Genomic DNA, 144,179 nt, shown 5'->3' with positions numbered 1-144,179 from the left:
AAGCCATTTTTATGCAATGCAATGATGGCTGCACGCGTTTCTTTGCAGGTCACCATGGTTAACAATGGAAGAACAATGATTTCAAGCATCACCCTCCTTTTAACATGTCAAGTCTGCCATTCTAACCCAATCAGCCTGAGCCTGACATAATGATCTCCAGCCTTGTGCTCGTCAACATTCTCACCTGAGTTAACAAGACGATTACTGAAATGATCTCAGCAGGTCCTTTTATGACAGCAATGAAATGCAATGGAAAGGTTTTTTTGTTAAGTTCATTTTCATGGCAAAGAAGGACTATGCAATTCATCTGATCACTATTCATAACATTCTGGAGTATATGCAAATTGCTATTATAAAAACTTAAGCAACTTTTCCAATTTCCAATATTTATGTAATTCTCAAAACTTTTGGCCACGACTGTACTATATAAAAATCATCTGGCACTTTGCAAACCCAATGCAATATTTTCTAGTGAAATGCAGTATTCAGCTGGAAATAATGAAATAATCTAGTAGGTTTATAATAGTATATTTAAAAAAGTGTATAAATAATACTAAAATAACACCATTAACTATTTTAATCTCCACCTGCATAGCACCGGTTTTTGAAAATAAAGACAATGCATTTTGTTTCAAACCTGCTGTGATATGATGTGATCTACCAAGATATATAAAAACCAATGACTTTGGTTAAACAAACGGCTCGTTCTAACACACCCCCACATGTCTACGTCACTCTTTGGAAATATTTGTGTAATGCCGCCCAAATGTTCACGCAAAGAAAGAATGCGTGGTTTCAGTAACCGCAGTTGGTGTTAAAGCAGTCATGTCAGGGAGATGCTGTGTGTATCTAGGTGAAAGCAAAAGCACTTTATTTGGCCTTCCAAAAGTAGATGCATTTAGGAATCTTTAAGTTTAAAAAAGTTCCCCTTTACTGTATGTATAGGCTACCCACCCAAAATGTAAGATTTGTGTTCCACAGAAAAAGAGACTGGTCGAATTTTTTTAAAAAGTAAAAAGATGTTTGAAATGACACCTTTAAGCCACTTCATTAGTGCATGTGTGTAGCAGTGCAGGGATCACACCTCATTTCTTGATGTCAGATTGAGGTGATTTAATCTTGCCCCTGGCAGAACGGTCAAGCAGTGAGGACTGTTTAATGTGCCTGCCGCTGCAGGTTTCAGCCGCCTCTCTGAGGTAAATCGACAGGACAATGAACAAAGATTGAGAAAGTGAGACAGGAGGAGAGGGTCACAGAGATGGAGAGAGAGGGAAAAGGCATAAGAAGTTGGACAATGCAATTGAGAAGGACGTGTTGAGGGAAAGGCAGAGCGATAGTGATAAAGAAATGCTTCTGTTGCGGCAGTGTGTGAAGGCTTAGGATGCCTGTGGTGGAGAATGTTAATGGAACAGCAGCTCCGTTGCAGGGATTTTCCACCCAACCCCTGAAAGAGCTGCTTGACAGGAGAGCGAATACACAAACAAACAAGCAAACAAACACCCCCGCAGATATTACAACCAGGGGAGCTCCTCGTAAACGGCATGCGGGAGAGACACAAATTCATTCAAGCCTAAACGGCAGAGGTATGCGAATGAATACAAAACAAACACAAACATGCTCACTCAGGAGGAGATAACGGTTCGGATTAAACACCTTCGCGGAGAATAAACAACTTTTGAATGTTGATTTTCAAGTCGTTGATTGACAGGAATATTGTGTAGTACATAAACCCAGAAGGGGAATTTATTTACAGATTGAATTACATTTGTCATTCAAAGGCCTTTCACGCCATGAAATGGCAGCCATTGTAGGTGTTGAAATATTCATTGTACAGTATGTCACTGTATTTATATTTGCAAATGGTTTGCTAGTTAAAGGGATAGTTCACCCAAAAATGAAAATTTGCTAATTTACATACCCTCAGGCCATCCAAGATGTAGGTGACTTTTTCTTTTTTCAAAAAAGTAAAAAAAAGGTTTTTTAGATGGAGCTGTGGACCTTGGTGATTCATAAAATACAACTCAATGGCTACCGTCACAATATCAAAGTAAAAAAAAACTATATACAGACAAGACAAAATTAATACCATAAAGAAAGCCAAATAAAACGATGCAAATAAGTTCAGAAATTGAGTTCTGTGTATTAAAGTGGAATAAAACAGTATTGAACAAATGAAGAAATGGAGGTGCAAAAAGGCATGGCAAGCCAAGACACCAGGTGAATTCTATCAGTAATTAGAAAGCAATCCTGCCCCTTGTCTGTGGAAATTAATGTTAGTTGGTTCAGTCCCAACTGATGGTTCATAATAAGGTGTCTCACAAGAAACATTTCATGATGGGTAAAAGCAAAGAGCTTTCTCAAGAACTTTGCAACCTTTATTGTTGCAAAATATACTGATGACATTGGTTACAGAAGCATTTCACTCCTATATGTCTATACTGATTGGGATCATAATCCAGAAAGAACATAATTTCACCATAAACCAGCCACGACTTGGTGCTCCTTGCAAGATTTCTAACAGAGGAGTGAAAAGTGAGAAATGAATTTGACATGCATTTTTGTCATGTCAAAATATTTGAAACTGGTAGATGAAAATAAATACGATAAACCTGAGACGTGACAGACACTGGACAACTAAATAAACATCAGGCCCTGGCTGTTTCTGGCAATTAAACACCAGGTTAAAGATGAAATCTGCAGCAGCACCGCTAAAGGAACACTCACTGAATCTTAATTAGGAACAGCGCAAATCTGCTGGCTTATCACGTAATCGGTGGGCTTCGCTGGTACGCTGGTATGCTGAACTACTCGTTCATAAATGTTATATGCAAATGAACACTGTTAGTTTGGGAAATCATGTTATTAATATAGATGTTAAATGGAAGGGTTTTTTGAAAAACCCAATGGCAACCTGATAAAGACTTTGGGCATAGATGTGATTGAAGTGATTAATGCATGATAGGTTTCTGGTGTGGAGACTAAGAGCCCAAGTCTTAAGCCATGGCCACACTTCACACTGGTTCTCACTCATTGTGTTGACACGGGGAACCGGAAGGCTGCATGCTTTGCAGTGTTGTGTGGTCTGAAGTGATTTTGCATGCTCAAAGCCTTGTATGACAGCAGTTTAAACCTTCTCCTACGAATCCAAGTGAAGTCTCAAATCTATTTTAGTGAAAGTTTTCTTTTTCTTCAGTCAGCAAGGAAGGAACTTAAAAAACAAAAAAAACAACAATAATAATAATAATAAAATTGTAAAATCTTTGTCTTTTGTAAATATGTGCTTAATAGGACGCTTAAAAACGATTTGTTTCCCTCTATGAATGGGTAATATGATGATGCATATCTATAACCTTTGTGTGAGTGTATGTATATTATATTCTGTTGAACTGAATGCTAAAACATTAGTTTTTCCACCAAAAATATCAAGCAGCACAACTGTTACTCACATTGACAATAATATTCTGAAGTAATGCTACTGAAAATTCAGCTTTGCATGAAAGGAATATTTTACCTTTTAAAATATATTGCAATAGAAAACATTGAAATTGAATGTCAATAATATTTCACAATTTTACTGTATTTGTGATCAAATAAATGCAGCCAAACTTTTGATGTAAGTTTGCATGGAAGGTTTCTGGATACGTAAAATTTTGATCTGATGCTAGTAAAAGTGCGTGGAGGTTTTAAATGATCTCAAGATAATAGGCTGGTATCAGATGGCATCAATATAAGTTCTTCCCTCTTTTGTTTGTTTCACATTTAGTAATGTTCTCAATTAAAAAAAAAAAAATTAAAAAAACTTGATTGTTGAATAAATTACGACAGGTGGATTTTCCCTCAAGCATCTGGAAAGAAATGATAGAAGTCAGAAATATAATAAGGACTGATTTAATATTTTGCAAGACATTCTGAAGGTTAATAGAGGTCTCTCTCATGTTTTGCACATTTCTTCCCAAACGGTCCATTCGCCCTTGGGAGACGCCATGGATGCAGTTCTTCAGTATGTCATATGACTCCTCAGTGAGATCTCTAGTGATTCTTCTCTCCTCTCCTGAAGCGCATGGCTCTTACTGTCCCAAACGATGTGCTCGGAAGCCCTGGACCACATTAAATGTGACGGTGGCTAAATTGTCTCGGTGCTACAGCAGTGCAGACTGTCAAAGCGATTCGGTGGGTGGATTTTGCAGGGTTGACTTCAAAAATATTACTATTCAAATCACATTCCCTGGAGTCTCCATGGCGGAATATGGCTTTGACTTGTGCTTTAAATTGAATTTCAGAACTTTTATAGAACGATTCCTTACTTTTATAGAACGACTGGTGTGATTCGAAGCTTTCAGAATGAGACTGATAGGCCTACTGAATATGAGACTGAATACATAGTTGTGGTCTTCAAAACAAGCTGAGCATGCATTGGTGGTGTGTGGCGTGATCTTGGCAGTAAATTGCTTTAGTGAAACACTCTGATTTTAAGCCAATGACAGGCACAACTTCTTCAGTGACAATTTTTAAATTGCAGCTCTCATTGTCCTCTCTCTCTATCTAAAATAGATTTGGATGTTGATTCTCTCTGGCACACTGATGAATCATGATTTTTGCCCTTTTATTTTTATTGTATAGTCCAGGTCTCTTTGAACCTTCATTTAATGACGTCCTTTTTAATGGGTCATATTTTACTCTTTTTGAATCCTTTCCAAAACTAAATTCACTTATAATATTAGTCATAGTTTCTTGTTATTTTAAAATTGCATGATCATTTCATTTCTAAGAAAACCAGCTGTTTAATTGTAAGAGCTAAAAACTAGTTAGTTCTTTCTAACGAGTCAGGTAGTGAGTCAGTTTAGTTTAGTGAATCAAACCCAAACAGCATGACCAGTGCAATTTACCTGATTCCTGAACAAATTGGTCTCAAGGGATGGTTCTTTTTTATTATTACTATTATGATGATAGGAGTGATCAGAGTACACAGTAAGATAAGTGGTAGAGATATAGGGGCTGGATCGGGAAAGGTTCTCCTGTCTGGATGCGAATTCGGGACACTCATAGCGCAGTGGTGCTGTGTGTAAGCACGCTGCCCACAAGGCTAACAGCGCCAAATAGAACTGGTTCTTTTGAGTGAATCAAAACAATATTGTTACTAGTGTAGTCTTGAACAAATGAGTCTTTTGAGTCAGTTCTTTTAGTGAATCAAACACTTACAAATCAGTGTAGTTAATGATTGACTGTTCTTGTTAAAAAAGTGTAAATATATTTTTTAATTTATACTTAATGAAAGAATGATTGAAATATGATTAGTATTGTTTAATGGTAGTTCATAATATAATATTATATATAAATAATCAAGCATCCAAAAAAAAAAAAAAAGTTCCCCAAAAATCTAACTTGTTCATCATTTTCTCTCTCCTTTATGTCATTAAAAATGTGTATGATTTTCTTGGAACACAAAATACAAAAAATTGTGTACATAAAGTTTTGGAATGACACGAGGGTGACCAAATGATGACCGAACTTTAATTTTTCGGTGAACTGTCCCTTTAAGGCCAATTATCAAATTGAATGTATGCACTTTTAAAGATTGGGATTCTTTTAAATTAACTTATTTATTTATTTCTTTATTGTGCCACAGATGAGACCATGAAGAACCATCAAGATTCTTTAGATGTTTTTTACACTAAGAAAACATGTTTTATTTTTCTTTTGTTTATGTTTTTCAAGAATTGTCCACTAAAACGTTCTTTTGGGCACCCAAATTAGTGTTTCTACACCATCACTGAAAATAAATAACAAAATTAAAAAGCTTTTAGAAAAATATAATTTTTATTACCCATTTTCCCAGTTTTATTTCCATAATTAGTCTGGATGGACTGTTTATGTCTCTTATTTTCTAAAATGGCAAGTGCAATCATTTTTTTTTCTCTTTTATGACCTTTTTAAAGCAGCCTGGCCTCAGTGTCTGTACAGTATTTTAATTATGCCTCTCTGTCCTGGGCATAAGCGCCACATAGAGAATGTGAGCAGCTGTTAATGAGCATGTGCAGCACCTGTTGGGGGCGTCACCACATCACCCCTACATGGCTCTCATCAGGAGTGACACTGCGAAGTCTCATTAGCGGCGTCTGTCATTTAACCCGTCTCACCTGGCGATGCCCAATCCAATGCCCCCGTTGGCACTGTGCCTCTTCCTTTGCAGCATCTGTTGCCATCGGGTTATTAATACAGATGCAGGTTTTTATGGGCTTAGCAGAACTGCAGCTTTGTATCAGGCATTTTAAAGATAACAGATCTGACTACATCTGGAGAGGTGGGATTTTGTGACACCCCCATACCGCCTTTACAGCATCCTGTTTGATGAGTCTATCTAGTGGAGGGTTAAGCAGGTGGTTTGAGAATGAATGAAGTGCTCATTCCTTCCTGAAGTCTCTTTATATTCCAGCTATAAGCTATTGATTTCAGATGGAAAGTGAAGGTTATGAAGGGCGTTTGCACTGTGGTGAAAACAAGTTGTGACATTCACTTCAGAGAAAATAAGATGCTTGTGTCTTTTGTCCTGTAGTTCATGAACCATAGTGGCCTCAGATATATTTGGATGCTTAAGACACACTTAAAAGGATAGTTCCCAGAAAAATACAGATCTGTCATTTATTCACTCTCATGCTGTTCCAAAACTGTTACTTTTTTTCATACCTGGAACCAAAGAGGAAATTATGAAGAATGTCTCTCTTTTCCAACCTCTTTTCCAAGTAACTGCAATAAATTAAAATCATCATAAAGTCTCCAAAGCACTGGTCTGCCATATAGAGTAGCACACAAAGCTTTGTGGCTTAAACAGACTTTAAATATCGGACTGCTTTTAATATATTTTAAGGTGCTTGGTGCCCTTTTTGAAGCTTTAGTTCAGCTTCAGTAATTGCATGGAAAAAAGTAATTGCTCTTTGTTTGTTCCACAGAATCAGATTTTGAACTTATTATTTTATTATGTATGCCACAATGCCTAAAAAGTTATATTTTGTGACATATTTAGCTTGAAGTACAGTATGCTTGTGTTCTCTCTCTTTTTTTTTTTTTTTTACAAAACATGGTCAAATGTTTTTTTCTTTAAAAAAAGTAAAAAAAAAATTAAACAATTTTTGTTTTTGAAAGCCGTTTTTGAAGGCTGCATTTAATTAAACTACAGTAAAAATAAAATATAAATGTATGTATATATATATATATATATATATATATATATATATATATATATATATATATATATATATATATATATATAGTTTTCTATTTGAATATTTTTTTAAATGTAATTTATTCCATTGATTCAAAGCTACATTTTAGCATCATTATTGCAGTCTTCAGTATCACATGATCCTTCAGAAATCATTTTGATAATTTGATTTAACATTTCATATTTTAAAAGCATCTGTGCTGCTTAATATTTTTGTGGAAACAGTGATGCACTGTTTTAGAATATTCAGAAGAATGACATTCTTTTGAAACTTTTTTATTATTTTGGCCCTTATACTGTCACGTCTGCTCAGTTTAATCCATCCTTAATGAATGGAAGTATTATTTTCAAAAATAAAAAAATTAAAACTTCCCCCTTGATATTTGGTTATCTAATGAGGTGACATTGATACATTTCAGTTGTGCTTAATTGTTCAAATAGCCAACACTGAATGTTACTTTATCTAACAAACACCTTTGTTTCCTCTAGATAAGTCACACTGTTCTGTGAACATCAGTGTCCTGATTTTAACAGCTTCAACGAGTCTCTGGAGTCTTCAGCACATTCTCAGGTTTTCACACGTGCACCTTAAAGATGAGGAACTGCACGTGCCAATGCATCCACACAGAGACGCACTCATTTAGATATATTGTCTCTCTTTTTTTACATTTTCTTTCTAAGGGAATCGGGGATGCTCCTTTGAAAAGAGTGAGACAGCTCCGCTCTTCGTGTAGTCATCATTAAATGGTAATTCATTGTCGTTTTATGAGTAGAATTTTTTTTTTTTGTTTCCTTTTTTTTTTTTTACTTCAAATCCAATTGGAATCCTTCTCCTGCTGCTAGTCAAACATACCCGAGCATATTTGGATACTGGAGCATTCAAATAGATGAGATTTCAAGAGAATGTGCAGAAATCCTTAGTGAAACAATCAGCTTTTGACAATTGTATGAGATAGACCTGTCTGGTTTAAAAAAGCCATTTTTATACACACTACTGGTCAAAAGTGTGATTTTTTTTTTATTTAATTTTTTTTTAAATATATACTCTTTTCAACAAGAATGCATTAATAAAAATGCAGTAAAACGTATACGTTACAAAATATGCTGTTCTTTTGAACTGTCTTTTCTATTTATTCAACTGTTTTAAACATTGACAATAATAAGAAATATTACTTGAACAGCAAATTATGTGACACTGGATTACATGACACTGAAGACTGGAGTAGACTTTTTGATCAAATAAATGCAGCCTTGGTGAGCACTAGAGACATATAGGAGTGTTTATGTTATACTTCTTGCTCCAGTCAATATTTCAATGTGTTTCTTTCTGCGCTTGACATTCTTCATGTAACATAGGCTATTGTGTTCTAAATTACTACAATCTTGATCTAGGCATCTGAAACCAGCATAAAAACTATTGCTAAAGAAAATAAGCATCGTTATGACAAGCCACATGTAATTTTTAGATTTATAAGAGTATGTTTTGTTGCAGACAGCAGATTCAGCTTTCAGTTATCTGGACTTGGACACTGAAAAAACACTCATGTTTTTGTGTGTCTGCGAGATAAAATGGCACGTCAAAGGTTCTCCTTTGATGGTTTATTTTTCTGCGCTTTTCTCCCTTTACAATTCTCTCTGACACCTTTACAATTTAACACAACACTTTTGTTCTGTCTCTGGCTCTCTATTCTATCTTCTTTAGCTCTTTTAGATGGATGATTTTGCATTCTTGCCATTCTTTCCCCCCAGAAATCAAGAATGAGGGGAAAAAAAGTATCCCTGAAAGTTTCAAGACTTCCTAGAGACTTCAAGATAAGGAAACTTTTGAAGTGTTTGTCATACTACTGTCTCTTTGGACAATGATGGAATACAAAACACAGAATGTTCTGACCTCCCTGACTTGAGTGTAATTACAGAAACGAAACAGGCACTGTAGTTACTGTTCTCATAGCTAATAGTACTGAATTATGCCACCATCGTTCCCAGGTGAATCTGTAACATTTGCTTCAGGAATAATAACTGACACTAGCTCAACATTATTTGATTTGCATTCATTTATACAGGTCACTGTATTATTATTATTATTATTTTTTTTAATTCATTATATTTTTTTTAAAGGGGTTAAACATGAGTAAACAAGTCTTATATGTAAATGTGCCAGATTTAGCCATTCAGGCTAATTTTCATCTGCAGTCCCTGTGGTGTTGATAGTAACTAAGGAGGTTAGCGTAGCAGTAGCATTGTGATTATGTTGTATAAATGTTAGAAACAGTTCTGTTGCCTATAATGTTATTCAATGTAATTGCAATTTTCCTTCTGAAATTGCTTGTAAATTTAAATATTAACTTTAAAAAACAAGTAACTATGGAAGCCTGTTTCCGTTATGAGATAAAATGGTAGCTGTGACATTTTATCTCACAATTCTAAATTTATATCTCACAATACTGAGAAAATGTATCAGAATTGTGAAATATAATCTCAGAATTCTGACTTTTTTTGCAAGTTTATATCTTGCAATTCTCAGGGGAAAAGTTAAAATTGTGAGATGTACTGTAACATCAGAACTGTGAGATAAAGTCACAATTACCTTTTTTTTTTAAATCTATAAGTGCACTGCTGTATATGTCTCTCAAAAGAAAGAGTCGACTCTGAATCATTGAAACAAGTAATTTTTAATATGAATCCCAAGCCGTTTCATGCTGACGTCAACATGAATCATTAGCATATTGCCCGTCCACTTGTTGGTCTTTTCGTGTTGGTCTGAATGAAAATGCAAATTAATTCTTTGCCACTAGGTGCCACTTTTGGAGACGTAAAATAGTGGTTTCCCCGGTAACGCTGTACACAAAACAGCACTGCGCTCACAAACGCTGCTTTTTCAGCCGTTATTACAGGCATGATGGAATGAAAATGAGACCAACCATGCTAATCACTGCAGATTAGCCTCATGCAAAGGAGGGGTTTGGAAAAATGAATCATTTAGCAAATTGTTTGGAAGTCATTGAGAAAACAAGGTAAAAAATAAATGCATATTATAATGGTGTATTTACACCAAACGCAAATTTAATTATTTGCGTGGGTAAATACAAAGTCAATGCATATACATATAAAGGCAATGCAAAGATGCAAATAGAGACACATTCGTGGCAGACGACACAAATAGCGCGAAATGCGTGTTGCGTTTGCCTTGAACGTGAGATATTCGCCTCAATCAGGTATTCCACACAAGTTAAAAAATTTCAACTCGCGGAAAATTCACCTGACGCATTCTTGCGCAAACCAATCAGTGAAGAGCTTATTGCCACATCAGGTTGAATCAGAAACTGAAGGAGCACATTATTGTAGGTGTTTGCGGGCACCGCGACATCTATAATGCCATTTCATAGAGTTGTGTGCGCCTTTGTATGGTGCTGTGAACCCATACACATCTGCGTTTGGCTTTCTGGTATTTTTGGGACTTCCACAAGAGGTACAAAGCAGCGATCGTATTTATCCTCACCATGGTTATAAAACCATGTTTCACGAAAAACATCCTGCGAGTAATCTTGGGTAAGGGACGCAATGGCCATATTTGCTTCGCGTTTGGTTTTTTGACCTTGCATGCATGTCAACCTATTGTGGGGGACTTCCAAAACCAAAATATGAACATTTCATCACCCATAATAGTGGTACTTTAAGTAAAAAGACTGAAATGGCATTTTTTTGGAGAATGTGCTTTTAATCTGGTCTGAGTTAGTGAGAGTAAAGAGACTGGAGCATAGCAAATAACCATTTCAAATTTTTGCTTGAATTGTCAGTTCCAGCAGGAGGTTTAGCGCTTTTCTCTTTCTTAGAGTGTTGTGTAACACAGATTGAGGTTGTTCAGATTATTCGTTGGCAATTTGTTCTGGAGAAATGACACCATTGCAAATGATATCTACAAATCTACAGTCACTCTGTATATGAGGATTTGAGTACCAGAAAATTTCTTTGTGGTTGTAATGACAAACTCTCCAGAGCTTTTTACCTTTGACAGGATCACACTGTGGGCGTTAAACTGCTAAGACATCAGCAAAAACAAGTTTTTCAAAAACTTGACGAGTTTTTCCTTTAAATGTTCATTGTTCCATTAGCAAATGTGTGCAGCAATAAACCTAAACATTTAGAGTCATTTGTAGTAACTTTATGATTATGCTGGGAGGATTAATCTAGAGACACTTTTGCCTAAAATTAGGCTTTGCTTTCATAATTCAACAAGTTTTGGTATACTATCGTTCAGAAGTTTGGGGTTGGTAAAATGCTTTTGAAAAGTCTCATATGCTAATCAGCATTTATTTGATAAAAATAAAATAAAAAATGGAGAGAAAGCAATAGTATTGTAAAATATAATTATAATTTAAAATAACTCTTTCCTCTTTAAATATATTTTAAAATGTAATTTATTCCTGTGATGCAAAGATGAATTTTCAGCATCATTACCCCACCCTTCAGAAATCTTTCTAATATTATGATTTTGCTTCTTAAGATACATTTCTTATTATTATCATTGTTGTTGTGCTTCACGTTTTTTTGTGGAAACTGAGATATATTTATTTGAAATAGAAAAAATGTGTAACATTATAGAGTGACATTCATTCAGCCAAGTATGGTGACCCATACTCAGAATTTCTGCTTTGCATATAACCCATCCAAAGTGCACACATACAGCAGTGAACACACACACACACCCGGAGCAGTGGGCAGCCATTTATGCTGCGGCGCCCGGGGAGCAGTTGGGGGTTCGATGCCTTGCTCAAGGGCACCTAAGTCGTGATATTGCCAGCCCGGGACTCGAACCCACAACCCTAGAGTTAGGAGTCAAACTCTCTAATCACTCTCTAACCTCTAACCACTAGGCCACAACTTACTGTCACATTTGGTCTTTTTAATGCAACCTTGCTGAATAAATTATTAATTAATTAATTTCCTTATATCAAATCATTATAGATTAATACTTAATATTGAATTAGGTCAGATGGCTTTTATTGATATTTTTCTGTAATAAATGTAATATACCTATTGACAGTCAATTTGTGAAATATATCCTGCTTTAAAATCTGGAAAATATGACTTTTTTTCAACAGCCTTCAAAGTGGGAATTTGTTTATGGTGCCCATATATGCAGACTATGTAGGCAGGTCACTAGGATTTGAAACAGACTACAAGCTCTGAAACCGAGGGGAACTGTGATACGACTCTTAAATCAGACAAAACCCCAAAACTGAATTTCTCTTGTCAATAGCAGTAAAAAAATCCATTAGAGACTGACAAGAAAAGGTTACCTTGAGTCGATTTAGAATGTGTGTCATGGAAGCAATCAATTGGCGTTAGCGACAGAACACAGTGATCAATGTGAACGCAAACAAAGCCTGTTTCACCAATTTAAAAAAGAGATTGAATTCTGATAAATGTGGATTTAATAACAGTCCAGATAGCTCATTTGTTAACTTACCTGTTTAATGCATGCCGTCAATTGCACTGCAATGCAATCCAGTGCAATGGAGTAAATAAGTGCTGATCTTCTTGATGAAGCCACACAGATACTATTGTATCTTCACTCGGTCCTCTTCAGACCCCAGATAATAACAATGTTCCCAGTGGTCTCACAGTGTGTTTGCAGTGTCTTGCATGCACATAGTTACTTTTGCTCTGTTTTACAGCAGATTTATAAATGAACAGTACCTACTTTTTGAATGTTTTGTGGATTTATTATAAGAATACTCTCTACAAGAAGCAGATCTTTTGGGTCACTCTTAATTTCAGCCTCAGAAAATCTTGCTAATTGACTTGATGGATATACAGTCAACCATTCTGACCCACTGCTAGCCTCTGCCCGATGTCAGATCTGATGATATAAGTGATGAAATCCATAACCAGTGACTTCTGTACCTAGCGAAACTGGGCAGAGTGTTGTCAGCGGCTAAAAAGCTTTTAGTTGCATGTGGTTGAAGAGGTCGTGGTATTTTGTTGCCATTGAGAGGTTGTGTAATGTCAGGGTACTCTTTTATATGTCTTAGACAGGCCAGAAGAGTGAAGTTACTAAACTATAATTGTTACTTAGCTTTTTATGCATGCTTTCATGAAATTTCCCTGTTGCCATGTGATTTTTGATGCCAAGACAACCTTCACCTGTTGCTTCCCCTTGTATTATATTGAGAAGCGATCTGTCGCTTATTTATTATGATTTTGTTTTCCTATTAATTCACTAATTCATATAATAATAATAATAATAATAATAAAAATAAAAAACAATTTAACCATTGAATTTGCTTTACATTCAACATTTTAAAATGTAATTAAATGTATCTATGTATCAATTTCAGATGTGATTATTAATTTACATATTAAGGTTTGGATTAACATACATTTTTACTTGTTTTCAAACCCCTTGTTTTCATTCATATATTTACTGTTGCTGACATTTTAGACAGAAAATGTGCAGACATTCTTGTGTAACAAAAATGTCTGTATCGAAAAAATAGCCATAATATACTTAACTGAGCCTTCTAGAAGCATGATGATGTTTTTACATGCTTTGAAATCAACAGTAAATGACTAATATTATAAAAAATACAGCAGGAATGTGGAATTGTGATTCCTGCCTTTACGGATCATTAAATATTGAAAGCTCATAAGACCATTACTGCATCATTACTATCATTAAACAAAATACCGTGCCTGCCTTGAACTTCTGAGGTTTATTAACGGATCGTTTATGAGGTCAGCTGGAATTTTGAGCAGTAAATAAGTTAGTGAGATGGATTGCAGCTCGGTCTGGCTCACTACCAAGGGCACTACTGAGAATAAGACGGCTCTTGAATCTGTGGCTCTCAGCCAGAGGCAGTGACTTTTGTCAGACAGGAGATGCCTGTCAGTTGTCAGGATTTTACTGCATTATCCATCCCTTGGGTTATTTATTTAGAAGCCAAAAAAGGAGATGTAACATAATACAAAAACATAATATAACACCCAACACGACACTAATCCACAACACATTGTCAGCTTTCAAAAAGTTCCTCAGGGTTAAATACGCATTTATCACACTTCAACACATTTATTTGTATGGGTTATTGTATTGCTGTTTGTGTTGCTGATACACACAGAGTAAAGGGAGAGTTCACCCAAAACAAAAAAGTCTGCCATTATTTACCCTCATGTCATTCCAAATCCCTGTGTTGTTGTTTTTCATGCGGAAAACAAATAAAATAAGCACCCAAAGCTATTGAATGATTTCAGAAGACTAGCTCACAAATCATATGGACTGTACTTTTTTTGGTGCTGTTTATGCATTGTTTGGGCCTTTGTACAGATTGACAGCCTGTGGCCATGTTGCTAATTATTTTATTCCTAATCATTAGAAAAACTTTTAGTATACAAACCTATGCCTATGTTGATTTTTTGTTAAAAATGTTATTCTCTGCAGCACTATCATTTTAGTTTTATTTGTACAAGTTTTTCTGATATAATGAATTGGCTTTTATTTTTCAATTGTTCATATTTTCTTAAATTATTTAACATGTCTGAGCTTTTGTTATTTCCACAGTTTATATGCTTCTGTCATTTTAGTATTTTTTTTAAATAGTACATGATTTTTTCTAAGGTGTAAATTACTGTAAACATCATTTGAATACATTTTACACGAAAATACTATCACTATATTTATTTATTTGGCTACTTAACAATTGCATGTTTAAATCATTTATCTTTGTAATTGTGAAATTTACCAGCAATTTATGAATGAAAATGTTTTCTATACCATTTCAGCTTTATTTCAATTAGCGCTTTTTAAATTTAGTTTTCATTTTAATTTACAATACCCCAAAATATTATTGTATTATTGTGAAATAAAAGAAACAGCATGTTATTCCAAGTCTTCTGAAATTATTTGATTACTTTATGTAAAATAACACACACACACACACACACACACACACACACACACACACACACACACACAAGAAATTCACTCAGAATTTAAGTTAGCGACTGGAAATTGAACAGGATATGTTCAGTATAGTATGAGGAAAAAATATTCTTACAGGGGGAATACCAAAAAAAAAACATTCAAATTAAACTACATTTAGTCCTTTGATTGCTATTTTCACAATATCATTCATATTACTGATGGCTATTGAATTGTGCATTTTATCAAAGAGGTAGTGGGAATCGGTTGTTATTGCAGAAATCCCTCTGGAATAGAGTGATGACATTATAAAATGCAGCAATTATTTCCCAGATTAGCAGACCCAAACACATTAACACCTTCATCAGATGGGGCCTGAAAGTGTCCATCATGTAGTTACTGTACCTTGATCCTATCGGCTCGACTGTCTTCCTCTTATGTGCTTGGGGCAAGCAAAGCAGACAAGATAAGGCTCAGACTACAAAGATAACTTAACCCCGCTCCTCCATCAGAGACTGAGCAACTCGAGAGGGTCTGGCTCTTCCATCCATCACAGAGATCAACAGAGCAGATAAACACCAGAGAGCATTGAAATCAGCCAAAGATGGAGATTTAAAGAAAGCTTGGACAATTTTATTTTATTTGCGATTTATTTAAATGTCCAAAAAAAATAAAAAATAAAATAATAATAATAATAATAATAATATATATATATATATATATATATATATATATATATATAGAGAGAGAGAGAGAGAGAGAGAGAGAGAGAGAGAGGCTATACCCGTAATTCCACAAATAAAAACCGGTAGTCAAATAAACGCCGGGAGCGTGGTCAACACAGAGAGCCAGATAATGAACGTAGCCTACATGCCCACTGCCGAAGCCTTTCTCGTTCTCGAGTCAAGAACCGGTTGCATCGGTTTTCGGATCACCAATACACTGAACTGAGAACCGTTTCTCTCAGACGCGTCCGATTCGAGAACCGAGGAGCTGATGATACTGCGCATGCGTGATTCAGCGTGACGCATACTGACACTGAACTGATTCTTTTGATTCAATTCAATTCAATTCAAGTTTATTTGTATAGCGCTTTTTACAATACAAATCGTTACAAAGCAACTTTACAGAAAATTATGTTTCTACAATATTTAGTAGTAGCTAGTAGTTTGTGCACGTTTGACAGGATTTTAGAAAAATAAAAATAATAATAATAATACAAGACGTAGTCAGCTAGATGATGAACTATCAATATTATTAATTAATAGTAATTATAGGATGCAGTCACACATGTAGCAATAATTGTTAGTTCTGTTTGTTGATTCAAGGTTAGCATCATCTGGGGTCCTCTGAGGGTCAGCATCATCTCTTCTCAGGTGTTCTGGATCCAGACTGGAGCTTGTGTAAATCCAAGTTGTGGCAAAACATAGAAACAAAATAGAGACATCATTAGCATAGCTGCTGATCCAACAAAGTAAAATTAGTTTAACCCAAGCTAAAGAATAAAAATGCAGATGCAACTACACTCACAATTTAAGAGATACATTATTCGAATGCTTGGCGAAAGAGATGCGTTTTTAATCTAGATTTAAACAGAGAGAGTGTGTCTGAACCCCGAACATTATCAGGAAGGCTATTCCAGAGTTTGGGAGCCAAATGTGAAAAAGCTCTACCTCCTTTAGTGGACTTTGCTATCCTAGGAACTACCAAAAGTCCAGCGTTTTGTGACCTTAGGGTGCGTGATGGGTTGTAGCGTGGTAGAAGGCTAGTTAGGTACGCAGGAGCTAAACCATTTAGGGCCTTATAGGTAAGTAATGATAATTTGTAACTGATACGGAACTTAATAGGTAGCCAGTGCAGAGACTGTAAAATTGGGGTAATATGATCATATTTTCTTGACCTGGTAAGGACTCTAGCTGCTGCATTTTGGACTACCTGTAGCTTGTTTATTGACGAAGCAGGACAACCACCTAGAAGTCCATTACAATAGTCCAGTCTAGAGGTCATGAAAGCATGAACTAGCTTTTCTGCATCAGAAACAGATAACATGTTTCGTAGCTTGGCAATGTTTCTAAGATGGAAGAATGCGGTTTTTGTAACATTGGAAATATGATTTTCAAAAGACAAATTGCTGTCTAATATAACACCCAGATTTCTGACTGTAGAGGAAGTAACAGTACATCCGTCTAGTTGCAGATTGTAATCTACAAGATTCTGTGTAGTATTTTTTGGTCCAATAATTAATATCTCTGTCTTATCCGAATTTAATTGGAGAAAATTATTTGTCATCCAATCTTTTACATTTTTAACACACTCTGTTAGCTTAGATAATTGGGAAGTTTCATCTGGTCTCGTTGAGATATATAGCTGAGTATCATCAGCATAACAGTGGAAGCTAATTCCGTATTTTCTAATAATATTACCAAGGGGCAACATGTATATTGAAAATAGAAGGGGACCTAGGACGGATCCTTGTGGCACTCCATATTTTACTGATGATAAATGAGATGACACCCCATTTAAGTAAACAAAATGGTAGCGATCGGACAGGTAGGATCTAAACCATCTTAGAGCCTGCCCTTGAATACCTGTATAGTTTTGTAATCGATCTATGAGTATGTCATGATCTATGGTGTCGAACGCAGCACTAAGATCAAGTAAGACTAGAAATGAGATGCAGCCTTGATCTGACGCAAGAAGCAGGTCATTTGTAATTTTAACAAGTGCAGTTTCTGTGCTATGGTGGGGCCTAAAACCTGACTGAAATTCTTCATACAGATCATTTTTATGCAGGAAGGTGCTCAATTGAGCAGACACAACTTTTTCTAAAATTTTAGACATAAATGGAAGATTTGAAATAGGCCTACAATTTGCCAGTACACTAGGATCTAGTTTTGGTTTCTTAATAAGAGGCTTGATAACCGCCAGCTTGAATGGTTTTGGGACGTGACCTAAAGATAACGACGAGTTAATGATATTGAGAAGCGGTTCTTCGGCTACAGGTCTTTTAGTAATTTAGTGGGTACAGGATCTAATAAACATGTTGTTGGTTTAGATACAGTGATAAGGTTATTTAGCTCTTCCTGTCCTATATTTGTAAAGCACTGCAGTTTATCTTTGGGTGCGATGGATGAAACTGAAGTGTTAGACGCTGTAGAATCTACATTCGCTATTGTATTTCTAATGTTATCTATTTTATCAGTGAAGAAATTCATAAAGTCATTACTATTTAATGTTGGTGGAATATTTGAATCAGGTGGCGTCTGGTAATTTGTTAATTTAGCCACTGTGCTAAATAAAAACCTTGGATTGTTTTGGTTATTTTCAATGAGTTTGTGGATATGCTCTGCCCTAGCAGTTTTTAGAGCCTGTCTATAGCTGGACATACTGTTTTTCCATGCAATTCTAAAAACTTCCAAGTTAGTTTTTCTCCATTTGCGTTCAAGACTACGAGTTACTTTCTTGAGAGAGTGAGTATTACTGTTATACCATGGCACAGTACGTTTTTCTCTAACCTTTTTCAATTTGATGGGGGCAACAGCTTCTAATGTATTAGAGAAAATAGTGCCCATGTTGTCAGTAATTTTGTCTAATACATGTGTATTTTTTGGGTACAAATAGCAGTTGAGATAGATCAGGCAGGTTATTTGCGAATCTTTCTTTGGTGGCTGGAACAATAGTTCTGCCCAGACGGTAACGCTGAGACATATAGTTAATATCAGTTATACGCAGCATGCACGATACAAGGAAATGGTCTGTAATATCATCACATTGGGGTACAATATCTATAGCAGTAAGATCGATTCCATGCGATATAATTAGATCTAGTGTATGATTAAAACGATGAGTGGGCCCGGTGACATTTTGCTTGACTCCAAAGGAGTTTATTAGGTCAGTAAACGCAAGTCCTAATGTATCATTTGCATTATCAACGTGAATATTAAAATCTCCCATGATTAGCGCCTTATCAACTGTAACTAGAAGGTCTGAGAGGAAATCTGCAAATTCTTTTAGGAATTCTGTATACGGCCCTGGTGGTCTATACACAGTAGCCAGAGCAAGAGATACATTAGACTTCTTTTGCATGTCTGACAGTGTAACATTTAGCAGAAGTATTTCAAAAGAGTTAAACCTGTATCCTGTTTTCTGGGTAACATTGAGAATATCACTATATATTGTTGCAACACCTCCTCCACGACCAGTCTGACGGGGCTCATGCTTATAACAGTAGTTTGGTGGAGTAGACTCATTTAGACCAAAATAATCATTTGGTTTTAGCCAGGTTTCAGTCAAGCAGAGTACATCAAAACTATTTTCTGTGATCATTTCATTTACAATAACTGCTTTGGGTGTGAGTGATCTAATATTTATGAGCCCAAACTTTAAAAATAGTTTTTGTTCATTTACTTTACATTTTTCTGGTTTAATTACGATAAGATTTTTTCTAGATCCTACATTATATTTTGACCTCACTATTCGGGGAACAGACACAGTCTTAATAGTTTTTACAGCACAAGTACTTTTATCATTTAAGCGGGTGGAACAAAAGTCATCATAATAGTTATTAGAGAATTGTCTTACTAGTCACATGGAGCGAAGTGTCCTGGAGATGTTGTCAGAGAGCAGCTCCGCTCCGATTCTGCTGGGGTGTAATCCATCAGCGCGAAACAGCCTAGGACGCTCCCAGAAAAGATTCCAGTTATTAACAAATAGCAGTTTCTGTTCTTTACACCATGACAACAGCCATTCATTTAAAGCAAAAAGTCTACTGAATCTTTCGTGTCCTCGTCGATACGTGGGCAGTGGTCCTGACACGACGATCGTCGCCGCGGGCGTCGTGCTGCGAACCGTCTCGATCAGGCTGCTGAAGTCCCTCTTCAGCGTCTCCGTCTGCCGCAGCGTGGTGTCGTTAACCCCGACGTGAAGCACGACCGCTCTGGGGCTCTCGTCGACCTTCAGGATCGCGGGTATCTGCGCAGAAACATCGAGAACACGAGCACCAGGCAAACAATGAGTGTGCACTTTACCTTCGGCTAACGTAGCACTTACGTGTCGGACGATGGAGTCTCCGATGATCACAGCGTCGCGTCCTGTCTCGCGGAGGGGAGCGAAGCGGTTCCGGATGGAGATGTCGAAGGCAGGAGGGGGAGAAGTCGTCGCCCGGGACCCGGCTCGCGTCCTCCGCTGTGGATTTTGGTGATTGATTCTGAACTGATTCTGTGCTAATGTTATGATCTCTGTCCACTGGAAGGCTATCTCTTTTAATTTAAAACGGGTTATTTAAAACAATTACTTATCAAAAATATGGAATTGGAAATAAAGGCCTGCCTCTAATAAAAGCCTGCTTCAAATAAAAGCCTGTTACCTTATGCAGTTCTGGTAAATAAAGGCCCGGCTTTTATTTGAGGAATTACGGTATATATCTAATCCATAATATTTCAATTCCATTTTTAATTTGATCCATTTAAATTTTAATTGTAACTCTGCATCCTGTTTGCTAACTCAATACAAATGTAATTTTATATGCATCATCAATTCAATACAGCACAACCCAGGTATGTGTTGTTTTTGTGACTAATGTGTACTGCATTTACTGTACATTCATCTAACAACTAATCTGCCATGGTATTCCAGCTCGGATCCCATATCAGGGTGGTAGAAATTTAACGGAGTTTAACTGTTGGTTTTTTGACCGAGCTTTAAAAGTTTTATTTCCAAACATTGCAGTAATATGAAGGTTAAATCAGAGTCAAAGATGCTCATGCAACCTCCAAAGCCTTTTAAAACAGCCATATTCCTCTATCCATGTATTCTGTACAGACATAAGCAAAGTTTGGTAATGCTCCTGAAGGCATTTCCTCCTGTAAACTATCTGCACCCCACTGGGACCTCTGGCGGCTCAAGAGAAGGCTTCCTGCAATTTGCTCATCCAGCCTGAAACATGGCCAGCTGTACTTCTGAGGACGCCTGACCTGAGCCTGGTATCGCATCAAATCAAACCCAAGATCCTGGAGACAGAACATTGTGTTTTTTTTCTGGCTCTGTCCTCCCTGAAGGCTCAGAATGGATCCGAGTCTAAAAACTTTGCGGGCTCAAAAAAAAAAAAAAAAGTCCCAGCAGAAAGTTCAGTTCAATAGATTATAGTGAGAAACAGCAAGAATACAGCTCTTATTAATCAATGAATTTATGAGATAGCACAAAGCTGGAGAACGAAGAGGGAGGGGAGGATGCCGGTGCAGATCTGCAGATTGCTGCAGTCCTGTGACACCTGGGTACCCTTCACACACAGTTACTTCACTATTTCAACACACACACGCACACACACACACACACACACACACACACACACACACACACACACACACACACACACACACACACACACACACACACACACACACACACACAGAGTTACATTTCCATCAAAAGTTAGTCTGAGTTTTTGTCTCCTTTTATGACTTTCAGATTGTAAATTTCTCCTGCAGTGCATTAAAGTTCATGCTGCAGTGCATCCTGGACACCCATCCTGTCATTTATCTTTTTTTTTTTTTATTCTCATAAATGTCGTTGCTTCAATACTTAGCATTTGATTTAGTATCTTAAAATTAGTTAAACTTTTATAAAAAAAAAATATGATTAATTGCATTCCTAAAATGCATAGTCTTGGAGTGCAGCTAAATAAAGTTGAACTACTTTATATAATGAGTAGCTTAATCTCTATTTGAATATATTTTAAAATGTAATTTATTCCCGTGAGGCAAAGCTGAATTTCAGCATCATGACTCCAGTCTTCAGTGTCACATGATCCTTCAGAAATCATTCTAATATGCTGATTTGCTGCTCAAGATACATTTCTTGTTATTATTAATGTTGAAAGCAGCTATGCTGCTTATATTTTTGTGGAAACTGAGATACATTTTGTTTCTAAGGATTCTTTGATAAATCAGAAGATCGGAAGAACTGTGTTTATTTGACATTGAAATCTTTTGTAACATTAAAAACATCTCAGTTGTAATCATTTTAATGCATCGTTGAATAAAATGATTCATTTCTTTAAAATTTAAAAAAAATATCCTTACTGACTCCAAACTTTTGATTGTTATTGTGTATAAAAAACCATCCAGCAAGAATATTCCTCATACATCTTTGGATGGAATGCATCATTATCCTTCTTGACGTGAGTGACAGCTTGTTTCTGATTTCAGTTCTTCCTGGGAAGGTTCTGCTTAAGTCATAATTCAAATGATATGCATTCAAGTCATTTATGTTGTGAATAAGATGTATTGGAATATATTTGTATTAGTCTTTTCACCTTTTTCAATGCAATAAAATAAAGAACAAATTAAGCACATTAGATGCTTTATTAATGTTTTTTTTTTTTATTTTATTTTACAGAGATTTTTGTTTTCACATAAGCCTGCCGTCTCATATTTTGCCAAGCTTTATTGATATGCTTCATGAACAGTAGTCAGAATGCAGCTAAATAAATTGTGCAGTCAACATTCACAATTACAGCTCAATTATGACTAATAATATTTAGATTCTGGCATTATTTTTCTTTAATAGACAGTCCCTCGATTCAGAAAGTCTGGGCTCAATAAAACCGCCTGGCTTTCCACTGGTAATTTTGACATTGTTGTGCATTCATCTCCTAAATGTCATCATTCTGATGTGTTTGTGTAGTTTGAGGAAGGGAAAGTAATCTTGGATATGTTACTTTCTACTTACCATAAATCTTTCATTCATAGATCATCATCTCCCACATCGTCTTCCTCCCGTTTGCTGGGGAATAACTATAAATCATATTTACAACTGCTCGACTGCGTTTTACCTTCATTTAATGTACATCTCCACCCCACTGCCATATCTCGGCTCCTGATAGATTAGCACCATTCACAGCACTCTTTTGCTGCAGATGTGGCTCTTCCCTCCATCAGCTGGCTGTATTGAAAGACACCTGTGCAATGTAGTTATGGAGTGATTTTAGAGATGTGTATGCGGGAAGATGATGTTTTGAGAAGCGCAGCAGTTCTCCTTCAAAATGTCCTTAATTTAAATGCTAAAATGTATTGATATTATTTAATTATATATATAAATAGAAATATTTTTTTTAATTAAACAGAAAATCTAAATAATTAGCAGCCTTGGGACAAAAACATTGCTATTTTTTCCTTTTATGTATCAGTTGTAGTCTTTTTATTTTTGTCATATCGACTTAGATCATAATAATGTCAACCACATAATTTCCTTAAATTGTGCACAAAATGTATTAATATTATTTAATTATTAATAATGTTGATAGTTATCTTATTAGATTATTATATATAATATACATTTGTAAATAAAATATAATTCAATTAATAATAATTAAATAATTCATTTAATATCAATCTCAGTAATCCACAGAATTAAAAAAAAGCTTTAATAAGTAGTTTTTTAAAGTTATCTACTTTTCAATGCCTAATATATTTTAAAATGTAAAAATGTGTCAATTTATCATAAAAATATTAATTAAAACTTTTATTTTGAACTGTGTAATGCATCAATATTATTTAATTAGATTGTGACAATTAATAATAATGATAATAATAATAATAATAATAATAATAATATCTATCTATCTATCTATCTATCTATCTATCTATCTATCTATCTATCTATCTATCTATCTATCTATCTATAATTAAATCAATTTAATATAATGTATATAGATAGATAGATAGATAGATAGATAGATAGATTAGACTCGAAATAGACTAGATAATTAATTAATGTTGTCTTAGTGCAGTTTTCATGTACTTTTTGTTTTGTTCATGGTTTTTCAGGACAAGTGTGTTGCATCAGTCCATCTAACATCTTATAAAGTGTTTGATTTGATCACAGTATTTGATAGTTTGAATTCAAATATGTACTGATGAAATGTAGAAGGAGCTACGACAGGCTGCTTTATGGTACTTCCATGGCTCTTATTTCTCGATATTTCAATACATATATATTAATTTTATGGATCATGGTCATTTTCATGTAGAACCGTAGAAAGGTACAGCTGCAAAAACAGAGAGCATGTAAAATATCCTGTTTTTGGTGGATTTCAGGAGAAAATAAACTGCCAAGGTATAGAATATGATTCCTTGCAACTGCAGTTATATTTAATATTTATACTGAAGTAATTCTCATTTGTGCATATAGTCTGGGCCAGCATCAGATGTTTAAAATTCTTCATGTTGCTCTTTCTTACAAGAAAATGAAACGTTTAATTCACACTTGAGTTTGAGAACTCTTTATAATGATGTCAATTTGCACACACAATGATTTTATGATTAGTTTTCCACTTAAGTGCTTCACTTCAGGCAAATTTAAAATGGAAGACTTCATCTCAAAGTAATTCAAAAGTGGGTGTGCGTGTAAACATGTACACGCTTTTCAAAATGTGACTGTGTGTGTGTGTACAGACAAATGTATTGTTTTACATTACAATTGTTGTTATACCCACAACCAGCAGAGAACAGGGTGTGTTTAGGTCTATTTCTATGCAGCCACAGGCTGACGCATAACATCTCTGGGTCTCTCTTTCCCTCTCTCTCTCTTTTTCAGCAATGCAAGTCTTTCCTCTCTCTTTTCATGCTTCACTGGGCTTAATTCAAGCCAAACTGCACCCAAAAGCACAGCCACAGCCATTCAAGGGTGTTCCAGTGTGATGGGCAACTGATTGAAGAGCAAACCGAGTGGTGTATATACATGCATCATTTTCTGAAAACATCCCACCGCACTGCTGGAAAGGTGTAGAGGAGAGATGCAGTGCAAGAACAAAATACAGCACTGATAAAATATTCTGACCAAAAAATATGAAAAAAAATGTATAGCTTTTATTTATAATTATAACATTTTCATTTATTCATATATATATATATATATATATATATATATATATATATATATATATATATATATAAGGAATTGAATATATAGTAAAAAAACAAAAACAATCATAGAACAAACAGTTTGGAAAATATATGGATAGATTTATTTATTAAAAATTTTATATATATATATATTATTTCCTCATATTGAAATGATTATATACAATGTTTCGATTACCATTACTGTAATTTGGATTATTTTCATACAAAAAACTGTTAAAATAATATTGATAAAATCATATTGATCTCAGCTGTCAATAAATCACAGCAGAAAAATCATTGTTGGCACAAACCATGTTTATCTTTATTGCACATTGTTGACCCATTTTTAACATTGTCTTGGTGCTGTATCAGTACTTTTGTTTCGTTCATAGTTTTTTAGATGTTGCATCAGTCCATCTAAAATATGGCATTGTTTGAATGGTTCACAGCATTTGACAAATACCAGTAAGTTCACTACTATAAATTATGTTTCACAGTTTATTCAAATACTCTCCTCCCATAAATTTTGCTTCAGGAAAGAAAACGCCTAAAAATTATTATGCATCAAGATAATCCACAAAAATAACTGTCCATGCCTTTTCATCACTTAATTTTTCACTGTCCTGACAATAGCTTTTTATCACCAAAAGATGGTTTATGCTGACGCAAGCTGTTAATAAATCTAGCCCTAAGCCGAAGTCATTTTGAATATGCTGATGTACAAATGATATGTAATGTAGTAGGATGTATGACAGGGAACTTTTGATATTTCTTTGGTCCTTATGTTTTGTAATTTATCTGATGAAAACAGCACGGTAAACGTTTCCAATATACTTTTATCAATGTACGTTTTCCAATGTCAAACTGGATTGATGCATACAGGAATGACTGTGCAGTGAACAGCAGTTTCTCTCCAGCTGGCTGCATCATAGATCACTGGCTGAGGTCAGGGCCCAAAGGACTTCATATGCAAACATAAACAGAACATCGATAAAACAAACACCAGCAAGTCTCATAAAACTCACTGAACACAAGTTAGATGGGAATTATACACAAGCTCCATTCTGCACTGTTTAACAAGAAAAGGAGAAAAAGGAGCAAACACAGTTTAGTTCTCAGCCGCTTTGGAGACATTAGACTCCCCGTTGTCAGGCCTTGCACGGCTTATTTGGCCACAGGCAAACGAGTCTCAGGTGTGGCCGATCAGCCTGTGATGACTTTCTGCAGGTGTATCGCGTCTGTCTCCAGGGCAACGCTAATGTGTTCCAGGGACGCTCATCAAACCCCCCACCCCCAGGCGTTGTCCTGGCCCTGGTGGAAAGATGTGACAGTAACAAGGGGGAAACTGGGGGTGGTTGGGGAGTGACCCCTGACAGACCTGAGAGAGCTGACCAGATCTGGGAAAGTCCATCTGCATTGCCGTTGGCGGTGCCAGCGCGGTGGTGAATGGTGAAATGGAAATCCTGGAGCACGAGGAACCACCGGGTCACCGTGGCATTGGTTTCTTTGGCTCTGGACATCCATTGTATGGCTGCATGATCGGTGAACAGGGTGAACTTTCGTCCTAGCAGATAGTAACGCAGTTCCTGGATAGCCCATTTCATGGCGAGCGCTTCCTTCTCCACCGCAGCATAGTTCTTCTTGGCCGCTGTCAGCTTTCTGCTAATGAATAAAACAGGATGTTCCTCACCATCCTGGAGTTGGGACAAGACGGCTCCCAATCCTGTTTCTGATGCATCCGTTTGTAACAGGAAGGGGCAGCTGAAATCTGGGGACCGTAGGACCGGTTTGGATGTCAGCGCCTGCTTTATCTCTTTAAACGTCTCGCCTGCCTCCCAGCTCCAGACCACTCACTCGGGCTGCCCCTTCCTGGTCAGGTCTGTCAGAGGGGCGGCTATGGAAGAGAAGTTGGGGATAAAACAACGATAGTACCCCGCCAACCCCAAATATGTCACCAGACCCACCCTGCCAGGTGGCCAGAGACTTGCACGCCACTGTGGGTACCAGCACCATCACCTGATCTCCCATTTGGAACTCTCTCGGCTGGGCGGGCCGGTCATAATGACGTTGTTGGGCTCATTGCGCTTTGGCCAGATGGTCTCAGACTAATGGCATTACACGTTCAATCCTCTGCCGCATTTCGGTAACATATTTGACTAACGAACGTTGGGGAGAAGGCTGCTGTTGTTCCTAAGCCTCTTTGGCGACATACAGTAGCCCCCTTGGCTGCCAGCCCAACAGAAGCTAAAACGGCGTGAAGCCTGTGGACGCTTGGGGGACCTCTCGGACTCCGAACAAGACGTATGGCAGCATCACGTCCCAGTCCTGTTTATCTTCTGCGGCCACACGTCTCAGCATTTGCTTGAGGGTCTTAGGGAAGCGCTCGGTCAGCCCATCAGTCTGGAGATGATACACTGACATCCTAAGTTGCTTCACCCGGAGCAACCGGCTGAGCTCGGCCATTAGCCGGGACATGAACAGGGTTCCCTGATTGGTCAGTATCTCTGCTGGGATGCTGACTCGGCTGAAGAACAGGAATAGCTCATGGGTGATGTTCTTGGTGGTGGCCTTCCTATGGGGAATGGCTTCCGGGTACCTGGTGGCGTAGTCGACGATCACCAGGATGTGTTCGTGTCCCCGGACTGACTTCGGCAACGGCCCCACCAGATCCATCCCGATGTGCTCGAAGGGCTCCCCTATAATTGGCAGTGGAATTAGTGGAGTTGGGGGAGGCGGTTTGAGGCAAGGTTTTCTGGCAGACGGGACAGACTTGACAAAACTGCTTCACTTCTGCGTCCAACCCTGCCCAATGAAACCGATCACGAATGCGCTGCGCGGTGTTTGCTGCCCCCAGGTGTCCAGCCAGGGTGTGTGTGTGTGTGTGTCAACTGCAGGACAACTTCCGTTTTTGACTGGGGGATCACCAGTAACTGTTTTTCATCCCTCCTCCACTGGGCAACCCAAAAGAGCAGGCCGTTCTCCACAATGAAGTGTTGGAGAGGATGGGGTTTTGGCCGGACATCCCTGCCCTCTAGCGTGCACATTTGTGTCCAGCAGTGTTTCATTCTATCGTCTTCCCCCTGAGCTTGGCCAAACAAGCCCCCTCCAGTGACCTGTTCGTAGACATCATTAAACAGATGATTAGTTTGGGAGGGGGACTCACCATCTCTCCCACTGTCCGAATCAAGGAGAATGGGCTGGCAGTGCGTCATCCGTTGTGTGCATCGCCCTTGACGGGCTCTTCCAGGGCTGGCAGGCTGGGTAGCGGTGGCCAACATGGTCTCAAAGCCCGGCCAATCTCTCCTGAGCAGCACGGGCACTGGCAAATCCCTCATTACTCCGACTTCTACCGGCCAGGACCCTGGGGCGGCGGAAACAGTGACGTGGCAGACCTGTTGCGTGTCCCCATGTACGCAGGTTAAAAAAAGTGAAGTGACATTCAGCCAAGTATGGTGACCCATACTCAGAATTTGTGCTCTGCATTTAACCCATCCGAAATGCACACACACAGAGCAGTGAACACACACCCGGAGCAGTGGGCAGCCATTTATGCTGCGGCGCCCGGGGAGCAGTTGGGGGTTCGATGCCTTGCTCAAGGGCACCTAAGTCGTGGTATTGAGGGTGGAGAGAGAACTGTACATGCACTCCCACCACCCACAATTCCTGCCGGCCCGGGACTCGAACTCACAACCTTTCGATTGGGAGTCCGACTCTCTAACCATTAGGCCACGACTTCCCCCTGACTGACTGACTGACTGACTGACTTACTTACTTACTTACTTACTTACTTACTTACTTACTTACTTACTTACTTACTTCCTTCCTTCCTTCCTTCCTTCCTTCCTTCCTTCCTTCCTTCCTTCCTTCTTTCCTTCCTTCCTTCCTTCCTTCCTTACTTACTTACTTACTTATAGGAAACTGGGCCTTACTGTCACTTCAGGGAGGAAGAACGTGGGTTTGGACCAGGCTCACAGTGCTACCGGAGTCTAACAGGGCCTTGAAAAGACGGCTGTTGACTTGGCCATGGCCTCCGGAGCTCCCACAGGTAGGTTTTGGTGCAGAATACAGCCTGCCAGCCACGTCTGCACATGATTTGAAGTGTGTTCCATGGGCAACGGTTCATCCTGGGGACCTGGGCCCGTCGGCCTGCCTAGGGGTTGCAGGATGCCCTCCAGCGCGCGTTGTCCCTGGTCCACCCTCCGGGGAAATGGCGGGGCACGCTCTCCCACCTCCCGACTCCGGGCCGCCTTGGCCAGCTCAACCACCTCCACAAGTTCCAGTGTTGTCCCCGGGTTCTTCATGGCGACTGCCTGATGATTGATACGGGGCAGGGCGCAGGAGGCGATCGATCACCACGCGTTCCATCACTTGTGCAGCCGTGGGGTCTCCATCCATTAACCAATGTTGAGCAAATCTTGTCAGCTTTGCAGCCTGGGCACTAGCCGGTACACAGGGTTGGAAGACCCACTCGTCGAATTGTCCGGCCACACAAATTGGTGACAGCCCCATGTGAGCCAGGATTTCCCATTTTACGTCATCGTAGTGGTCTGCCAAAGACGCGGGCAGGCTGAAAAAGGTCCGCTGCGCTTCTCCCATGAGCAGGGGGGCCAGGGCTCGTGCCCAGTCATCGCGTTCCCATCCCTCCACGGTCGCTGTGTTCTCGAACATTTGAAGATAGACCTCCACATCATCGTGAGCTGACATTTTGGGCAGCAGCTGGGCAGCTTGTATGCCACAATCTAACACCGGAATGTGCTGCGGCCGGCTAGGCAGAGGGCTGCGAGCTCCTATATATTCTGCTCTTATTTTGATTTTCAATAGTAAAATAGTATACATAAAAGCAATGGCTGCTAAAAATTCAGCTTTGCCATCGCAGAACTAAATTAAATTTTGAAATTAATTAATAAAAAAAATATTGCTGTTTTTAATTAAATAACCACATTCTTGCTGAGCGTAAGGGACTTCTTTCAAATACATTAAAAAAATCTTACTGACCCCAAACTTTTGAATGTCAGCATAATATTTTTATAGGTTTAGACAACAGGGGCCTATTTCATAAAACAAGCTTACCAAATAAGCCAGGTTTATTTCAGTTAGTAAATTAACTAACTAAAATAAACCTGGCTTATTTGGTAAACTTGTTTTATGAAACAGGCCCCAGGTTTTTAACTCTTGTTATTGTTTTGTTGTGGTTTTAGTTGTTTTAAAGGGTTAGTTCACCCAAAAATGAAAATAAGCCCATGTTTTACTCACTCTTAAAGCATCCTACAGTGTGTCTATATGACTCTCTTCTTTCAAACGCATCCAATGGGACTTATATATGAAAAATTATCCTTGCTCTTCCAACCATTAAAATGGAAGTTGGCAGGGCTCATTGCTGAGTTTTTTTTTTCTAAACAGTCCAAAAGTAGTCAAATAAAGCACATCCATCCATAATAATACGTTCCTCACAGGGCTCTGTGAGGTGAACAAAGGCCTCCTGTAGCAAATTGATATATTTTTGTAAGAAAAACATTCATATTTAAAATGTTATAAACACGTTTCTCTCACTTCCACTAAATGTTGTATGAGGAAGCCATTCCGGGCGGATATTTATCAAATATATAAATATTTTTCTAATAATTTTTTTTTGGATGGATGTGCTTCATTTGACTACTTCTGGACTGTAAAAAACAACCACCTGCCCAGTGCCATTCTAATGCCTGGAAGAGCAAGGATAATTTTTATTAGAACTCAATACACAGCCTTGGGGCTGAGTAGAGCATGGGCTAATTTTTTGGTGAACTAACCCATTAAGTTGCCGCAGAGTTTTTTATTTTTATTTTGTGGAGAATAATATTAAGTGCCTTACCTGATTCATTTAAATATGGTATTTATTTATTTTTATTTTCTTTTTTTGGAGCTAGTTAACTTAACTTTAATGGTTAAATTGACTGTTTTAGAAGACCACGTTAGAAGAACTTCATGGCAGTTAATTAAATCGAAAAGAATATTTTAAATTAAATAAAAAAAAAAATTGTTTGTTGATGCTGCTGATGAGCTCCATTCAAACCAAATCCAGTTAAACCAAATAATTCTTGCCACAGAACTATAGAAAGCAATTCCAGATGTCCAATCCAGAGCATTTATTTCCCCAATAATTCTTACTTTGAGCTCATGCTTGCTCCCTGTAGTGACAAATAGGTCAAAAACCATATGGACCTTGACCTGAAGATAGTATTATAGTGATAGTATTTTCCCATGCTAGTTACTTGTTTAAACCTCATACTTATTACTCACCATCAAGAGCACCAGCACACATTTCTGTCAGAACAGACATTCTTTCGATGTGAGTGTCCGGATGTGGCACAAGAGAAGTCCATCACACTCAGTCATTGGCAGAGTGATGTGATATTAGATTGCATTGTGTCATCAGCTGTTTGGACTCTCATTCTGACAGCACCCATTTACTGTAAAGTTTAATTTGTCCAAATCTGTTCTGATGACCAGACTCATCTAAATCTTGGCCTTAGGGTGAGTAAATTTTCAGCAAATTCAATTTTTTGCATGAGCTGTATGGTTCATCGACACTAATGTCTATGTTTTTCCCCCATGTTGACTCATTTAATAACATCATTAATATTATTAGCGCAGCTGTTATTGCAATGGCTCACTTTTAGACTAAAAAAATATTGTTATTGTGGCTGAAAAACAACAACAACAACAAAACAGGCCGAAGTATCTTCCCCTTGCTTTAATGAGACACCTGAGCTTGTTTGTCTGTCACACATCTTGACATTCCTGGTTGCAATCATATAGAAACTTTTTCTGAGAAAGGCCTAATGGTGAATTTATTTATAAATGAAATCCAGGTGGGACTTTGGTTAACAAAAAAGTAAAGTCATTTTTATTCTTTGTATGGTGGAATATAAATAAAGCAAACTCAACAAGCATGAAATGAGCCATGAACAAGTCAGTACAGATTTTAATGAGAAGTTACCAATTTATGACTTACAGAGTGAACAAAGTAAATCAGAGTCTTTTAGAGTTCCACCTGGTTTTGAATCATTGTTTTAAAGCAAAGGAAAAAATAGCTAGATACCTTCTTAAGCGGCCAATGGAAGAAATGTTAATTAATTTGATCGTAAGCTACACTTAATGAAAGAAGATAAAAGGAAGAAAAATGATTATTGGTTTCATGTGCAATATTTTTAATTAACTTTTGTTCTGTTTCTTTCTTCCTCAAAAGATGCATTATTCTCTTATTTATCACTTATTCGAGGATGCAAATGCTAGATTAAAGGATTACTTCCCCCAAAAAAGAAAATTTACTGGAAATTTAATCACCCTTGAAAGCCTTTGCTTTGAGACCGGTATCCCCCTGGCGCGGTTTCCAAAGCATATGAAGAGCTGCTCTGAACTCTCTACTCTCTATGTAGACTTTTAGAGTCCTCACTGGGCAAAGCAGATTCAGCTCTCGATCGTCCTCTGTGTTTTGTAATTGTGCTCTGAAAGGTGTGGAGAGCACCTTTGGTACATAGCCATGCCTTGGTTTCAGGATGAACTTCGAGTCATTAGGCCCGAATTCTAGGCAATTAGTGGGACTACAAGAAGAACCCTGCATCTCTGGTAACTGACCCGCCTGATTACTTGGGGAATCAGAAGAACCGGAGGAAAAGCGTAAAGAAGACGGTTGGGCCAGTCCTAGGACAACGCATCCTCGATCTTGGAAAAATATGTTGGGCAATGAGAGTTGTCTTTTGAGGTAAAGAGGTCTATTTCCGCTTTGCCAAAGACGTCCCATATCTTCTGAACTGTCTGCGGGTGGAGCCTCTACTCTTCTGAGGAGACTCCGCTTCTTGACAGCATATCCGCGCCCTTGTTCAGTTTGCCCATTTTTGGTGTCTTTAATAATTCAATAACTTTCTAATAAACCTGTACCATCCACCCAAAAAAAAAAGCCCAAACATGCGGTGTAGTGAATGAATAATGTGAATTTCCAATAGTTTTCTGTCCTCCATTGACAATACTTCACATTACATCATATTTCCTTTTAAAATGATAGGGCACTGTTGTGTGATGCAACAGAGTTGGTCTTCTTAGAGATGTTTGTCTGGAGCACACTGACTTTAACCTCACTGTGTTGATTGAAAGAAAGTCTATTCATCCTCTGAACACCTGGGCGAAAACAGATTTGAATCAATGCAAGGCTTAAGTGATAAAAATGAAAAAATTGTTTTGTAGAGTTTTGTCCTCAAAATCAAAGCTGCATTGTATTGATATTTTCATGGAAGCCATAATTTCTTCCCAAGAAAACCAGTTCTGAGCACTTGGCAATTGATTGTATCTTAGAAAACGTACTCGGTTACTAACGTAACCTCGGTTCCCTGAAATATGGGAATGAGTACTGTGTCGAAGATGCTTATGGGAAAAACTCCTTTTTTCTCCTGAACTGAAGTCTTATTCAATCACGCAGTGAAACTGCACGGCCATTGGTTCGTGCAGTGTTATTAAAACAAACCAATGGCTCAGCAGCGGTGCTGCACGAACCTATGGCAGCGAAGCCCGCCAAAATGGGCGGGGAATCTGGCTATATATTGGCCGCTTCGCCACAGGAATTCCGGTTACTTCGACTGAAGCGACGACTGAGTCGTGCAGCCTTTTAGCATGGCAAGGAACACAGTACTCGTACCCGTATTTCAGGGAACTGAGGTTACGTTAGTAACCGAGTACGTTCCCTTTCAATACTTCACTCGTACTGCGTCGAAGACGCTTATGGGAACCCAGGTCAATCACGCCATGCTAAGAAGGGGGGATGACAAATGCAATCATACTTGATCTGTGATACCAAGATATGACAATAGCAACTAGGACCAGAATAAGCTCAATGAGGTTACGTCTGGCCTAGCCTGACCATCCCGTGTTCGTATCGCCTCAGTACCAAAGGGACCGAGTGCATATGAGCAGAGTTTGAGTCTTGATTCTAATTATATTCTTAAAAAAAAAAAAAAACAACTAACTACCTTTCTAATCTTATTGTATTCTATCTTTTTTCTTTTCATATATATTTATATATATATATATATATATATATATATATATATATATATATATATATATATCACTAGCATGCTCTATTCTTTTTCTGTTTTCTTTTTATTTATTATATTATTTAAAAGCCCTTGCGACGTGTACTGTTTAAGCTAACTGAGACTTGTTTTAGCACGTATATATAATTGTTTTTTTGTTGATTTTGATTGCTTCAATTGTCTGCTAAATGACTAAATGTAAATGTAGCCTAATAATAAATATTATTTTACGAGAACTAAATTCTAACTAAATTTATCCTAGTTTAACAAACTAAATGTGATTAAATATCAATTTAAATGACAATGAAAATGAGGTTTTATGGGAAGAGCATTGCGAGATAATAAAGTTGGTGCAGTTAATAATTTCAGTGTAAAACTTGCACTTTTACTTTGGAAATTGCAGTTTAATTCCGTTGACGACCTTCTCCAGTCGGCGTTTTTGCATCCGTTAGCTGCTTGTTAATCAGACAACGCTTCTATGTTCGTTCTTGGTGCCAACTGTGGAAAAAAGATTTGTCCGGGGAGTCAGATTTCGGTACAACACCGGCAATCGCGTTCCAGTGCGAGGCGTGCCAACAGCGAGCAGTTCAGCGGAGATCAGCGAAGCGATGTGACATCGTCGCTGGAGGAGAAGAAATCTGAATTCCTGTGGCGAAGTGGGCAATATATAGCCAGATTCCCCGCCCAATTTGGTGTGCTTTGGCGGGCTTCGCTGCCATAGGTTCGTGCAGCACTGCGGCCGAGCCATTGCTTTGTTTTAATAACACTGCACGAACCAATGGCCGTGCAGTTTCACTGCGTGATTGAATAAGACTTCAGTTCAGGAGAAAAAAGGAGTTTTTCCCATAAGCGTCTTCGACGCAGTACAAGTGATGTATTGAAAGGGAACTGTCATTTTAAGATTGAGATGAAAGGGACTTAGCTTTTTAACAACTGTGCATCAAATTGTTATGTTGATATATTAATTTATAATTTCTGATTATAAAAACTAAGTAAAGAAGGAAAAATAGAAGCATTTGCACTGGCAGTCTCAGAACCCTACTGTATGTAGTATTGTTTTGTTTTTTTAAATAAAGATTTACTAAATAAATAAATATAAAGAATTTTGTTTTTATTTCAGTGTACCACTTGCCTTTACTTTTCCTGGATAAGAAAAAAAAATCAGTTCCCCAATTTGATGTGTCATAAGCTTGCACTAAAAACATCCAAAAGCAGAGTGAAGCGGGTGGATGGATGAAAGCGAGATGCAGTGAGATGGAGAGAGAGTGATGGTGTATGAGTGCATTACACAGCCATCCTGTCTTGTCCTTTTTTCTCCCACTTTGATGTGAAGGAGGCGCGATTAATATTCTGGAACAAGTGCAGCTTTCTGCTGCCGATGCCCAGGAGTGCAGATACACAGGTTATATTTACCAACACACAGATCGCTCTCTTGATCTTTCTCTACCCCTGTTGTATCTGAAAGGCAACACATTCTATTAATGCCTGGCTCTCCATTTGAGCCTTGTGAGCCAGCTGCCGTGCATAACAGTCGTTCTGCCGTTGCCTGCCGGAGGGGTGAGATCCCCAGGGCAGATGGTTAATATATTTTTAAAAGCGCACAGCTTGTCTACATCATTACGTAGTGAGAGCGCGGCAAACGTGCGGCACATATCATCTTGACGGTGGGCTGATAGATGCAGAGGCAGGGCTGGAAATGGCCTGCAGGTGAGAGGAGAGAAGAGAGCTGACACTTACTGCATTCCAAATGTGGGAAGATGAGCATTAATGAGCTGTGGGAAGAGAGAGAGATTGATCTCTAGTATCAGAATCCCATTAGAGCTGCAAAGCCTTGAGTTCGCTCTCAATTATTGGTCATTGGCTCGATGACGGGTTTAAGGCTTGATGGACTGTATACAGATTTATGATGAGGATAAAACTTGGATTCATAGCCAGTTGTTGCTAATGAAACCTCTGCAAAGCATCATATTCGCCCTGATTATTTGCTGCAAGTTTTAGAAGCACTTTACAGAGCCATAAAAGTTATTATTTAGAACTGAAATTGGCCTTTATTTGCTGTCAACAACAGATTATGTTAACGGTTTGAATCACATCATTAGGAGGTAAAGTTTTGTAATCCTTCATTATTAGTGGTGACAGTAGTTGACCTAAAGTAGAAAACACTTTGTCTTTATCACAAAAAGCTAGTATTACAAGTATAGTATAGTTAAAAATGTAAATACATTTATACAAGCATTTACATGTTTGGGGTCAGCAGTGTTGCCAAATCCTCAGTTTTCTCATGGAATGGCTACTTTTGGATTGTTGGTGTTTCTTTTTTTTTTTTCGAGGGTTTTCCCCTTTCTGGAGTCTAACCAATCTCCCCTTTCTGTAATGTGATTTTGCTTCAGGGTACTTCAATGAAGTGGAAAACATTGGGGGAAAAAATGCGACTGGGCATTTTTTGGGGCTAGTTTTAATTAGCAGTTGGACTGATTCAGTCTAAAAAATATTCCCCCTTATGTTCAAAATGCAGTAAAAACAGTAATAATAACAGATTTTTATTTTTTATTTTTTTACATATATTAATTAAAATAGCTAAAATAATAAATAATACAATTTAATATATATTAAAATATTAACTTATTCCTATGATGCAAAGCTTATTCTCCAGTCTTCAGTGTCACATGATCCTTCAGAAATCATTCTGTTATGCTGATTTGCTGCTCAAGTAACTTTTCTTATAATTCTCAGTTTTGAAAACTGTTGTGTTGCATTTTTATGGCAACTCTGATATATTTTCTTCAGGATTCTTTGATGCAAAGTCCAAATGAACAGCATTTATTTGAAATATAAATCTTTTTTTAAACATTACAAATGTGTTTACGGTCACTTTTATTAATTTAATGTCTTTGAAGAAAAAAATCTAAAAGAAACAACTCCAAATGTTTGAACAGTATTTATAATTTCATAATACACTGAATTTTTTTTTTTTATTTGTTTAGCTATTTATTTTTTACTGTATTGTTTCAGAAAAGTAGTTAGGCTAAATGAATTGATCTTAATTTTAGAAATAGATTTTTAGTGTAACTTGGTATTTTTAGTTATATCACTCATATACATATACGTTTATTTACATTTATGCATTTAGCAGACACTTTTATCCAAAGCTACATACTAGCATTTTTTAATTTTTTTATTTTTACCAGTATGTGTGTTCCCTTGGAAATTAACTCCAGACCTTTTGCATTGCTAACACAATACTCAAGTCTGTATTGTTGAGTAAATGGAGAGACTTTTTAGTTTCCACTTATGTTGTGCATTTAACTAAAATATCTTTTCTTTTACAAGAAAATGCATGAAATACCATACAATATAATTAAATTATAAAATGTAATTCAATAAAATTGACCATAAAATCATTTTGCTGTATCATAGTACAGGTTTTCCCACAATAATCCCATTTTAAGGTTAACTTTTTCTCAGAATGGCATTTATAGCTCATGATTGGCTCAAACATTCTGGTCCCATTAACAAAGTTCCTGCGCCTGCCAAGCAACTGCCAGTGAGATGAAAGTGAATGCTAATGCTTTCTCCAAGTATCATAGACCTCCTCAGTCGGCCCCCATGAGGCCACCTACACCATGTAGAATAATTTCTTTTTTCTAGGCCATTGATATGACTGGAGTCATGTCTCATGTGAGCTGGCATCATTTTAAACACACTTTTTACTATTTAAAGCACTATTCATTGCTTGTGTGAAACATATAATGAGATAAACATTACTGAGAGCTCCTTTAATTAAATAGTGGGTGTTAAACAATGAGAACAGATTTTGAAGACTTAGTTTCTGTTTTAATGACTAAGCTGCAAAGAACGACAAAACTGGCACACAGATTCCTGTTTGCTAAAAGTAAATATCTCAAAGCTAGTTTTATCTTAAATGAGCAGCTGAAGTTGTCCTCTTAAGGGGAATATCCTTTTGATCACCACCGTTTCAGATCATCTTACATCCTGAAAGGAGGCCATTCTGCTTCCGCACCAAATCTCTCTCGTTTGCACGGACTTCTGTCTTTATCTCGTTGCTACTTTCCTCCCGTCTCTTACTTTCTTCCACTCTCTGTGGAGGTCTCATGACAGTCGAGCAACACTTCAAAAAGTGCTTAACGCCAGCCAATAGTACACTCATTCTCTCTGAGACAGGAGGACCACGTTAAGATAAAAAAGTGGAAGTTTGGAAGTGTTTGGGAGGGGATGCGTGGATGCCAGTTGATTGTGGAGGCTCTCAGCCCTGTCCAGCACCGTTTGGCAGCTCCATGCGTCTTCAGTAGGCTTTGCTTTCATTTGTTTTATCTCCCCCATCCCTCCTGAGTGCATGGCCGTGTCGGCTGGTGGCGAGGCCAGGATGTACAACGCAGAGGTGCTTACAAACAAGCTTGGCTGTTTTCAGAAAGTTTGTAAAGAAAGCCTCAAGGACACAACCTCACCCCGAACGTGACTTGTTCTACTGGCTATTGATAAAAAAAAAAAATAAGTCTGTTTCTTTCTCCTTAAAACACATCAAGAGTACTTCTCCCTCTGCAAACATTACATCGAGCGATTTGGCAGTGTAATCTAAATCTTGTTGAGCAGGTCACTGCTGTTGGATCCGTCTGTTCAAACACGTTTAAAACAAAACAGCACTTTTTTAATTGATAATACAAATCATTCTTGTTCCTTTCCAAGGACTTCAAAAACAAACTTTGTAGCAGCTCTAAAAAGTTTTTTTATTTTCTTTTTTTCACCCTTCATTTTAGTGTCTAAATTTTGTTCTTAGGGATACCTGGAACTGAGTGGAAATGCAATCGCAAAAAGCAGTTGTTTCAGCTATCTCTTTATTATTCTGTCATAAATTTACAATTATAGGTTGTGCCTTATTTTGTTGATTGTTTTCTCCATTCCCTCAGAAAACTGTTGCAGAGATTATTCTGTCAGCTTCTGCTGAGATCAAGACCTATACGTTTGATTATTTATCTGTTTGCATATACTATATGTAGCATATAGAAAAATAACTACTTTACACTTCAAATGCTCTTCTCTTTCTCCCAATTAATTGATTATGACTACAAGTGCAGGACGCATGTTAACAAGATGGCAGCTTATTTAGTCCGTTCTCAGTTATCCAGAATTTTTATTTATTTTCCCTCTGCAGAGACATCAGTGATTTTATTGACTTTGAACATTCCCTGGATCCCTGCAGCCTGCAGGCAGAAGCAGCCCAGAGCATCACACCATCATCCGCACGCAGCACTTCAAACAAGCTTCTTACATTTCTGAAGAAAATATGAGTGCTAAGATGTTCAGTGTTTTTTTTTAGCTCGTTGCTATGTGGTTGCTAGGGCATTCTTAGATGATCGCTGCAGTATTCTGGGAAGTTACTTCCTGGCAGAATTCCAAACATTTAGGCCTAATTTTAAAATGTATATATTTAAAATGCATATTAAGTTTTCATACCATTTTAACATAAACAAGATAATACACTTAGTTCAATGCATCTTTGTAAATTATAATTAATGAAACAGATAAGAAAGCAGTATGATTTCTGTAAAAGTACTTAATGTAAACTGAATGTGTTTTAAATACACAATAACCAGATTTATATATTTATCATTAAATACTATTTCTGTCTAATACATTTTATCTAACTGAATAATGCATGCTACACAGCTAGGCATATTTTAACCATGTTCATGCTTTTTAACAGGATAAATTTAATTGTTGTACAATAAATGGTTTTGAAAATAATTTGAATAAATAGATTTAAAAAATACAGTGGTGACCAAAATCATTAAAACACGTAAAAAGTATTTTCACCAGCTAAAAAAATGGTTAAGTTATTGTTCAGTTATTATCTTTTGCTGTAGTGTGTCAGTAGGAAATATCAGTTTACATTCATTTTGCCATTAATTGTAATAATCCAGTGAGATTTTTGTTTACACGAGGAGTCTGACAGCAGCCAGTGCTCCACACAGATCTGATCTCATCATCTCATGACATGAAGAAAACAACCAGCTGAGACTAAATCCAGAAGAACTCTGGTAACATTTCCAAGATGCTTCAAGAAACCTACAATATCTGCAAAGCTAAAGTACTGTTAAAAGTTTTAGGCACTTGTGTAAAACAAATCATGAATTGATTTTCTTTATCAATTAAGTAGTATTAGCTAAATTAAATCAACATTTTGTGTGACCATCCTTTGAGTTTAAAGCAGCTCTTTCTCTAAGTGCATCTGTGCTTAGTTCAGGTATCTTTGTAGGTAGGTTTCTTGAAGCATGTTGGAGACGTTGCCACAGTTCTTCTGGATTTAGTCTGTCTCAGTTTGGTCATGCCATGTGATTTTTTTTATTTTTCTGATTAACAAAAATTTAGTAATACAAGATATGAGATGAAGTTCATACTTACGATAAGTGGTTTGGAACTAGAGGTCTTCACGGGTCCAAAAATTCGTGCCCGAACCCGAAAGAGACCCGTAATGTACTACACCGAACCGACCCGGACCCGTCTAATATTTCAAAAGCTGGACCCGGACCCGTGTAGATCCGAGAAATGCCTACCCGGACCCGACCCAGACCCGTATATTATTTGAAATCTGGACCCGAACCCGCCGGGAAGACACAGACCCGACTGGACCCGACGTTCACATATTCCACCATAAATTGCTATTACAAATCAATAAACCTGTTGCGAAAAATACAGCTTTTTGTCTTACCTAATTTAAAGAGCCATAGTCTCTCCTCCTTGTACCTGACTGCCTGTGATGCATTACAATCCTCCGACAAGAAATTTATTCATGTTATTCCTCTCGTTATTCCAAGTCCAAGCTGAATCCACTCATTATTTCAGTTTCAAAAGTCCACTTGATGTCACGGTGACGGATGACAAATGCTACTGTGCACATGTACATTCTGACTCGAGTTAATTCGCATAATAACTTCCACTGTTTGCCCTTTTGAACTATAATAACGATCGCTCGTGCAATGCCATGGCCGCTGACGTTATTTATTTGCTATCATCTGATCTCTGTGCTCTCTGCTCTGCATCGAGTCTGAATCTGAATGACTAAAACTTTAAGATTAAACGGTTCATTTATAATATTATAAAAATGGGAGAAAATGTAAAACGCGGTTTGGCGGTCGAAGTGTCCCTCACTGGTTGCCATAGAAACATGAAATGCGCTCGAGACTGCACATGCGTGCTAGCTGTATCAACCTAAAATGCTTTAACGCAGTTTGAGCGTCATAGAAAACATTCATGTGACAGTCCACCTCAGATTGTGTTGCTGATTTGAAATATATTAAATATGAGTGTGTCAAGTCTGCAAGCATTAATACCGTGCGTGCACTTGTATTAACTCTGAATCTGCGCGCTCTGCTTCTAAAAGCAGAGAGAGAGATCACTTTTTTTGGCTCCCTCTTTTCTTTTCCTAATTTTACAAGTTGCAAGTTACAAAAAACACAAGCAGTCTTTGATCATGGCCGGGTGTTCTCCGACTCCGAGTCCAATGACTCCGATCGCATGGGTATTACACACAATTTTAAACAGACCCGGGACCCGAGGTAATAGATTCGGACCCGACCCGGACCCGGCTGATGATTTAAAATATAGACCCGAACCCGTACGGGTCCCGGGTCGGGTCCGGGGTCGACGGGTCTCGGGTGCACTGTGAAGACCTCTATTTGGAACAGTAGATAAGTGCTTTAAAAATATTCCATTATATTATTAATAATAAATATAAATAATATTATAAGAAAATAATAAATTGCAAATAAAGAAAACTCTCATTATATATATTTTTAAAATTATTATTAATACAATTAAAAAAAAAATCTTGTACCCCAAGCACAACCTATAGAATAGAATAGAATAGAATAGAATAGAATAGAATAGAATAGAATATAATAGAATAGAATAGAATAATGGTCTTGAGAATCTGGTGAGTTCTCAAGTTGTACTTACTCAAGAACAAGAAAAATTCAGGTCACAATCTTTATTACTTTGAAGCGTCTAGGAAAGCATTAGCATTGCGGTTGCTAACAAGGGATTGACCGTGTCACTCTTACTGGCCTCCGATGAAAACCATCCACTAAATACACTCTTTAACTACTTAAATATTTTTAAAAGTGTTTTTAACTTCGAGAGAGCATACTGGAAACTTAAGGTAATGAATAAAATATGTGAACAGGCACTTCACACTGTTTTTCTAATTTGTCTCAGTGTCCACAGAAATGTTCTGAAGCAGAATGCAATGTCTGGCCCTAAAGGACAGGAGCCACAGGCTCTCCACATTGCCCTCTAGAGACCGACATATAAACTAAGAGCAATGATGCGCTGTGAAACCTTCCAGACAGTCCCTTGTGAGGGTCATTCAATTCTGCACTATAAATCAATGAAATATGCCCTGTGAACAATAGACCCTTCGTATGTGTTCTAATAAAGTCCAGTGGAATCTACTGAGTGACCTTTTGGATGCTGCCCCATGCTGTGGAGGTTTTGTGCAGAAATCTGAATAGAGTTTACTAAGAGGTTCCGTTTGCTTTGTGTATTTAGAGAGCACTGCCAATACAGCGATCAATACACGCACTCATCTGGCTCTCCCTGAAGGCATTGTGTGGTTACTTGGACAAAGTGCATTATATGCTTATGCAAAAGGTTTAAAAGGATGAATTTCCTAGAAGCCAGATGTGTCCAGGTTACACCCACCACACCCCCCCCCCCCCCGCCAAAAAAAAAAGATATTCTAAAGTATTTAAAAATAATAATAAAGTTTTCTTTATTTTAATGATGAAAATTATTATTTTCAAACAATAGTTATTTATTAGACGTACAATATTATTGGACATGGAATGTATTTAGAAAGTGTAGTAATATTTGTTTTACAGCATTATGCAAAATGAATAAATGAAAGGAAATTATTATTATTAGTTTTGTATAATAAAAAATCTCTTTTGAACTGTTATTGTTTTTAGATGTTTTTTTATTGAAAAATTATTATTAATTAAATTAAAGTATCTATATATTCCAGTAATTTTTTTGCCTTATGCTAATTTTAAATAATAAATGGGAGAAATTTTTTTTTGCATTCCTCCATGACACTTTTACCTTGTATTGTTTTTATAACTATTAACTTTTAAACTATACTCTTTTAATCAATACTCCCTCTCTCTCTTTTTAATGCATTTACATTAAATGGGGACAAAGCTTTAAAAATAATGAAAAAGCATAATAAAAGTATCATAAAAGTGTACATATGAGTATAAGATAACATAATATGTCCAAATTATGAATGCATCATTATTTTGAGTTGATTTTTTTTTTCTCTCCAATGAATCAGTTGATGAATTTACAGATCAGACTGATCTGGTTCTCAAGTTTAGTTCACTGACTCCACTTGAACTGATACAGAAGATTAGCAGTGACTATTCAGTTAAATAACGGTTTGATCTATAAAGCTATTTTATGACTTCAGAAGACTTAATGCATGATTCATATGAATCATGTCCATGACATTTTGGAAACTTTTTTTGAAGCTTGAAACCCCAGTCATTTATTGCAGCAAAGTCCATATTATGAATACATAGTTTTTTCATTATAGCTTTTTCAAAGAATTGATTCAGTCATGGATTGTTCAATGCACTGACTTCAGTTGCACTTACATGTGCATAAAAAAAAAGAATATCATGGAAAATGTCTTTTTTTTAATTTTATTTAAAAAAGTAAACTTTCTTAAATTCTAGATTCATTGCACACAAACTGAAATATTGTGAGAGTTTTTTTATTATTATTATTATGATGATGGTTACGACTTACAGCTCAGGAAAATAAAAAAAAATTATCAAAAGACTTGAATATTTAATTTTGAGCTTGATTAGTTTGATTAATTTTGAGTATAAATACTGGGTACCTCTTAGGCTAATTTAGAACATGTAACCACAATTATGGGAAAGACTACTGACTTGACAGTTGTCCAGAAGGAAATCATCAACATCCTGGTAAGCCACAGGGTAAGCCACAGAAGGTCACTGCGGAAATGACTGGCTGTTCACAGAGTGCTGTATCAAAATATATTCATAGAAAGTTGACTGGAAGTAAAAATATTTTAGGAAAAGGTACACAAGCAACAGGGGTGACCACCGCCTTGGGAAGATTGTCAGGAAAAGCTGATTCAAGAACTTGGGAGAGCTTCACAAGCAGTGGACTGAAGCTGGACTCAGGTGTCATCAGGAAAAGGGCTACAGCTGTCACATTCCTAGGACCAAGCCACTCCAGAACCATAACAAATCGTCAGAAGCATTTCACCTGGGGTAAGGAGAGAAAGAACTGGACTGTTGCTCAGTGGTCCACAGTCCTCTTTTCAGATGAAAGTTAATTTAGCATTTCACTTGGAAATCAAGGTCAGGAGTCTGGAGGAAGACTGGAGAGGCACAGAATCCAAAGTCCAGAGTGAAGTTTCCCAAATTAGTTATGATTTGGGGTGCTGTGACATCTGCTGGTGTTGGTCTATTGTTTTTTATCAAGTCCGAAGTCAATGCAGCCATCTACCAGGAGATTTTGGAGCTGCTAAAAAGCTTTAGCACCTGCCCACAGTGCAAAAACCACTTCCAAGTGGTTTGCTGACCATGATATTACTGTGCTTGATTGGCCAGCCAACTCACCTGACCTGAACCTCACAGAGAATCTATGGGGTATTGTGAAGAGGACGATAAGTAACATCTGACAAACAATACAGAGGAGCTGAAGACTGCTATCAAAGCAACCTGGGCTTCAATAATGCCTTCGCAGTGCCACAGGCGGATCACCTCCATGCCACACCACACTGGAGCAGTAATTTGTGCCAAAGGAGCCCCAACCAAGTACTGAGTGTATAATTAAACCTGCTTTGGAGATCTTGAACATTTCTATTTTGTAAATATTTTTTTGAGAAAATATTAAAAATTTTTGAGATACTGAATTTTTAATTAAGTCATAACCATCAGAATTAAAACAAAAAACTCTTGAAATATTATAATATCCAATTCGAAGCGAACGTATATGTTCCATTCAAAGTGCATTGAAGTGTGTGAGACATTAATTTAAATTGTATTTATTTACAGAGGTATATGATGTCACACTGGTCCGTGTGTGAAGATGTTGCGCAGCGCAAATCCATGAATGAATGTTCTAAAGTGAAGTATGCTCTCACATATTTCCCCTGCTTAAGGAGTAGGGAGCAATGAACACTGTGTAGGGACCATGTCAATCAGAACACAGTTCATGCACGAAGCTCACTTCTAACGAGCTGAATATCTGAATCAGGTGTGTAAACAAAGACATACAAAATATGCAGAGCTGAAGGGCATGAGGACTGGAATTGAGAACCATTGGGGTAACGTTAGGTGTACATGTTAATAAAGGATTTTGCTTCCGAATTATGCTACTGTACCATCTGTTTTAATGGGAGGTAGCAAAATCTGACAGGGTGGCACAAATCGTCAGAACACCAGTGCTACGAGACAAAACCCATTACTAACAAAGCATTTATTGTATCCAGTGGGGACTTAATTACTGACTATAATGACTTTACTGTCTTTTTACACATTGTGTTCACTGAAAAAAATAAAAACCTCTCCAACTCAAAAATTTCTAGTGACGGATTACATAAAAAAAAATTGAATTGGCCTAATTGAATTTATCCAATTAAATTTACACTAATTCAATATGGCCAGCTGAAACAACTTGATGTGATCAGTCAGTAGAAAAAATTTAAGTTGGAGAGGTCAACTTAATATTTTTTACAGTCTTGCATCGCGCCATGTAAAAATAAAACCATGTTTGCATTTGTGATTGGAGAAATGACAAACAACAAACACTACTCTACACTGCTCAAAATGTACATTTGAATCATCAGTGGCAAATCTTTTATATATGTAAACATACTTACAGACTGTGAGTCAGAACAGCCGGCATTGTAGTCTTCTCTCCCGTGATCAGGAAACAGTCCTCCATAAAATGCATTGTACAGATCTAAATATTTGGGTTGAACTGTTCTGGAACAGTGTTGTAAATACAACTTAACTGCTGATTTTTAGTTGTGTCCTCTTTTGGAAGGCCAAACAAACTAGTTTTGCTTTCGCAAGGAATCCTACAACCTCTTCACAACTGATCTGGTTCAACTACTGAGTGTTACACTGAAGCAGAAGATCAGCAGTGAATAATTATTTACATTTTCAATCTACAAAGCATTTATATGACTTCAGAAGTCTTATAATAACTTTAATGATGCTGAAGCTTAAACCCCTCAGTCACCATTTATTGTAGAAATGATCAGCAAAGCATTGATTGATTCAGAGTAATTCATTCATGGATCGGACTGATCTGGTTGAGCTGACTCCAGTTGCACTGGATCAGAAGATTAACAATGAATAATGACTTAAATTTGGTTTGATCTAGTTCAGCCAGAAATGAAAATTCTATCATTAATTAATCACCCTCATGTCATTCCAAACCCGTAAGACCTTCATTCATCTTAGGAACACAATTAAAAACAGTATTTTCAGTTTTAGATGAACTAGTCCTATAATAATAATAAAAAAAAAGGATTGTATAACAGCAATGTTTATGAGATGTTTTGGTGAGATTTATCTTCTAAGGAACTCCTTTGTGAAGCCAGTTGGGTGTTTTAGTGTTTGTTTATTTATGAGAAAGGAAAGGCAGCATGCATTGGAGCGTGCATTCAAGTTGTTATCAGGTTTTCAAACCTGGTGTTTATGTTTTCAAGATAATGTAATATATAATTTACACCAGGCTTATCAGCCTTAATCACACTAAAAACGAGTGACTAAACTAAAAACTTAACCTCTGACATTAAGGTCACAGCTGATGCTTCCCGCCAATGGGCCGGTTCTAAAAATGAAAATCTCCTGGAGGAGTGTTTCTCTATCAAAGCAGGTGATGCACCCAGGAGAGCATCAGGAGCAGTGAAGAGAGACGGAAAGAAGCCCCTTTCTCTTCTTGTCACTCAACGTTAGACGTGGGTGACACTGTGAAAAGTTTACGCTCTCCCACTGAGATGTGTGAGTATGTGTGTGTGCAAAACACAGGACACCTGTCACTATGTGGAGGGGCTAGAAAATGCCTCAAAATATGGGCGTTGGAGGTTGAGAGTCCACCATTTGTAATAGGCCATCAGGGTTTGATATGTGCACCTGGGTCCTGTCACAGGAGCTCCGTTCCACAGCTGGAGGAGACAATGGTGTCATTACACCACCCAAAATCCATCACAGCACCAGATAACTCATAATAAGACTTATATGTCTCAGAGAGAATGCATATGTTTTTTACTAAGTGCATTTGACAGTGGATGCATGTGGAAAACCCCTGCTAGGGAATCAAATACCTGCTTGCAGATATGTCAGAAATCCGGGCAGAAAAGCAAAAAAGATAACCCACCCACGCTGAGACAGATTAGTGTGCGGTGGATGACTTCCACCATGCCAAGCACCTTTTGATTTATATGTTTGCACTGCAAAGTGCTATGCATTTCCACCAGGATACTCTTGCACGTGCAAAATAATAAGCATCTTTTTTTTTCTGAGCTTACTCGTGCTAGAGTTTGGGATGCTTTCAGTCTCTTGTTTGGACAAATCTGGCAAAGTCTTTGAGTTTAATAACAGCAGTAACTTACAGCTTATCAAACTGAATGTGAATTTTTAAAGACAAGTTTCCATTAAAGGAATGCCAAAGGGGATGGGATCTGTCCCAGCCCTGCGAAAACATTAGTCACCATCTCTTCTTGTTTCAGGGGGGTCTGGGAATTATGTCTATCACAGTTGCCCGTGGAGAAGTACATGCACTGAAATGAATGAGTATTTTATGTGCTTGATAGTGGTATTGTACATGAAATGCTGTGTAAGGGGGCGTTCATATGGAGGATGTGTTCGTTTAGTGCTATTTTTGTCTGAAGATGAGTTCCTGTCCTCCTTCTGTGCATGTTTATAATTATGTGTTTATATCAGGGCCAGAAATTCAGAAAATGCCACAGAATTGTTCATATATCTGTAAGGGGCAAAAACAATGATTAATTCAGGAATGAAACAATTGTGATGGTCTTTATGAATCATTAGTCACTAAGTTATTAGTTTAAACAATTCTTTCCAAGAACTTATTCATTGAGAAACAAAACCGTGTCTGAATATGCCTACTTCTATATTGATATTATGCAGCCCGCCCCATTTTGGCATAGCATTTGTTGTCTTTTTTCTTCCGGTTTCTTCCACGAATTTATAAATGAATCGCTCATTTTAAAAACTTACTGGTCAACTGACATTTGTTAAGACATTTGCTTTAAACATTACAGTGCTCACGATAACTTCCGTTAACTCTGCAATACATAAATCCACTTTACCAACTAATAATGCTCTTAGACAGCGATGCCATAGCAGAGCTACCGCACAAATGGAAGTTTAAAGGCAACATTCTAAAAATATTGAATGATTTGTGAAGGGCAGTGAAGTTGATGCAACTGACGTTTATAGGTCACATGACCATGACAACGTGGCTTATAAAACATGTTCAAATAGAGTGGAGGAACTATGACATCACTTTAGCCGCGTTTCCACCAATGGAACTTTACCCAGGAACTAGGGACTTTGGGCTGGTACTCCACCGCAGGAACCAGGATCCAGATCGAATTCTGGGAAAAAATTAGATTCTTTCACACCGCTTTAGTTCCAGAACTAAATGTACAGTACTAAAGTACTAGGACGATTTTGCACTAACTATTTCCCAGTACCATTTAAAGGGTTGCATTCGCACCGACTATGTGTACTGTGATATGACTTAAGCTGGTCGACAGCGATGTCATTTGTGTGTGGCGTTCAACAATGTTAACAAAGAAGAACAACGTTAACAACAGTAGGATGGAGGATGCTGTGATCGGAGCTATGTTTTCGTTGCATCTCGCAGATTTCACAATAATCGACATGGAATGTCGATGTAAATGTACAGCGATTGAAAGAATGGAAATTAGGATTAAGAATCTCCGATGACAACTGGCATTGCTACATTTGCTACAAGTGCCTGCACTTCAGCGTCCGTCCATCTATCGCTGTTCATCATACTTGCGAAATAAGTTGACACAATGCTTACAGTATGTTTACACTGTGTTTTAAATCATGGCAGATGAGGGCGTTTTCAAATGCGACTGGCCAATCAGTGTCTACTTACATCACGGTTAGTGCCAGTTGTGCTGGTTAGATCCTGCTCTGGAGTAGGAGCTAATTTGGTTCTCGAAAAAGGCAGTCCAGTACTATGGCCCAAAAGTGGGTAGTTCCACAATTAGTTCTAGTACTATGAAAAGGTTCCTGCCGTACGAAAGGCCCTCAGAAAGTCCCTGCTGGTAGTACTTTTTCAAAGGTCCGGAACTTTCGGGGGCGGGACTTGGGCGCTAAACATGCTGATTGGTTGAGTTGACGCAGCATTGTGATTTCAACCACTATTTATTTGAATAATTTTCAAAATATTACTGTTATCGTGTCATGAAATTAGTTTTAAAAGTATTTCAGGCGAGAATGTAGTTGTTTAAAACTCAAATATGCGGTTTATTTATAAAGACAGCGCCTATTTAAAAATGTGTTTTGCCAATTTCTGAGATGATTAGCTCCACGCGATCATTGGGAGCTCTATTCTCATATTTACTGATGAGAGCACTCTCACCTCGGCTAGTCCTTCTGACATTTGCTGCTGGCTCTGATACATAAAATATCATTTGTTCTGGTTAAATCTAACAGTTAATCTTTGGTCTTTATTTAATTAATCTAATAATATGTTAAAATGAAAATAAAAAGAGGCAATGTTTGATATAATATTTCGTTTCATTGTAATGTAGGTTATATAGGCCAACACATTTCCCTAAATTCCTACATTTCTGCAGCTATTAATATGTTTAAATGAAAATGAAAGGAGACAGTGATGTTTGATATATTTCGTCTTATTGTAAATATACAGTGAGTAGAATTGCATTAGCCAAGGCAGGCTGACTGATGTCATCAAGTACGCTGCTGTTTGCACAATTACTGGACTTGCGGTCCGGACACACTTCAGATTTTTTTTTTATGGGACTGAGTTTGTATTTAACGAGATTAAAATGTAATAATAACGTCAGAAATTTATAATCACATAATGTTTAGAATGTAATGTTCAGCAAATAAATTATAGAAAGTGACATTATAACTAACATTAATCTATCGTGAGTTTAATCAGTGGTGGGTAGAGTACCCCAAAACTGTATTCAAGTAAAAGTTAATTTACTTATAGAAATATTTACTCAAGTAAAAGTAGTCTGAATAGTTACTTGAGTAAGAATAAAAAAGTATTGGATAAAAAAACTACTCAAGTAGTTATTTACTACTTACGGAGCCCGGGAGGACACCCGGGAGGTCACAAAAAAAATACAATCCGTGCAGACGTACATCTGCGCTTTGTTGTTTATGATGAGGGAATTCGCAAGAGTCCGGAATTCAGTCAGCGCACACTCATGCGCTCAACAAAACTGATGAGTTTCAGCTAGGACTCATCTGAACGCTTCTGTTTTGCCATTGCATTGCTAAACTCAACAGAACTGTGTGTTATTGGACAAAATGCGCAACACTGTAAAAACGCCTAAAATGAATTACAGCGCAGCATGAGCAGATCTTAATTTAATACCGCAATCGACACTGTCCATTCATATTCACTTTGTTAGCAACAGACGTAATAGATTATATTTGTTTGTGCAGGGGCATTTTTGTCCAATTAAGTGGCATTTTTGCCCCAAGTCCCCGTGGTCAGGGAAGGCCTTACAAACATTCCGCTGGGTCTGGGGGGAAAAAGTTCCTGCAAAAAAACATTCCTGGTATAATTGTTCAGAGTAATTTCAGTGGAAATGTGTCATTTGTTGGCAGATCGGCTGTTCTCATCGCACTGGTTCCCATGATAAAAGGTCTGTAAGATTTTTCCATAGGCTTTTGGATTATCGAGAAAAAAAAAACAAAAAAAAAAAACTGAACTTAAGAACTTAATGAACTACAGCATCATGGTCGCTCGCCTTCAATGTCACCACCACCACGCTCCCGACAACTGTTTCAAACTTATTTTTAACGTGTTCAGTAAAATGTTTTACTCCTGTGGATGAATTTTAACCCACGTTACATGAACCTTTTCATATAAACTGAAAAAAATAAAATAAAAATAGAACCAAACTACAACTGAAAAGAGACCTTCTAATAAACCGTATAGTGAATAAATGAAATCATCATAACACACGAAAGCACGTATTTCTGTACATTTCGAAACAAGGTGCATCAAAAGTCTATACATCCTTGATTAATATGAATATTTTAACCTAACCCTAGGGTTGTGGGTTTGAGTCTCATGTCGATAAAACCACGACTTATGCCCTTGAGCAAGGCACCAAACCCCCAACTGCTCCCTGGGCGCCGCAGCATAAATGGCTGCCCACTGCTCCGGGTGTGTGTTCACAGTTTGTGTGTGTATACTGCTGTGTGTGTGCACTTTGGAAGGGTTAAATGCAGAGCATGAATTCCAAGCATGGGTCACCATACTTGGCTGTATGTCACGTCCCTTTGTCAAATAACAGCAGAGTGAGCGAGTTTTTTTGGTAAGATAAACTTTATTTAGCAAATAAAGTACCAAATTTCAGCTATCATTTTGTTTGGGTGGGTAACGTTACACAAAATGTTATTTTATCCTTGCTTCTAGAACATCCTCAGTCTTTCTGCTTTTAACAGCTTCATGTGGCTGTAAACATTTAATTTTAATGTGGCTTTAAGCACTATACATCATTAATGTTTCAATTTCACCGTGACTAATCGATAAATGTGTAAAGTACCGGGAAGATTAGGCAAATAGACTGGTGACGTAAGTCTGCGCGTGTTTCTCAATACAAAGTATGCTGATTTTGGACGTGCATCTCGGTATTGCGGACTTTGTGCATTCGTCTCGGGAGTGTGATGTCCGCGACGACGCAAATCCGGTAAATCTGCAAACAGCAGCTGTACTTGATAACTTCAGTCAGCTCGCTTTGGCTACTGCAATTTAACCCTCTGTATATTTACAATAAAACGAAATGGGATATCAAACACTACTGCCTCCTTTCGTTTTCATTTAAACATAATAACAGCTGCAGAAATGTACTTAGTTCAGGGAAATGTGTATATACAGTCATTACAATGAAACTAGATATTATATAAATTTGCCTTTTTTATTTTCATTTTAACATATAGATAAATTGAATACAGACCAAAGATAACCTGTTAGATTTAACCAAAACGAATTATATGTTATGTTTAACCACTAAAGAGACATCAGAGCCAGCGGCACACATCAGAAGGTCTAGCCGAGGAGAGGCTGCTTCTCGGTGGATACATGCACACTGAGCTCCCGCTGATCGCGTGGAGCTCACGTCTCCGAGATCGGCGAAACACATTTTTAAATAGGCGCTGTCTTTATAAATAAACCACAGATTTGAGTTTTAAACAATTACATTCTCGTCTGAAATACTTTTAAAATTACATTTCATGACACAATAACAGTAATTTCGAAAATGATCCGAATAAATGGTGGTTGAACCCAAACAATGCTGCGTGAACTCAACCAATCAGGATGTTTAGCGCCCAAGTCCCGCCCTCGAAAGTTACGGAACTTTGAAAAAGTACTACCTCGCCAGCAGGGACTTTCTGAGGGGCATTTTTTTACCCGGAACTTTATTTAGTTCCTGGTTCCTGCGTTGGAAACACACCAAGTACCAGGCCAAAGTCCCTAGTTCCTGGGTAAAGTTCCTGCGGTGGAAACGCGGCATAAATCTAAAATATCTTAAACTGTGTTCCAAAGATAAACGGAGGTCTTACGGGTTGGGAACAAAATGAGGGTAAGTTATTAATGACATCATTTTGCTATTTGGGTGAACTAACCCTTTAATGTTTAAAAAAGTGAATTAAATGTAAGTTTTTAATATGGGCCTGTGTTTTATAGGGTTAAAAATAACTGTACTCACGCAAATAATATTCATGTTAAGTAAATATCGCGTTTTAAGTGAGCGCCGCGTTTTAAGACATCATGCCAAGTAAAAAACAAGAAGATCAACTTTTCAAAACGCGTCAAGAGTGTTCCGATCCGTTACGCTCCGTCTAGCTGTTGAACGCAAGAACGCTCCGTGTGTAAACGCCTGCCAGCACCTGCGGCGGGAAATACCTTGTGGAGAGCAGCAGCTTACACTCAGACTAAATATAGATCCATCGCGAGGGAACCCGGACACCGAGCCTCCCCACGCACAGCTCAGCTCGTTTATCTGCATGTTGTGATTAGCTGGGAAGTTTGATTACATCGGTGACATCTTTTCCTGTTTTATTTTTATTTTTGTAATTATTGTTATTTTTATTATTTATTTTTTATTTTTTTTGCCATGGGAAAAACTGGATTTCTTAAGAGAGAAAAAGACCTTCAACTACACACGCGTTAAGCGCATTTTTAACTCATTGTTCTTGGCAGTGCGCACACGCTGTCCAACAAGTGCGTGTTCGAGGCTCAGCTGCTGTGTCTTAAGAAGCGACCAAGGAGAAAACAATCATACGGAAATCACTGCTTAACGACCTGGAGTTCGAATCGATCCACGTAACCTCACCAAACACACACATACGTTGTCGCATTGATAAAAATGCGCGTTTGTTTGATGCGCGTCGTGTGAGCTGGTGGGTTGATCTGCTAGTTTCCCCGCTGATGGAGCCGCCGTAATTCGTTGTCTTTGTCATTTTTACAACAAACTAAAGACCGGGCGGTTTGCTTATATTGTGAAGATCCAAACCAAAAAGCCTTACATCTAGACCACCATTGACCTGTGAAGACTTGTAAATCCCTGCACCTGGTTTCTTGGAGAGGGCTGCGCAATTGCGCACGCTGCGAGAATACTATAAGACCTTTTCATGGAATCCACTCCACGCGTGATCTCCAGTGAGAGTTTCAGTCCGATCTGGGGTAAAAAGTTGCCGTCCGGACAGTAAATCTCATATATGAGGATTAATACACACGTGCTGGTCAACATAAATTGCAAAAATGCCTATGCATCCGGTGACTTCCACTTTGATGTACCGGGGAATCTGCACCATTCCTGATATCCTGTCGTACCGGGCACCAGTCAACCTGCCTGAGGATGAGGTGGAAGGTGAGTGAGAGGGTCCAGGTGTTGTATGAAGCCCATACTCTTGTATTTTGTATAAAACGAATACACTCTTACTAATTCTTGCATTACTTTAGTGTATTAAGACCTGTTCCTTGAACATTTTACTTAAGTGATCTCCCTCGCCCCGTTTCAGAATGATCCAATTTCCACTTAAAATATGTTGTAAGTGAACAGTGAAGATTCTTTTTTTTCTGTTTAGAACAGTTTGGAAGGATTCAGCACCACGCACAGCGTAGTTCACTTAAAACGCGAGAAAATCACGTTATCCGTGCCTGTGTTTCAATGAAGTGGATACTGTAAATCTGATGGTGTGATTTATGGAAAGTAGGTATATCACAAACCAGCAGAAATACATGAGAGTGGTATGCTGCAGTTCTGGTATCTCTTTGACTTTAAACTTCATTTTTCAGGAGGTGTGTGTGTAAATAAAAAGTGAATCCAAACATGAAGTCTTTGACTCACTATTACAGAGTATTTCCATAGCACTGTTTCTCATTTGTGTCTACTGTATATAATCGTATAAAAGCAGAAGTCACATGTTTAGCTTTTCTGGTTAAAATTTGTGTGAGTATAAGAGAGCAAAAAGACCTGTTTGTGATATGCAGCACTAATGGGGACATTTGCAGTTTTTGATACCATGTCATAAAACCAACACTTTTAATTTTTAGAATCTGAAACATATTGCACTATAACATATGCAAATGATTAGACTGGTTGATTCATACATGTACTATTACCCCAGTGTTTCCCAATGCATGGAATATCCCTAACACATTTTGGATCACTGCATATTTTGGATGACTCTCTTAATTAACACACTTGGTTTATATCATCAGCTCCTAAATAGTGGCACCAAGACCTGAACTGGTGCATCAGATAGAGAGGCATTCAAAATGTGCAGTGCTGTGGACCTCCAAGGATCAGTACTGAAACAACTGGTTTACCTTGATAAATGTCCAATTAAATAAAATCACTAAAATGTCATTTGAAATTGACACATTGTGTTCTACATGATTAATAGCAGCAAAATAAATGCTGTTTTTCACTATCATATGATGCTTTAAGTTGGCTACATGTTCCAAGATCAGGATTAAAAACCACTGGTTTACCCTGATAAGTATCCAATTAAAAGAAATCAGTAAAATGTAATTTGAACTCGTCACGGCATGCTCAATACAGAAAAATTAATGTATTTTTATTTAACAAAACAAAATAAAATGCTGTTTTTTTTTTCTCCCACCATGCCATGCTTAGGTATAGGTTACATGTGAAATGCAAACTACAATTAGTCCAGTTTAATCAGATTGCATCCAAATCCCATGCTTTTTCATTTCATATCTCTGCATGTTGACGAACTTTGAAATCAATTTATTTTTTAATTGCAAAAGTATAAATGTAGTGGTCTGTAATTGCGAATGTCAAATGCATCCATTCAGATTAGTTTTTTCCACTAAACCTTATATATTGACCTCTGACTGGTGTGATTGTCAGCTCAGTTAAAAGTGTCTTTTCAGATCAATCTTTTGTGATTAAGATTTAATTAAGTATCTCAGCACCTGCAATTCCATTCATCAAGGTATGTTTTCTCTCAGTGCATCATGTTAAATAAAATATAGCCCAAAATCTCAAGGCTGATTCTGATGCTCTAAACCCTTGAAAACCTGATGGTCTGGACTAACACAAGCTAAATGGTGAGAAAGTGCAAGTGCAAGACGTGAGGGGCCACATATGGATGTTTCCTGTAGTACATGATTGTGTGCCTTCTGTACATACACAAATATCCAGGTGTGGATGTGACAGTCAATCTATTTGCAAATGTGCCTGCATGTGGTCACCCCAGATCATATGTGTCGTATTTCCACAGAGATGGAAAACAGAGAATAAATATGAGACAAACCACTGGGTTTCGTCCTCATAAGAGTTTTGTTCAGCAAATAGAAATTAAGCTCATGGAATAAGTTATTAGTGCAGTCGTGCTAACACTTATGAAGTAGGCCATGTTCATTCTTGTCCTTAGGATATACAGTTGTTTATTTGCGAATCTTGAGTTTGAGCCAGATTTTGATATTTTTCTTATAACTCGTATGACACGCTTGGGGCAGAAACTGAGATGTAATTTGTGAGCTAAATCCATGCATCTTTATTTTAGTTAGCAATATTTCATCATAAACCCGTCCTTTTTCAAAATGAAGAATGAGTATAAGAGCCTCAGCTAATGCTTGAAGAATTCATTATTATTCTCAGATGAAGATTGCTTTAAGTCTGGTTCATCTAAAATACATTATCTCCTGATTGTATGCTCACACACTGGACATCTTAACCTGCTGACAATGTCCTTTAAAGGATTAGTTCACTCAAAAATGAAAATTCTGACATCATTTACACCTTCCAAACCCGTATGACTTTTTTTTTTCTTTATCTTAGTGGAACACTAAAAGAGATGAATGGCGAATGAAGCTTTCAAGCTTTCCACTTACTATATTCCAAGTCTTCTGAGACTGTTCAAAAGCTTTGTGTGAAGAACAAACTGCAATGTGAGTCATCATTCGCTGATAATCCTTAGTTACAGTGGGCTGTTTACCACGGTGACTGAATCAAGTTAGTGAGTTGAACGCAAGAATAGAATGAGCCAGATTAGTGAATTAATCTTTTATACTTGATTGGTTAACTGGATCAATTGATTCATTGAAAAGATCTGAAAATGTACTCACCTTCATGCCATCCGAGATGTAGATGCATTTGTTTCTTCATCAGAGCAGATTTGGAGAAATTTACCATTATATCACTTGCTCACCAATGGATCCTCTGCAGTGAATGGGTGCCGTCAGAATGAGTGTCCACACAGCTGATAAAAACATCAGAATTAATCCACATGACTCCAGTCCATCACTTAAGGTCTTGTGAAATGAAAAGCTGCATGATTATAAAAAACGAATCCATCATTAAGGTGTTTTTGACTTCAAACTGCAAGTACAAGTTATATCCATAATATTGGTTTCTCCAGTGAAAAAGTTGCTTCGTCTGAATCAGGAGAGAAATATGCACAGATCAAACACCATTGAAAACAGTCAAAAATGTCAGGGATATTTCCTTTAACACATTTATTTGGCCGAGTAAGTGGTTTCTGCTTGGGTGGGATTGTTGTAGCTCCTAAATTTTTAATTTTAGTACTAAAGTTTCTGGTCAGTCTTGAATTTTTCATGAAAATATTTGCATGCAAATGACTGATACTTCCCTCATAAGAATGAATGCCAAGACTTGCATTAGATAAAAGTTTACATTTCAGTTTGTTCCTCATGCACATATTTTAAGTGTAGTGGAAAAAAACACATTTATGATGTTTTTTTTTGTCCTTAAAAAGACTGGTCAGGATGTTCTATAAAACTCACATTTAGGGTTTTAGTTTGTTTTTATTTAAAAGATAAGTACGTCTTTTATCCATCATGATTCACAAGAAGTAGAATGCTGCTTTTTTGTTGGAGTTTATTCACTATGAGCCAGTTACCCATGTGATTCACATGAACTGAATAAACATCCATTACTGGTAAGGCTTTCACTAAATGCACATTCAGTGTGAGAGTGAAATTCAGTTAATGTGCAGGGGTCTCCAAGCCGGGAATTACCCAACTTTTAACCGTGTCCCACGTCACGCACCACATGGTCTTTCTATGGCACTGCATGACAATCAGGCATCAAGCTTGTTTGGAATTTCATTAAAAGAGGTTGGCAGTGGTGACGGAAGCAAATAAAGTTGTGATTAAATTTGGTGCTGTGGATGGATTTCAGAAAGCAATCTCAAAGCCCATTGTCACAGGGATGGTAAGGGGTGCTGTTCGCCAGCCCCTCTTGATCAAGCACACACTGACAGCATGGTGGACTGCTGTACTGATGTTTTACACACCAAGTCACAATCAGCCTCAGGGTCCAAAAAAACTGTTAAAGCTACTGCTTCTTAGTCAAAAATTGATGAAACTAAAGAGGGTGTATAATTGAAAACATGATTTTCTTTGCTCTTCATATACTATTAACATGATGGTCCTTCTTAAATCCAGCGTTAATGAAACTAGGCTGCAAAAATACGTTTTTAGGAAATCATCATTGTATCTATTGCATCACAATGGCCACTTATTATCCAGCAGCTTCACACACACTGTTGTGACGGACAATGTGAAGTACGTTGGTATGCAAAGACTCAACCAATCAGAACAAAGATCACAATTTTTGAAGTTAGATGAAAAAGATTACCAGTGAAAAGCGAGTTAAAGTAAAAAATAAATGTATAATATTTTTTGGAAATATTAGATTGATCAAAAGTAAATGCAATGTCAAGGTAAATGCATTTATAATTTTACAAAATGTTTCTATTTTAAATTTACGATGTAACAAAAAATATTTCAGCTGTTCTAAATGCTTTAAAGAATCCTGAAAAGTAACGTATCACTGTTTCCACAAAAAATGTTCAGCAGCACAACTGTTTTCAACATGATATAATGAGAAGAAACACAAATCGGGATATTAGAAGGATTTCTGAAGAAGCATGTGACACTGAAGGCTGGAGTAATGAAGCTGAAAATATATTACACTTTAAAATATATTGAAACATATTTAGTTATTTTAAGTTAAATTGCAGTAATATTTTAGTGCTGTCAAATGATTAATCGTGATTAATAGCAACCAAAATAAAAGTTTTCATTTACACAATAAATGTGTGTATACTGTGCACATTTATTATGTATATAAATACAAATACATGCATGCATACATTTAAGAAAAATGTTATGTTTATATATTTATATATAATATAAGAATATAAATATATAAATGTTAATATTTTTTCAATCTATACTGTATGTGTTTCTATTTATATATACATAATAAATATACACAGTACACATACATATATTATGTAAGCAAAAACCTATTTTGAATGTGATGAATTGATTGACAGCACTTAATAGTGTACAATATTGTTTTTTGTTTATTGCATTTTTTATCAATAAATGTAGCCCCGGTGAGCATAAAATACTTTTTTCAAAAACAAATAAAAAACTCTCAGACCCCAAACATTTGAACAGTATTGTACTTAATAAATGTTTAAACTGACATATTAAAAATATTATTCATTTGCAATTTGTCTGATATCTTGGATTTATTTATTTATTTATTGCAAAGTTATGTTTCTTTTATAAGTCTATCTAGTTTATATTTTTCGATTTCAATGTTCAGTGTTTCATTCATTTATTTTTTGTTTGACCTATATATCAAAACTTTGGAAATTGTGTCTACTTTGAAGTTTCTACACTTTGGATGCTGAATTCAGATGATGTATCTTGGAGATAATGTATTGTGCTGATGTGACCATCTACTGATGGATGCAGATCTGTCTGATTTGGCTGACAGCAGCGTAACCAACTGAAAAATCTGACAGATGGTTTCAGTACTGGGGAAAATTCAACTAATTTTCCAGTGATTTACAACCATAACAATATAGCAAATTGGCCTTTGTTCATAAAAATTGCTCATAAGGGTAACTAACATCATTCTTACTAATGAGAACTACTTATTGTTTGAGTAATACTAGTACTGATTAATTTGCATACTAAGAGAACCATGTAAGTATTACACAATAGCTTTAAAATGGTTTCTAGAATGATTTAAACCCTTTTGTCTGTTCAGAAACTCAGTCAAAATATAAAATGTTCAATAACCCTAACCTAATTAAATTGAGAAAAACTCTTGTATGTAATTAAATTAAGCTTTTTTATTAGAACAGATTAGTTCTAATCTTGTTTTATGATTTTAAAGTTAATGTACTTATGCTCCCAGATACAATAAAAATGTCAAGGACATCTGAATACATTTCTTAATTTTGGGGGGCTTTTTACCAAACATTGGTTATTGATTTTTATTTCTGGCATAAATAAAGAAATAAGGTTATTTTAATTTAGTAGAGTGCTAAATTAAATGATCTAGATGAACAAATGATATCAGGCTTACATTAAAAATGAACTCTCATCATTTTCCAATGTGTCTGAGTCTGTCTTGATTTACATAAATCCAGTATTCAGGCTCAAGACAAAGGGAAGTAAGCTTCCATTTTAAAAATGGATTGAAATAAAAGTTGTGACAACATTTAAAAAAATTAATATGTATTAATCCCCAAGGCATCCAAGATGTAGGTGACTTTGTTTCTTCATTAGAACACAAACTGAGATTTTTCACTAAAACCGTTGCAGTCTTACAATGTAAGTGGATGTAAATCACGGTTAAAAACATAAAACAATACAATAAAAAAAAAAAACATACACAAACAAAACCAAATTAAACCCTGTGGCTCGTGACGAGACACTGATGTGTAAAGACACTAAACAATTGATCTGTTCAAGAAACAGAACAATATTGTTTTTTTACCTCTGATTTACGCAATGTGCAAACTGTTCAAACTCTCTAAAGTGCATACCCCTGAGCGCATTCTTAAGCAGACTCGTGACAAAGTCCTTTTTGGCAAGTTGTGCCACTCAGCCGCCATCTTGGCATCTGGCAACCGCATCTGCGGTTACAGCTTGCCATATACGACAACAGAATGGGGTTAGAAAAATTCATGCAACAAGCCCAACGAATGCATCTTAGATCCCAATCATGCAATCATGACACACCTGCTCCAGTTCCTCTTCCCCAGCAGCTCACGCCTGAGAAACCCCCGGAAGCACCGCCAGAGAGAATGCAAGTAGAAATCAAGAGACTGACTCCTACTGAACGAATTCGTCGACGAGAAAACAGACTCTGCCTCTATTGTGGGAAGGAAAATCATTTCATACGCACGTGCCCATCTTGTCCCCACGTTTACTGGTGAGTTCAGTCCTTCCCAAACCCTCTGTGTCCTCCCCATTAACCATCAGTTTCACCTTAAGAATTAGAGATGTCGTCATTTCAGCCACGGCCATTGTGGACTCCGGATCCGCAGGTAACTTCATCTCGGGAAAGTTTGCGAAAACCCATGACCAATACTCATTCTACGCAGTGACATGCGAGATGATAAACAAAGGGTATGTGACCTCCCAAATTGCACCCATCACACTCAGTGTACAGAATAATCACCACAAGTCTTTCACTCCCTTCGTTCTTGAGAAAAGCCAGACAGACATCATCCTAGGGCGTCCGTGGCTGATCCAACACCAACCCTCAATAAACTGGGCTACAGGAGAGATAACTAGTTGGGGCTGTAACTGTCATGAAACACACTGTGTATCTCACACCAATGAAAAGCCAGATTCTATGATCATTAATTCTACGTCTATTGAGAGTCCAAGAGAAAATCTGTCTATTCGTGTTCCTCCATGCTATTCATCCTTTTCCGATTTGTTTAATCCAGTCGCAGCAGCCAAGTTACCCCCACATCGACCCTGGGATTGCGCTATAGACCTAGTACCTGGAGAGCCCATTCCTAAGGGTAGGATATACTCTCTGTCCCTTCCAGAACAAGCTGCAATGTGTGAGTATGTTGAAGAAACCTTGAAACAGGGATATATTAGACCATCTACCTCACCAGCGGCAGCAAGCTGTTTCTTTGTCCCCAAGAAGGATGGTGGTTTACGACCCTGCATTGATTACCGGGCATTAAATAAGATCACAGTGAAATTTAGTTATCCCCTACTGTTAATTCCATCCTCCCTAGAACAACTACGTGACGCTCGCATCTTCACCAAGTTAGACCTAAGAAGTGCGTGTAATCTGATCAGGATCCGAGAGGGAGATGGATGGAAGACCACTTCATTACACCAGCCGGTCACTACGAATATCTAGTGATGCCCTATGGTCTTGTAAATGCCCCTTCTGTTTTCCAGAGTTTTATGGACGAGGTCCTCCGGGAGTTCCTAAACCGATTCGCCCTCGTATACATCAAGGACATACTCATCTACTCCCGGAATGAAGAGGAACACCAGCAGCATGTAATCCAGGTACTCCAGCAGCTTAGAAAATTCTCCCTGTTTGTGAAGGGGGAAAAATGTCTCTTTCATCAGACCTCCGTGGAATTTCCTCGGTTACCAGATCAGCTCAAGAGGGGTTAAGATGGATGACCATAAAACCAAAGCCATCACTTCCTGGCCTACACACAAGTCTGTCAAAGAACTCCAGAGATTCTTAGGCTTCGCAAACTTCTACAGACGGTTCATAGATCGCTACAGCATCATCACTTCTCCATTAACCCTCTTGGCGCCACGGTCGAGTTTACTCGACAAGATGCGGCACTGAATAAAACGGCCGTTTTTGTCAAATGGGGTGTCAAATTTCATGCAACCTCCCCTGCACCAGATAGCAGACATGTAATACTTCATCTCTGACTCAAAAAAACGTAATGCTCCTATACAAAATCTTCGAGCTAGAGCGCATTGAATCAGTGCGAAAAAAAAGCGGAGCTAGTGTGAGACTGAGCCATTTTATCTGACCAATATTGTCAACGTCAGCGAGTATTGGCAATAGATTATTATTATTATCATTATTATTATTATCTAATGGCATCAATAAAGCTTCAATAAAGCCGCAATGAGGTGTTGGGATTTCTATTCACGGACACTGATTCTGAAGGGGAATAGCTGCATTCAGAAGATGCCGGTGATACTGAAAGTGAAAGTATAGCCCTTCACCAAGCACAAACAGTGAATCCTTTGCCTAATGTAAATGGTCCTTTGCCAAATGTCAGAGGTGTGAACAATGTTTGCTGGGGTCAGAGTGTTCATCGCGAAATTAGCAGGCGTGTTATTGTTGCGGGGACGAGGCGGGAGATTTTTACCGCGCTAGACATGTATATTTGTCTTCTGACCGCGCCTCTCCGCAATCGCGGTGACAGTATTGTAGTGGAGACTTTGTCTAATGCCACTGGGTATGTTAGACGAGGTTGAAGTATTCATAGAACAGTTAGGAGGCAAGGTGGGGAGTCGCAATGACACTGACAGTAGTCCGAGCTGTGCACACTCGGCGCGTGCGCGAGGCAGATCTGGCCGCGCTGCTCGTAGCAGAAGCAGAGGCGATGTGACACGGGGCATAGTTTTTGAACTAAACAGGTCTTGTCTACTTGTGTTTGTGTGTCATATGAATAATATATATGTGCCCCATACATGGAATCAGAGTGCCTGCTGCATGTAGTAAATTGAAAATCCCAACTGCTACATGCATTCGGTTTGTTTCTACCATTTATTAGTAATGATTTACACCGTTTGTTTACTACTTACTATTTACCTGAGCATTCAGTATTGTGCAATATAGCACACAGAAGGTGAGGGACATTTTTTGGGGGAAAGAAGTACTGCATTTCATTATTTAAACATGTGACTTTTCATGAAAATTCTATAATTCAAGATGGCCACCCCCATATGACGTCATAATATGCAAATTAGATGGGAAAATAAAATCCCTACATAAACATTGGGTCATCCTTAATATTTGTATAATTGACAGAAAGTCTCTATCTTTTATAAATTTTAAGATATAGCCTTCTGAAATTAAGATGTCAAAATAGAACGTTTTAGGAAAAAACCTCTGGCGCCTAAAGGGTTAACATCTCTCCTTAAAGGTAAACCCAAGACACTCCAGTGGACCCCGGAAGCAGAACAGGCCTTCCAAGCATTGAAAACTGCCTTCACAAGAGCTCCCTTGCTACAACACCCAGACCCAGAGAAAAAATTCATCGTCGAAGTGGATGCCTCCACCACGGGGGTAGGAGCCATCTTATCCCAATACTCTGAGCAAGCTCGGAAACCAATGCCCTGTGTGTTTTTTTCTAGAGAGTTATCTGCTGCAGAAAGAAACTACGATATCGGCAACCGGGAATTACTGGCGGTGAAACTGGCCCTCGAGGAATGGAGGCACTGGTAAGAGGGAGCCTGGCTGCCTTTCCTTGTACTTACGGATCATAAGAACTTATAGTATCTCAAGGAAGCCAAAAGACTTAACCCTCGTCAGGCCAGGTGGGCACTATTTTTCACACATTTCCATTTCCTCATATCCTATCGTCCGGGATCGAGAAACACAAGAGCCGACACCCTATCCCGACTACATGGCTTAGAGGAAGTCCAAGAGGAAGTGGAGCCCATCCTGCCCACCAAACTCTTTGTAAACCCAATTCAATGGGATCTTGACGAAGTACTCCATGAACAAGCCCAGAACCAGCCAGCTCCACCAACGTGTCCCATAGGTAAAATCTATGTGTGTCTGAGGATTATCGAGTTCCTCTCATTTCGCTCATTCCTCTGTCGTAACCGGTCACCCAGGATTAAATAAAACTCCCTCAGCTCTTCAGAGGAAATACTGGTGGCCACAGATGCGGGAGGATATCCTGGAATTCATCAACAGGTGCGCAATCTGCGCGATAACCAAGGTACCTCGACAACTACCTACTGGAAAGCTCCTACCCTTACCCATTCCTCAACGCCCTTGGTCCCATATCGGAGTGGATTTTGTTACAGACCTCCCAGCTTCTGAAGGTAACCCCTGTATCTTGGTAGCCATAGATATATTCTCCAAGGCTTTCAAGCTCATCCCATTAAAAGGTCTCCCCACAGCTTTTGAAACTGCCAAATTATTATTCAACCATGTTTTCCGTAACTTTGGTATTCCTGGGGACATTTTTTCTGATAGGGGACCTCAATTTATCTCAAGGGTCTGGAAGTCTTTCCTTGCCATGCTCAATGTCACCGTCAGCCTAACATCTGGATACCATCCACAAGCGAACGGACGAACCGAGGGGAAAATCCAGGACATCAGCCGTTTTCTAAGAACCTTCTGCCACAGAAACCAGAAGCAGGGATATTGTCTTGGCCGAAAATGCTCAAAACTCCCTTAGACAAAGATCAACCAATCAACCAATGTACCCTTGGTTACCAACCTCCTCTGTTCCCTTGCTCGGGAGAACCCTCCAACGTGCTGGCCGTTAATGACTGGTTCCGCAACAGTGAGAGAGTGTGGAACCAAGCCCTCATCACCTGCAGCAAGCGGTCAATCGCCAACAACGTTTTGCAGACACCCACTGGAAAGAGAACCCTGTATATCAGCCCGGCCAACTAGTATGGCTCTCCACCCGAGACATCAGACTACGACAGCCCTGTAAAAAACTAAGCCCAAAATACATCGTACCATTCCCCCTATCAACTCCAACTTCCTGCACAGTACCACATCCACCCTACATTTCACGTCTCCTTGTTAAAACCCCATCACTTACCTGTTTCTGTTCCCTCTGCAGACCCGGTCCCTGATGACGAACCCACATTACCACCCATCGACGCGGAGCATATCTACATGGTTAAGGAAGTCCTAGACTCCCGATGTCGTGGAGGGCGGTTAGAATATCTAATAGACTGGGAAGATTACGGACCAGAAGAGAGATGTTGGGTGCCTCGCCAAGACATTCTTGATCCAAGTCTACTTACTGAGTTTCATGCCCAGCATCCTGAGAAACCCGCTCCACGACCTCGAGGCAGACCCCCACAACGCCGGAGATTAAGGCCCACTGATGCGGACCCTGGAGGGGGGGGGGTAGTGTCAGGGATCGGGCAGATCCGGTTCCAACCAATCACCAGCGCTCACTCTCTCCCAAATACTAATCACCAGCACCTGGTCTCCATTACCCCTGCACTATAAAACACCTCCGGAAACCCCAATGCATTGTCAAGCCTCCAACAGGGATCGACCTCGTGAACTTGTCTCCGACCCACCTCGTCTTCACGAAGGCTCCAGCCGTAAAGTATACTCACATTTGAGAAAGTAACCTGTGTGTATTTGTTCTCCTGTCTCCAGAACACTCCAGGCATATCCCATGATCTGAACCCCCCTACGTGTCCTTGATATTTCCTGAGTGCCTAAGTGATCCTTCGTCTATTGAACTCCCACTGCAAGAGAGGAGACAAGGATTGGAATCTCGTTTTGTGTGCCTTTGACGTCTCGATATATAAGCATACTCACCTGGCTTTCACAGAAGCATACTTACCTGGCTTTCACGGACTAGAACTCCAGAAAACCCCACACCAAGTTTGCACTTCCTTTCCTCTCACTATTCCCTTTAAATAAAGACTGTGTTGAATCCACTTACCTCTGCCTCCGAGTACTAACCTGACAGTTATATTTTTTTATTCCATTTATATTCTTTTTTTTTTGCTTCAATTTTGATCTCTTAACATTCTGAATACTTTTGTAAATAATAGTGTACTGTAAACATTAACATAAAATGTCATAAATGCATAAAATGTAAATGCATAAATTTTATATGTATAAATAATATAATAATTTCTTAATTCTAAATAAAATATTAATGATTCCATCTCTGATTTTCACGGGTTGCTATGGTCACGCAGGTTTGTTTACGCATTAAACTTGTTCCCTCAAGGTAGCATCTTGAGGCCACGACATAATGATGTCCTTACCTCGACAAAATGATCTCGTGGCCACGACATAATATGACGTTCCCACGAGTTAATATGATGTTCCCACAAATTAATATCTCGTGGCCACGACATATTATCACGTTCCCACGAGTTATTATTTCGTGGCCATGAAAATCACTTTACGGGCACCGTAATTTCGGACTAACAAGACCAGGCTCCTATCTAAATAAATGGGCAGAGAGTCAGAACTGCAATTTCACTGGTCACCGGGAGGTAAAAACTGCACATATAGAAACAGTAGTAAAATATGATAAAAATCGCTGAAAAAGATGACTTTGCCTCAAAATAACGTTTAAAACGCCTTTCCCCACGCAGGTTATACTTTTACTCCACATGCGCAAGGGTTCACAATAGAGCTGTAATCTGTAAGTTAGGCCCGACAGGACCCGAGCCCGACAAGTACATTTTGATTGACAGCTTTTACCCGTTTACAGCCTGACAATATTCAAATGTGCGCACACACACAGCTCTTTTGCCTTTTGTCAAGAATGAGTCATTTATACATGTTTTAACATGATTTATTTATAACTAATGTAGACTAGGCCACTTGGAAGTTGGAATAAAGAAATAAAATAAGTCCTCTGTGACATCTTAACATCTCAGCACTCTAAATAGGCATAGGCTCATTTAGGCTATGTCACGGTTGGTAAACCGTGATCTCTTGGTTTTGCATTGCACTTTGTGGGTGAAGTCTGTGTGTTACGCGTCAGCACTGATTAATTTGTGGGCGTCTCCGTTAATTTTCATCAGCAGGCACGTGCACACATAGACATGAAAGGGGGCTTGAGCACCTGCCCTTTTTATTCCTGGAGAGAAAGTGGCCTTTTTTCTGGGATGCTTTTTTTTAATTTTGAAAAATAATATATATTTCTGTTTGCACACAGCTTCCCTGTCAAACAAATATATTTATTGAAATATAGTATCTAAATATCAGGTCAGGAGTTCTGAAGCGCTCCCTCTCCCTCTCCCCCGATTGTTAAACCCGATTGTTATGCTTCCGCTAAAGAAAATAGTCCGCTCCGTCTCTACGGTTAGAATCCTGTGAGTCCATAGCATCGCTCTGTTTTTCATGGCAACGGTCTGTTATACTCCGCACAGCGGTCTGTTGGTTATAACAGACCACATTCTACATTGGAATTCAACTAAGCCATGTAATAAAATAAGTTAATAAAATAAGGATTTATCACCACCAGGTGATATGCTTTAGTTATTTTGTTTATCCTATTTACCTGCATTTCCCTGTCAATTAGATGCAAATGTGCGCATTTTAACTAGTTGACCCCTAATTTGCATACAGAACGTCCCCAGTTATTGACTTACATCAAGAGTCTTTCCCCCTGAAATTTAGAAATCTAAATTGGTGAATTTAGAAGAAATATTTATATAATTATTTATAAATTAACTATTTAAGTAATTTAACTATTTTTATTTCCTCGAAACCTTTATAAAATAGTATTCCATACCACCACAAATACATACATGACATTGGCTTTTATTGATTTTTTACTCAATTATTTTGGTAATTTTAATTTTAAAGTGTTATGTATTCTGATAACACCAAAATAATTAAAACGATGTAGTGCCTTGTGCAAAAATAAACAAATTATTAGTAAAACACGCCCCTCTGTTTGATGCAGTTATTTAGGTTATTCTAAATATGAAGAGTTCAGATGAAAAATCCTCTAAGTGCCATCTGAAATTTCCTTCAATAATGATCATTTTTATCAAGCTTGTATGTTTATGTTCACTTATTTCACATTACTGGCAATGAAAATTACCTATTAATTGTCATTTAAGTTAAATTACTGAACTTAAATACGAGCTTGAAAAAAAAAAAGCTCATAAGAAAATTTCAGATGGCACTTAGAGGCTTTTGCATCTGAACTCTTCATATATACTTGAAACTAGTAGCATAGAAAATGTTTTCAAAACATGCACATTGTGGAATGGTTTCCTTTGCTGCTCTATAAACCTAGTGAATACTAAGGAGACCATGGTTTCTGTGAACTGATTATTTTGTAGACATCTTTTGAAAATGAAACAATTGCGTGAGTTTGAGGAAGATAAAATTAATTAACTTTTTAAATTATTTTTTAATAATTAAATTATTTTTTAGTTGCGTTAATATATATATATATATATATATATATATATATATATATATATATATATATATATATATACTTTTTTGTTAAAAAAAAAAAACTAATTATGAGAAGTGCCCTTTATTTCACTTGAGCCCCTGCCCCTCAAAATGTCTGTGCATGTCCCTGGTCATCAGCAACAGCTGTCACTCATTACTCATCCCTATATATTGGCTTGTCTAGCGTCTTGTGTTTGTGAGAGTGTTGTTTCATGTTTGTGACCTATGCTTTGCTTTCTTGTGTGTTTCTGCGTTGGATATTCGTGTCTTCCCGGAACCCCGCCCACCCACCACCAAGCAACACCACTTACCTTCGGCTCGCTTCCCCGCAGTTCCTGTGTCACCGTCTCCTGCTGCCAACTCACCTCCGCCTTCCGGATTCGTCACTCATCGCCACCATCTTGGACTGTGCATTCCTCCCAGCGTCATTTGTGTATCAGTATTGTCTTGTATCATTGTCTTCATTAAATTACATTAATCTCGCACTTGCTTCCTGCCACTCCTTCACCCAGTTGTTACAGAACGCTCTCACCAAGCCCGAACCCGACCGAACCCAGAGATCTTCAGCTCTAGTTCACGACATCAACTTAATTTACTTCTCTATCCAGAAAGCCGGTGTTGTGCCAAGCACTTAAACAAATGCATATTTGTGGTCGATATAAAATGCTTTAACTACCTTGATAGTCTGGTGCCTTTGTGTTGTTATAATAATAATAATAATAATAATAATACATTTTATTTATAATGCGCTTTTCTAAAACCCAAAGCGCTACAAAGAAAACAAGTAAAATACAAAAGTAAAAGAGTAATACAAAATAATCATTACAATACAACACAGTAAAATACTATTCATGATTAAAATAAGCAATTTTAAAAAGATGTGTTTTTAACAACTTCCTGAAACTGGTTAATGTAGGAGCATCCCTAATAGCAAAAGGAAGTGTATTCCATAACCTGGGTGCCGCAACAGAGAACGCTCTTTCCCCCATAGATTTTAATCTGCAGGGGGGCTGCTGAAGAGTTAGAGAATCCATAGACCGGAGGGAACGAGAAGGCGTATACAGGCTAACTAAATCACAGATATAAGAAGGAGCTGTTTCGTGCATAGCTTTATAAGTTAATGTGAGAGTTTTAAAAGCAATACGCGACTGGACAGGTAGCCAATGTAAACTATAAAGCACACCTGTAATGTGCTGACGAGATGATGTATATGTAAGCACGCGTGCTGCTGAATTCTGGATGTACTGCAAGCGTTTAATAGATTTGACAGGTAAACCGACAAAAAGCGCATTACAATAATCAATCCTAGAAGTAACAAATGCACGAATTAGCCTTTCCGCGTCAGGTAGAGTAAGGTAGGGCCTAATTTTTGCAATGTTTCTTAGATGGTGGAATGCAGATTTGGTAACACTCTTAATGTGAGAGTCTAATGTTAGATGAGCGTCAAAAATCACACCAAGGTTACGAGCGCAAGTAGATGGAGCTAAAACACTTTCATCTATGGTCAAATTAAAATGATTTCCTTTGCGAGTAGCTGCTGGTGTGCCAACGAGTAGAATCTCTTTCTTAGAAGAATTTAGTTTTAAAAAATTATGATGCATCCATGTTTTCATTTCCTGCACACATTCCGAGAGAATTTTTGAGGTGACAGTTGGGTCTCATTTAGAGCTAATGTAAATTTGAGTATCATCAGCGTAAAAATGATACCCCAGACCATATTTCCTAATTATTTGCCCCAAAGGAAGCATATAAACACTAAACAATGTAGGACCCAAGACAGACCCCTGAGGAACACCAGAACAGACTTGTCCACTATCCGATTTGTTGTTTCCCAAGACAACAAACTGGGAACGATCAGTGAAGTATGATTTGAATCAGTCCAGTACAGTGCCAGTAATACCAAGCCAGCTCTCTTGCCTATTCAGCAGGATAGAATGGCACACTGTGTCAAACGTTGCACTCAGATCTAACAAGACCAAGATGGTTGAGGCTCCAGAGTCAGCTGAGACAAGCAGGTCATTCATAACAAGAACCAAGGCTGTCTCTGTACTGTGTCCCTTTCTAAACCCAGACTGAAAAGGTTCAAGAAGCTTGTTGGATACCAGGTGTGAGTGGAGTTGTGCTACAACCACACGTTCTAAAACCTTGGAAAGAAAGGGAAGATTTGAAATAGGCCTATAGTTTGATAGGTCTGACTTATCACAACCAGGCTTTTTAAGGACTGGTGTAACAGCTGCAACCTTTAAGGCCTTCGGAACAGTACCTGTAGTAAGTGAGGTGTTCACAATGCTACAAATGAGGGGACTAATTGAAGAAAGACACCCCTTGAGAACAGATGTTGGGATAGGGTCAAGGGCACTGGTAGTGGTGTTCATTGCCATCACCAATTTTGAAATACAATCAGTAGTGACTAAGTCAAAATTGGATAATGTAAACTTAGGAAAAATAACTGGATAGGTCTCGGGAATTGCAGAACAAGATGGAAGATTGATAGACTTGTAGATGCTTAAAATTTTATCCGTAAAAAACATGAGAAATTTGTTACACTCCTGCACAGAAAAGCAAATTGAAGGTTTAATTGGAGCAAGAATTTTGTTAATTGTCTTAAAAATCATATTTGGATTTGCAGCACCATCCCTAATGATGGACGAGTAGTATTTTGTTCTTGCTATTTTAAGTGCTTCAGCATATTGACGTAAAAAGTCATCATGCATTAGCTTATGGACAGTTAAACCTGATTTTTTTGTGTTGACATTCTAGTTGTCTGCTTTTCACTTTAAGAGCCCTGAGCTCAGTAGTGTACCAAGGAGATAATTTAGCAAATGTAACGACACGTGTTCTCCTAGGGGCTAACGTGTCCAAAGCAGATGACAAAATGGAATTATAGTGGTCAACAGTTTCAACTGTTGAGTGCTCTGATATCATACATGAGAGAGTGTCAACATTAATATTCTTAACATTTCTAAAATTAATGACCCTCTTATGAGCATTTCTTAAAGATGGAACATTTAGGTTAAAAGTGAGAAGCTTAAGATCGCTAATACACAAGTCACTGCTGTCCAGCTGGACAATGTCCAACCCTACAGAACACACCAGGTCTAGTGTGTGACCCTTGTTGTGAGTGGGCAATTTCACATGCTGTGTCATATTAAAACAGTCAAGTACCTCCATAAATTCCACAGTTTGATTACTTCTAAGATTGTCCACATGGATATTAATGTCTCCAGTGAGAATAATTGATGGACAGACAGAGCTAACAGATGTAAGTAGCTCTGAGAGCTCACTAAAAAACAAAGAATTAGGTTTTGGAGGTCGATAGATGAGTACAATAAGAACAGGAGAAGCACCATTCATTTTAAAAGCAACACACTCGAATGATGAAATGCAAGGAATAGAAATTTCTGTGACAGATAGTTCATCTCTGTATATAACAGCAAGACCGCCACGTTTTCCACTTAGACGTGGCCTTTGAATACATGTGTATCCCGGTGGAGTAGTCAAATGTAAATTTATGAAGTCATTTGGTTGGTGCCAAGTCTCACAGATACAAAATATATCCAATGCATTGTTCAATATGGTATCATAGAGCAGAGCAGTCTTATTGTTAAGAGAACGAACATTTAGATGTGCAAATCGCGCAGTATCAAGACGCAATTTCTGACGAGTCATTTGTGGATAACGCAAGTTTGCAAGGCAAACACCGCGCAGAGAATGTTTGTTAGTTTCTGTGTCCATAGACCGAGTGCGTATCACTTTAATACCACTCCCCGTCCCGGTAGTGATCTGCCGCGACCCTCTGTGCAGATATTTCGGTCAACGTAAAAGTCCAAATGATTTCAGAGTCTTTTGAACGCAAACGTCAGGAAGTAAATGATGTTCCAATGAAAGAAGTTCAATGAAAGAGTACCTTATCATGATGAAATCCAAGTGTTGAAGGACCCGCTCTCCACGAAGCCCAGACAGGGTCAAAATGATGATGACAATAGATATCAGAGATATCCGCATGATGATAGAAACAGAGAAATCCGATTTGGGTTACTTGAAGATTTGGGTTACTTGAAGTAGAATCCAGAGTCCAGTATGTCTTACAGCAGCACAGAAAACAGTCACACAAAGCGTTCCCAGTTGACAAGATCAGCGTTCCCACACTGTCAAATCCGATCAAACAGGCGCACATCGAAAACTCCACAGTAGAACTCCAGTATCATTAAAAGCAGTGTGAAACACACCAACTAATATTTAAGAAAAACTTAATTTAGAATATAGGTTACAAAAATAAAAAGGAAATAAAAAGGACAGAGAAGCGGCAGCCAACATGCGCCAGCGTACTCTCTGCCGGAAGTTATAACCCTCTTCTATGTGGATTCCATCTGATCTTGCTCACACCACAACTCGCTGTCGCCAAATCATCTCCCGGCTTGACTGTTAAAAGCAGATGACTGGCTTTCCAGCGGGAGGGGCGGGACATGTACATACAACCGCCATCTTTGCCGTTATGGGTTTTCCTTATATAGTTGTATTGAGGATTGAGGAAGTGGCATGTCTCTTATAAATTGTCACTGCTCTTGAGGCGTCTTCTTCTTCTTGCTTTATGGTGGATCGCAGACTTATAAGTGCATTACCACCCCCTATCTCTCAGATGGACCATTGACACTCTACAATCTCAATTAGGAGTGTCAATGGTCCACTTCAAGCAAGTTCAATTTGAGCTTTATTGTCATTCTTCTACATGTGTGGACATACAGTGGAATGAAATGTTGTGCCTCACAGGACCACGGTGCTAAATACAGACATACAACAATTTAGTAAAACAGTATAAACCTACAGTATACACAACTAACCTACAGTCGTGGCCAAAAGTTTTGAGAATTACATAAATATTAGTTTTCAAAAAGTTTGCTGCTAAACTGCTTTTAGATCTTTGTTTCAGTTGTTTCTGTGATGTACTGAAATATAATTACAAGCACTTCATACGTTTCAAAGGCTTTTATCGACAATTACATGACATTTATGCAAAGAGTCAGTATTTGAAGTGTTGGCCCTTCTTTTTCAGGACCTCTGCAATTCTACTGGGCATGCTCTCAATCAACTTCTGGGCCAAATCCTGACTGATAGCAACCCATTCTTTCATAATCACTTCTTGGAGTTTGTCGGAATTAGTGGGTTTTTGTTTGTCCACCCGCCTCTTGAGGATTGACCACAAGTTCTCAATGGGATTAAGATTTGGGGAGTTTCCAGGCCATGGACCTAAAATATCACTATTCTGGTCCCCGAGCCACTTAGTTATCACTTTTGCCTTATGGCACGGTGCTCCATCGTGCTGGAAAATGCACTGTTCTTCACCAAACTGTTGTTGGATTGTTGGAAGAAGTTGCTGTTGGAGGGTGTTTTGGTACCATTCTTTATTCATGGCTGTGTTTTTGGGCAGAATTGTGAGTGAGCCCACTCCCTTGGATGAGAAGCAACTCCACACATGAGTGGTGTCCGGATGCTTTACTGTTGGCATGACACAGGACTGATGGTAGCGCTCACCTTTTCTTCTCCAGACAAGCCTTTTTCCAGATGCACCAAACAATCGGAAAGGGGCTTCATCGGAGAATATGACCAAAAGTCTTCGCCTTACTGTGCGTGCAGATGCGCTCACACCTGCCTGCTGCCATTCCTGAGCAAGCTCTGCACTGGTGGCACTCTGATCCCGCAGCTGAATCCTCTTTAGGAGACGATCCTGGCGCTTGCTCGACTTTCTTGGACGCCCTGAAGCCTTCTTTACAAGAATTGAACCTCTTTCCTTGAAGTTTTGATGATCCTATAAATTGTTGATTTAGGTGCAATCTTAGTAGCCACAATATCCTTGCCTGTGAAGCCATTTTTATGCAACGCAATGATGGCTGCACGCGTTTCTTTGCAGGTCACCATGGTGAACAATGGAAGAACAATGATTTCAAGCATCACCCTCCTTTTAACATGTCAAGTCTGCCATTCTAACCCAATCAGCCTGACATAATGATCTACAGCCTTGTGCTCATAAACATTCTCACTTGAGTTAACAAGACGATTACTGAAATGATCTCAGCAGGTCCTTTAAAGGGTAGCTAAACCCCTGGTCAGAGCCTGACTCAACCCACTGACAATATTTGAAAAATGCTGAAAAGTGGGCAGATCACAGCGGAGATAGAGGAGACGGACCGAGGGCGGGGCTGAACTAGTGCGGCTTGATCCTGAGATCCGCAGTGACGGATTGATTGACAGCTGCTGTCAGAGACGCTAAAATGGAGAGTGACTGTAATGACGCAAGTAGCTTTGCAACAGAGCGATCATTTGAAGTAGAGGACTTTTCTCCCCCACCTTCACCTGAAGTGGAGGATGTCGAGGTGTCTGTTCATATCAATTCGAGCCGCTGGCTCAAACTCTGCAGTCTTAACTCCCGCATCGCGTCGTTTTTCAGCGCAAGCTGTGTGGAGAAGCCCATTTCCACCTCCATTGCGTTGGAGAAGCTACCGCGTGTAAAATGCAGTCTGCACACTCCAGCTCTAGGCGGGAACTCACGGTCTTCCAGGCCAAGTGCATGCAACCACTGGCGCCTAATTTTAAAATCTGCTGGAAAACTATGCAGTCCAGCAGTGCTGTCACAACCAGCAACACACCTACGTACCATCCTGACCACTGTACTAAATACAGATAAATCTACGCTAACTTGAAGATATAAATAACTCTATAATTGATATGCTAAATAGATGCTATAATAGTCTATCCTGATCGTTTTCAATACTCACAATTCCAACTCCTGACTCACTACAGTGATTTTGACGGAACAAGATGGTTTTATACTGACAAGGGCGTGGTAGCTCGTACCAAGGGGCGTGGTGGGCTGGAAACTGCTGACGTCACCTGCCACTGCTTACGTCACTTGCCACCGCAACATCCAATAGGAAAAATCAACTGCAGTAGCCACCGTTCAACCTGAAGAGGGCAGCACTAAGACGTTTTTACACCATATATTGTAGAATTAAAACACTTTGTACTCAAATGTCAAAAAAGTTACTCGAATCAATGAACAGCACTAATAAAGCCCCATTCTTATATATCCTTAACTAAAAAAAGTTGGTTTAGGGTTTAGTTACTCTTTAATGACAGCAATGAAGTGCAGTGGAAAGGTTTTTTTGTGATTAAGTTAATTTTCATGGCAAAGAAGGACTATGCAATTCATCTGATCACTCTTCATAACATTCTGGAGTATATGCAAATTGCTATTATAAAAACTTAAGCAGCAACTTTTCCAATTTCCAATATTAATGTAATTCTCAAAACTTTTGGCCACGACTGTACTGACAGATTTTGATTATAAATATACTATGTATAAATGTTTACCTATACATACACTAAAAAAATTACAGACTATACAAATGCTTCACATAATACTATATACATAATTAACCCACTTATAGATTTTAACTTTAAATGTATAAATGTTTACCTATACATAAACTAAAAAATACAAATTATACTAATGCTAGACATAAACACTGTACCTATATACAACTAACCTTACTGACAGATTTTGAATATGAATATACTATATATAAATGTTTACCTATAGATTGACTGAAAAAGAAAAATATATAGACTATAAGAATGTTTCACATAAAACTGTATATGTGCAAAGATAAACATCGTAAGTCAAGCAGCTGGCTGGGGAACAGTGCAAGATGATTTGTAGTGCATGAGCATGTAAACACACATATTACAGAGTCTTTTGTGGGATTATGTATATACAGCACTTAAGAGATATGTGGCGGTAATGCACATACAAGTCTGCATCAGCTGTAAAGCAAGAAGAAGAAGAAGCCTCCTCACACACCTGCATGAGAACGCGTGATAGAGGGATCCATTGGTTAGCAAGTGATGTTATGCTAAATAATTTATCCAAATCAATTCCAAAGAAGAAACAAAGTCATCCATATGGTCCTCAATAAATGCAAAACCATCCATCCCGAATGGTCTGAGAGAAGTATCAGAGTGCAGAGTATCAATTTATGGATTTTTTTTTTTTGTAGGCTTATATAGTTTACTTTGTGCCATTTGTCTCTCTTAAACTTTGAAAGCAAGTGTAAAGATCCTATTAAGTTGCAGATAATGGACTTACAAGTGGTAATTTTATGAATGCTTGTACATATTACTCAGTAATATGTAATTGGAAACATGCGCTGGATATTAAATAATACTTATGTGCTACTAACATCCTACTTAATGATTCAGGAAGCCCAGCATTTTGTAATTGCATTAGACCACACTGATAAATGTCCTGACTGCAATAAAACACATTCATTCTGTTATACTTCTCTCTCTATAAATGTAATGGCCAAAGTAGGAGTAAAATCACGGTTTGGTTAAATACAGCACACCGTGCAGAAGGTACAAATCCATTTCCTGTCAGAGTACAAGTAAAGAAAGATCAAATGGCTGTTTGGCAGGTAGACTGGTTTAGAAATAGGCACACAAACAGAAGAGTGATTCACGTATTTAACTGACAGACGAACAGGAGAGCACACAAACCCTCCACCAGCCAAGGTCTGCTCCTGTTTTACCTCCATTACGTTTCTCTTTCCACCGCCGGTTTTGCAGGATGGTTAATGAGAGAAAGCAGATGGACAATGCCATATCTTCTGCTTAGATCTTTCATTTGATGCAAATGCAGAATAACTTAATTTTTTATCTCCCTTTTATGATCTGATTTGTTTGCAGAGCAAGAAAAAAATTTCAATTTTGAGAAACACAATAGCTTGAGGACTCACAAAAAAGAGGATGCAGGAAACATTCTGAGTGTTAGAAAAAAAAACACCCTAGTTTTGCCCATAAAGTTGCATTAGGGATTCAGAGAGTTTAAGTCAAATTAAATCCTCTGGCTAAGTTTACAGAATGCTTGCTTGATTTGTTTTGAAACTACACAAAATATATCCTTTTGTAAAAGTGCATGCACTATATTTAGAGATAGAGAGAAGGAGAGGGAGAATGTTATGTTTATTGATATGTAATAAAACAATATATCATTTTGTAAAAGTGCATGCACTATATTTAGAGATAGAGAGAAGGAGAGGGAGAATGTTATGTTTATTGATATGCAGTGTTTGGAATAACGGCGTTTAAAAGAACGGCGTTAGGTAACGACGTTATCTTTTCAGTAACGGGGTAATCTAACTAATTACTTTTCCCGTCGTTACAACGCCGTTAACGTTACTGAACGTTAAATGCGGTGCATTACTATGCATTGATTTAATATGCTATCCGAACAGAGGCGTCGTGCCCATTCGAAGTGAGGCACGTGCCCCCTCAGATTTCTGAGCCAAGTGGATTTTAAATGCAGCTTCCAAATGAAAAAAAAAAAATTGCAGAATAATATTTTTTATATATTTGATACAATCACAGTGGTGTGATTAGATCGTTCAGTGCACAGCATCAGCTGTTAAATTCAAATCTGCGTTCGCTGGCTGGCACTGAGCCAGAGACAGACGCGTTCGTACAACGCTTCATGATAACCAATCAGAAACTATTCTGTTGCGCTTATGGATGCTATGGCCAATCAGAGATGTCCAGAAGAGTCATCACTGAAATGCAGTGTTTTGTTCACTTGCTCGCAGACTGAATTATTTAGCGAATTCTCTCATCAGAAACAACAAAAAGTGCAGATGTGCGTACGAATGTAAGTAAGATATTCGTTTCATAATGTAAAGTGCTTCAGTGATTTTAATGGGAGTTTTTGAGAGTGCCTGAGCTCTGGCTAGACCGAATGAAAATGTTTTTTGATAATGTAAATGTTCTTTACTCTCTGTAAAATGAAAGTGTTAAAATAAGTATCTTACAATATTGTTATTAAAATTTACATTAAATGCAAATTCAGTCGTATTAAAAATATTTTATGGCATGATATGGCACTTAAGTAAAAAGTCAGGTTTTTATGTGTAGTTAATAGATTACACTACATTTCCATATATTGATCAAATAGCAATCTATAAAGGTGCAAAACGCGTTTACCTACACATATTTGAGAAACGAGATATTTCCTGATATATTAAGCATGTTTGGAATTGTTTTGAATAAAAAGGAAAAAAAATAATAAAAAATATAAGCTTATATCAGTTATACAGTGCTTTCGTAGAATGACTTATACCCCCGACCCCTTGTGAAAACTGCTAAAAAAAATATATATATACTTTGACATATAGCAACTTTTTTTTTTTTTTACAGTAACGCAAATAGTTACTTTCCCTGGTAACGAGTTACTTTTATTATAGAGTAATTCAGTTACTAACTCAGTTACTTTTTGGAACAAGTAGTGAGTAACTATAACTAATTACTTTTTTAAAGTAACGTTCCCAACACTGTTGATATGTAATTAAACAATATATATATATTAGTAAAAGTGCATGCACTATATTTAGAGATAGAGAGAAGGAGAGGGAGAATGTTATGTTTATTGATATGTAATAAAACAATATAGTGACTGTAGTCCTGCCTTACATTTAAAAGAGCCAGTCACCACTTACTTTACTATTGTTATCTGATTTTATCTCATAAAATGTCACTGTAACATAATTGCATGTCACTGGCTTTGAAGTGACTTTGATGTGGAAAGAAAACCTCTTTTTTATATATATATATATATACCTTTATGCATTTTATCTACATTTCTTCGCATTATGTTAAATGTTTTTAAATATATTTTATTGAATATGTAATATGCTTTTCCCATTGATCAAAATACAAATTAAATATATGTAATTTAGGCAAATGTGTAAAGAATAATGCACAGTCAATTGATCATTATCAGAAAATGAATCCCAACGGGGTGATCAAGCTTTAGCCTAAAAGGCATCATTTTGTAATAATGGTTGACTAATTGGACTTTATTCCGCTTACATTGTAACCAGTTTTTTTCTCTCTGATTAATTCTTTTTATTATGCAAGAATCTGATTTTACAATGACCAATCAGAATAAAGCATTCCTTGGAGGCATGCAATTATCATTGTTTGTGCTTTTATTTGACTGCTTCGAGTGACCTAGATGTGACATTTCTAATATGAGTGTTTGTTTTGTCATTTAAATAATGATATTCCACAATTTTACAATGACCAATCAGAATAAAGCATTCCTTGGAGGCATGCAATTATCATTGTTTGTGCTTTTATTTGACTGCTTTGAGTGACCTAGATGTGACATTTCTAATATAAGTGTTTGTTTTGTCATTTAAATAATGATATTCCACAATTTTGAACAATAATATAGCAGCATAATAAAAGTAACCGAACAAGTGTCTAACAATTATGTTCTTGCTAAACAAATCTGTATATATAAAGCAGCTGTGGTGCATTTAAAGCTGTTTATATGTTTCTCAGTGAGGGCAGCTTGTTTTGTGGCGCATGGACAGGAGGGCAATTTATACACACTCTGATTTTCCATTACCAACATATCCACTGGTGAGAACTAGAACAGGGTTCTGCTTCACTGGCTTTCCAAAATGGTGTGGCAATACCCTATGTTTTTTTTTTTTAAATAGGATGCCATTTTGTTTTGTGGGAAAATAATATAAATTGCGTTTTTAGACTACAATATACAAGATCTTCTGACTAGACTCTCAGTGCATATGTGTGAATCTGTGTGTATGTGTGTTTTTAGCAGAATGTACATTCAATCAAATACAAAAACCAGACACTGACCTATACCATTAATCCTCTATGATACCCAACCTCAAAACAAGACACTTGACATTTAAGTGAAGGCATTGCACCTTCAACAAATGGCCTTTTGGGATGGGCACAAGTTGTGCTGTGGACACTTGGACTGTAATTTAAAGGTGAAATGGCTCAAGAGACAATAGGCTGGTGTTGATAGATAGGGGGCTTGTTTATTTGTGTTATTTTTCAACTCTTTTGGTAGGGGTGAATATGGATCACTGTACAGCCTACATGTCCAGGCACTGTCAAGATCAAACTTGCTGTTTTAATTTTAGGGTGGAATTGTTTATGTGCTCACAACAATGAAATCGCTAAAGAGCTGTTTATAAAAAACAATAATAGAACTGTACCATTGCAGCCATGCTTTTGATAAAAACCAGTACTATAAACAAAACAGCTGTGGACTGGTTAGTATAAATTGTATAGTGTTAGTTTTAGATTCTTGTTCCAGACTCTCGCTAGGTTACATTGTTACACCAGTAGATGGCGACAAGAAAGTGAATCAGATCGAGTGTTGGCATGGTAGATGGCTTGATATTGCCAAAACATTGTTACCATAAAATTACAGACATACATATAACACATAATAAAAAATTATTAAAAAATGAAAATGCATGGGTCCAAGAGTTAAACCATTTATAAGGGTTCGTCTTAATGAAAGTGTCAATAAATCATTCACTTAACCAGTTAATTTAAAAACATCCACTCATTCAGGAATGAAACAAGTTGACTGTCTTTATAACTGAATCATTAAATCAATTACCATGATTCATTTCTGAATGAAACAAGTGATGTCATATGAGAGAGGCACTGAATCATTCACTAAACATTTGATTTTAAAACAATGATTCATTCAGGAATGTCAGTATTGTCTGTTGTTTGGTGATGCAGTAGTTACGTCTGCTTTGCCCTATTCTGCTGAACTATTTTCATCAGCAGAACGAAAACAGACAGAAAGTAACTGGCAATATTGTGTTAAAAATGTAAAATATCACAGTGCGACACAGTAAGAAATCTTTTTTTTTTATTTTTTTAACTGTGTTGATTTTTTTTCACCATCACCCCATGATGAAACGATTTTTTCTGTTATTTTTACAGGCATGGTTAAAGAAATGGCAGTCACTGCTATTTCAAGAGTGAATCTTGCATAAATATTGTGAATGTCATTCCTGAAAATTTGCAGCATGTATGTGTCCATAAAGGTTAATTTAATTTTAAATTTTTTTTTACTACAAACTCTGAATAGATTATATATTACTCAAAAAACGTTTCTCATTCGGTGTGAAAGCACCATTTGACTAGCCTGGTAATACCACACTCTGCTACTTCGCTTTACTTCGTAGAAAGAGTCTGAAAGGGTATAATTGACAAGCGTTTACTTTCCCGTGGGTGGGGGGGGGGGCTTGTCTGAAGTTTAAAACCATTGGTTACCTGTAAGCCAATCACATAACGTTTGGTTATGACGTGTTATGCGCTGTAGTGATGGGAAGTTCGATTCTTTTCCACGAACCGGTTCTTTCGGACAGTTCGATTCAATAAACCGGTTGAAAAAACCGGTTCACCAGTTCTTTTGCGCTCGACGTAATGACGTCATTGGTGATGACGTAATGGCTAATGTCTATCAAACATTAAAATATATAAAGTCAGTAATCATAACTTTAGTCAGTTAAAAACCTCATGATCATGAAAAGTTTACAATTAAGTTTTGCAACAACGCACCCAAATACAGTAACAGCAATAATGTGCATACGAGGATTTAAGTCTTGAAGATATAAAGTAAATAAATTAGGTGTCATCAGCGCAGAAACCATGATCCACCTACTATAGATCATCCATTGATGTATTTGTTACTAAATGAACTTACGTTTCGCCAGATTGCCCTTCATTCAAGCCCTCGGTTTACCCGCGCTCATAACACTAGCACAGAATCAGCTCAGAATCAATCACCAAAAGAATCAGTTTGGTTCAGACGCTCTGTGAGTCAATCGGCTTTACGCTGAAGCACGTATGCGCAGTATCATCAGCTCCTCGTTTCTCGAATCGGACACGTCCGAAAGAAACGGTTTTCGGTTCAGTGTACTGATGATCCGAAAACCAATGCAACCGGTTCTTGACTCGAGAACGAGAACCGCTCTAACCGGCACGTGCTGCAGTTCAGTATCATCAGCTGCTCTTCTTGTGTTCATGTTCTGTTTACTACAAACTCAATTTGTGAATGTGTCATCATTAACTATAAATACAGTACAGATATTTCATAAATCATCCCTTATTCCTATTAAACATAGAGTCTTTAGAGTCTTAATTATTGTCCAACTTCCCTGCAAACCCCTTTGGCCTATACATAATAATAATAATAATAAACTTTATTTTATAAAGCGCCTTTAAAGGCAACTTCTCAAAGCGCTGTACACAAACAAGCAATACAAAGCTCAAACAATAAAAGTAACATCAACAATCAAATGCTAATTAAAAAAAATAAGTCTTAAGTCTACCTTTAAAAATGTCATAGCCCTGTGCTTCCCTAAGATCAGGAGGCAGAGAATTCCAAAGGACAGGAGCATATGAAGAAAAAGCCCTGTCACCCATAGATCGTAAGCGTGTTTGAGGAACAACCAGCAAGTTGGATTGTGAAGAATGCAGACTCCGAGTTGGGGCATAGGAAGTTAACAACTCAGATAAATAATAAGGGGCCAAGCTATGCAATGCTTTATATGTTAGCATCATAATTTTAAAAATCTACTCTGAATCGGACTGGGAGCCAGTGTAAGGACTCCAAAACTGGAGTGATGTGATTGCATACCCTGGACCCAGTCAATATCCTGGCGGCCGAGTTTTGTACATATTGTAGCTTGTTAAGTGTGGATTTAGAGACTCCGGCTAGAAGGGCGTTACAGTAATCTATCCTAGAGATGACAAAGGAATTCATCAGCTTTTCAGCTACTGAGAAATTTAGCATAGGACGTAATCTAGCTATATTTCTGAGGTGAAAAATGGGATGATTTAACTGTACTCTGAACAAAAGAATCAAATGAAAGCATCAAGTATCAAAAGTATCAAAGTATCAAAAATAACTCCAAGATTCCTCACTTTAGCTTGAGTAGCCAAGACAGAGCCATAAATAGTCAAAGATAAGGAACCAGCTTTTGAAATTTGATGACGGGAACCAATAAGCATAACTTCAGTTTTACCACTATTCAGACACAAAAAATTTGTACTCATCCATTCCTTTATCTCAGAAACACAGCCGGACAGAAAATCAACATCAAGATGTTCACCAGACTTTGAGTGTATATAAATCTGCGTATCATCAGCATAAAAGTGATAATGGAGGCCAAGCGATCGCAGCAACCGTCCAAGTGGTGCCAGATAAATATTAAAAAGCAATATACAATATACAGATTAGAAACATTCAACATTCAAAAAAAAAAAAAAAAAAAAAAAAAAAAATATATATATATATATATATATATATATATATATATATATATATATATATATACAGTACAGACCAAAAGTTTAGGGTTTAGGGGTGAGCTGGACCGCAGACAGAAGGCAAAAGGGCCAACAAGTGCTAAGCATCTCTCGGGGAACTCCTTCAAGACTGTTGGAAGACCATTTCAGGTGACTACCTCTTGAAGCTCATCAAGAGAATGCCAAGAGTGTGCAAAGCAGTAATCAAAGCAAAAGGTGGCTACTTTGAAGAACCTAGAATATGACATATTTTCAGTTGTTTCACACTTTTTAGTTATGTATATAATTCCATATATAATTCCACATGTGTTAATTCATAGTTTTGATGCCTTCAGTGTGAATCTACAATTTTCATAGTCATGAAAATAAAGAAAACTCTTTGAATGAGAAGGTGTGTCCTTCTCACTATATATATATATATATATATATATATATATATAGTTATTTTATCACACTTTCCGATGTTTAGCAAAATACTTGAAAAATTACACGCATGCGCAGTATCATCAGTTCAAACCCATGCAACCGGTTCTTGACTCGAGAACTAGAACCACTCCAGCAGTGGGCATGTTCGTTCGTCATCTGGCACGGCTCAGTATTTATCTTCAATTTGGTCTCCAAAGCAGTTCAGTCAGTGTACTGTTTGAGTAAATGAATTACTCCGGGATATTGGCTTATTCTGACTCATAGGGAGTGTCAGTCACGTTAAAAAAGTTAACAGCTTAAGTAATTTGTGGATTAATGCTTATTGGAGACGCGAACCATTTCAAACGATTCAATTCGATTTGGTGAACTGGTTCAACCGGTTCACTAAGAAGAACCTGTTAAATTGAACGACTGTTCACGAATCAGACATAACTAATGCGCTGGCTCAGCCTGGTCACACTTCCACTGTAAACATAGGTCTGCTGCGAAAACAAAAACATCGAGTGAGTTTTGCTGCCTCCTTAACCTGATCCTGTATGAGAGCAACCAAGGGGGACACAATCACAATTATCGCCTTGACGGACTTTGGCCTCAGTTTCTCGCTGACGATCGGTAACAGTTGATAAATTAAACTTTTCCCAAAACGTTTCGGTACGACCACAACATCACCTCCATTCAAAATGTGAAACAAACACTCCTTTTGTTCGTGCTTCAGTTGGCAAATGCCGGGACTATTTTCCACAATGGAGCGAATAGCATCCCATGTCTCCATGTCCGCTGTCGTTTTCAATTTCCCTAACCTAAACTACGATCGTAAACTCGGCGCTTAGCGTCTACATCATGGCTCTCAGCCCGTCCTCTGTTCGTTGATTGGCCTGCTGTTTTAGATCCGGAGGAAAACTGGGAGATGGTATGGTATGGTATGGTATGGTATGCTATCTCAGACTGAGTACAGAAGCGAACTGAAATTGAGCGGAAGTACGAAGTCTGATGTCATCAGGCTAACATTTGACGGGTATTCGATTAACTTTATCGCGTCAAGCTTAGTGCAAAGGCCCTTATTCTTCAGCTTGTAAAACAAAAGTTAAAATTAATTAATGTAAACATTTCAAATCTTTTTTCTTTATTTGTATTGAACACAGAGCTTTTTTTAATTCACTACTTTGATTAAAATCCTACAAAAGCCTTTGAGAAACACCAACAATCTGAATAACATGTGAAGAGTTTATCTTTATGTTTTTTAATATTTCAACAGAATGTTACTATGTCAGCCGAAATTCTGACTGGCAGCGTGATCTGCACTTTCAGGGCTTATCCAGAGGAGCAGTTTGTCTGCATGAGCTTTGTGATTCACATTGGCTCTTGTAATGTAGGGCTTAAGTCAAAGGGTAGGCGTTATGGGGGCTTGAGTTCATATACAGTAGGTCAAATACGGCTCTCTCAAATCACAGTAGAAGTGGAGACAAAGTTGTGATATTAATTTTGGCTCATGATTTAAAGAGCCAGCTCTAAAAATGTAAGCAAGCTGAGGGCTCAAAGTACACTGAATCAGAAGATGTCAAAGAGGGGAAGATAGCACATGAGATGTCCATGGACTCATGAAGCTTTTATCTTTCTCTCCCTCTCTTCTCTTTCAAATCTGGTGATAGATTTTTAGGAGCAGTTTTTCAGACAGCAGATCAGTGTTCCTTTGTGAATGTCTGACAATGACTGAAGACATCTGCCTTCCGCCTTGAGTCAAACTTCTGTCATCATGCAATTATCAGGACAAGAACCAACAAAATAGAATCTCATTTTACTGCAGTCAAGTTTCAAATTTTTCTATCAAACCATGTGGCTCAAGTCATCTGGTCTAGGCAGTGGACACTTAAAAAAAAATTTAATAGCTATTGCACAATTGCTTTTATTTAATATTAAATGCCAATTATATTTACATGCACCTTTCATGAGTGGGTCTTTACAACTCTATATGCTGTTATTAATTAATTATTTATTTGCTTATTTAATTAATTCATTCATTCGTTCATTAATTCATTCATTTTTATTTATTTATTTATTCTTTCTTAACTAATTGTGATACCCATTCAAAAATGTCGGTTGGAAAGGAGGGTAAGAGTTAAGTAAATGAAAGTAACAGGTGACAACATACATTTTGGTCTGTACCACACAGCTATTGTTTGTCCTCAGAAAACTGAGAATATAGTGTATGAGGCTTGTGGAATTTTATTTTAGTTTGATCATTTTTAGATCTTGACTGACATGTCACTATGAACAGGCACTGCTACTCATTCTTTCATTTTATTCCTTCTTTTTTTTCTCCATTTTTTTCTTCACCATTTCACTTTGTGTCTTATAGTTTGTGTTCTGCATTCTGAAGTGATGTTTATTTTGGGAAACAAGTGCATAAAGTTTTCGCAAGTCTGTTTGGTGTTGTTAGTGGCTGAAGAACATGTGAGTGTTGATTGATTTGCCAAGCAAAAGTGACTGTTATGATGCTAGCAGTGTTGAGGAAAGTTACTTTTAAAAGTAATGCATTACAATATTGCGTTACTCCCTGAAAAGTAACTAATTGGATTACTTGATTACATTTTATGGAAAGTAATGTATTACGTTACTTTTGAGTTACTTTTCATTTTTTTGGGCTAAGTTTACTTGTTTGTTTTTAATACAAAAATTTATATTTATTATATATTTATATTTTTTATTTTTATAGTTCTTTTTATATTTTTGACAAAGGTAAAGCATCTTTACACAGAAGTGAAATTAATAACCCTAAGGAAATAAAGTAAGTAACAAAGTAACTGGCATTTCTTATTTGAAAAATATATTTTCAAATCAAATCGTTAAAATATATTTTAACAACATTTTATTGTGTTACTAGTTGAAAATAAGTAATTTGATTATGTAAATTGTATTTTTTGTAATGTGTTAACCCCAATGCAAGATACTAGGGTGTTGTTATACTTGTTGCTTGATATGACTAGGGTCCCACCTTCAATGAAAGTTTATGAGTTTTCTTTCTTTTTCCTCATAAAATACCACTAAACACCGCTTTTGTTTTGCTTTCATTTTTGTGACTTTTGCCTCATTTTTTTCATTTGAAATACAACCCGAATTCCGGAAAAGTTGGGACGTTTTTTAAATTTTAATAAAATGAAAACTAAAGGAATTTCAAATCACATGAGCCAATATTTTATTCACAATAGAACATAGATAACGTAGCAAATGTTTAAACTGAGAAATTTTACACTTTTATCCACTTAATTAGCTCATTTAAAATTTAATGCCTGCTACGGGTCTCAAAAAAGTTGGCATGGGGGCAACAAATGGCTAAAAAAGCAAGCAGTTTTGAAAAGATTCAGCTGGGAGAACATCTAGTGATTAATTAAGTTAATTGATATCAGGTCTGTAACATGATTAGCTATAAAAGCTTTGTCTTAGAGAAGCAGAGTCTCTCAGAAGTAAAGATTGGCAGAGGCTCTCCAATCTGTGAAAGACTGCGTGAAAAATTGTGGAAAACTTTAAAAACAATGTTCCTCAACGTCAAATTGCAAAGGCTTTGCAAATCTCATCATCTACAGTGCATAACATCATCAAAAGATTCAGAGAAACTGGAGAAATCTCTGTGCGTAAGGGACAAGGCCGGAGACCTTTATTGGATGCCCGTGGTCTTCGGGCTCTCAGACGACACTGCATCACTCATCGGCATGATTGTGTCAATGACATTACTAAATGGGCCCAGGAATACTTTCAGAAACCACTGTCGGTAAACACAATCCGCCGTGCCATCAGCAGATGCCAACTAAAGCTCTATCATGCAAAAAGGAAGCCATATGTGAACATGGTCCAGAAGCGCCGTCGTGTCCTGTGGGCCAAGGCTCATTTAAAATGGACTATTTCAAAGTGGAATAGTGTTTTATGGTCAGACGAGTCCAAATTTGACATTCTTGTTGGAAATCACGGACGCCGTGTCCTCCGGGCTAAAGAGGAGGGAGACCTTCCAGCATGTTATCAGCGTTCAGTTCAAAAGCCAGCATCTCTGATGGTATGGGGGTGCATAAGTGCATACGGTATGGGCAGCTTGCATGTTTTGGAAGGCTCTGTGAATGCTGAAAGGTATATAAAGGTTTTAGAGCAACATATGCTTCCCTCCAAACAACGTCTATTTAGAGGGAAGGCCTTGTTTATTTCAGCAGGACAATGCAAAACCACATACTGCAGCTATAACAACAGCATGGCTTCGTCGTAGAAGAGTCCGGGTGCTAACCTGGCCTGCCTGCAGTCCAGATCTTTCACCTATAGAGAACATTTGGCGCATCATTAAACGAAAAATACGTCAAAGACGACCACGAACTCTTCAGCAGCTGGAAATCTATATAAGGCAAGAATGGGACCAAATTCCAACAGCAAAACTCCAGCAACTCATAGCCTCAATGCCCAGACGTCTTCAAACTGTTTTGAAAAGAAAAGGAGATGCTACACCATGGTAAACATGCCCCGTCCCAACTATTTTGAGACCTGTAGCAGAAATCAAAATTGAAATGAGCTCATTTTGTGCATACAATTTTAAACTTTCTCAGTTTAAACATTTGCTATGTTATCTATGTTCTATTGTGAATAAAATATTGGCTCATGTGATTTGAAAGTCTTTTAGTTTTCATTTTATTAAAATTAAAAAAAACGTCCCAACTTTTCCGGAATTCGGGTTGTATATAGCGGAGAGTTACAGGAAAAATTTGGGTGACTATGATGTTCATAAGCATGTTAACCTATCCACTCTGACTCTGACAGTAGATCATTTTGTGTAGAAACTGTGCCATGCAAATTGCGTTTGGCACAGATTGTGTGCCATGTTATGCTGTTACTTGATTTGCATAATTCCTTTAGTGAATCAAACAATAAAACAATGCAGAGAGTGCTTGCAAATAAACAGAGCCATCAGCAGACACAATTCATCTGAATTCATTAATCGTTTTATCTTTATTTTACAGAGGATTCTGAAAAATTGCTTTGATTAGATTATTTTATCATCACTGACCTTATGTTTTCAAAAACATGTTGAAGCATAAGTGAAACATGGATTAATTTTACTGCTTAACTCTCATTTTAAGATGCCTTTATTCAGGTGACCGGGAGGCAAATGCAACTGCTTTCCCACAACCCCAACAACCATGTGTGATTTAGCCTTTTCTTTAGGTTTACAGGATCAGAATGCAAAATGCAGAGTAACCCCCCTCCAACGAAGCGACCCGGCGCTGTATTTAATGCTTATGTGAATACCCTAGAGTCTTGTTAAAATATGGTTACTGTAATATTCAGATCTGCTGGGCCCTCTCACCTCACAAGATGAATTAAGCCTGCCACAGATGTTTAAAAATAGTCTGGAGGACATGCACACACAGGCATAGACACACATAGACAGACTAGTATAAAGACACACTCAACCCACAAAGTTCAAGATTGTCTCTGAAGAAATTGATTTTTAAGAGTTTTACATAAAGAGCTCATTTGAGGGAAGCCTGTTGTGGAGGGGGGAAGGACGCCGCTGATAGATCTTCACTAGGGAAATGAGAGATTATGGAATATAGCTGACGTGAATTGCCAAGTGTGAGAGTGGAGTCAGTAAAAGTGTTGCTGGAATGAATGAATGCATTTATGCTTTTCATAAAATTGCAGGCTGTGTTTTAAAATGGACTAAACCTAATCTGTTACAGTGGCCCAGTAGTGTACAACACAATGTAATCAAGCCACAACACAGTACAATTAGCACAATGCAACAGAAACAAGCTACAAAAAAACTAAATTAGCACAACACAATGGAAACAAGCTGTAAATCAACAAAATTACCACAAAACAGTAGAAAAAAAGTTGCAACACAATGGAAACAACCCCCACACAGCAAAATTAAGACAATGGAAACAAGTCGCAACACAACGACATTTGCACAACACGACAAAATTAGTAAAACACAATGGAAACAAGCTGGAACACAATGAAATTAGCACATCAGAATCAAGTTGCAACACAATGTCATTAGTACAACACAATGGAAACAAGACGCAGCATAACGAAACAAGCCACAAAACAACAAAATTAGCACAACACAACGGAAACAAGCTGCAACACAATGTAATTAGCACAACACAATGGAAACAAGACGCAGCACAAGACAAAAAAACAACACAATTAGCACAACACAACGGAAACAAGCTTCAACACAATGTAATTAGCACAACACAATGGAAACAAGACGCAACACAATGTCATTAGCACAACACAATGGAAACAAGACGCAACACAATGTCATTAGCACAACACAATGGAAACAAGAAGCAACATAAAGAAACAAGCCACAAAACAACAACAAAAAAAAAATAGTACAAGACAATGGAAACAAGCTGGAACACAATGAAATTAGCACATCAGAATCAAGTTGCAACACAATGGAAACAAGACGCAGCACAAGACAAAAAAACAACACAATTAGCACAACACAACGGAAACAAGCTTCAACACAATGTAATTAGCACAACACAATGGAAACAAGACGCAACACAATGTCATTAGCACAACACAATGGAAACAAGACGCAACACAATGTCATTAGCACAACACAATGGAAACAAGAAGCAACATAAAGAAACAAGCCACAAAACAACAACAAAAAAAAAATAGTACAAGACAATGGAAACAAGCTGTAAAACAACAAAATTAGCACATTTTTTTTTTTTTTTTTAAGTTTCAACAAACTGGAAACAAGTCCCAACACAAAAAAATTAGCACAGCACAATGACATTAGTACAACAAAACAAAATTAGCACAAAACAATGGAAACAAGCCACAAAACAACAAAATTAGTACAACACAATGGAAACAAGTTGCAACACAATGGAAACAAGCAGCAACACAGTAAAATTAGCACAAAACAATGGAAATAAGTTGCAACATAACGAAAACAAGCCATAGAACAACGATTAGTACGAATTAGTACAACACAATAGAAATAAGTTGCAACATAATAAAAAAAGCCATACAGTAGCACAAAGAAATTAGCAAAACACAACGGAAACAAGCTGCAACAAAACGGAAACAAGCTGCGACACAACAAAATTAGCAGAACACAATGGAAACAAGTGACAACACAACAGAAACAAGCTGCAACACAATGGAAACAAATCCACAACACAAATGAGTCCTATGCATTGTGTTTTTCCTTGTGTTGTGGAGAATTGTGTTTTTTGTGCGCTACTGGGCCACCGTTGTCTGTCTATTCATAATAGATGAGTAACTTTAAATGTAAAACTAAAAAGTGAGCCATTGCATACATTATGGATTATATTTAAGTACTCCGTGCATAATTTGTTTGCAAGTATGTTTGAGAGAAAGAGAGCGGTTTGTGTTGAAGGCTTGACAGTTCTTTAACCCCACACATGCACTTTCATGTCTTTCTCTTTCAATAGCATCTCTTTATGAGAACTGTGAGAACACATTACAGCTTTGAAGTGCAACTGCACCTTCATACATCAAACAGGGCTTCAGCGTGTATTAGAAGCACCCTGCCTTCAGATGATAGAGACCCTGCGAGCCCTTTCAAGCTCCCAGGACTTTTAAAGGGAAGGTCCACAGGGATTAAACAGAGATTCAATATCAGTAAAAATTCCAGGACAACAAAGTGTATTTAAAGATGATGGCAGAATGTGATTGGAACACTTTGTGATTTGTTGGTAGCGTGATGTCACGATTTCATTATACATGTGCATCTCAATGAATTAGAATGTCATGGAAAAGATTATTTATTTCAGTAATTCAACTCAAATTGTGAAACTCGTGTATTAAATTCAGAATCAGAATCAGAATCAGAATCAGAATGAGCTTTATTGCCAGGTATGTTCACACATACGAGGAATTTGTTTTCGTGACAGAGCTCCGCAGTGCAACATAACAGCGACAGAACAAAAAACACAATAAGGAATAAAAATACAAAAAAATACAAATAGGTGGGTAAGGATTGACAATATACAAATTGACAATGTATGGCAGGTATATTAAAATGAGCATTTATGTATGTACATGTATATTATGTGGAAAAGTTTTAACTGTACGCTAAGTATGTGTGTTGGATAAATAAGTGTATGTGTATATAAATATAAATATAAGTAGTGTAGTGTGTTCCATGTATGTACATGTATATTATGTGCAAAAGATTTAAGTGTACGCTAAGTATGTGTGTTGGATAAAAAGTGTAGTGTATATAAATATAAATAGTGTAGTGTGTCCCACAGTTATTATCAGCTGTTCATAAGATGGATTGCCTGAGGGAAGAAACTGTTCCTGTGTCTGGTCGTTCTGGTGCTCAGTGCTCTGTAGCGTTGACCAAATGGCAACAGTTCAAAGAGGGAGTGTGCTGGATGTGAGGGGTCCAGAGTGATTTTAACAGCCCTTTTACTCACTCTGGATAAGTACAGTTCTTGAATAGATGGGAGGGTTGTACCGATAATTCGCTCAGCAGTCCGGACTACCCTCTGTAGTCTTCTGAGGTCAGATTTAGAAGCTGAGCTGAACCAGACAGTTACTGAAGTGCAGAGGATGGATTCGATGATGGTGGAGTAGAACTGTTTCAGCAGATCCTGTGGCAGGTTAAACTTCCTCAGCTGGCGAAGGAAGTACAACCTCTGCTGGGCCTTTTTCACAATGGAGTCAATGTGAATGTCCCACTTCAGGTCCTGAGAGATAGTGGTGCCCAGGAACCTGAATGACTCCACTGCAGTCACAGTGCTGTTCATGATGGTGAGTGGGGGGAGTGCAGGGGGGTTTCTCCTGAAGTCCACGATCATCTCCACTGTTTTGAGCGTGTTAAGCTCCAGGTTGTTGAGAGTGCACCAGACAGCCAGCTCTTTAACCTCCTGTCTGTAAGCAGACTCGCCACCGTCCTGAATGAGGCCGATGAGTGTGGTGTCATCTGCAAACTTCAGGAGCTTGACAGAGGTGTCCTTAGATGTGCAATCGTTAGTGTACAGGGAGAAGAGCAGTGGGGAGAGAACACAGCCCTGGGGAGCTCCGGTGCTGATTGTACGGGTGCTGGATGTGTATTTTCCTAGTCTCACTAGCTGCTGCCTGTCTGTCAGGAAGCTGTTGATCCACTGACAGACGGAGGTGGGCACGGAGAGCTGAGTTAGTTTGGGCAAGAGGAGGTTTGGGATGATCGTGTTGAAGGCAGAGCTGAAGTCCACAAACCTCCTCACATAGGTCCCCGGTCTGTCTAGGTGTTGCAGAACATAATGCAGTCCGATGTTTACTGCATCGTCCACAGACCTGTTTGCTCTGTAGGCAAACTGAAGAGGATCTAGCAAGGGTCCAGTGATGTCCTTCAGGTGGGCCAGCACCAGTTTTTCAAATGACTTCATGACTACAGACGTTAGAGCCACAGGCCTGTAGTCATTTAGTCCTGTAATTTTGGATTTCTTTGGGATAGGGATGATGGTGGAGCGTTTGAAGCATGAAGGGACTTCGCACAGTTCCAGCGATCTGTTGAAGATCTGTGTGAAGATGGGGGCCAGCTGGTCAGCACAGGATTTCAGACAGGCTGGTGTAACGCAATCTGGGCCTGGTGCTTTTTTCCTTTTCTGCGCCGGAAGACCTGGCGCACCGCATCCTCGCTGATCTGTATTGCAGGTGTGGGGGAGAGGGGGGATGCAGGAGGTGTGAATGGTGAGAGCGGTTGATTGGAGAGGTGATCAGGATGGGTTGCAGGAGCTGTGAATGGTGTGAACGGTTGTTTGGAGAGGCATTCAGGGTTGGTTGCAGGAGTTGTTATTGGTGTGAACGGTTGTGTGGGGAGGTGTTCAGGGCAGGTGATGGGTGTTCTTTCAAACCTGCAGTAAAACTCGTTCAGATCGTCTGCCAGTTGTTGATTCTCCACAGTGCTGGGGGGTGGTGTCTTGTAATTGGTGATCTTCTATAGGCTTTTCCACACTGATGCGGAGTCGTTCAAAGTGAACTGAGTCCTTATTTTTTCAGAATAATTCCTCTTTGCCACTTTGATCTCCTTTTCCAGTGTGTATTTAGCCTGTTTATACAAGACATTGTCCCCCTTCCTGTAAGCATCTTCTTTGGCCTGACGGAGCTGTCTGAGTTTTGCAGTGAACCACGGTTTGTCATTGTGGTAATTTAGTTGAGTCTTGGTAGGAATACACATATCCTCACAGAAACTGATATATGATGTTACGGTCTCTGTGAGTTCATCCAGATGGTTGGCAGCAGCTTCAAAAACACTCCAATCAGTGAGGTCAAAACAAGATTGTAAATCCTGCTGTGCTTCATTAGTCCATCTTTTTACAGTCCTTAATACAGGTTTAGCTGATTTTAGTTTCTGCCTGTAGGTCGGTATAAGATGAACCAGAAGGTGATCAGAACGTCCCAAAGCTGCTCGTGGAACAGAGTGAAATGCATCCTTTATTGTTGTGTAACAGTGATCCAATATATTACTGTCTCTTGTGGGACAAGTAACATGCTGTCTGTATTTTGGCAGTTCATGGGAGAGATTGGCTTTATTAAAGTCCCCAAGAATGATTAAAACAGAGTCTGGGTGTTGTTGTTCTGTCTCTGTGATCTGCTCAGCGAGTTTCTGTAAAGCTGAGCTCACGTGCGCTTGAGGAGGGATGTAAACACTAACCAGAATGAACGAATGAATCTCCCGCGGCGAATAGAACGGCTTGCAGTTAATGAAGAGCGTTTCGAGATTTGAGCAGCACGTCTTCTTTAACACAGTTACATCTGTACTCCACCGTTCATTGATGTAAAAGCATGTCCCGCCGCCGCGCGATTTCCCCGTTGATTCTGCGTCGTGATCCGCTCTAAACAGCTGAAAGTCCGGCAGATGGAGCGCGCTGTCTGGTATGGTGTCATTCAGCCAAGTTTCCGTGAAACACAGAGCAGCAGAGTGAGAGAAATCTTTATTTGTCCGAGAGAGCAGAAGCAGTTCGTCCGTTTTGTTGGGTAGAGAGCGGAGATTTGCCAGATGGATGCTAGGCAACGGCGTTCGAAATCCGCGTTTTCTGAGTCTCACGAGTGCGCCAGCTCTTTTTCCCCGTCTGCGCGTCCTCTTGAAGCGTTTGATCAGCGCAGCCACTCCTCCGACAAGAATGTCCAGCAAAACATCAGAATAGTCGAAAACCGGTGAAATATCGGGAGATGTGTGTTGCCGAATATCCAGCAATTCGTCCCAGGTGAAACTGATTGCAGGAATATAACTAAAGACAGGACAAACTAACAAAAACACAAAAACAACTGCAGAGCACGTCACGGAGGCAGCCATCCTGTATCGGCGCCACTCGTAATAGACGAGTCAATGTACACAGACTCAATGTACACAGACTGAAGTAGTTTAAGTCTTTGGTTCTTTTCATTTTCATGATTTTGGCTCACATTTAACAAAAACCCATCAATTCACTATCTCAACAAATTAGAATACTTCATAAGACCAATAAAATTTTTTTGTGAATTGTTGGCCTTCTGGAAAGTATGTTCATTTACTGTACATGTACTCAATACTTGTTAGGGGCTCTTTTGCTTTATTTACTGCCTCAGTTCAGCAGAGCATGGAGGTGATCAGTTTGTGGCACTGCTGAGGTGGTATGGAAGCCCAGGTTTCTTTGATAGTGGCCTTCAGCTCAACTGCATTTTTTGGTCTCTTGTTTCTCATTTTCCTCTTGACAATACCCAATAGATTCTCGATGGGGTTCAGGTCTGGTAGGTTTGCCAGTCAAGCACACCAACACCATGGTCATTTAACCAACTTTTGGTGCTTTTGGCAGTGTGGGCAGGTGCCAAATCCTGCTGGAAAATGAAATCAGCATCTTCAAAAAGCTGGTCAGCACAAGGAAGCATGAAGTGCTCCAAAATGTATTGCTAAACAGGTGCAGTGACTTTGGTTTTCAAAATACACAACGGACCAACACCAGCAGATGACATTGCACCTCAAATCATCACAGACTGTGGAAACTTAACACTGGACTTAAAGCAACTTGGGCTATGAGCTTCTCCACCCTTCCTCCAGACTCTAGGACCTTGGTTTCCAAATAAAATACAAAACTTTCAAAGCTCTCATCTGAAAAGAGGACTTTGGACCACTGGACAATAGTCCAGTTCTTGTTGCCTGTTTTTCAGGAGTGGCTTAACAAGAGGAATACAACAGCTGTAGCCAAATGTAGTTGCTCTTGATGCCTTGACCCCAGCCTCAATCCATTCCTTGTGAAGTTCACTCAAATTCTTGAATCGATTTTGTTTGACAATCCTCATAAGGTTGTGGTTCTCTCGGTTGGTTGTGCATCTTTTTTTCCACACTTTTTCCTTCCACAACTTTCTGTTAACATGCTTGTATACAGCACACTGTGAACAACCAGTTTCTTTGGCAATGGAATGTTTGTGGCTCACCCTCCTTGAGAAGGGTGTCAATTATTGTCTTTTGGGCAACTGTCAGATCAGCAGTCTTCTCCATGATTGTGTAGCCTAGTGAACCAAACTGAGAGACCATTTTGAAGGCTCAGGAAACTTTTGCAGGTGTTTTGAGTTGATTAGCCAATTGGCATGTCACCATATTCTAATTTGTTGAGATAGTGAATTGGTTGATTTTTGTTAAATGTGAGCCAAAATCAACACAATTAAAATAACCAAAGACTTAAACTGCTTCAGTCTGTTTTAACTGAATTTATTTAATACCTGGGTTTCACAATTTGAGTTGAATTACTGAAATAAACTTTTCCACAACATTCTAATTTATTGAGATGCACCTGTATAATCATCGACTCAGAACATCATCTCTAATGATGTGAAGTGTCATTTTTAAATTTTAAATTTTATGCAGAATGTTCACACTGCAGAGCAGGGCTTGAAAACGAAAAACCAATTAAAATGGTTCACTCCAAGCAGAATCGATATGTTAACGTTTCTGTTCTGTGTTCCTCTGATGTTATTACCGTTCCGAAACTGGTTTGGTTGAGAGAAATACCGGCTAATAACGTTATTTTTTTAAAACAATATTCTTTGCCTATAATTTGCCTAATTATAATAATAATAATAATAATAAAGTATAGTGTTTTCTTCACTCAAAAAGAAAAGGAAAAAACAGAGATCTAACGCTTAGTGACAGCCAATACAGCATCATCTTCTTTAGATTTTGGCCAAATGTAAGCTACTTAAAAAAAAAAAGAGAAAAAAAAATTGATCAACACTCTAAAGACATCAAAGTATTTTTAAGATATTTAAAAATGTTTGCTGCATTGTAAAAAAAAACAAAACAAAACAAAAAACAAACACTTGTATAAGATTGCATTTTGAGAGTAAAAAAAACTTATGTCGCGGCTCTCATCGCATTTTAATAGCCCTATTACTCTCCGAAATAATGCAAAATGTTTACAAACATTATAAAAACAGTTATTCGTTTAAAATAATCTTGTCGGTAAACGGTTAATAATCGGTTAAGGAGCGTTGGTTAGGAAAAATAACAAATAATAAAATATAGCAAATGAAAACGTTGGGTCTCTCATTCGACACAAAATCAAATGTTTCCGTATTCAAGATGTATTTGAATGCCAAATGATTATAAAAATAGCCTAGCTATGTTTACAGTGTTTATTATAGCCTAATGTTTGTAAACATTTTGTGTCTGCATTATGTCTATTTCTGAATGAAATAATCTTTTTTTCTCTAAAAAAACTCATATGTTATATATATATTTTAACCATGCAGCAAACTTTTTAAAATATTTTGATAATTTACGGAAAATAAATAAATGACTTTTTAAACCATTTAATTGATTAGTAATCGGTCAAAATTAGCTGATACAGTTTGCTGCATTCATGCGCACTCAGAAACCGGTGACTGTGAACGAATCAGCAGAGCTTGTACGAGCTTTTTTCATCGTTGAATCTTTCTCAGACGTTTCCAAATGTCGAAATTGGGTTGCGCATCTATCTGTGCATGACGGTGTCCAATCCCTCTGGCGAGCAGAGCTTCTCAAAGTTGGGAATAATCAAAGGAGAGCTGCGGTCCTCAGTTGGGCAGGAAAGGCTAAGCATACTGGCGCTTGAGTGTCAAATGCACATGTACCAATGCTGAGAATAAATAGGCCCCTTTTGTGCTGCAGCATCAGGCCCAATTTGGTCTTAATCTGGCCCTGAAGGCAGTGCATTGCCATTGAGACTTGGCTATTATGAGTTCACAGCTGAGCAGACATTTCACTTGCTGGCTTTAGCGTCACATTTGCATATGCTGATTGGTTGACAGCAAATTTCAAATATTAAATGGAACGATAAAATAGCGTTATTAACCGGTTAATGGCCATTTCAAATTTTCAAAAAAATTTGATTTTGTTTCTGTTTCTGGTTCTGTTCCTGTCAAAATTTCTTGAACCGGTTCAGAGCCCTGCTGCAGAGTCAAACTCCATAAATTCCAAAAATGATAAAGGTATATGAATTTGGTCCATATGACGTCCACATTTACAGAAACTATATTATGGAAAGGAAAAGTGTACATTCTGCTAATCTTAATACATTTTATGGATTGGAATGGCATACTGTAAAAGTGAGTAAATGTTGACAGGATTTACACAATTCCGTAAATAATTTTGTAACAAAATAGCAATGATGTACATGGCAGACCATTGATGAACAGATTAAGCAGCAGACATTATATGGAAGAATATTTGGTGTCAAAAATTAAATCTGTAAAATGAAATACCATACATGGAATACGTTTCTGGCTGTCATAATGCATTGGCAAACCCCTGAGCATATGGTCATCAGATATGATTGCCACATGAGAGGGAGTTCAGCTCTTCTCTCTACATCCATTATCTCACTGTAGAACAGAAAGAGAAGTATGGATATGTTATCTCTCTCTTCCTGAGCAGCGATTTGAGCTGGCATGACCATGTCAGTTTAATCCCTCTATAAGAGGCTCACAAAGAGAAAGTTAACACTGGAAAGTGATTAATTAGCTCTCTATGAAGAAAACTTCACTCATCTCTGTTCTATACTTACAATTTGTCCAAGACTATATATATATATATATATATATATATATATATACAGTACAGACCAAAAGTTTGGACACACCTTCTCATTCAAAGAGTTTTCATTATTTTCATGACTATGAAAATTGTAGATTCACACTGAAGGCATCAAAACTATGAATTAACACATGTGGAATTATATATGGAATTATATAAATAATAAAAAAAGTGTGAAACAACTGAAAATATGTCATATTCTAGGTTCTTCAAAGTAGCCACCTTTTGCTTTGATTACTGCTTTGCACACTCTTGCAGTAATAGAATTACTAAAACTTAACCTAAAGTTAATATATAATAATTTATAAATAATACTAAATTAACACCAGTGTTAAGGTTTGATTTACAGTTATTTAAAAACACTTTAAAGTGTTTCAAATGTAAATAAGTGTTCCATGTAAATTATTTAGTTTTAATCAGGTTTGTGCCACATATATTGTCAATAGAGCTTACTTGTATTAAACCAAAAACATTTATTTGGTTCTAGAAAAGAAGAAGAGTTTTCTCCTGGAGCCAATCTAAAAAATACCCAAAACATTTACAAACAAATACATATGGTAGGTCAGAATTTAATTGGCAAAGAACTGAGGTTTCTTAACAAATCTAATCATTGCCAGCAGCACAGCATCTGGCAAGGCGTTGTGCTCTGGCATGGACTTCCCCAATCGAAGTATTTCTCACTCCAAATAAACCTTTTGCAAATCCCTTAATCGGATTGCTAACTGTTTCTCACAAGAGATTTGAGTTTACTTGAGTTTTTGTATTGTTGTTGTTGCCTCCTGCCACTAAATTAGCAGAAAAACGTCTTCTGTGTTATTTCAAAGACAAAAAAGGTGTAATTCTATTTATGGACATTGCATGTGTAATGGGCTGAAAGTTATTATGTAAGTAATTATGTAAATTATACCGCAGGTGTGGGTCAAGGCATGTTGGTTTGTGGTTAATTTTGAGCAAAACAGTAGATAAAACATTAGCTGTTCAAATCTTCCTGGTTGATGGAGTTGAATGACGAATATTTTGAAACCTAGTAATTTAAAACAGAGTCACTGATGCATCTTTGCAACCTACACAGAAATGATACATTTTTCATCCATTTATTTACCAAAACTGGATATATTTTTTTCTTCTGAAAAACATAACCACTCTTTTTCCTTTTCCAAAAAGGTTTCAAAGCAGCATTAAAACATAACAGTTGTCCATGACTTAGGTCTTTTGAAGTAAAACGATAGCTTAAAGTAATGTTTAGCTTGTAATCTTTCTTAATAATGAGTTTCAAAAATGTTTGAAATCTCTTGTGTTTCGAGTTAAAAAGAAAGTTAAAAGATTTTGGAACAACATTTATGGTAAGTAAATGATAACAAAAATGTAATTTCCACCCCCTCAAAAATAAAGATTTGAAAAAGTGATTTGAAAAGATTTCACTTTAAGTGTTTAAAGTGTACTCCCCATCAGGCTAACATGTAGATGAGTTTGTTTCTTTATCAGAACAGATTTGGAGAAATGTAGCTTAAATCACTTGCTTACCAATGGATGCTCTGCAGTGAATGGGTGCCTTCAGAATGAGAGTCCAAACAGCTGATAAAAACATCACAATAAATTTACAAGTACCACCTTAAATCACTAAACATATTGAAAAGTGAAATGCTCAATGATTGTAATAAACAAGTCTATTATTAAGACATATTTAACTTATAACTAATTCTTCTGACTAAATTAATTGGAATCTATAATATTGCTTTCTCCAGTGAAAAATTTGTCTGAATAAGAAGAGAAATATGCACAGATCAAATACCGAAACAAAAACAGTCCAAAACATTTCAAATAAAATATGTGTGAGGGCAACATGGGATAGACTTTTTCACTGGAGGAAGAATATGGATTTGTATTTTGGCCAAAAATGACACCTTAATAATGTATTTGTTTATTTCAAGCATATAGCTTTTTGCTTCACCAGACGTTAACTGATGGACTGGAGTGGTGTGGATTACTTATGGATTATTGTGATGTTTTTATCAGCTGTTTGGACCTTCATTCTGACGGCACCCATTCACTGCAGGGGATCCACTGGTGAGTAAGTGATGGTATGCTAAATTCCTTCAAATCTTTTCTGATGAAAAATCGAACTCATCTCCATACTGCAACTATTCCTTTTACATTTCTGAAAAGCTGTATTTTTAAATTGCATTGTTGAAAACACATGCCACACTGGATCATTCTTAGGTGCATTCTTGACTTTCAAAGATATCATTATTTTTATAGAAAGTGCTATTTTTATGAGCGGGTACAACTTTTTGATATAATGTGACAAGTGCGCGCTATCATGCTGGAAGGGCTGTGGTCTAATCACAACCCTCACAATAGCGGGTTGGAACAGTTGTGCAGTTGCCTAGCAACAGGCAGAGGTGGGTTTCCCAGAAGCTTTGTTGCACAATGCACAAGGTTGTGTCCACTATATAGAGCTTCGGTAGTTTCCCAAATTTCCCTACATATCACACATCATTATGGTGTTTTTTATAAACTGAGTTTGTGACAGAGGCATGATTCTCTATTCCAAACAACTCCTACACAGTGTCATGTATTCTTCACACAATGACATTCCAAGGGTTATTAAATTAAATCGAAGGCTAAAGCTGAAAGCAAATTTAGTTGGACAAAACGAATGCTGATACACTTTAAAAAAAAATTGCCAGGTCATGTGAATGCCTGTTTTCTGTTTGTCATGTATATTTGTAATCCTATTTGGGTTGAGTCACTCTATGACAGAGGTCCCTTAAAAAGTCTCAAATTATCACCTTTGCATAGCAGTAATTACCTGCCTGTCGATCAGAATCTACTGAGACAAGTGGCCTGTTGTCTATTTCTGTATTCCGTAAGTAACTATTAGACATTATTATTTATCAGATCAAAGACTTCAAGCTTTATTTTTTCTGTTCTTAATAATAATCATAATTTTTGTGGCTTATTATTCAAGCTTGTAATTTCTGTCAATTACAACTTTTTACCATTACCACTGAAATACATTTTTAAGCATTTTATTATTATTTTTTATTTTTATTTGTCACAGTTTTCACTGGTATGGCTCTCAGTCTATTAAAACAATCACAAGAATTTATGAACTGAAGTGTTTTTAGTGCATTACATTAATGCATTTGGCTTTTGGAAAAGTACTTTTTACTTTAAATACTGCATGGAGCTGAATGACATTCAGAAATGCCACTGGTTTGATGCTGGGGACATTCTATTATATTCTATATGATATAGACAATTTATTTTGGATTTTAATGATATTATAGTTTACACTTGTTGTTCTTTGTAGAATACATCATGTTAGATTTTGCTGTTTCTAATTTCTTTTATGCAGATTTAACCATTGGATGTCCCCAGTAGCTGTAACAAAGTACGGTAACTGGTTCAGTTAATTTTAGCCCCTAACCCTAACCCTAATCTGTTATTTTAAGCAAATCAAAGAAAAAAAAAAATGAGTGTGATGTGAATTAACAACTCTTATCAACTGGGTCTTTTTAGTTAATCGAACAGTGCATTTGGGTCAAAGACAGAAGGTCTCATTTTGCTTTTAAAGTGTCGACTCGACTTTAATGTTTCAAATAACTTTTGTAAAAACTAAATGTCAAAATATGGGTGAAATAATGTTTCCTTTGTCATTCAGCTTATATTAATGAAAAAATGAAATGTACTCATTCTGTCCCGTACTTACTAAAACGTATAAAAGAATAAGTGATCATACCAGATTTTAGTATATTTTAAATAAATGTATTGCTAAAAAAAATGAAGGATTTTTGTTTGAAGGATAGTGGCAAGGATTGGAGAGTCGTTTACTGTCATCTGTTGATTTTAATTCTAAATATACCTGACAAGATTTTTTGGTATATGAGCTGTTGTTAACACTGAATGACATTTTAGCGGATTGTTTTCCAGATATAATGGTAAAAATCTATGATCAGAAATTAAATTAAATTAAATTAAACAGAACACATTCTAATGCATGGATAAAATGTAAACTGTAATATACTTTTATTGTGTTGATGCTTAAATCTTTAACCCTTACTTGTTGTTCATATGACATGTGTTTAAAGAATGTGACGTTGTTTTGTCAGTATTATTCTATAATTTAATAAATTATTAAATATTTGTTTAAACAAATAATTAATTATTATTTAAATGATCTCACAATATTATTTTTGGCAATTAAATGGCATTGCTTTTCTTAAAAAGTACTAATTATTTGAACAAAAATTGTTAAATTCTTAATTCCTGTCTCTAGTTGTTTACGTGTTTTCTGTTATACTTGTTGAGCTTCTTGAATAATGAGCTTGTTAATAATCATTAAAATCAAATGCTAATGACTCTAAATATTCTGTTTGATTTTTCCCTCATCTGGTTGATAGGGTATCCATGAATCATCTTATTTTTCTTTAAAACATTTCTTTTTTCCGGCCTTCAAATGTGTTGCTTGCAGCTAAATTGTTTTGCTTTGAAATGAGCAAATTAGAGCCCACACTTCACTTCCGTTTGAAATCTGCTTACTTCCACCGTAATGCAGAGTAACCATCTGTTGCTGTTGGCTTATTTGGACAGCAGTACCGTCATTTCTTGTATTTTTCTCATATTTCCTCCCTAATTTCCTTCACTCAGGGGAGTGATAGATTCAGTGTGCTGTTTTTGTTTGGACCCCATGTCCAAATAACCATTTATCAAACCTAAAGCACAGTGAGCAAAGCATAGTAGCGAATACTCCCGTTCACACTCTGTATTGAATATATGATCTGGCTTTATAGTAATATATTGCAGCCAGAGTGGCTCATATTTCATAATTATGAATATGGCATCATGGCGTGACATGTGGAAAATTGCAAATGACTTATTGATAATGTATAATGCATATATGGTGAAACAAGTAGGCTCAACCAACCATATGTATTGTGGCTTTTTGATATCTTTTAACAAGCCTGTTCGGATGCAATGGAAATCATCCTGTTCCTTTGTTTTAAATCAATCAAGTCAAGAAGGACTGCGCTTTGCTGAAGTTGAAAGTGAATTATTGTGCAAAAAAATCAATAAACTGCAATCATCCTTTTTCTTTGAGTCACTTAGGTGTGATGATTTGAATACCTGTCTCTTATAACAATGTTGCAGAGTAATAGTTTTAATATTGGATGTCTAACAGATCGGTGTGTTGCTCTCTTCCTCAGAAATCCGGGAGGCGTTTAAGGTGTTTGATCGAGATGGGAATGGCTTCATCTCAAAGCAGGAGCTCGGCATGGCCATGCGTTCTCTAGGGTACATGCCCAATGAGGTCGAGCTGGAGGTCATCATTCAAAGACTCGACATGGATGGTGAGGAGACACACACAAGTCTGTGAATGGAGTGCCATGCTGAATAAACAAGAATAGATTGTCTCTCTCAGCATGGGATTAGCTGATGTACTGAAAAAAATATGTACAATTTATGGTAAAAAAGCTGTGGTCACATGAATGTTTTATGGAATGAACTTAAAGTAAGTAAAAAAATGTATATTTCATTAACTGATATAATGTTAATTTACCACCCTACTGAAGTACTAAAATCTGTTTTGTACATTTATAATATACAAACATGCATCACAAATACGCATGTTAATAAAAAAAAATAAAAAGACACACACCACAGTTTTTTTTATGGTGAAATAAATACCAATATGTCAAAATCTATAAAGGGGTAATATAATGTAACAAATCATGTAAAAATGTATATCTTCAAACTGAGATGGTAGTGATATACATTTTATAAAAATGAGTGAAGAATGTGGCTTTGATACAGAAAGTTGTTTTCGTTGTCTCTTATAACAAAAACATTTTTATTTAAACCAATGAAAATGCAGCTCATGTTGTAAATAACAGTGATTATTATTATTATTTTTTTAAATCTGTTATTCCATTATCACCCTTTAGGAGATTTTAACTCATAGAAGGTGAACAGTGTCATATAAAATCAAATCGCCATGGTAACAATTTAACAACATAAAATTTTATCTTTAAACCTAATGATAAAAATTAAATAAAAAAATAAGAAGAAACTGTAATAAATGAATAAATAAATACAAATAAAATGTTGCACGGGGAGTTCTGGCTATGGCAATTTACAATTTTCACTGTAACTTGTCCGATGACTTGTTCTTTTTAACTTCAAAAACTGCAATTCTAACAGTATTTCACATAATATTACTTTTTTTAATGTTTAAATGTCATAAATCCTGTCCATGAATTTCCATCCGCTTGCCACCAGAGGTCGCCTTCCTATTATATTAACGCGCACATTGCATGGGACTACATATCCCATGCTCCATTGCACTAATCACAAACTCACCTGAAACCAATCACACACAGCTGCTACCAGTAACACACACTGTATAAATCAGTCTCACACCACCATTCAACACTGAGTATTGTTTAGTGTTTATCACTCTATGGAGCCAGTTCTTGTTTTTCCTAGTTTAGTCATAGTCTCGCATTGCCAGTTTTCAGATACTGGCCTGTTTTTTTTCGGATTACCCTTTTGTCTTGCTGTTTCGGACTCTGTTTGCCCCTGCCTGGACTATTGATGTTAACTTGGATTATCTCTTGCCTTGCCCTGTTGGATTATGTTTGCCATCGATTGACTTACGCCTGTTTATCTGAGTACTCTTCTGTCTTGCTCTCTGAATACCTGTTTGCCATTGCCCAACCCTTGCCTGTTTTGACCTTGTCTAAGAATAATGCTTTGCATATGAATCTGCACGCCTCCCGTCTCGTTTGTCTCGTTACAGTAAAACAGGAAAACTCAGTAGTAACCAGTTACAGGTTTTTAACATTAAAATGAATATATTTGTTTGCAGTGCACCAGGCTACTGTCAAAGATCGGCAACGGCCCCAGATTATTGTTATTTCACTTTCACAGCACGTTAAATATCACACTCTGGACAAACTCTGCAATCAGTAGAAAGATTAAAGACTCTAGCTTTGATATTTAACCACTGTTTTGATAAAACGTTGCAGTAACAGTAATTTATGTCCGAAGAGCAAAATTATTTGTGTTCACATAGATTCACTGAACAGTGTCAATAAAGGATTATAGTTAAAAGATGCATGTACATAGAGATATAGAGATATATTTACTCTTGTTTACTTCATATTTCTTCAGACAGAATCATAATTTCTATTCATTTTCCACTTATTTACGCAATCTGATGAAGCTTAGCAGCTCCATGGGCTCTCTGTGTGTTTACACTGTTCCGTGCTCGTGCTGTGTCTCAGAAAGAAGCCGATTTGTTGGTAAAAATGTCATCATGCCACATCATATGTCACAATCATATTGTACATTTCATCCCGCCCCGTCATCCTGTGATGCGTTTCCTGTTTCCTTCCCCGTACATATCTGACCATAACAAACGCAGATAAACACTTTTACACACAAAGACCAAAGATAGTAAACACACGATTATAAAAGGATATGCTTTTATGTGATTTGATTTAGATTTGAGGCATTTTGCAAACCATAAAAAATATGTACATATGAAATGCTAGTTTATAGTAACAGTAAACGACCAAATTCCACATGTGTTCGCAAAAGGAAGTTATTACAAACAGTCGTTGGTTTAAAGTGAGTTCTGAGTAAAAGTGTACTAATCATTGCATAAATTATCTGATGTAGCTTGATGCTAACCTTAGCTCTAATGCAGCTACACAGCAGGTGTCTTCTTCATAATGCATTTTGTCATAATAATTCACGTAAGGTCGTAAGAAAATGTTTTTTGTATTTTTATAGTAAGACTTTTAAAAATAGTGGGATAAATGTACAGTATACTGAGATTAAAGCGATGTGGCTTGGTAAACAGCAGAACAAAGGCTAATAATGGCAGAATGAAAACATAAGAATAATGATAAAAGAATAATGCGGATTATGTCTCATACCTGGCCGATGTGTGAAAGGCTTGTTTCGTAAGAACAATAGAATCATGAATGGGGCAGTCTGCCAAGCCAAACATGAGATAATAGCACGTAGGATAGCTTACAGGGCTCATAAATCCATTGTATTAGCCTTCTCTAAAAACACACATGACATGGTCTTAGAAAATGTTTCATAAAATTCACAGTTTTAGAAATTATATTATGAATTTTCAAATGAAGCATTAGTAAACTTGTGGCTTTAGCGTCATTATGTCTCTTAAATCATCCTACATCAACATCCTAAATCTAAAATTATCTTACATCAACAATCTTGTTTATACATTTAAAAAATATGTTTTAATATTTTTATTTTTTGTATTCATGTTTGAGCTAATATATCTTTATTATCATAACGGTCTAAATAATTATGATCCTTGAGCAGTAAACTTTGAAGTGTCAGCTTTGTGAACATATGTTGATTATGCATCTAGTCAGAAAGACTCATGAGCAGCAACCTGTTTATTTTTGGTATGTCTCCATGTCCGAAAGTGGGGAGTGACAGGTATGGGGTTAAAGAGATAGCTCATCCAAAAATGTTAAAATTCAGTGTGCTAAGACTTGTTTGATTTTCGTTCATCTGTGGAGTAGAAAAGAAGAGATGTCTCAGTTGTTTTATTTCCAAATATTGGCTTTTGTGTTCTGCATAGATGGAAAGTTATAAATGTTTGTGACCAACGTAAGGGTGAGCAAATGTTTCAGTTTTAGTGAAATATCCCTTTAAGGAAGCCCACCAGACACCCATCATATGCATTTCTCGGCACTGTAGGGATGCTTGCTGCAATTGACAAATATTAAACACATAAAAGCTAAATAACTGTAACCTTTTATTGCTCCAAACTATCATATTCCTCAAAATGCATGGAGACATATGGATTATGCATGGGCTAATAATGAGAACACTGTTCACAGTAGGCGTTTTGAAGTTTGACAGTAATTGTCTTGAAATTAATTGAAGGTGAAAGCAGTGCTTTGATGGCTGTGGCAGCGGTGCTTTAAAGAACGACTCAGAGAGGGTCTTTCAGTTCGACAAAACCAGCTTCATGAAGTTATACTCAATCTGACACTAAAAAATAGGAGAGAGAGAAAGAGAGAGAGATTGATCAAACTAATCCAACAATGGGCTAATTAGGAAACCATTCCATGGCCAGCAAACCCAGGCAAAAAGTAGGAATTTAGCAACATTTAAGAATTAAGCAGTGACTGTTGAATATTTGGGAATTGCAATTTAAAACATCAGAATAAAACAAAACAGTTTTATTAGTCTAACCAAATAATAATATTATAATTATTAGTTATAAATTATATTATTGTTATTAAATAATTATTAAGCATATAACTATGAACTATTTACTCCCAGATATGTGACATACATCTCCAAACTCATTACCATCAACAGCAGTAGCATTTTAATACGGACAGAATCACAAAATGAAAGTCAATTTGGGTGAGCATAAAATATAATAATAATACTTTCTGTTGGTTTTGATCAATGTGTCTCATATTTCTTAAACTACCGTATTTACAGGATTCACATTTCATTCATTTTTACCTAGAATAATTACAGCCTGAAATTTAAAGTTAGTATTTCAGTAATATTCTCTGATGTTGGATAAGTCATATGAAAATCAGAAAAACTAATAAAACAATTAACCATTAATTTGTAGGTGTTTCATTTATTTTTTTTATTTAATTATTAGCTTTTCCCAAACTCTATTTGATAGTTTTTGATTACATTTTCATGGGTCATTCATAGATACAAATTAAATATATTATTAATTTCATGCCATTTTGATTCTTTATTAAATTTAAATTACAATTCTTCATCACGTTGACACCTCACTGCAAATTCAGTTCAGATGCAGGCATTCTCTATTCAGATGTTAATAGCAAACAACCCTGACGGAAAATATCAGATTTCTAAACCCGTTTCATATTCCAGAGCCAACATGCTGGAACTTGATGTGGTGCTAGAATGCATTTAATACTTCACGGTCTGTTTTTTCAGGTGATGGCCAGGTGGATTTTGAGGAATTTGTTACTCTCCTGGGGCCCAAACTCTCAGCTGCAGGGATGCCTGACAAGTTCAACGGAACCAATTTTGACTCTGTGTTCTGGAAGGTGATTATTAGCTACTTCTCTCTTATTCCAAGTGACAACAGGCAAAAAGTATGCTGCTTCTGTCTGTCCCTGTCACACAGAAACCAGATTAGATACACTTTCAATGCTCTCTATAAAATCCAACAAAAAGACATGAATCACTTTATGGGAATTGATTCATATAAAGGGCATCCTAGCCTTTAAACATGAGCCAAATTTACATATCTGAATACATTTACATGTAAATGCAGATATATTCTATGTGACATGATGACTTTAAGCAAGAATTATTAATAAATTTCATAAGTCTCCTTCGCTGCATGTCTCCACGTGAGACAAGCAGAATATAATTTGTACGGGCCATATGGTGATTCCCCCAAAGGGTTTGTTTCGCTAATCGCAGCTCGCTGCTGGTAAATTTTTTTTAGTAGCTGACATTCCTGGTCAGACATTAATGAGTGCATGTTGTTTTACAAAAAAAAAGAAAATAAACTTTTCTTTGTAATCAAAATGTATGCAAAACAACTTTCTGAAAAGATAACTTCCCATCTGTCCTTCAGTCCACTTTTAATAATCCAATTAATTCCTAATCGATGTGGTGTGTTCTGTGTGAGGTGACAATGGCACACACAAAGTTTGGTGTCAATATATCAAAGCTTTGCAGAGATACAGCCTCAGAGTCATTTTAGCATCATGGCTCAAATTTGTAGTGGTGCTATACAAAAATGATTTTGTCCAGCTTCAGATACAGTTTGGCATCTTTCCAGCAAATTTGTTAATGCGTTTAACGAAAACCGTTTTGTATATCGACACTAAATCCATAACTTTTTGCCAGCATGGTCTCAAGGTGATCCAAGTCAAATTTGGTGAAAATCGGACCAAAGGCTTTCAACATGAATCAAAATAGTGGACGGGTGGTTCTGCCAATTTTGGCATAAAAATTTGTTGTTCTTGGCATGACCCAAAGAATATACTAAGCATTTTATTACAAAAGCCCAATTTATTCAAACGTTATAAGCATTTTCTAAATTTCATTATAACTTTTGGCACTGCACTGCACCCAAACTTTTTGAGTACTGTCAGGGCATGGTACCGAGGACACATACAGAAATTCGTTACGGCAATGCGTTCATAAAATATAGTATTTTTTTTTTTTTACAAAATTCAAAATGGCCGATGGCCAGAATTGCTGACATGTGGAAATTGGGTATGGTATGACTCGGCGTCATACACTGAATCTAAAGAGACAAGTTTTGTGATTTTTGGCAAAACCATTCAAGTTCTAAGCAAATATAGCCATTTTCATATCTCCTGACCACTAGGTGGCACAGCGACGAAACACTGCAGGTAGCCTAAAGTCATGCTTGTTAAAACACAGACCAAGTTTGGTCTCAATTTGCCAAACTGTTGCGAAGATACAGCCTCACATCCATTTTTGTTTACTTTTTGTTGAATTTGTTCACATATTATTTGAGAACGGTTTGACTAATCACCTTGAATTCCATAACTTTTTGCCTGTTCTGAAGATGATCTGAGACAAATATCAGACAAACCATCTAGGACAAGTAAAAAAAAAGGAAAAGTATGTTTTACTCTAACTATTAAAAATAGCGAGAAATTCTTAAAATTTGTTAATTTTGGAGTTAATTCGACTCGGCATGAGCCAAGGATTCAGAGGAAAAATGTTTTTCCTTCTGTGTCCTATGGTTCAAATGTTATGATCATAAACATGAGTGATAATTTAGACAAGTGGTAGCCCTAGAAAGTTTGAGTAAGCGACTCCACACTTTTTTGGTACTTGGCCCCTAATAATACAGTTTGGTCTCTGTTTTTAGTGTGATTTGCAGAAGCTGACTGTGGAAGAGCTTAAGAGACTCTTATATGACACCTTCTGTGACCACCTGACTATGAAGGACATTGAGAATATCATAATGACAGAGGAGAATCACATCGAAAATCCCGAGGACTGCCAGGTTGACATTGACAGTAAGAATGCACAACTCTGGATGAAATACGAGTTGAATTATTATTACTACCCTGTAAAAATAAGCATTTCATCATCAGCTTTAATTTTGTAAAGGTGCTAAATTAGGATTTTGGTGAATGAAACCCCCCAAAATCTTAAGATCTTGATCTACATACACTATTGTTCAAATGCTTGGAGTTAGTATGAATTTCATTAAATCAAATAATATTTTTATTCAGCAAATTTACCAAACAATAAATACAATAAATTAACCAAAAGTGACAGTAAAGACAATGTTATTAAATATTTCTATATTAATTGTAGATTTTTTTACTTTCTATTTATCAAAGATTTTGAAAAAAAAGTAGTTTCCACATAATGTTAAGCAGAACAGATGATTTCAAGATCTACACATTTTCTTGAGCAGCAAATCGGCATATTGATAATGATTTGTGAAGGATCGTGTGACACTGAAGACTTCAGTAATAATGTTGAAAATTCAGCCTTGCATAACAGGAATAAATTACATTTTACAATATAGTTAAGTAGAAAAGAGTTATTTTAAATTGTAATAAAATTAAACAATATTGCATTTTTTATCTATTTAAATGTACAGTACATTTAGTGAGCATGAGAAAATTCTTTCAAAAACATTTAAAAAAATCGCACAAACCCAAACTTTTGAACGATAGTTTGTGACATCATACAAATAGCACTTCTTCTTACAGTAGGTGAAATGCACAAAAGACTTGACAAACTCACAGTTGATTAATCAACACACACACACACACACACACACACACACACACACACACACACACACACACACAAAGACCAAAAAATTACTGTTCAGTATATTTTTATTGACATTCCCCTCGATTCTATCCACCAACTTTTAATGGGCTTTCGTGGAGTTGGTCGCAATGCATTCTGAAATGGTCTTATCTGTTAAGGATATTTGTGATGCCTCCTTTAATTTAGTCCAAAACAAGGTATCGTAGAAGGCGGCATTTGAAATGTACCTAAAAAGATCTCCTAAGCATGCATCTCACTAGGTTTTGGCAAGGAAATGTGGTTTCCTGCAGTCTTACATATTTATAAACCTTATTTTTTTTTGCAAAACATCCAGTGATGTATAATATCTTTCAAACACTTTTTGGTCACAATGTTCCACATTTTTCATTTCATTTCAATCAATCACCTCCAAATCATGTCTTACGACCATATTTCTCCTGATCTTCTCATATATTTCTCTCTGCTTCTTTAGCGGAAAGTCCGACCCAGCAGGTGAAGCAAACATGCGTACGGAAGAGTCTGATCTGCGCCTTCGCGATCGCTTTCATCATTAGTGTCATGCTTATCGCAGCCAATCAGGTGCTTCGCAGTGGCATGAAGTAACTGAATGAACCAATCACAATGTAGATCTAATTCAACATATATAACAGTAATACAAAAAAAAAAACACACAAACTGGAGCAGCTGAAAAGTCCACTTTATTTACGTGAAATCCAAATGTTGTGACTGAAATATTTTTGAGGCAAGCTACAGCTTCCACTGGAGAGAATTATTCAGATTTGACAGCAAACGTAATGCACTCAGATATATAAACGCACACATACTGTGTCTTACCCAAAAAGGTCTGATAAAAGTACATGAAAAGAGAGAAAGAAGAAGTTTATGCTGTAAAGGACTTAAAAAAATTACCCCTTCAACAGCTCTCTCTCCCTCTTCAGTATGTTTTGGGTGAGATTAGCCGCATGGACATCTCCAACCGAGGATCCTACTCTTCGATGCATGACAATGCATGGATTTACAATAGCCTGGATGTACCAGTAGAGCTCAGCTGTGCATCCATTCATCTATATATTAGACCCCAAAACAAATTTCCTGAAGAAAGACCCGTTTTACATGTACGAAGAGTTGGATATGCAGCAGAGGCCGTTTCTGACATCTTTTACATCATGTATACTGATCCCTTTGCATGATAATAAGGGCTGTTTAGGGCATGCTCATGTCATGCAATGTTAGTCTTGTGTTTGTTGAGTAACTATTGTTGGTTTAAACCTGTTGCACATGCCTGATATGATTGTAGTAGTACTCCATATGGCCAAAGGTGGCATGAAACAACCCAAAAGAGATACTAAACCACTAGTTACATACCTGTAGAGTATTAAAGGAATAGATCACCCAAAAATGTAGATGAGTTAATTTATCATTACATCACTTGCACACCAATGGACGTACTGCAGTGTATGGGTGCCGTCAGAATAAGCGTCCACAAAGCTGATTAAAAACATCCCAATAATCCACAAGTAATCCACACCAATCCAGTCCATCAATTAACTTCTTGTGAAATGAAAACCATTGCTTCCGGCTAAAATACAAGTCCATAATCGGTAATATTATTTTCTCTTAAGTGGTTTCATCTGAATCAGGAGAGAAGCATGCACAGATCCAAAAGCATCCACAGTCCAAAACGTATCTCAACAAATATGTCAGTTGATTTTGATGTCAGAGTACAACGGGATGGATTTTTTCCCTTTATAAAGCATTATTATGGATTATGTTTTGTCTCGTATTTTGGCCTGAAATTACGGGTTTCAAGTTAAAATGCCTTAATTATGTTTTTTTTTTCTTACAAACATGCAGCATTTCACTTCACATGATATTAATGGATGGACTGGAGTCGTGGATTTTTGTTGATTATTGTGATGTTTTTTTTTTTATCAGCTGTTTGGACTCTCATTCTGACGGCACCCATTTACTGCAGAGGATCCATTGATGAGCAAGTGATGTAATGCTACATTTCTCCAAATCTCTTCTGCAAATTTTGTTTTTGGGAGAACTATTTCTTTAAGTGATTTACAGTACGTGGATCAAATTGATTTTCTTTTCACCTGAAATACACTATGCATTTTCAGGCTAACTGTTTGAATGATCAACTTACATTTTGTGAACATTTGCACTGTAATTATAACGTAAAGTTGATAATTAGGAGTTTTTTAATTGAAATGACATGACTGGCTTGAAATTCCAAATGAATCAGACACATTATAAAAAGAGTTGTTTTCTCACATATCAGGAAATTATTTATTAGTTGTTTTCGAACCAAATTGATGTCCATTTAAGCTTATCGCCAAACCTAAATGGATGATCATGATGTTTCTATTCATTGTAAGGAATATGTGTATTAATATAACCTGAGAGCAAACACTGTGGTATATCACTGTTTCACTGATGCTTCAAAATATATTGTTCATATGTCCATATGAATGTGACATTTGTGACATCGTTCAGTGTTTTCCTGGGAAATATAGTAGTTTGTGTGAAGGTTGACATGATGATAGCAAAATGGAGTATCTAAGGTATGAATAATGTGTCAAATATGAATGTCAGGGTTTGAATATGTATCAGCTGTAAGTGTGTCATTCTGTTGAAGGGCGTTTTCCAGGGTATAATATTAGTTTTCGACTCTGCCCAGGGCCTGAATTGATTTAGCTGTTATTTACAGCACCATGAAACTCTTATATTTGGATGTCCAGATATAAATGAAATATGCAATGGATGGAAACACCTGTCTCAGCGCACACAGGAGCACTATGATCACGTGACAGTCAAAGAGGAGTCACAGGACAACAATGTACAGGTTTCCCCTATTATACAGGCACGATTCCTTATTCATTAATAGAAACAGGGAAAGCTAATAATGTTCCTGAGCTATTATCGCTTCAAATAGCAAATTATCTTTGACCAGAGAATAGCTGTTATTTAAAACTCATCCAGAATAGAAAAACCTGATAAGGAAATTCTCATTATATCATTACCATATTGGCTGGTAACCCCATCTGCCCCAGAGTTTTATTTGTGCTTGGTGAATCAGATCCAGCAGAATTAATTATTCACAATAGCTACTTATTAAAAAGAAAGAAAGAAAATCAAAACAGTGTTGAAGGTTTCGTTTTAGGCGTATCACACTGTAAAAGTTGTAACTTTCCTTAAAGATCTACTTGCTCTAACCCTTAAAAATGCTTTTGTTGGTATAACCTATTATAATAAGAATTAGCAGATTTATCTTCAGCAATTAATTAAATACAAAAAATAAAACTTTTGGTTTAATATTTAAAGCACTTTTCTTTGACCTTAAACCAGTTATTTTATTTTTCTGACTATGAATAAAACCGTTAATGTAAGGTTTAAGATTTATTGTATTATTAGAGTAAAATTTTTTAACCATGAATTCAGTTACATTTTTCATTCACTTCATTCAGTTACTGTGATGGTTTAGTATGGATGACAGGAGGCAAATGCAAGTTGACAGGGTTTATTGTAATGAGATGAGATGGATGAAGGTTGGAGAGTGATGCAGGGACCTCGATGGCAGCACAGACTGGTGAGTAGGTGGGTTGGGTGCGCTGGTAGAGAAGACGGTGGTGGGAGATCCATGAGAGGTGAAGATAATCCGTGTGAGAGAGGAACAATCCAGAGACGACCGAACAAGAAACAAGTAAGAGCAGGAACATGGGAATCAGGACAGACATCTAACACGGAGGACCTCAAACAACGATCTGACAAACAAGAGACGAAAGACAGGGTGTTAAATAGGCAGTTGGAATGAGATGCACCTGCCGCTGATCAAACGATCAGCGCCAACACCCACATGAAACAATCAACCTGATGTGACATGAATACAGCTGGAGACGGTGCATTCATGAACCGTGACAGTACCCCTCCTCCTAAGGACGCCTCCTGGCGTCCCCAGAATCTCTTACCTGTCGATTGTAATCATCGATAAGGGAGTGATCCAGGATGTCCCTAGCAGGTACCCAACTTCTCTCCTCCGGACCGTAACCCTCCCAGTCCACCAAGTACTGAAATCCGCGTCCCCTCCGTCTGGTCTCCCCATCTATGAGTCGCGGCGGGGGGGGGGGGGGGGGGGGGGGGGGCGGAACCGGGGTAGGCGGATTAATGGGAGAATGAAAAACGGGCTTTATTTTGGATACGTGAAAGGCGGGATGAATTCTCCTGTACGCAGGAGGGAGTTTAAGGCGGACTGCCACCGGACTAATGATCTTGGTGACAGTAAACGGGCCAATAAATTTGGGAGCCAACTTATTAGATACGGAACGGAGAGGAATATTTTTGGTAGAAAGCCACACTTTTTGACCTATACGGGAGGCCTTGACCGGTGGCGATCGGCCTTGGCCTTGGTGCGCGCCCCCACCTGAGAATTCTGTAGAAGTGCGGTGACCTGAGAATTCTGTCCAAGTGCGGTGACACCTCTGGACGAAGGCGTGAACGGAGGGGACCGCAACCTCGGATTCCATACTGGGAAAAATAGGTGGCAGGTAACCTACACTACACTAAAAAGGAGATAGGCCCGTAGCTGATACTGGTAAGGTATTGTGGGCGTACTCCACCATAGACAATTGTTGGCTCCAGGAGGAAGGATTCTTGGAGACCAAACATTGCAACACCCTTTCCAAATCCTGGTTGGCTCTCTCGGTTTGACCATTGCTCTGGGGGTGAAACCCTGAGGACAGACTTACAGTCGCTCCCAGTAGTCTACAGAATTCTTGCCAAAATTTAGACACAAATTGGGGTCCCCTGTCGGAAACCACGTCTATCGGGAGGCCATGTAAACAAAAGACGTGGTCTACGACGGTCAACGCTGTCTCCTTGGCTGAGGGTAATTTGGGCAAGGGAATAAAGTGGGCTGCCTTCGAGAACCGGTCCACCAAAACTACCGTGTTGCCCTGGGAGGGTGGGAGGGCGGTAATAAAATCTAGAGCGATGTGGGACCAGGGTCTTGAAGGAACCGGCAGCGGTTGGAGTAACCCATCAGGGGGCCGATTGGAAGTCTTACCAGTGGCACAAACCGAGCAAGCCAAAACAAAACTGTGAATGTCGCGAGCCATAAGTGGCCACCAGAATCGTTGCTTGACTAAAAATCTAGTACGGTTAACCCCTGGATGGCAAGCTACATTAGAGCAATGTCCCCACTGGATAACGTTGGACCTTAATCCCTCCGGCACAAATAAGCGGTTCGGTGGGCACCCGGGCGGAGGCGTTACCCCTTCTAAGGCCGTTCTGACCTTCGATTCGATCTCCCATGTGAGAGTGGAGACCACTAATGTCTCAGGAAAAATACATTCGGGAGTGGACGGGCGTTCGGAATGGTCAAAAATACAAAGAATCGGGCTTGATATTTTTGGAACCCGGGCGGTACGAGATAGTAAAGTCGAAACGTCGAGCCTGCCTGGAGTTCAACCTTTTGGCAGTGCTAATGTACTCTAAATTCTTGTGGTCAGTCCATACTATGAAAGGAACCCCCGATCCTTCTAACCAGTGTCGCCATTCCTCCAATGCCATCTTAACTGCCAACAATTCTCGGTTACCAATATCGTAATTTTGTTCTGCCGGAGATAAACGATATGAAAAATACGCGCAAGGGTGGACCTTGTCGTCTAAGGGAGAACGTTGAGATAACACCACTCCTACTCCCACCTCTGGCGCGTCGACCTCCACCACGAACTGACGTGTAAGGTCAGGGGTAATCAGAATAGGGGCTGAAATGAAACGACTCTTCAGTTTGGCAAACACTGCCTCAGCTGTGTCTGACCACCTGAACGCAGTCTTGGCAGAGGTCAAGGCGGTCAGAGGTGCGGCTAGTTGGCTGAAGTTGCGAATGAAACGCCGGTAGAAGTTAGCGAACCCCAGAAACCTCTGTAGGGCCTTACGGGAATCTGGGCTTGGCCATTCTACCACAGCCTTAACTTTCTCGGGATCCATGCGTATTCCCTCAGTCGACACGATATACCCCAAAAATGGAATTGACTGTGCATGAAACTCGCATTTCTCCGCCTTGACAAAAAGCCCATTCTCTAGCAACCTCTGAAGCACTCGTCGGACATGCTAAACATGTTCCTGGAGAGAGGAAGAAAAAAATCAATATGTCGTCCAGGTAGACATAAATGAACTGATCGATCATATCTCGCAGCAAGTCGTTGACGAGTGCCTGGAAGACCGCTGGGGAGTTGGAGAGCCCGAAGGGCACCACCAAATATTCAAAATGCCCTCTGGGGGTGTTAAAAGCAGTCTTCCATTCATCCCCCTCCCTGATCCGAACCAAATGATACGCATTGCGTAAGTCCAGTTTTGTGAAAATTGACGCTCCCTGCAACCTCTCGAAGGCCGAAGACATCAACGGCAAAGGATAAGTGTTCTTTACCGTGATGTTGTTCAGTCCTCGGTAATCAATGCAAGGTCGCAGTGATCCGTCCTTCTTTCCCACAAAAAAGAACCCCGTCCCCGCAGGAGAAGAGGAAGGGCAGATGAATTTAGAAGCTAGAGAATCAGAAATATATTTCTCCATAGCCTCCCTCTCTGGAACAGAAAGTGAATAAAGTTTGCCCTTAGGCGGAGACTTACCTGATAGTAAATCTATGGCACAGTCGTAAGGACGATGCGGAGGAAGAGAAGCAGCACGAGACTTACTGAACACTTCCTTCAGATGGAGGTACTCAGCGGGCACGTTAGACAAATCCACCGCCTCCTCCTGTAACACAGACACAGACGGACAGGCAGACACTAAACAAGACTCATGACACTTTTTACACCAGGACAAAATGGAATTAGAGGACCAGTCTATTCCAGGGGAGAGTCAAGGATGTGAAAGGAGATGGTCTCGGAGTGATTGCCAGATGTGATGAGTGTGATGTCTTCAGTAATGTACGAGATGGTAGGGAGTTGCTGTCCAGTGAGGGCGTGAACCGTGATGTGGTGCAGCAGGGGTCTGAGGGAAATGTGGAGCTTGTGTGTTAATGTGCTATCCATGAAGTTACCCTCTGCCCCAGAGTCCAGTAGTGCTTGACAGTGGTGTGTCTGTGCTGGCCACCGCAGCCTAACCGGAAGGAGCGTAGATGATGATGATGGTGATGAGGTCTTCTCGGCGGAGATCCCACCCGATAGTAGCTTCATGCGTACTACTGGGCCTGGCCCTTTTACCGGACAGGCGTGGGCTTGATGTCCGGCTTCCCTGCAGTAAAGGCATAGGCCCAGGGACCTCCGCCTCTCCTTCTCCTCCCGGGAAAGCCGAGCTCGCCCTACCTGCATGGACTCGTGATTGTAGACGGGGCTGGCCACGTCCCCGCTGCTGAACCGCACGTCTGCCAGTCCCCTGGATGGGGTGTTGAGTAGCCCCCTCCTCTTCATCCGTGCCAGACGTGCATCGACCCGAAGGGCCAGCTCAATCAGTCCATTGAGCGACGGGGGAAGGTCCAGGGCGTAGATCTCCCTCTGGACGCGGTCAGCCAGCCCATGCAGGAACATGTCCCACTGCGCCTCCTCGTTCCAATGGCACTCCACCGCCAGGGTCCGGAACTCGATGGAATAGTCCGAGACGGATCTCTCGTGCTGGCGTAACTCCGCCAGCTTCCTGGCCGCCTCCCGTCCGGCGGCGGCTCGATCAAAGACCCGTCTCATCTCGGCGGAGAGCGCCTGGAACGAGGCGAAGCATGGGCCCTGGTTCTCCCACACCGCTGTTCCCCACAATGCCGCCCTCCCAGAAAGCAGGGTCAGAACAAAGGCCACCTTGGCCCTCTCACTGGCGAAAGTTCTAGGCTGGAAGGCAAAATGCATATCACAACGGTTAAGGAAAGCTCTACAATAGTCGGGCTCACCCGAGTACGCCTCCGGAATCGGGAGGCGTGGTTCCGGCTGGGAGGGGGCCTCCGATGGTGCTGGTGGAACAGGCGGTGTGAGTGGCGCAGTGGGAGCTCGTAATAGCTGGAACTGTTGGGTGAGCTCGGACACCTGCGTCACCAAGGTTTGAACCGCGCGACCAGTGTCGTCAAGACTCCTCTCCTGGGAGTCCATCCTCCGAACACTGGCGCTGAGAAACTCCTCGAGGGTGGAATGGTGACTACTCGCTGCCTCCATAATGGTCAGATCGTTCTGTGATGGTTTAGTATGGAAGACAGGAGGCAAATGCAAGTTGACAGGGTTTATTGTAATGAGATGAGATGGATGAAGGTTGGAGAGTGACGCAGGGACCTCGATGGCAGCACAGACTGGTGATTAGGTGGGTTGGGTGCGCTGGTAGAGAAGGCGGTGGTGGGAGATCCGTGAGAGGTGAAGATAATCCGTGTGAGAGAGGAACAATCCAGAGACGACCGAACAAGAAACAAGTAAGAGCAGGAACATGGGAATCAGGACAGACATCTAAGACGGAGGACCTCAAACAACGATCTGACAAACAAGAGACGAAAGACAGGGTGTTAAATAGGCAGTTGGAATGAGATGCACCTGCCGCTGATCAGACAATCAGCGGCAACACCCACATGAAACAATCAACCTGACGTAACATGAATACAGCTGGAGACGGTGCATTTATGAACCGTGACAGTTACTTTAAGGTTTAATTTTTCAATTCATTATCAAACTACATCCTGACCAGTAACTGACCATGAATCAAATGAGTTAATTTAAGGTTTAAAATTATTAGCATATAGAATATTGAATATTAAATTTAATATAATTTTACCATTATTAAAACCAGTTAATATAGGGTTTAAAATTATATATATATATATATATATATATATATATATTATTTTACCCTGAATAAAACCAGATAGTTTAAGGTTTAAAATAATTATATTTATTATTAAATTCAATTATATTTTTGATGTGAATAAAGTTTAATTATTGAATGAATTATTAAAATATTATTATTGTTTTTTTACCCTGAATAAAACCAGCTAATTTAAGATTTAAAATAATTACATTAATTAATACATTAAATTTTATTTTTGACACGAATAAAACCAGTTAATTGAAGATGACCCCACAATTTTCACCGTACGGTAAAGACTTATTTACGTATTGAATATGCTGGCAAATGACCCAAGACATGAAATGCAAACCAATGCCTTCTTGATGTTGCCTTGATGGATGCCGACAGGACATGTATTTCGATTAAAAGCTCCACTTTCATAAAAGACAGATTACGCTTGTTACTGGGGGACACCTGTATATGAATCTTATGTTCCATTTTTAATCGGAACTTAAATGAAACATTCAAAATATATGGTTCATTGTAATGTACATTCAATATTCAAGCATATATTATATATAAGTATTTCATGTCTTCTTGGCATCATGAAAAAGGGTATCTGAAGAAGCATACTATGAGGTTTATTTTCTATGAGGTTTGTGTCATCTTTCCTGAGGAGGAAATATTGAGTATATATTTAAGCAATACATGAAAGCGAATAGGAAATGTGGGCTGACAAATGCTAAGTACATTTAACTGTGGATTTTAATGAGAATGTTGGTTTGCACAAAAGAGGATGGATATCTTTTCTCATTAATCAGACCAGTAGTTTATTATCTGTAGAGCACTTTAGTATCCAAGATTTTTAGTCATTTTTATTATAGCCAGATTTTTTTTTGTATTACATGAATGATCAAAATGTTAATGTTTGTAAGACTGAACCGATACATGTAGAGCTTCATTATTTTTGTTAAAGAGATGGCAATATATGACAGGCTTTTTTGGAGATGTGAGCCACATTTCTGTGTTTTTCTAAAGAGACGCGCACAAATTAAGCTCACATTCATGTAAACAAGTTTCCATACTGGAGACGTCAAACGTGTTGAATGTTGTCCTGTGACATTTCTTACTTTGCCTTATGCTGTTTTTTTTAAAGATTATTGTTTACAGTGATGACATTTCTATGATGTTTCTATCAGGTCTGAATATACTTCTGTTTGGGATGAACTATTTTTGAATGTGGAAAATCAATGTCATACATGTGTTTATTAGTGCGACTTACCGCTCTCCGAGGAGGGTCAGTGTAACCTTATTCATTCATTTCACCTTGTGAACATGTGTTACTGAGTGCACAAAATCTATGTATCCACCTGTGACATTGTACTGTATTCCAAATGAATAAAGAAAATACCAAACTACACTGGACAAAGAAGCTTTGAAAGAATTATTTCACACACACCCTCCTACAAACAGTTTAATTTGTGTGTGCACTCCAAACTATCAACATGGCATACTAAAATAAAAACTAAAATTCAACTGTCAACAACGGTTTTATACAGTGTACACTGTGTTTGAGGTGCGGTTTTTACATACTTTAAGTCATAGCCTGAAATTATTCTTATATGTCTCTAATTTATTGTTTCTAACAATGGTTGAAGGTTTTATTCATAGTTCATTTTATCAGGGTTTCTGTAGGTTTTATGAAGTTAAATTTAAGACTTTTTAAAGACCTTTTTAACATAAATAACATTTAAGGAATACTTTAAGGAATATATTTACAGGAATAAGTTTTATTATCAAAACTGATTCCTTTACTTTTTTATTTATTTAAGGACTTGAACACCTATGCTCCCAACCACTAGTACATGGAAATAACTTTTACTGTATGATCTGATATCTCTTTAAGCAAATATTTATTTAAGGGTTTTTCAATTTTAGTATTGGAAAACAAGACAAAAATACAAAGATATTGATTTTTCAGGAATATATTATTTGGTTGTTTTCAGCGATACATGCAACGTTTAATGTGATGACTAAATGAATCTATAACTTTCTGTTCTGATTTGAACCTTTTTAAGTTCTGAATTTGTGAAATGACAAATTAAGACTTTTTAAGAATTGAAAAAACCCTGTTTTATAGAATGTTTGCAGTTTTGCAACCCTGCAACATTTTGAAACCTTGGTTTGTGTTATTTTTCTAGCAATATGCATTGAATGTAAATACAAAAGATTTATAAAGTCTTTAACATTTTGAAAAAAATGGAAAAAGATTATGCAAACCAGTTTGTATAAGGGCTTCTAGTTTTTAATGCAATATATACAGTTGCAATCAAAATTACTCAACCTCTCAGAGACCGCAGTACTTTACAAATACAAGCTTTTCTGAAGATCCAGGATAAAATAAAAATTGCATCTATAACAGTTCACTGGCATATTAAAAGTGATATAGTCAATATGCAATGTAATCTTTTTGAGTTATAAGTTTTTTAAATAATACTGCTCTCATAATTATTCAACCTCTATTCAACATTGCTGTTTTTAAATCACTTGTTTGCATGGTGGGGAATAGAACAGTCTCAAAACACAATTAAGCCTTTAGAAACTCTATTAAAAACAGAATTAGCTTGAGCTGTTACACATACATACAGTTAGCCCACGCTTGTGCTGAAGTTGAGTAGCAAAAATGTCAACAGAGATCTCACAAAAGCTAAATATAATAAATATTGTATTACTTTACAAAGTCTAAGGCTATATGAAGATTTCCAAGACATTGAAAGTTCCTAGAGACACAGCTCTCAGCCTTATTCCTTAGTGTGTTTTACCAGAAAACCTCTGAGGGTGTTGAAGAAAAAGCATAGTATCATAAAATGTTTAATCAGAGCAACTGAGAAAAACCTGCAATGTACAGCCAAAGACTTGCAAGATGACCCGATTAAAGGAGGAAAACCATTCCAATGCAGTGTGTAAGAAGTACACTAGACAAGTATGGCCTTCAGGTTGAGACATGTTTCAGAATACCACTCTTGATCAAGAAGAACAAAAGGCCAACTTGATCTTGATAAAATTCATTTGTGTAGACCTGTGGAGCTCTGGAGGAATGTTTTATGGAGTGATGTGACCAAACTGGAACTTTTTGTATCCATGGATCAGTGGTATGTCTGCTGCAAAAAAGGCAAAGCTCATAAGCAGAAGAACATCATCTCCATCATCAAATTTGGAGGTGGATCAGTCCTGTTATGGGGTTTCTTAACTGTAGCAGGAAGTGGAAATCATGACTGTATGAAGAACATCGTGGATTCTTTGAAGTATCAGGCCATTTTGACTAGAATTGTGATGCCTTTAATGCAAAGACTGAAGCTGATGATCAATGGACTTTCCTGCAGGACAGTCATCCCAAAGTACACATTCAAATCTACTTCTGCTTGGTTCAGTGATCAGTTATAGAATGTTCTTGAGTGGCCTGTTCAGTCTCCAGGCTTAATTCTCACATAATTTTGAACATGAATGTTTAGAGCCAATTTGAATTTTATCATTATTCATTAGTGTTCCATTCTCAGAATCACTCAAAAGTGTGTTAACAAACTTTCTCTAATACTTTACTGATGGCTGAATAATTTTGATTGCAACTGTAGATATATATATATATATATATATATATATATATATATATATATATATATATATATATATATATATAAAGTAATTGGGCTCCAGTTTGTACCTTATTCATGGGAGAGTGCCTAATACAGTTGTAATTTGATTAGGAACTCATTTTCTAATTATAATTGTCAGTTCATTAACAGAATTAGATTTCTTTGTCATAATCCTTTGACATAATCACAGTCACATGTTGCCACATCTTACTGCAGTGACAATAACTAATCCTGATCTCAAAGCATATCTGACATATTCCATTTTTTTCTTGTGAAAATCCCTTTATCTCTGTAAAGAACCTGCTTGTTTACAGATCACAGGTTCTGGATATACGATACTATCAATTTCCTAATTCTAGTACAACGTCATACTTTCAATCCAAAGCGAGAGCTGCAGACTCTATATCCTTTCCCTTTATGTGCTTCTATTTCTCTCTCTTTTCTGAGCACACAGAGATTGATCAATTTTAGCCACAGGTGGCTAGGTCTATCATTAAAGAGAACTTTTGATATTCGGAAAGTGAATGCCCGGTGAAAGTACAGAATAGACAGCAAGTCTATGTGTAACAAGTAAAAGTGTTTGTCTAAACTATCACAGTCATAATGGAGTTGCTATTTACAGAAAGTTTAGTAGAAAAACTGAGTTAAGAGGCAATGATTTTAATCTCAATGAATACATGCGGTTAACTTCCAACAAATAAGTTGTTTACATAGCTGTAGAGCTTCCTCCATTTAATAAACAGAAAGAGCTTGCCTCTCTTTAAATAGAGCTCTAGTGCTTTATTGCGGCCGCTGGATCAATCTCATAATAGAGTCCATTGTGATAAACAAGAGACGAATCGAAGCAGAGCACTGATTCAATGTCAAACTCAGTTCAAAGAGTAAAAATAAATCCTCTTAATCACAGTCTTCTCTTCCTCTCCTTCTTTCTTCACTATTTTCTCATTTTCAAGGGCAGGAACTTTATAAACAGCTCCATTCCACTATGTGGTTGCTAAGGTACTCTGAGTGGTATTTGTTAGGCTGTTCTGTTAGTTATCTCTGCATATAAATAAATATATTTTTTAATGTCTCTTATTGTATGCTCTCCAAAGCTTCATTAGTAGAAATACAGTAATGTGAAATATAATGACAATTTAATATAAAGTTTCCTGTTTTATTATGATAATGCAACTTACACTTCCATTAAATTAAACTACTTTTATGTGCACTAAGGCTGTCTGATCAAAAATATAAAATCATTAATGATGTGGAAATTCATCATTACTCCAGTCTTCAGTGTCACAGGATCCTTCAGAAATCATTCTAATATGCTGATTTGGTAGGCTACTCAAAACAACAACAACAACAACAAACATTAAAGTGCCCCTATTATGTGTAATGAAAAGTTCATATTTTGGTTTTGGGAGTCCCCAACAATAGGTTGACATGCATGCAACGGCATAAAAAAAATAAAATAAAAAAAGAATCATTGTTTTATGATATGCATTCATTTTTGTACTTTTTTTTGCTAAACGATTCCGAAACGATTTTCTCAACGATTTATTTTTCCAAAACCCTCATTTGCCTGACTCAGTGGTGATTGGTGTGATTGGTCTCATTTTCATTTAATCATGCATGTAAAGCAGTGTTTGTGAGTGCAGTGCTGCTTTGTGTACAGCGTTACCAAGGGTACAGGGTAATATGCTAATATTTCATGTTGACGTCAACACGAAATGTCCTGGGATTTGTTTATAAAATGATTCAGAGTCACTCTTTCTTCTGAGAGACAATAACTTTATACACTGTGCACTTTCAGATTTAAAACTGAAAGATGTTTTCATTCACTTCGAGCTGTTACACTGCATGAAAGGTAATTTTCAGAACTCCATTATAGGGGCATTTATAGTTTTCAATATTTTTTTAGATGGGCTTGAGACAGTGATGCATTTTTGTCAGTATTCTTGTAACTAAATGTGAAATTTATTACTGAAATATTTATCTGACTTCACAGTCACCGAAAGCTTCAGTATGGATCTCCAGTGAAAAAAAGGGTGGTATGGATCAGAGCTGACCACAACAACTGGGACATTATCTTCAGTATGGTCAGAATTTTAATGTTTTTCATTTCAGCATCTGAAGAGAGAGCGCGGGTTCAGGAATGTGAAAAAATAAAAATCTATATCAATGGAACAACACTAACTGCTGTGCAAGATTGCCATTGACACAAAGTTCTTATCATGCATTCTTTACAATGCTATGATATTTCATGGAAGATGCACTGGTATTGTATAAAATATTTTCTGTAAACCAAATTGGCCCTATGCATCCAGGGAAAAAATAAATGCAAGTTGTACTATTCATATACGTATGTCTTTCCAGATGCAGATACTAGACAGGTGCATGTTCATGAGGAAACCATCAGCATTCCACCCATGAACTACTGAGCCTACAGTACTGTAAATAAATAACCCTGATGGGATTTGATATAATGGGTGCCTGCTATTATAACTGTAGGCTGTTAAGTGGCAGGGAAAATCCATCTATTTCTGGTGCTTTTTCCACACACGGTTAGATTCCAGATTGGAGACTGGGGCAAACTGGTGTACAAATGATAGCACTCCCTATTAATCCTTGAAGGGGTCCTGTTTCTCTTCCAATTCCTCTCCCGCAGGCTATAGAAAACACATATTTTCTACCCGGTCACATAAATCAATGAATGGTTTGGGGGCTAAGTAGTAATCAAAAGCACCCATGATGCTTATAATCCATCTTCTCATGCACATTGCCTAAACACTCCAATCTGAGCTGCAAAACAACACAGATTACAGATGAAGGAATATCTAAAAATGAACAAATGTCAGAATATGTAAGAGTGATGTGAACCTCATTTCATTTTCAGCATCATTACTCCAGTCCTTAGTGTCACATGCTCCTTTAGAAAAATGTAAAAAATTTTATTATAAATATTATTATTAATGTTGAAAACATTGTGCTGGTTGTTAGTTTTTGTGGAAACAGTGCTAGATTTTTTTTTGTTTCATATATTTCTGAATAAAAAGCACCACAGAAAAACAGCTGGTGAACGCTGCTCATACAATATCATACTGTGTCTGACTAATTTGTGTCTTATTATATGTCTGATTGGAACATTTCCATTTGATTGGTCTGTTTCTTTTCTCTCAGTGCCAGGTGTTTCTCCAACAAAGCACCTGAGCTGCCACTTTATTTCTCCAGAATGTCAGAAACAAAAGCATCCCGAGAAATCAAATCAGAGAGCAGGAGGAATCTGGGAGACAAAGTACTCTCTCATATGGGGTTTGTTTTCACAATTCAAAGATTTTTTTGTAGCATAAGGGTTTGATCTTAGTATCAAATAGGAGTTAGAAGTCAGGAGAGTTTTAGTCCCTAAAAGTGTTTGCCAAAAGAGTTAGTAAGTTGATGTGTTATAAACGAAGGTCCAGACTTATATATATGTATTACTCATGTTGTAAAGGTAATCCTATAAAAAATGCATGTTTATTGATCTTTTGAGATACAATAGTTTTATGTGCTGTTTAAAAAGTCTTAACGTTTCGAATTCAAAAATACGCACTGCTTAAAGTAACTAATGTGATGCTTCAGTTACGTTTTAGAATGAGTAACAGAATATTGTAACATATTTGAAAGTTTTAAAAGTAACATTCCCCAACACTCTAATCCAGAAAATGACAAAATAATTGATGGTTTTGGAAACATTGAGACATTATACCAATATCCAGGTTGTTTATGTTTTCTTCCCTCCTAGGCCATGGACTGCAAGACAAATAAAGATCAAAGCAATCAAAAAATAATAATTTGAAATGAAATCATTCAAAAGGAAATAAATAAAATGCTAGATGACTAAGTGTGAAGAATAAAAATGAGCTTCGCACAGGTCTGTGCAGGGTTGACGTCTTATGTGGCACAGAGGAACAAATCTGTCAAAAGCTTATCGTTCATATAAAGAATTTATTCCATCAGTCAATAAGAGATGCAACCACATATATAGGACAGAAAAGCAAGAAAGATAGAAAAAAAAACATAATTTATATATGACATATCTCTGTAAATCATGCAAGCTGCATGCATTGGAAATGAGCTGGAAGATTCTTAAAAATACATTTTTTTTTTTTTCTAAGAAGAAATTCTCAATAGCATCAATCACATCCACTCAAGGTGAACCAGAAGCCAGGTCAGAGCGACATGTGCAGAAGCACTAATAGAAAATCAGAGGGACTAGATCATTTCCCATTCTTCCAGGGTTTGTAGTATGTTCAAGAGCGAGAACTCTTCCCTCTACTTCAAAACCAGTGGCAGTAAACAACAACCTCAAGGTCAGGTGGAGAGAAGTGGGAATACTTCAAATCCATTTGGTGGGACCCATGTGCGGAAGCTGGTGGGAATGAAAAACCAAGCAGCAAATCCAAGGTCTCGAGAGGAATGCTTGGCAAAGGAAGAAACGCAGACAAAATGAGACCTGTAATGGATGGATTACAGAACGAGGCATGAGCAGGAAAGGGGGAAAAGACAAAAGCTCAAAGGTAATGAGGAAAGGTGAAGCGACATCAAAGTGCATGATTACAAAGAGTTTCAAGACAAACAAACACATCAATGACAAATGGGAGACACAAGATCATATTTTAAATGCTTGAAAAGAGAAGTACTATTTGCCATGCATCACCAGAGCACAAATTCTACTTCCTAAAACCCATCAAGACAATATCTAGGTACTATTTTAGAATATCATAAGCAACATGTTTTAGTAAGTTTTGGCATTGTGGCATTATTTTAATGACAATTTAGGAAATGTTTTCTTTAATATGCATGTGTAATTATTTTTATTTATTTTTTGTCTCGCATCTTCTTGGATTTAGTTATGTTGTCTGGAAAATGTGATCTGGACTGTGACACTGGGTCAGTAAGATTTTTTTTATTATTATACATATATTTTTTTTTACAGCCTAAAGAAATTAATACTTTTGTTCAGCAAGGGTTGATTATACTGATCAAAAGTGACAGTGAAGACATTTAAAGTTACAATAATTCAAGGTTCAATTTAAAGTTGCAAAAATAATTCTAAATATTGTTCTTTTGAATGTTTGATTCAAAGAACCTTTAAAAATGTATCATTTTCCACCAACATATTAAGCAGGACAACCGTTTTCAACATTGATAACAAATAAACGTTTTGTTGAGCTGCAAAAGAACATATTAGAATGATTTGAAGATTGGGGGAGGGCGGGGAGTGGAGCCTGACAGACCTGCGAAGGCTGACCATATCCTCGAGAGACCATCGGCGTTCGCGTTGGCTGTCCCTGTCCCTGGAGCGCGAGGAACCACCAAGTCACCCTGGCGTTGGTGTCCTTCGCCCGGGCCGTCCACTGTAGAAGGGTGTCTGCATCTGCTTGAACCGCTCGACCAGGCCATCCGTTTGCCAGTGATACACGGTGTTGCGGAGCGGTTTAATTTGGAGGAGCTTGCAGAGGTCAGCCATCACCCGCGACATGAAGGGGGTCCCTTTGTCAGTCAGTATCTGGGATGGTAGGCCGACCCGACTACTCAGCAGAAAGAGCTCCTGGGCTATGGCTTTCGCGGTGGCTTTGCGGAGGGGGATGGCCTCAGGGTAGTGGGGGGCGTAGTCCAGGAAGACCAGGATGTGTTCGTGTCCCCGGGCGGACTTCGGCAGTGGCCCCACTAGGTCCATTCCGATCTGCTTGAAGGGCACCTCAGTGATGGACAGCGGAATCAGTGGGCTGGGGGGAGGGGTGCGTGGAGACATCCGTTGACAGGTGGGACAGGCCTGACAGAAGCGTTTGATTTCAGCCTCTAGGCCCGGCCAGTGGAAGCGGTCGCGTATGCGCTGGACGGTGTTCTGGGCCCCCAGGTGGCCGGCCATGTGGTGGGCATGTGCCAGCTCCATCACCGCTTCTGTCTTGGTCCGAGGGACTACCAGCAAGGTTTTTTCCTCCCCCCTTCGCTGCGCGACACAGTAAAGCAGGCTATTTTTCACCACGAAGTGAGGCATTGGATGAGGTGCCGGTTGGAGCTCCTTCCCATCTGCGATCCTCACTTGGGCCCAGCCACCTGCTGGAAGAGGTCATAGTAGAGGTTAGGGTTATGATTGGATGACTCACCCTCACTGGGGCTGTCCGAGGCCAGCAGCACATGGCGCCGTTGGGGCTTCTTGGTCATCCGACGCTGTGGGCGGTTCCCGGCGGGGCTGACAGGCTGGCTAGTGGAAGCAAACAGGCGGTGCCGAGGAGGACTGGAACTGGCAGATCCTTGGCGATCCCGACTTCTACTGGCTAGGCGCCAGGGGCGCGGTGATAGTGACGCGCCGTGCCGGTACTTCCCTGGTATCGCCATGGACGCAGGTGATGGGCAGTCTGGCTTTGGGTTCGGGCCGTGGAGGAACGACAGTCGGCCAGACGAGGGTGATCGCACTGCCAGAATCGAGGAGGATGAGGACCGGTCGGCCATTTATCTTCACTTCCGCCAGTGGGGCCTGTTTCGGAGGCCTGCTCACTGGTCGCTGGCTGCCCTCCGGCGTGTGTCGCTCCTGGACCACCCTTCGGAGAAAGGGCGGCGCTCGCTCCCCAGTCTCCCGGTGTTGGGTGGCCTCCGCCAGCTCGATGGCCTCCACCAGCTCATCGACGTTGGTGAACGTTCTTCAGTGGGGCAGCGGCCATGCGGAGGGCAGCGAGCTCGCATTCCGTTTCACCTTGTCGGGAGGCCATATGCTTCATGATCTGTTGCTGGCGGATGCTCACCTCAGTGAGGTGCTTGAGCAGATCTTCCATCTTCGGGGGAGGAGTGCCACCTGGGGAAACAGGAAGGGGACGTGAGCCAAACAACCAGAAAAAAATCGTCCGTAGCAAGCCAAGTGAGGTGACAATAAATGTGGTGGGATCCTGGTCGGTAACTCCTTCACTGCAATGCCCGCATTCTCCACCAGTGTGATGGGGTGAAGAAGCACACGACACGAGGATCAAGGTGAGTTCCCCCAAATAGTGGATTTTATTGACCAACATGAGGGGAATATAGCCAACGTGAGGGGTTTCCGGTGCTCGGTGCTCAGCCTTCTCTCTCTTTCTCTCTCTCTCTCTCTCTCTCTCTCTCTCTCTCTCTCTCTCTCTCTCTCTCCATGCACAGTGCTGTGTGGGTCTGTGTAGTCCGTGTATATCAAGGGCTGGCGGTCACACACTGCTATCTGGAGGAATACAACAGCGATACGTTAGCTGAGTCTTTGGATACATCTCTCACCTCTCTGTTCGTTGGTGCGGCTTATCAAGCCAGGTCTTGATGGGCTGCAGGTGAGACCGCTCAGCCCATAATGAGCAGGTGTGCCTGCTCCATTTCCAGGGCAATGCTGATGAGAGCTCGGGACACGTGTCACAATATATACATACATACATACAGTAACACATGAAGTTGAAAATCCTGTACAAAACTTTGTAATTTGTAAGAAGAACCATATTTAAATACATTTGGCAGATTTTTGCTAATCAGTGCAGAAAAGGGGGCGAAATGTTTGCAGATTCCATCTGGACCTGAAGGCCTAGTTGGGCATGTAGCCCAAAAATCGAATCAAATAAACTTAGCTTTGAAAGCATTGAATGAAAATGTACATTTATTAGCATAATCAGCACAAGTGACTATCAATGACAAAAGTTAGCCTTCTGGATACTGCACTGTTATAGTTTTCTGTGCATGATGGATCCACTAACAAGAAGTGGCTAAAATAGCTCATAGCATCTTTAAAAATGTGATAAAAGAGCTGGCTTAAACCATAAAGATGACTTCACCGTTAAATCTTATACTGAGATTTTAATAAAAACTCTTAGTAAAACACTGTATATACAGGAATATAGAAAATTGTGGGATGAACTGGGATGGGGCATTTCAATGTCATATGTTCATCAAAGAACTAATAGGCCTTAGAGGGAATAATTAGAGAAGACCCTCTACATACATGTAAATGCTGTTCATATGCACAAGAGCAAAGTTCAAAGGAAATAGTTCATTGCATAATACAATAGCACCACATGTCATTTTTCGACACTTCAAAATCTTAATCATGCTTGTGTATTCCCCTTTATACTGAGACTCATGTTTCCTTTAAATTGTGAGCAATAAACCTGAATGTAAAGCCCATCATGGATAATTTTACCATCTTCTGGATACTCAGTGTCTGCAGTCCCTGATGCTTGACTTCGGGGTTGTTTTGCCATGTTACTCCTGTCGACAAGAACCTGAGCTGTTCTTTGTTTGCAAAAAATGTTGGTTCTTTTTACACTACTATTCAACAGTTTGGGTTCAGTAAGACTTTTTTTGTTATTGTTTTATTGATTTATTTTGTTTTATTTTAATAAGAAATTATTAATTTTATTTAGCAAAGACCTTAGATCAAATGTGACTCTATGTCTGAATAAATGGTGACTCTATATCTGAATAAATGATTTTTTTTCTGAAAAAAGTATGATGTTTACAAACACACACACACACACACACACACACACACACAATATCTTACACTGAAGACTCGAGTAATGATGCTAAAAATTCAGCTTTGCATCACATGAATGAATTGAAAAAATATATTCAAATAGAAAACTGTTATTTTAAATTGTAATAATATTTCACAATATTAATGTTTTTACAGTTTTTTTTTTTTTTTTAATAAAATAAATCCTTGGTGAGCATAAGAGACTTCTTTGTAAAACAGTAAAAATTCTGACTGAGCCCAAATGTTTGAACGGTAATGTCCATTATAATATTGTGATGCCCAAGTTCACTTGTAGCAGTTAAAAGGATTGATTTGAATTTATTAAGTGCCTTATTTTTTAATTTATTTAAACAAAATAGTGTTACATTTTAATATTAATATGAAAATAATTACTATTTTCAGTGCATCTATAGAAATGAGCAACAACACCCGCACAAAGTGTTAAGACCGAATAGGCATTTTCGTAGTTAGAAAATGAATTAAGTTGATTGCATTCTTTTGAGTTCCCTTAATAAACAACACATGCGTTTAGTCAGAGAATTAGTAGCACATTGCTATAGTTGTCAGCATTTTAATTAGCACTGAACTCTTTGCTCATTCACTGAAGGTAAGAATAGTGTCAGTTGAAAGGCTCGTATCTGACATCTTCATAATTACGTTTCAGTAAATGTATGAACTGAGCTATAGAATTATAACAATGCATTGTTAATTTTTATGATATCATTATGTCATTGCAGTCTCACTATAATGGCAATCTCAATTAGTTCCAATGATCATGCAGTATAAACACGCTGTCACACTGTGTTTCTACCGTATCAGTGATGGATTTGAGATTGATCTTTGTAATGGTGGTCCTGACTCGAATTGTGTTCATTCTACAATACTGACCTTTTCCCCCTTCCCAAACCCACTTCACTGGTTTTTAATTATAGGAATAAGACAGGGGACATTGTGACATTGTGTGCAGAAAAGCAGCAATCAGCACCTCATCACAAGCATGCAGTAAAATGATGAAGAAATTATAATTTGCAGTCGAACAGTCTTCGACAAAGTTCACCCGATTTGAATGTAGATAACATTTGTGAAGGACATGGTGAGATAACATTAATATTTGATGTAGTTCTATTATGAAGTCTTCTACAGCCTATACAAGCTCTCTCTTTCTCTTGTTTGGGTTTCAGTGGACGTGTGTGCAATAGAGGAGAAATGTTCCCCATGTTAAAGGAATAGTTCATCCAAACATTAACGTTCTAACTGAAACTTAACTGCCATATGTTAATGTTGGTCCTTATCTATTGTGTCTTTGGATGAGGAGCAGACAAAAGTGTAAGTGATTTATTCACTAATAATTCTCCTCTCCAGCAAGCTGTTATCCATTGTGACTAAATCATTGCATTGGACTGGAGAACCAGATCATACTGTTCATGGAAAAGAATCAGATCTTTAATTCTAATTGACTCAGTGATCCAGTTTTCAAGCTGACAGCTCACTAGAGGGGATCATTATCCGTGGATAACAAATTTAGTTCTGTTTCTAACACATAGCTGTCTTTTGAGGACTCGAATTAGAATGCATAAATGGTACACTCAAAATATTTATGAAACGAAAGAGATTTATTGCTAGTAATAATAAACCAAATGTTTAAAGAACCTATGCAATAAACAGGTTTAATATGATTTTACTAAGACACATTTTTAGAAATTTTTTATATTCATTTTATGTCAACTCTTTTTGGAAAATAAATAAAAACTGCACCAAATTGGCCTGATGATGATTTAGATGTTGTTCCAACCTCGAGTATGAGCTCCATATTTTCAGTATATATGTGTAAAGGGAAGTCGTGGCCTAATGGTTAGAGAGTCGGACTCCCAATCGAAAGGTTGTGAGTTCGAGTCCCGGGCCGGCAGGAATTGTGGGTGGGGGAAGTGCATGTACAGTTCTCTCTCCACCCTCAATACCACGACTTAGGTGCCCTTGAGCAAGGCATCGAACCCCCAACTGCACCCCGGGCGCCGCAGCATAAAAGGCTGCCCACTGCTCCGGGTGTGTGCTCACAGTGTGTGTGTGTGTGTGTGTTCACTGCTCTGTGTGTGTGCACTTCGGATGGGTTAAATGCAGAGCACAAATTCTGAGTATGGGTCACCATACTTGGCTGAATGTCACTTCACTTCACTTTTTTTTTTTTTTTTTCAGTACACGCATTTCAACAAATTTGATTTAATTGAACTATGCTTTAATAAATTTGATTTAAATAAATAGTTTTTTTTTCCCTGACATGTTTTAAAACTAGCCATATTTGAACCATGAACTGGTTGCATTTAATTGTTTTCGCAATTAATATAAAGAATTTAAATAAATATTATTATTTTTGACAGATGTTGCAACTCTGAACTGGAAATTTATGTCTGAAAAGAGGAATATGAAATGCAATTCATAGATAATTTTTTTTTTTGCATTGGATACAAGTTGCCAGTTGTATCATAATGCATCATTTCTAACATATTTGCATACAATTAAAAAAAAGAGCTTACAGGTTTGAAATTATGGCTTTTTTTTAACTTTGTGAACAACTCCTTTAAGCAGTATGCATGTTTTCATGTGTGTGTGTGTGTGTGTGTGTGTGTGTGTGTGAGTGGATTTGTGCATGTGTGTTGGTGGAGAACCTATCAAGTCCAACAGGCTGCAAAATGTCCCTGGAGCACTGAACAATTTCATTTCTCATACTCTAAATTACATTTTTACTCCCCAACCCCACAGAAGCCTCACCTGGACACAATGAAGTAAGCCAGTACCACCATCTGGATTCCACACAAGGTGATGATGATGATGATGATTTATGATATTCTCTATCTATAGTAAACAGAAGCTCCAACAATGAGTGCTGCATCCATTTTCTGAGGTTACTTAGGTGTTGAGCGGTGTGCAGTGCGTTGCTGTGGGGTTCTGGGTGATAAACCTTACAAATTGCACATTTCGTAAGGCACATGAAATTGAACCAAAGTATATAGAAGCATCTGCATACTTGTTTTTTGGGCCTTCCAGGTTAGAATATTAAAAGACGCACCCATCCTGAGACTCATGATGGTGTTCACACTTTTTCGGGAGCTCATCTGTTCTCAGTATAAATGGCTGTGCCTCACATCTGCATTGATAATAAGCCAACAGTATGGTTAGAAATCAGGCTCTGGCCTTTATTAATTATTCATACAGGACCTCTCCAATTTTTACCGTGACTCAATTAGTTTTTGAGAGGCTTCTGCCGGGCTGGGGAACAGGGTTCTGTAATTAAGTATGCTGAGTGTAACCATGATGTGACTTATTTGAGATATTGCAAAGGTGGGGGTGGGGGGGGGGGGGGCGACACGTACGGATGATTACAGTTTCAAATATACACGCTTGGGGGACGCTGACTGTTATATTGCTACATCGCTATGCAAGGTTATGAAATATGTAGCAAACAGTGACTTGACAGTTAAAGTCAACATGAAGTCAGAAGCAACTCAGTTTACTTTCTTAGTAAAGGTTCCTGGCATTATTGTAAGTTTGTCTTTGTAATCATTCATCATTTTGAAAACTCAAAAAACTTTCTCCCAAGCCCTTTATTCCATTTCTGTCACTTGGTAGGCTTGCTTAGTTGGGGTTTAAAAGACACTTTATATTCAGTTATCATTGATTTGGCAGCACTGACATGAACGGATGAGAATGAGCTCTATAATGAAACTATTGTGTTCTGTAGAGCTGCTTTATAGCTGAATGAAATTTGTTCAAAACTGAAGAATTTTGCAATACGGACACTAATTAGAAATTCATAAATGTATGACTTTGAATGATGAAATTACTTGCAACAGTAAATGACAAAATTAAGCTATTGGTTAACATACCTGACGTTATTTAAAAGTCAAGTCACTTCTAGTGCTATAAACAGTTGATTTCAGATTATTGAATTCAGATAGGTTCCACAGTAATAAAAAGGAAAACAACAGATTCAATGATGCAAACTAGAGATGGTAAGATTCACAGAGTTAACGGTGCAATTCATAGATTTAAAAATAAATAAATTGTGCATTGAATACAAGTTGGCATTTGTGTCATGATGCATCATTTCAAACAAAGCCTATAAGGTAAAAAAAAAAAAAAAAAAACTATTTATTTATTTATTTATAACTAGATAAATTTCGGCGCAGCTTTCCAGCAGTGGAGAGAACTCAAGGAGCGGGAAGGCCCGGAATGCGATGCCGAGGTCGGCAACCTTTTCGGCATGACGTGCCATTTTTTTTTTTCTGGTTAACCACTGTGCCAACAAGTGGTAGAGAGGATTCTGAGCACCTGCATCACTGCCTGGTCTGGGAATTGCACCATTACAGATCATAGCGGATCGTGAGGACAGCTGAAAAGATCATTAGAGTCTCTCTCCCCTCTATCACAGACGTTTTCACCACTTACTGCATTCAGAAAGCCAACACAATTACTAGTGACCCCACACACCCCCAACACCAGCTATTCACCCTCCTGCCATCCAGAAGAAGGTACGAAGCATTCAGGCCATCACGGTCAGATTGAGGGACAGTTTCTTCCCTCGAGTCATCAGACTCCTCAACTCCATGTGAACTGACCTGACAACTACACTCACACATATACTGTACACCCCTACTATAAATAATACCCCTACTGAATCACAAACACTTGAAACCCAACTGCAGTTCACCCAAAAATGAAGATGTGATGTCCTCATATGTGACACTGGACCTCAAATCCAGGCTTAAGTGCCGATTTTTTGAAATTGAGATTTATACATCATCTGAAAGCTGAATAAATTAGCTTTCCATTGATGGATGGTCTATTAGCATCTGACAATATTTGGCCAAGATACAACTATTTGAAAATCTGGAATCTGAGGGTGCAAAAAAAATCGAAATACTGAGAAAATCACCTTTGAAGTTGTCCAAATGAATTCTTAGCAATGCATATTGCAAATCAAAACTTTTTGATATATTTATGGTAGAAATTTTACAAAATATCTTCATGGAACCTGATCTGTACTTAATATCCTAATGATTTTTGACATAAACGGAAAATCGATAATTTTGACCAATACAATATTTTTTTGGCTACTGCTAAAAATATACCCCAGCGACATAAGACATAAGGTTTTGTGTATTTTGTGTTTTCAGCTTATAATTTAACTGATAATGTCCTGTCAGAAAATAACTGGTACCTTTTCCATTTTTCAAAATATTTTTTAACTGATCATCTAATCATCAAGTGCATGTACAAACAAAAGTTGACTTTTGTTCTTTTTTTATTACTTTTTGCTTTAACAGGTGTAACACAGGTTAGAATTCAGCTATTTAAGAAACAGAAAGAAAATAATATAACTTTCAAATAATTATATTTCTAATAAAATACAGGATATATTTAAACAAAAAGCTTAATAACGTCATTGCAGTTTAAAATAATAAATTAATAAAATGACTAAATGCCTAATTAACATAATCAGTCTGGACGGAGATTGCGCGTGACGTCATTGAGACGAGACGCGAAAGCAACGAGAGACACACACATTGCTGATCGCGAGAGGAAAAAGCTAAGATGAATCTGAGGCAAATATCTAAATAATCCTTTCTAATATTCGAATAATATGATGTATAATATGTTGCAGACCTATTATTTAACTATATTGGGTTACTTTTAGAACGTGATTGTTGATATTGCCGCTGATGATTGTTAATTGAGAACCCCTGTGAAATCCAATGTGGGTTAAAAGCATATGAACCCCGGATTTGGTGAGTTTCTAAGTAATATTTGTTAATCTTACTGAAAACTGAATGTTATAATTGTTTATTTGGAATAGTTTCTGAAGGAGTGTGAAATGTGATGTAATATTCCACTTAAGCACTTACATGCTATATTGTGCATAATTACATATTCTGATATGTTTTATCTATGCTGAATAAGAAAGAAAAGGGGTTTTGAATACTATTTTCATATAGATTGATAGATGATTGATGAGTGAGTAGTGTGTGTATATTGTGTTGTTCTAAAGGAAATGGTGTGTAAATGCTTTTGAAACTTAAGACGCTGTTTGTATGAACAGGTCAGGTTTTTTTGGTGTGATTGGATCAAACCCTTCATACGATGAGATGGCGAGCCTCCCAACTGAACCTCTGTGAATTTAAGAAGTGCGGATGGAGTAACCCTGTGCGTTCCAATGGATTAGTGCTTCTACTGATCAGGTGGAATCCAGTTCATTGCATATATTCTGATCGGTAGGATCGGACTTTTCCTTAAGCGATCATTTTGCACCATTGACTGTTGAAACGAAGCTTTCATCTATACCAAGAGACTTTTGCACACACTAACATATTTTTTTCCACTTTGGATGACAAAGAAACATTCATTTATACACAGACTAAGAAGTTATTGACTGTTATATTGTTGGAATTGTTTTCGAATTGTTTCAAATTGAACTATTGTGATATTGTACTTTTCTTTTCTTATTTCAATTGTTTTAATTTGGGTTCATATTTTCTTTGATCTTTTATATAAAGATAAAAAAACCTAAATATAAGAAAAGCTCTTATTAAATTAACAGTTAGTAAAACTAAATATCTATAAACCAAAATAGAAACTAAACAACGGAAATATAAGTCGAAGACCTAGAAACAAAGGGATTGAAAAGAACAATTATTTCATTTGTTTTTATTTATTTTTCTTCTATTGTTGTTGTGTTTGTATTACATTTGTTTTTTATTATTATTACTTTTGCACCAACAAAATACATCTGAGTCATTTCCAGCTATTATCTGTGTCCTTGTGTGCCTTGATTACTTACCCTCCTGTAATGAACCTAGTCACTGGTCCAATATCAGGTGTCTAAAGTTACCTGTCCCTTTGTCAATTAACTATTATGCTACAAAAGTGGCGAGCCAGCAGCCAGGAGTGGTATAGTTTGTAAATTTTAAAATTTTGAAGGGCACAAAAGAAAAAGAAAACTCAAACTAAGTGGTGCAAATAGAGTCAAAATGGAAGTTATTGAGCTTGAAAACATTGTAATTGAAAACTCAGTAATAATTAGTGGACTGACTGACACAGAAATTGACGAAGATCTAACTGACTTCCTAAACAAATATGGTCGTATCCATAGACACCTTACCATAGACGATCCCAAATCGCCTTACCATAAAGAAGTCATCGTAGAGTATGGAAGTTGTTCTGCAATAGTAGCTCTCAAACCCCTGTTGCCCTACACTTTCAAGAGCCCACACAATGTTGCTTACCACATAAAGCTTCTATCAAATGTCTATACCTCAGCAGTAACTGAAAGTGTCACAACCCATTATTTTGCTGAATTGAAGAGGATAGCAAAGCTCACTGGATAGCAAAACTCACTGCTCAACCAAAGGTGCTAATAGGCACGAACACCTTGGATCTCGCATATGACAAACATCTTGAAACGAATGATTCAGTCTGTCGAGCCGTCCCATTTGGTTACCGAGCTGTAATCCAGACCATCGAGCACAGACGCCAACAGAAAGTAGACAGCAGCATAGGAATCGTTAGGCTTCCTGATGTTACCCCTACTGTTGTTCCTGCGGGTCAAAATGTTGTTCTTGAAGGAGTGGTGAGTGTAAAGGGACAAGTAGCTGAAAAATGGGCTGTGATGGAACCCCCTTCAAATTCACCTTTTCCAGGAGGATTGCTAGTTGCCAGTTGCTTACTCAACCTACCTCAGCATCCATTGCGTAAAGTTCCAGTGGTGTTGAAGAATGAGACAGAGCATGATATCATCATCCCTGGAAAAAGTGTGATTGCAGATATTCATGCACTGCAGAAAGTGATGTCGGACAATATTGTGCAAGCTGATTGTTCAGAGTCAGGTAGCCATGAAAAATCCACCAAAGAACTTTGCTTTGACTTCGGTGATTCCAGTTTGCCAGAAGAGTGGAAAAAAAGAATCACTCAGAAACTGCGCACCATGCCCGAGGTCTTTGCATTGCACGACATGGATGTTGGACAAACGAGCAAAGTGAAACACACAATCAAATTACACGACGAAACCCCCTTCAAGCACAAAGCAAGGCCGATCCATCCCAACGAACTTGAAGCTGTCCGCAGACATTTAGAGGAATTATTAGATGCTGGTATCATCCGTGAATCAGAGTCATCCTTCTCTTCCCCTATTGTTGTAGTAAGGAAGAAGAACGGCGATATAAGACTTTGCATCGACTACCGCAAGTTGAATACGCAGACCATCAAGGATGCATATGCCTTACCCAACTTGGAGGAAACCTTTTCAGCACTTCGAGGTTCAAAATGGTTCTCAGTGCTCGACCTCAAATCTGGGTATTACCAGATCGAACTAGAAGAGAAAGACAAACCCAAGACCGCTTTCGTTTGCCCATTAGGTTTTTGGGAGTTTAATAGGATGCCCCAAGGTATCACAAATGCTCCCAGCACATTCCAAAGGCTGATGGAGAAGTGCATGGGTGACATCAACCTCTCGGAAGTCCTAGTGTTCTTGGACGATTTGATTGTCTTCTCAGATACCCTAGAAGAGCACGAAAGACGTCTTCTTCATGTTTTAGGACGTTTGAGGGATTATGGATTAAAGCTTTCGTTGGAGAAGTGAAAGTTTTTCCAGACGTCAGTAAAATATCTCGGTCACATAGTCTCAGAAAACGGTGTGGAGACGGATCCCCAGAAAATAAGTCATCAAGACGTGGCCAAGTCCGAAGAACTTGAAAGAGTTGCGTTCCTTCCTGGGTTTCTCTGGTTATTACCGCCGATTTATTAAGGATTATGCAAACATCGTAAAGCCATTGAATGAACTTACTGTGGGATATCCTCCGCTTCAGAAAAGTTGCAGGACGAAAAGTAAGAAAGGACTTACCTTGACCCCAAAGAACTTTTCGGAGGGCGATGGACAGCTGACTGTCAGCAAGCATTCGAAACGCTCATCTCAAAACTTACCGAAGCACCAGTGTTAGGATTCGCAGATCTTGGGTTGCCGTATGTGCTGCACACAGACGCAAGTACCACCGGACTAGGTGCAGCACTCTATCAGGAGCAAGAGGGAGTGCTACGAGTAATTGCATACGCCAGTCGAGGGTTGTCAAGAAGTGAAGCCCGATATCCTGCTCACAAGCTGGAATTCCTAGCCTTAAAGTGGGCAGTGACTGAAAAGTTTTGCAATTACCTCTATGGAAACACTTTCAAGGTGATCACAGATAGCAAACCCCTTACTTATGTTTTAACCTCAGCCAAGTTGGATGCAACAAGCTATAGGTGGTTGTCTGCTTTGTCTACCTTTTCCTTTACTCTCCAGTATCGACCTGGAAAGAACAATCTGGATGCGGATGCACTTTCAAGACGACCCCATGGTGAGCTGGTAAATGATCATACATCTCAAAAGGAACAAGATCGAATACGGCAGTTTACTTTGTACCATTCCCCTGAAACGGCCAATTCCATCTCCGTTTCCATGGATGCAATCCAAGCAGTCTGTGAAAAACACTCCTTGCATCAAGTAGGTGGCAGTAATGGTATCACTCTCGTTGAATCACTTTCCATGAGTCCAGATGCAATTCCTGAGGATTACGAGCAAATGGAAGGATCTTCTGTTGTTCCCTGCATGTCGGAATAGGAATTGAAAGAAAAGCAGAGAAATGATCCAGCCATGCGGGAAATAATCATTCAATTGGAATCAGGATGTACTGTCTTACCTGTACTTAGACGTGAGCTTCCAGAACTTCCTTTTCTGTTGAGAGAATGGAAAAGACTTGAGTTAAAAGATGGTATTCTCTATCGCAAAAGAGCCCATGGAGACTGTACAACTTACCAGCTTGTTCTACCACTTGACATAAGAGCCATGATCATGGAGAGTCTACACGATAATATGGGTCACATGGGAATAGAACGGACCCTTGATCTCATCCGGTCCCGATTCTATTGGCCCAGAATGGCCATGGATGTCGAAAATAAAGTCAAGACCTGTAATCGCTGTGTGTGTAGAAAGACCTTACCGGAAAGAGCTGCACCTCTAGTGAACATCCAAGTCACCCGGCCACTAGAGTTAGTGTGCATGGACTTTTTGTCATAGGAGCCTGACCGTAGCAACACCAAAGATATCTTGGTGATAACAGACTTCTTCACCAAGTATGTGGTCGCAGTTCCCACCCCAAACCAAAAAGCCAGAACCGTCGCAAAGAGTCTGTGGGAGAATTTTATAGTTCACTATGGTGTGCCTGAAAAGCTCCACAGCGACCAAGGACGTGACTTTGAGTCCAGGACAATCAAAGAACTTTGTGACATTGCTGGTATCAGGAAGGTTAGAACTATACCGTACCATCCTAGAGGGAATCCGGTCGAGCGTTTCAACTGCACGCTGCTAGGAATGCTCGGTACCTTGAAAACTAAAGAGAAAACCCGATGGAAAGACTTTGTTAAACCACTTGTACATGCCTACAATTGTACAAAGCATGAAACAACAGGATTCACACCGTACGAACTGATGTTCGGACGACAGCCAAGATTGCCAGTTGACTTGATTTTCAACACTACAGTGAGTCAAGACAATCCTAAGTTCCATTCACAGTATGTGCAATCACTGAAAACTCATCTTCAAGAGAGCTACAAATTAGCTCAGAAGAATGCAGCCAAATCTGCAGAGAGAAACAAAATCCGTTTCGACCGTAAAGTAACAGAGTCATCTCTCGAGGAAGGTGACCGTGTCCTGGTCAAAAATGTGAGAGTACGCGGAAAACACAAATTAGCTGACAGATGGGATCCCATGGTACACATTGTAGTGAGTCGTG

General features: G+C 38.0%; 1 protein-coding gene across 1 annotated transcript; it reads left to right on the top strand.

Moving 5' to 3' along the window:
• The first annotated feature begins 53,490 nt into the window (after positions 1-53,490).
• LOC132140677 (calcium-binding protein 7) lies at positions 53,491-114,164 on the top strand. The gene is made up of 5 exons (XM_059549555.1): positions 53,491-54,319; positions 104,819-104,962; positions 109,596-109,708; positions 111,523-111,673; positions 112,921-114,164. The coding sequence occupies exons 1-5, from the start codon at positions 54,211-54,213 to the stop codon at positions 113,049-113,051; spliced, it is 648 nt and encodes a 215-aa protein (XP_059405538.1). The 5' UTR covers positions 53,491-54,210; the 3' UTR covers positions 113,052-114,164.
• The last annotated feature ends 30,015 nt before the right edge of the window (positions 114,165-144,179 follow it).

Source organism: Carassius carassius, chromosome 5, assembly GCF_963082965.1.
Source record: "Carassius carassius chromosome 5, fCarCar2.1, whole genome shotgun sequence".
Lineage (NCBI taxonomy): Eukaryota > Metazoa > Chordata > Actinopteri > Cypriniformes > Cyprinidae > Carassius > Carassius carassius.
The sequence above is the reverse complement of the archived record's forward strand: the minus strand, read 5'-3'. Positions and strand labels throughout refer to the sequence as shown.

Excerpts from the sequence above, each read along its gene's own strand:
- LOC132140677 (XM_059549555.1), top strand. The coding sequence starts at position 54,211 with ATGCCTATGCATCCGGTGACTTCCACTTTGATGTACCGGGGAATCTGC. Across the intron at positions 54,320-104,818 it reads GCCTGAGGATGAGGTGGAAG|AAATCCGGGAGGCGTTTAAG; the intron begins GTGAGTGAGAGG and ends TCTCTTCCTCAG. Across the intron at positions 111,674-112,920 it reads CTGCCAGGTTGACATTGACA|CGGAAAGTCCGACCCAGCAG; the intron begins GTAAGAATGCAC and ends CTGCTTCTTTAG.